The sequence below is a fragment of the Rana temporaria genome, chromosome 7, assembly GCF_905171775.1.
Source record: "Rana temporaria chromosome 7, aRanTem1.1, whole genome shotgun sequence".
In the NCBI taxonomy this organism is placed as follows: Eukaryota; Metazoa; Chordata; class Amphibia; order Anura; family Ranidae; genus Rana; species Rana temporaria.
In genome coordinates, this window is record NC_053495.1 from 143,440,019 (window position 1) to 143,584,197 (window position 144,179).

The 144,179-nt window shown below is 44.5% G+C and overlaps 1 protein-coding gene across 2 annotated transcripts; it reads right to left on the reverse strand.

The window, feature by feature from the left end:
• Window positions 1–4,453: 4,453 nt before the first annotated feature.
• Window positions 4,454–99,674, reverse strand: LRRC8D (leucine rich repeat containing 8 VRAC subunit D). Of its 2 annotated transcripts, XM_040360066.1 has the most exons (3): window positions 99,450–99,674; window positions 95,283–95,309; window positions 4,454–7,527 (listed from the first exon to the last, which is right to left on the reverse strand). In XM_040360066.1, exon 3 carries the CDS (start codon window positions 7,523–7,525, stop codon window positions 4,970–4,972), a length of 2,556 nt encoding a protein of 851 aa, XP_040216000.1. In that variant the 5' UTR covers window positions 7,526–7,527; window positions 95,283–95,309; window positions 99,450–99,674; the 3' UTR covers window positions 4,454–4,969. The 2 variants fall into 2 exon arrangements, with proteins under 2 accessions (XP_040216000.1, XP_040216001.1); XM_040360067.1 differs by lacking the exon at window positions 95,283–95,309.
• Window positions 99,675–144,179: the final 44,505 nt, after the last annotated feature.

Genomic DNA, 144,179 nt, shown 5'->3' on the forward strand with positions numbered 1-144,179 from the left:
TGCTCTCATCTGTGAAAAACACAGGGCGCCAGTGGTGGACCTGCCAATTCAGATGTTTAATATCAAATGCCAATCGAGCTCCATGGTGTTGAGCAGTGAGCACAGGGCCCACTAGAGGACATCTGGCCCTCAGACCACCCTCATGAAGTTTTTGATTGTTCGGTCAGAGACATTTACACCTGCTGGAAGTAATTTTGTAGGGCTCTGGCAGTGCTCTTCCTGTTCCTCCTTGCACAAAGGAGCAGATACCAGTCATGCTGATGGGTTACGGACCTTCTACGGCCCTGTCCTGCTCTCCTAGAGTAACTGCCAGTCTCCTGGAATCTACTCAATACTCTTTAGACTGTGCTGGGACCTTCTGGCAATGGCACTTATTGATGTGCCATCCTGGAGGAGATGGACTGCCTGTGCAACCTCTATAGGGTCAAGGTATCACCTCATGCTACCAGTGGTGACTCTGACCCTAGCCAAATGCAAAACTAGTGAAAAACAGTGTCATTGTCCTCCACCCGTAAAACCATTCCTGTCATTGTTGCCCATCTAGTGCACATGTTGTTAAAAGCAGCTGAAACTGATTAACAACGCCCTCTGCTACTTAACTGACCAGATCAATATCCCAGGAGTTTAATTTACTTGATGCTATACTCAAATCGCTATACTTTAATCGCATTACTCATTCCATTTCTTGTTTCTCTACATCCGTCATCTGCGTTAAAATTACAGTTTAAAAGGTTGGCCCACACAAACATGTATGGATTATATTTCTAAAGGAATAATGCATATTTATTATATTATGTAAAACAAAAATTATTTTTTTGACAAAGAAAATTCACATATTAGTACACTTTTATTGTTGTCTGGCAGTGTTATAGCTGCAAATCTTGATTTTCAGGTATGCTTTAGAGAATGAACTTTCTGTTTTTTAATACTAAGATGAAATGTTGCATCAAAAGGACCAAAGCAGCCATATTTTAAATCATCTCTGTAAGATGGTATATTGTTAAATTTAACAAATGTACTCTTTAGAGTTTTCATTTAGCCTTATGATAAGAAGTTGAAACGGGAGAAATTCATGAACTCTATATAGCGCTTAAACACCTACCTCAAATGAGCCTTAAAACCAAATAATAAATGTGGACACAATATAGTCTGCATTAGGCCCCTTTCACACTACTGCGACTTCAAAGGCGCACAATTTTGCCGCAATTTCAGGGAATGCCTGTGTAAGTGGCATCAAAATCGGACCAAAGTAGTGTAAGGACTACTTTGAAGTCGTACTGATATGAATGGTTGTCATTGGAAATCATGGCAAATGACTTGTCATGCTACTTTGCCATCACAAATCGTGGGACAAGTTGTATAAGTGTAAAAAGGGGCCTTAAAGGTGTATGTGCGTTTTGGGGGGGGGGGGTAGGGTTTGGTTTTGACCTCTTAAGGTGGTCCCCCAAACCATCGAGTATCTGGCTGTGTGTTTGTTTCCCTAAAAAATCAAAATAAAAAAAAAGAATAAACCACAACCACAGTAGAGTTTGGACAAGAGTTCATATCCACCTGAGCTAGCAAAGCTGACAGCCAATCATAGGCAGTGGAGGCATTCCCCACACTGCAACCGCACATATGCAAGGGGCTTGAATACGTGTGGCTGCGGGGTGGGGAATGCATCCACCGGCTATGATTGGCTGTCAACTTTGGCAGCTTCCTAGTGGGATAAAAAGTATGGACTCAATACTCTTGAAAAATGTTTAATTGTGAAAAAAAAAAAATTAATCACAGACATGCCACAAAACTATTGTATTTAACATTCCAACCTTCTGGCTTTAAGAAACACTTAAAAATATAATAATAAAAAAGAAAACTAGTCAATTGCAACTGTTTTTGCAGATCAAGCAGAGGAAAAAAAATATGGAATTACTCAATTCTGAGGAAAAAATTATGGGATCACCATGTACATTGCAGTTTTAAAACAAACATCTGCATCAGATCACTGAAAAATTATGTCATCATCACCAAACATCCTTTCAATTGATGGAATAAGAAAAGTGTCCAAAATCTCGAAATAAACTTGTGCATTTATCGAAGATTTAATGACTATCATCTCCCCCTTAACTTTACCTGACATGCAACTCCATGTCATCAATGATTATGGAAATTTGATGAATGTCTATTTTAGCAGCATGTCAAAATCCTACTTCAGGCAGTCATCTTCATAAATTTCATTGGAACGGCACAAAACGAAAGTTCCACCATTATCATCCTGCCCAATGCAGATTCGTGATTCATCACTGAATATCACTTTCATCCAGTCATCCACAGTCCATGGTTGCTTTTCTTTAGCCCACTGTAATCTTGTTTTTTTCTGTTTAGGTGTTAATGATGGTTTTCGTTTGGCTTTTCGGTATGTAAATCCCATTTCCTTTAGGCAATGTCTTGTCAGTTCAGTCACAGACATTGACTCCAGTTTCTGACCATTTGTTTTGTTGTGCATTTTCTGTTTACATGGCATATCGCTTTAAGTTTTCTATCTTGACACTTTAACCACTTAACGCCCGCCGCACGCCTATTTACGTCCACAGAATGGCACGTACAGGCAGATGGGCGTATATATACGTCCCCGCCTTCTAGCGGGTCGGGGGTCCGATCGGGACACCCTCCGCTGCATGTGGCGGGCGGATTCCCGCTGGGAGCGATCCTGGACGACGGCGCGGCTATTCGTTTATAGCCGCCCCGTCGCGATCGCTCCCCGAGGCTGAAGAACGGGGAGAGCCGTATGTAAACACGGCTTTCCCATGCTTCACTGTGGCGGCTGCATCGATCGAGTGATCCCTTTTATAGGGAGGGTCGATCGATGACATCAGTCCTACAGCCACACCCCCCTACAGTTGTAAACACACACTAGGTAAACCCTAACTCCTACAGCGCCCCCTGTGGTTAACTCCCAAACTGCAAGTGTCATTTTCACAATAAACAATGCAATTTAAATGCATTTTTTGCTGTGAAAATGACAATGGTCCCAAAAATGTGTCAAAATTGTCCGAAGTGTCCGCCATAATGTCGCAGTCACGAAAAAAAAAATCGCTGATCGCCGCCAATAGTAGTAAAAAAAAAATTATTAATAAAAATGCAAAAAAACTATCCCCTATTTTGTAAACGCTATAAATTTTGCGCAAACCAATCGATAAACACTTATTGCGATTTTTTTTACCAAAAATAGGTAGAAGAATACGTATCGGCCTAAACTGAGGAAATTTTTTTTTTTTTATATATGTTTTTGGGGGATATTTATTATAGCAAAAAGTAAAATATATTACATTTTTTTCAAAATTGTCGCTCTATTTTTGTTTATAGCGCAAAACATAAAAACCGCAGAGGTGATCAAATACCACCAAAAGAAAGCTCTATTTGTGGGGAAAAAAGGACGCCAATTTTGTTTGGGAGCCACGTCGAACGACCGCGCAATTGTCTGTTAAAGCGACGCAGTGCCGAATCGCAAAAACTGGCCTGGGTATTTAGCTGCCTAAAGGTCCGGGGCTTAAGTGGTTAATGTCTTTGAACAGTACGCTTCCCTTTAACAACCTTTCCATTTAAATTTGTACGAAAATCATTATTAACACCTAAACAGAAAAAAACAAGGTTACAGTGGGCTAAAGAAAAGCAATCATGGACTGTGGATGAAAGTGATATTCAGTCATGAATCACCAACCTGCATTGGCCAGGGTGATAATGCTAAAACTTTTGTTTCGTGCCGTTCCAATGAAATGTATGAAGACGGCTGCCTGAAGAAAACATTTAAAATTTCCACAATCATTGATGACATGGGGTTGCAGATCATTAAATCTTCAATAAATGCACAAGTTTATATTGAGTTTTAGACACTTTTCTTATTCCATCAATTGAAAGGATGTTTGGCGATGATGACATAATTTTCCAGGATGTAATCTGATGCAGATTTTTGTTTTAGAACTGCAAAGTACATTGTAATTCCATAATGTTTTCCTCAGAATTTAGTGATTCTATATTTTTTTCCTCTGCTTGATATGCAAAAACAGTTGCAATTGACTAGTTTTCTTCTTTTTATTATTATTATTATTTTTATTGAAGTGTTTCTTAAAGCCAGAAGGTTGGAATGTTAAATGAAAATAGTTTTGAGGCATGTCCGTCATTAGTTTTTTTTTCTACTCAAACAATTGAATGAACAGTGGTGATTTCATACTTTTTGCCAGGGGTTGTAGCATTCTTTACAGTCTATACCTTCCCACTGGACAATGAGGCCACCTACTGAATTTAATGTAACCAATAGGAAGGAGAGAAGGATGGGATTGGACGCCATATTCGGAGGACAAAACCCTCCAAGCCTCAAAGTTTTTTTTTTTTTTTTAACGTAATGGATGCGACACTAGTTTAACACTATTTTGTGCTTACTTCATCCACTAGTTAAGAATAAAAACACACAGAGTACCAAAATTTACTATGTAATTGATCTACAAACGTGAACAAAACAGATTATCTGTAAACATCCAGAGGAATTCCTTCAAATTACATAATAAAAAATAATTTCCATAAGATCTGCAAATGGTATAAACCTATTGAAATATGTAATTATACCTTCAATGATGAACAATAACTATTGGTAAATAGACAAACTGCCAAAATCATTTCTTGAGGGGGGCAATGTTGTTGGCCTACCAAGAAAAAAAAAATACCAGTCTCAGATTTTGAGAAGAAAATGTGGTCTGCTTGAATGCCTGTATTGACTCGCTGATCCTTTCTGTGGTTCTTGGTTCACCTTCTGTTCTCCTGTCCTTATGGTTCTGTGTAGACTTGTTTATACCTCTACTTCTTATGTGCTCATGTAATATGTACACTAAAGGTTTGTAATTTTTGGTTGTTGTAAAAAAAAAAAAAAATTATGGGAAAAAGAAGCCGTTTGCGCAAACCTCTGTTTAATATACCGCACACTAGCCAAAATGGTCTATATGCCATTGGCAAAAGGGCCATTTGTATCTTGGTTCAATGTCTCTTTTACCTCTGATGGTAAAGCATCAAACAGGTGGTCTTCAACCAACAGCCCACTTTTCTTCAGAAGGCGACACTGAATAATCTGAGTAGGTAAGCGATCTAAGCAATTCCCTTTTAGTTCTAGATGTGTAAGCTGTACTAGATGCCCTATTTTTTCCGGAACAGAAGCGATACAATTTTGACCCAAGCATAACGTTCTTAATTTGATGCATTTGAACAATGTGTTTGGCAAGATGTCCACTTTATTTCCTGTAAAGTACAAATGCTGAAGATTCTGGAGATTACTAATTTCAATAGGAACCATAGATAAAGAATTGTGGCTGACATCCAAGTGTCGAAGCTTCTGCAAGTTGAACAGGCCTACTGGAAGAGACTCTAGCTTGTTGTGTGGCAAATACAAAGATTCCAAGTTCTTTACTTGTGAAATAGACTGAGGAATGCTGACAATTTTATTGTGCCACAATTTCAAACAAGTTAGTCTTTTTAGGTGCTGAAAACTAATAACCTCTTCTATAGTACGAATGCTATTCTGTTTTAGATCCAGCTCTTGCAGGTTGGTCAGACTGAAAATAGCATGCGGAATTCTCTCTAATTCACAGTTTTGGAGTTCCAGCTCTGCTACATTCATCATCTTTTTAAGGCTGTTTAGCACAACAACCTTGGTGCCATCATTATGAATGATAAGCTTTGTTAGATGTGGTGCCACATCTGTGATATTAGTTGGTATTTTGGTCAAATTGCTCTTCACATAGAGAAGCTTTAGATGCCTTAACTCCCTTAATGAATCAAGTCCAATCATCTTGTTATTTTCAGAGTTTAAGTTACCTACTAAGTGTAGTTCTCGAAGATTTTTTAACAAGTAGACCCATGGAGGAATTTCAGCCACATCTGTAAATTTCACATGAAGGCACTTCAAGTTGTCTCGCAAAAAGCTAAATGCGGTTTGTTCAACCTTAGCTGGGCAGTGACAGAGATGAAGTTCTTGAAGAGCAGTCATTTGAGAAATTTTAGCAGGGATCTTAGCTTCTGGAATAAGCTCAAACCTAATAACTTCAAGATCTGTTAGCTCAAACACAGCATCTGGAATTCCAGACAGCATGAAAAGATACAACTCCTGCTTATCTTGGGCATTGCGAGATATGTGCTGCTTAAGCTTCTCAAAGGTCCACTCGTGATTTAAGCTAATCTGACGCAGTTTGTTTTCACTCACTTCCGACAAGAAAACTCCAAAGCGCTTGGAGTATAACTGATCATACTGGTCAACCATGTGTAAAAGAAATGCAAAATCATTTTTAACATCAGGAATGTCACTAAAGCTGCTTTCCTCTCTTACTTTCTCAAAGGAGTATTCTTTAAGAGGTCTCCTAAAGAGCCAGAACAAAGTATACAAACAAACAAGGCCATAGACACAAATAAGAGCAATATAGCTGATAAGAAGCTTCTTTAGCATGAATGCCATGTTATGTGTGCATTCAAACTCCTTGTATCCTGTAAGGTGCTCAACACTGGGTTTACAGACGTGTTTAAAACTTATTGCAGTTACAAATGTTAAGGTGTAACACAGTATAAAAATAAATTTCAGTGTCTTGACAACTGTTTGTACAGCATAGAGTTTGTAAATTAAATCACTGTCTTCAACATGGGTGCGAAATTTTCGGACCTTTTCAAAAAGGGCTTTAGCCTGTTCCCCGTCTTTTTTGTCCAAGATGGTAATCCCAGGAACCTCCACTACTGGTTTGTCAGCTGAAAACGTAAGTCCAGTTTTGCTGATCATTGGAGTGCTGGGGCTAGGACTTCCCTCTTCACTGCTATTTGAGAAGTGTTTACGAAGGGACTGAGCACCAGTAAGTCTATGCTTATTTTCTTCTGAATCCTCACATGCTGTCTCGGATAAAGCTTTTGTTGTCCATGGGGATTCAAAACATTTGCCCAGTATCGAGACAAAATGCTCAATTTTTGAACAGGTCTTTGGATATTTAAACCAGAAATTGCTACTGACCATTAGAATAATTGTATGTATAAGTGCAAGATAGGGAAAATACTTAGAGTACCATGGGAGAGCCACATGATAACACATTTGGTTGATGAATATATATTGTTGATAATCCAGATTTGTCTTTCTCCCTCCTGGATTTCTTGCTTCCTTGTTAACGCTCTCAACAGAAGACTGAGTTGGAGCAACCAAAGTATCGGTTTGTCTTGTCAAAGGTTCTTCTGACTCAACCTTAGGTAATGTACTTTCCCATTTTGTATCAGGTCCTGCTGTAGTTTCTTCAAACATAGGAGAAACTTGTATAGTTTTGCTAGTTTGAGAGGCTGAACAAACAGCTGAATCTAACTTTGGTAAGCAAACAACTTGATCTTTGGTTAGCTGCATGGTCCCTGCAAAGATTGCAACCATTAACATAACCACTGCCAAGTAGTCCATGAAAACATCCCACCATGGCTTTAAAATCCGATAGGTGGGCTGGATGTCATTAAGTGAGGCAACTTCTGAAAGGGTGAACATTCCTATAAAGAAAAAAAAAGAGAAAAAAACGTAATTAACAAATACAAGGGAAGTAATACAAGATATAATTATTCCACCCAATAGAAGAAGTGAATAAAACAGATTTGCTGCGCTATTTACATGCTACTTTGTTTTAAAAAAATCCAGTATGTGCTTCTGATTGAAGATGCTAAATATGAAAATGATTTCTATTAAAATAACAAACCTGTTATATTTACCTGCTCTGTGCGGTGGTTTTGCACAGGGCAGCCCAGATCCTCCTATTCTTGGGTCCCTGGCTGGAGCTCCTGGCCCCTCCCTCCTGTGGAGTGCCCCCACAGTAAGCAGCTTGCTGTGGGGCACCCGAGTCGAGTTTGATTGACAGCAGCCGGAGTCAATGGCGTAGCTGCTGTGTCTCAACCAATCAGGAGGGAGAGTTGCAGACGGCGAGGCACTTGTGGACACCGCTGGATAGAAAGGGGGGGGCTCAAGTAAGTATTAGGGGGCTCCTGCACACAGGTATTTTATCTTAATGAATAGAATGCATTAAGATGAAAAACCTTCTGCCTTTACAACCACTTTAACTCTGTGGTGATCATGGTCCAGCATTTTACGCAATTCATGGTCTGAATGCCATGCAGTTTCCTTTAAATGTTGTGTTTCATTTTGCGTATGGGTGCCACAAAAGTCAAGTTCTGTGGTTCATATTTCTCGATCAAAATGTCATCCTAGATCTTAGAGCGAACTCAAGTTTGTCATTTTTAAAGCACAGTAAAATATAAAAATAAACTTTAACCTGTACAGGCAGTACAACATCTTAAAGGAAACCAGCAGGCATGTAGAAAGATATTTATGCCCCCTCCTTCTAAAAAGGCTAGCTGCTTGGTTGTCTATAACAAATACAAAAGGATGCATAAAGTCACAACTTCCGCTCTGCATATCTGTTTCAGGTCATTCTGCCAAAAAAATACTGATGCAAAAAAGACACCATGGCCACTGTTTTGGAGAAAAAAAAAAATCAGAATTAGCAAGGTCAGCCTGCATAATCCTCCAAACTAATATTTCTTTAACAGTAGGTACCCAGTATGTTTGGAAATCTGTTTTATGGGACCTTGCAGCATTCTGGGGCTGTCTCTGCTTTGTTTTTCCTGATTTTTTTATGTCTGGTTGACTTTAAAAATAAGTTGTCACTTTGCCTGTTCGGGAAAACATGACAGCCCCTTCTGATAGCCCCTCATTGCTAGAGTGGGGCTTTTCGGTGTAGCAAAGTATTTGACTATGCTCAGGCCTGGGCATCTGATCAGCATGGGGAGGGAGCATGGATCACCAAGTGTAATTTCCTGGGGGAATAGCTACAATGAGGCATTGTTAACCTGCCCTGAATGGACAGGTGACTGTTTCTTTAATGCTGAGTTCCATTACAGAGCTAAATAACAACTTCGGCAAAATTCAATAAATATACTGTATACATTAGTAGTTTATTATTTACTGTGTGCGATATTGCCGCCCATGTCCACCTAATATTAAACCAGGGCTGTGGAGTCGGAGTCGGGGGAAATTTTGGGTACCTGGAGTCGGAGTCGGCAAACAATGCACCGACTCCGACTCCTACTAAATTTAGATTGGAATAAAAAAAAAAAAAGCAAGTTTAAATGTCCCAATTCACAAAAAGTTATATTTAATGACTTCTCTACTGTAAGAATAAAGACCAATGCATGCAGTGCCTCACGTAACCGCAAAAGGAACACGTTAAGTGACCGTGAAGAAGCATGCTTTTCATGTGCTTCACTATATGGCACGCAACGCACAATTAGGAGCTGCAATACTTATACTTTCCATAGTGTTGTGTCCTGCTTTTACAGGGAACGCAGCGTCCATGTGTAACCTAGCCTCTCACTGATAAGGGATTAAATAAATATGTTTTTTTGCAGGACTAGAGAGTGAGACACTTGTATAAGTGAAGGGAATGGAGGGCCAATAGTTCAAGACTGAAGCTGTAAACCATTGGAAAAACTGCTGTCATTTAGCTAAGGCTATAAAAACTTGTAAACTCCGATTGTTAGCTTAAACTTTAAACATGACTATGGGATTCTCCTAGGAAAATCATGTTTTAGAATAAATGCCCCTTCCTGGATCCTCCCACTGCCCTATGTTTTGTTTTTGTTCTAAAACAACCAAATAACGTGGTTTGTATTTTTGAACTGGTAAAGATCCTGTTCCTGATGTTTATGCCTGCTGCCACTTGATTGATTAAAGCGGGAGTTCACCCATAAAACAATTTTTCCCCTTAGATGGATGCTCGTTTTGTCTAGGGGAATCGGCTAGTTGTTTTAAAATATGAGCCGTACTTACCGTTTTCGAGATGCATCTTCTCCGTCGCTTCCGGGTATGGGTCTTCGGGAGCGGGCGTTCCTTCTTGATTGACAGTCTTCCGAGAGGCTTCCGACGGTCGCATCCATCGCGTCACTAGTAGCCGAAAGAAGCCGAACGTCGGTGCGGCTCTATACTGCGCCTGCGCACCGACGTTCGGCTTCTTTCGGAAAAATCGTGACGCGATGGATGCGACCGTCGGAAGCCTCTCGGAAGCGGCGGAGAAGATGCATCTCGTTAACGGTAAGTACAGCTCATATTTTAAAACAACTAGCCGATTCCCCTAGACAAAACGAGCATCCATCTAAGGGTAAAAAGTGTTATGTACGGGTGAACCCCCGCTTTAATAAAAAAAAAATAATAAAACTTTGTTTTCATTGTGTTTGTCTTTTGCTTAAACTGTGCAATACAGTAGACTGTTGGCTTCCCAGACAGTAGTCCTGTGGTAGGTTGCGTTTCTTTCCCTCAAGGACTGTATAAAATACATTTGCATATTAATACAGAGGAGTCGGAGTCGGAGTTACATAAAACTGAGGAGTCGGAGTCGGAACATTTATCTACCGACTCCACAGCCCTGTATTAAACCCGTGCACAGTTATTTTCTCTTGCTTTAGATTTGTGCACTTGGTCTTATAAGCCTTGCATTGTCCATGAAATAAACACAAATTCCTCTTTTTGGAAAAACATGTTAAAAACAAAAAAAATAATTGGTTTTGTTTTTTGCTGCATTTAGCCAATTGTTTTTAAAGTACAGTTTGCCAAACTTCAAGTGTAATGTATGTAATGAAGGAACACTAGGTGAAATACAACAGTGCAAATGTGAAATATGGCAAAGAGAAAGCATGTTCATTTTCCCAACTTTGTAAATGGGCTTCTAAATTGAAACATGGAGTTTAACATTGTATGCACTTTTCATAGCACAGTTGATCTGTATGTAAATGAGCTTCAGATGCAGGCAGCCTTTTATTTAGTTTAACTGTGATGTTCAGCAATTTTAAATTTTCATGCATAAAATGGTAATTGACCACTGCTTGAACAAAACAAAATGTGTAAGCGACAATAAAAGGCCCTCTGTTCTGAAATGTGGAATGATAGGTGTGGTCGTCAAAATGCAGATTGATTTATTTTTTCACAACATTTTTAAAAGAAAGCGAGGTCCGGGTGGCGGGGGCGGGAAACTGCATAGAAAGAGCAGGTGTGAACCTAAAACACAAGTTTTTTGTTTGTTTTGTAAATTACTTAATTTCCACACAGTTGAATTTGTTCGTCATCAATCTTTATACTGTGCCCACACTTTAAGCCTATCAACCTAACTGGGATTCTCAGTCCTCAAACCTTATACAAGAATCCATCAAGGTTTTGTTCAGACCACAAAAATTTCTTTAAGCTAGGTCAAAGTATCTTTATTTCAGATAATGTAACTTATAATGTGAACAGACTGAATAAAAGGTAGGAAATAAAGATAAACCAATATTGTTTACCCATGACGCCCTCACTGTCATACTGGAAGGGGCTTGTGAATAAGGCGATTCGGTTCTATAAAGCAATATACCTGAGCAGAGGGTGTCCAAAGACATTTGACGAAGTTTGGAAGATTTGGTTGGACAGCAATCTTTCTGTAGCCTAATGATTATATGATTGTATTAATAGGGAGGAGGTTGTCTGGGTGGTGATGGATATGGGTGTATATGTTGAATTGTATTCTAACTGTACTGTCTGCCCCATTATGTAAAGCGTTGTCCCACTTAACTCTCCCTTCTAGATTGTAAACTAATGAGCAGGGCCCTCTGATTCCTCCTGTATTGAATTGTATTGTAACTGTACTGTCTGCCCTCATGCTGTAAAGCACTGCGCAAACTCTTGGTGCTATATAAATCCTGAATAATAATATCGCTCTGTAATCCTTTACTAACTGGGATTATTTAGGGACTAACTGCTGCTAAAAAAACATGCATCTGGAAGATTGACTTGCAGAGAATGTTTGCTGAATGTCAGATTCACTGCTTTATAAATATGCACCAAAATACAGTACGTGGGCAGATGTGCCCACAGCCATATGGCCGCAGGAATGCAGATACCATCAGCTCATATGTGCTTTAGTATTGGGTATACTTTTAAGGGGGCTTGCATCAATTTATGTTAAAAACACAAATGCACAAGTGTTTAGGGGCTCTTGATATTTCAAATGTATGCATAGTCAATGTGCATATTAGAGATACACGATGACTCTTTCATTTCCATAAAACCCAAGAAAGAGATTGGTCAAGCATGTTTACATAAGCAGTATGACCCAACCAAACACGGAGAGGAGAAACATAACAGTTAACAGGTGGGCATGTTAAACTTTTCCCTCGCTTAGTCAGCAGCCAAAATTAATAGCGTAGGAATGTCTCAGACAGAGAAAGCCAACCCATATCATATTTATTGACTGCTGGTACAGCGAGGATGGATATGCCAAACGCAGATTCCTGGCTGGAACATATGAGAGCTGTTACACATTGTGACTTCCGTCCAGAGTAAATAACGAATTAAGAAATTTTTATTTTACACTACTAGCAAATATTTTTTTTTACCAAGTTAACAAAATATGTGATAGACAGATACTCACTAAAAGAATGATGTATTTTCAGAGAGTATTTATTTTGGCTACAATTGAAATGTTTAGCCCATAGTAACTTGGCGCTTGTTTATCCATATTTTTTATTTTATTAGCTATAGAGATGTATAGATTAGCAACTAGGGAGCTCTGTATTTCTCTAAAATCATCCATTTCCAGCGGGTCGGATCAGGGACTCAATTCTCAATTCTTAACGATTAATCGTGCAGCTCTACTCTAAAGCACATAGAACTTTACTTAATATTCTATGCCCACAAAACTATTATTCTAAAGTGGAAAATGCCAGGTGCTCCCACCTTGTCCTTTTGTGAGGGCCTGTTGAATGCTTTGGTTCCATCTACAGGGCCACCTACATTTCTTGGGGGTTGCGAGAAAAAAAAATTGATAACGTATGGAAGGCTTGGTTAGCTGCATCCTCCACCACGGGGTGAGGGTATAGGGTACACTTAGGACAAATACATTTTTGACACCGAACATCCTTGGGAAATTTATAATTGGAAGTCTTTAGGCAGAGTGATCAAATTTCAGGATGGTTGAACTTCTCTCTCCCCTTGTTGCAAGTGAAATTGTTTTAGACTGCTTACATTTATGATGTTTTAAACCACAAAATATTCGTAATCTCCATTTTCTTGACTTGCTTGGGTTATCTGACATACTGCGACATTGTGTATCCTGGCTATTATTGCTGCTCTTATTATCCCGTTATAGATGCCTGACAGGTTGTTGAGGTCAAGCTGGTGGTTGGGAGGAGGGGGAATAGAGTAATTGGGGTTTAGACTAGGTAGTTGGTCTTTGTTATTTAGTCAGGAAGTAATTTTGCTTTCTGTAACTGTTGTTTTGGCTCTAGGAGGCCTGTTATTGTGACATCAGTCCTGTGGTCATCGCTACCACGTTCTTGCACTTTATAAAATCTCAATAAAAAGAAAAAAAAAGGCTCAATTCACAAAGTTTAAAAAGGTGAGGTTCACATTTTCCAAAAAACAGCCTATGCACTCAAGGGGTCCGAAACAGTATTACAAAAAATGTGCAGCTTTGTAAAATGTTCATTAATTTTACTGTTATACCTGTAGACCATTTGGGCCCCCCAGAAAGCCTGGCCAAGATACCCCTAGTTAACAATCCCTATGCAAAGTGCTGGGAATGAGTGTGCAGCAGGTTTTCCGTCCTAGCAACAAGGCAGCATGTGGGGATTGCCAATTGAGTTTTTCGAGCCAGGCTTCCAGGGGAATCCCAGTGGCCCATAAGTATGACAGTAAAATTGATGAACATTTTATAAAGCTGCAGTTTTTTTTTAAATATCTACTGGGCCCCCTTAACTGCATAGGTTATTTTCTGGAAAGGGTAAACTAAACCTTACAGAGATAAACACCACAGGGTTATCGATATTTATTTTAGTCATGTGACTCCAATTTTCAAATCTCACAGACTATAACTAGAAAATCTGAGTGTGATAGCTTTCAGCAGTTCTCATAACTTCCCTCTAAGAAAGATCTATGCAGCGCAATATTTACATTGGGCCATGAAGTCAAGGCGAAATCAAGCCAATTATGGCTCCCCCAAATCAAATTCTAATTGCACCTTTCATCAACACTGCTGAGCATACTGGCTATCCAGGGGTCACAATTGACTATCTTCTACCTCAAGGCTGTATCAAAATCATACTGCTTTCAATTGAAGGCTACCATTCACATATACCCTTCCCTTTAGTTTTACCCCTGGATAGTCCAGTGTCCCCCCACAAGTTATAAATGTGTGCCCGAATTATACTAGGAAATGCCTTAACTTTTTTTCTACCAGGAAATATACGTGTATGGCCAGCTATGGGGCTGGAAAACACATACATTTTTGCGATAAGAAGGCGGGCTGACTGGAAAGAAAAAAAACTGACCAGATTCCCCCATTCACACATAAATTGGGGGAATCCTCCGCACTGTGTCATTGTATTCCGACACCAGGGCTCCTCCACCATCAGAATACGTGGATCAAAGCAACATTTCCTCCCCCAAAAAGAAAGCCTAAAAAAAGCCAAGGATCTCACACAAAGGATCTCAAAAGGAGGGTAGGAATATACATAAACAGTTAAACTATCAGCCAATCTATTGCCGTCTTACCTTAAAGGATGGGTAGGAGTCATGCCTATAACTCAGCAATACCATAAACCACAAATCAGGGCAAGGGAAGCAAGTATGGCCTGGGAGTGGGGGTAGGGAAGGAAAGGAAGGACTAGGAATATACCTGCATAACATTAGTATGTTAATACCTAAACAGAAGGCCATAAGATAGCTATACTATCTTATAATTATAATAAGGGCAAAAATAGAGCTAGTCAGCTAGTAAAAAGATAGGCGAAAAAAGAGACCAAAGGAAAATGATGAAATAAGAGGCAACTATCAATGCTAGTGTTGCCATTATCTTATGATTCAAGAAAGACCTGTAAGTTAAATTCTGTATTTAGACCGTGTGGGGCAAGTGTGCCCAGCTTAAAAATCCAAATTGTTTATTTTTTCAAGAGAATTGTATTAAAGTCGAGACGAGATAGTGGAGGTAAGACTATAGAAATGCTGGCTGTTAGCCTTTGTACTATCTGACTTTCTATTACTGTGACTTCAATTAAAGTGTTACTAAATCCAGGACACTGCATTGATTCACTATATCTGGTCCCCCAGAGTACATGGAAATGCAATTATTTTAGTCCATATTATCTGCTAAATACACTTTCTCATCAGCAGTTTTAGAGCTGCACGATTCTGGCAAAATAAGAATCAATTTTTTTTTTGCTTAGAATAAAGTTAACAAATCTCTCACGATTCTCGTGGCCTAACATTATACAAAAAAAATGGGCTAATTTTATGGTTTCAATTTTTATTACTTAAGCAACAAATGTCAGAATAAGGTTTAGTCTTTAAGTGGTTAAACTTCCCTCATTTACAGACCGAACTTCAATCCTTTGATCTAAAAAGACTTGGGCTCCTTTTACACGAGCTTGTCCGTGTACGGACCCTGCTTTGCTCAGCAGGGATTGGTCTGCTGATCCCCTCTGAGCAGGCGGATGACAGGTCCATCTCTGCTCAGTGAGATGAACCTGTCAAAGCCCCACTCTCCTCTTCATTTTCATCCAAACCTATCCGATCCAATTCTCCAGACAGATGGAAAATAGGGATAAGATTTGAACCTCTCAGGTTAATAAAAGAGTACAAAGGGGTTAGGGGTGTACCATCATCCTAGTATCGAAGATAAAGTTGACGGGTTCAGGGAATCCCCAGAAACCCTGAAAGCCAACAGACAATGAGTGGGCGGGGAGGACTATACCGGTACGGGGTAACGTGTTTATACTCAACCAGAGTGATACAAAAGAGTAATTTTTAAAAAGATTTATTCACAAAATATACATAAAAAAAGATATTTTAAAAAGGAACAGACAATACATTTAAAATACAGTACATATACAGAGATTAGGTCACCAGATGTGCAATCCCTTCAGAAATGAGGAGGGGGAAAATGAGGAGGGGGTACGGGTGGACCAGAAGCGCCATGAGATAAACAGTCTCGAGTCTCGACTAGTTTCGCGATTTATTAATCGATTCGTCAGGAGACGATCTACAGGATGGAGTACAGAGAAAAAAGCTCATTAACAAGAAACACATATAATTATAACTATGGCCAGTGGAGATTTGTCGGGTGGACCATCTCTGTAGGCCAAAACATAGTAAGCAAGGGGATTGAGGATTTCCATCCGTCTGGATTTCACAGACAGGATCTGATCAGATATCGGTGGATTTAACGGACATCCGCCGCTCCATAGAGGTAAATAGAGCGTCCGATTAGGTCCGCCTGAAAAACTGACAGGCGGATCTGATCAGAAAGCCTGTGTGAAAGGGGCCTAAGTTTTACAATGTTTCTCTTTATCTCCGTCTAAGCGATGTTGTCATAAACTTGGCAGACTGCCTGTTTTTTTTTTTTTTTCTACAGCTGTCAGCTGTGAGCAGAGAACTCTGCACTGAATCTGGAAAATGCTGTGTTAAGATCGCAAGGGGGGGTAGAATTGCGATCTGATTCTTTAATGATTAATCATGCAGTTCTAAGCAGTATAAAGAAGTCTTATGAGTTATGACTTTTATGAGTGTCTGGTTAAAGCTTGTAGGAGTTTTCATTATTCTCTGACTGTCCTATGAGGCTGCAGGACCCTCTGTCTGGACAGTGCTGATTGGCCCTGTGCTGCTCCCAATAAAAACAAAACAAAAAAAACCTCTCTTGCAATACACAACAAACAGAATGTGCAGAGTGCCTCCTAGGACTCTGTGCTATCAGCAGATGGATTGGGGACAGTGGAAGTAGGGGAGGATCAGAGATAGTAGGATCAAACATCCTTTTTTTTACAATGCGGATGATTAACCGTTCCACAGTGAGCATACTTTCCTGTATATACAGACTGATTTTACTGTTGTGGGTTTAGTAACACTTTAAATTTTACCTTACTGTATGTAATATGGAATATAAAGGCAACATAAAAATAAAATAAACCTATTTTAAACTGATAAACCTGGAAATTTTTTCATCATTTTACAATTGAATGTATGGTCTTCTCTAAAAGAACAAAAGGAAAATCTCCAAAGCTTTCTTAAAACAGCTCTCCGAAGGGGTTGGAAACAGGGTGAAAACGCTGATGCAAACAAGAGATAATCAGTAACCTGGCACGTCAGGTTATGTGCACTTGCTGTTCGTTCCTTTGTCAGCTGTGACATTACCTGCAATAAAATGTGTTCTCAGCTGAATGCTTGCCCCTTACTGTAGTTATTTTCTCCACTTATTCTTTTGAAACTGCCTGAAATAAGACATACACCATAACTAACCACAAAGAGGTCCATTTTGTTTAAAAGCTGCTGTAGTAGCACTTTTAATACTTTTTCGGCCGCTAGCAGGGTTAAAAGCGCCCGCTAGCGTCCGAAAAGCGCAGCAAATCCGACAGTAAAGCGCAGCTAAAAATAGCGGCATTTTACCGCCGACACTTGGGGGGGCTTGGTGTGAAAGGGCTCTAAATGATCATCTGCACTGTGAGTTACGAGTCTGTATTTCACATAATACTTGGCCTTTGAAACAAAATATTTCCAGTAGTAAAACGAATATGCTTAAAGCCGGCCATAGGATGGGGGAATATCTTCCGCTAAGCCATTGTGTTCTCCCAGCAGGAGATTTTTAATAGCAGAAACTGGTTGTGCGGATCATCCTTATGGATTATTTCTCTAAAGCCGGTGTCCTGTTGAGAAGTGCCCCCTATCGAGAAATGCCCGGGTGGAACCACGCATGCGCAGTATGGAGGCGCAGAACAGCTGAGTTTACGATCATGTAGGTGAGGGGCGGATATTTACTTGAAGGGGGCAGATTTATAAATGATGGGCAGTGATGGGGGCGGAATTTTTATCGATGGACAAACAAATCTGCAAAATAAATCTTTATCCGTTATTCTTTCTGGACGCTTGCAGTTTAGTCAATTGAAGGGAGGCTTTTTCTATATTACATAACGATTTCTCTTGCAGCTTTGTTTGGCCATCGATAAAAATTCCCCCCCCAGCACTGCCCATCATTTAAAAATCCGCCCTCTTCATGTAACTATCCGCCCCTCACATGAACGTGCCTCGGCAACGCGAGACAACAGCTCATCGTCAGCTCGGCTGCTCTGTGGCGCATGCGCAAATCCACCCGGGCACTATTGGATAGCTGGGCACTTGACGACAGAACTCAGGCCATACATGGATTGACCTTTTTGATCTATGTATGGGCAGGCTGATTGTACCCAAGTCGATTGACAGGCTGGTTGTACATCAGATTTTTCTGCATGCAATTACTGCCAGCGGGTGTAGCCGCTAGCACACAGCATTGTATTCTTCTGGTCAGGAAGGCACCCTGCAACCCCACCAGCAGAATACAACAGCGCTGTGGGTGGCATTCCTCTATCAACACTGACTATGTTGATGGGGGAATTGAGCGATTTTCTTTTCTTCCACCCATGGCGGAAGGAAAGAAAATCGATTCATCTATGGCTTGCCCAACAGTGAAATTTGCTTATTGGTATATGAAGGTATTTTTTCTTTCTGATAAGTGCAAAACATACCTTTTAATCCTGCCAAATCTAGCACGGTGATAACTTTCTGTTCACATTTCCTGGGTTAACTTATCAGTTCCCAGCATTATTTTAAGCCAGGACACCTATTCTCAGTGGTTCCCAGCCTAAGTTCTCCCAACAGGCCATCTTTTCAGAATTTCTCTTAGATAAAATAGATGTCCAAAATACCAAGCCATTGTCTCTGATTTAAAGCCCCTGTGCAAGATAAAGGAAAACCTGCAAACATGGCCTGTTGGGTGTACTTAAGGACTGAAGTTGAGAACCACTGAGGTATTCTGTAGTTCTTACCCGGGTTGATAACTCTACCCCTACAAAGAAACAAGTAGATAAGCAATCAATGTAACCCTTACACAGTCAATGTGCCACTGGCAGGATCACCAAGTGAAAATTCAAATAAAAAATAATATGGCCCCTTTCACACAGACGTCATCCATTCAGTCATGATTTTGCTAAGAAAAAAAGAATTCACTTTGCATCAGTTTTTTTATCCATTTAAATCCATTTTTCATCTGCTTCTATTTTTTAAATGGAAGAAAAATGCAGGGCTTGCTCCGTTTTAAAAAAAATTAGCCTCCGGATGAAAAACTGATGTAAAACAGATGTTTACATCAGTTTGCCCGTTTTTCATCCGTCAATACAAAAGGGGCCTGAGGACTTGTTCACATGTGTAGCGATTATTGTCGTCACTCTGAAAAGTGATCCGTGATAAATCACGAGTTCATTTGGCAGACGGCAAGCAGGCAATAGGTCGCCTCCACACCGACTGTTTTCCTGCTTTAGCCCTCAAAGTGCCACCCCACTGCATTGCACATAGTTGCAGGGCTGTTGTAGTGACTGAGGTAACTTGAGAAAGCGCATGCGCGCGAAACACTTTGTCATGGTGGCACTTTGAGACACTGGTGTGCGTTCCACCTCACAACCACCCACAGTGACCTTTCCAGCTCTGCCCCTCTTCCGGTGTGGCCCGATAATGTCATATACAGCTCAGGTGCTGCGTCCCCACTTGGGAAAATCAAGCATTTCCTTCTACAAGTCCCACAAGTCTGCAGCGGATATTCCAGCAGCCGAAGACTTTCAGCATACTTTCTCCATCAGTGTGCAAGCAGTGTTCACTTTACCATCTCTGACAAGGCTCGGGTCAACAACTGAGTATGTTACACGGTTGAGTACTACAGAACCACCCAGTCACATTATGTTCTTCAATATGACTTTTCCAACTAGAAGCCAATTGTGATTGAGGTTTATGTGACCTTTAAGCTCCAATAAATCATTTGTTACTACAATGGGACTGTTGTGAACTGATCTTTACCCCTACTGAGACATTGCATAATTTCAGAATTACATGTCATCACAGTGTAGGATACAATGAGAAGTCCCAAACGCTCTTACAGAGAATATCGCTGTTTTATTTAGAGCAGTTGTGGTGCAGCCCCATTAACTTGAATAGGGTGCAATGTGACATTTGCACCGCCCTGAGGGGATGCATTTAAGCTGCAAAATAGTACATTTTATTCTTGGGTTTAGATACACAGGAGCAATGAGGCAAGTAAAAGTAATAAAAAAAACGAAAAAAAATAAACTACTAAATGTTATATTTACGGATCTTCTCTAACAAACACATTATAGTTCCCCTAAGGCCTCGTACACACGATCGGTTAACCAGAGGACAACGGTCTGAAGGACCGTTTTCATTGGTCAAAACTGATCGTGTGTGGGCCCCATAGGTTATTTAACTACTTGCCGACCAGCCGCCGTCATTCTACGGCGGCAGGTCGGCTCTCCTGGGCGAGAGCACGTCATACTACGTCGACTCTTAGAGCGGCCACTAGGGGCGCGTGCGCGCCGCCCGCTCGCCCCCGACTCCCGTGCGTGTGCCCGGCGGGCGCGATCGCCGCCGGGCACCCGCGATTGCTCGTTACAGAGCGGGGACCGGGAGCTGTGTGTGTAAACACACAGCTCTCGGTCCTGTCAGCGGGGGAAATGCTGATCTTCTGTTCATACAATGTATGAACAGAGGATCAGTGTTTCCCCTAGTGAGGCCACCCCCCCCCCCCACAGTAAGAACACACCCAGGGAACATACTTAACCCCTTCCCCGCCACCTAGTGTTAACCCCTTCACTGCCAGTGGCATTTTTATAGTAATCCAATGCATTTTTATAGCACTGATCGCTATAAAAATGCCACTGGTCCCAAAAATGTGTCAAAAGTGTCCGAAGTGTCCGCCATAATGTCGCAGTACCGAAAAAAAATCGCTGATCGCCGCCATTACTAGTAAAAAAAATATATTAATAAAAATGACATAAAAATACCCCCTATTTTGTAAACGCTATAACTTTTGCGCAAACCAATCAATAAACGCTTATTGCGATTTTTTTTTACGAAAAATACGTAGAAGAATACGTATCGGCCTAAACTGAGGAAAAAAAATGTTTTTTTATATATTTTTGGGGGATATTTATTACAGCAAAAAGTAAAAAATATTCATTTTTTTCAAAATTGTCGCTCTATTTTTGTTTATAGCGCAAAAAATAAAAACCGCAGAGGTGATCAAATACCACCAAAAGAAAGCTCTATTTGTGGGAAAAAAAGGACGCCAATTTTGTTTGGGAGCCACGTCGCACGACCGCGCAATTGTCAGTTAAAGCGACGCAGTCCCGAATCGCAAAAAGTGCTCTGGTCTTTGACCGGCAATATGGTCCGGGGGGTAAGTGGTTAAACAGGTTAAAAAAAAGCCAACTTGCTTTAAAATGGTTAAAAATCCACGCATGCTCAGAATCAAGTCGACGCATGCTTGGAAGCATTGAACTTCGTTTTTTTCAGCACGTCGTGTTTTACCTCACCGCGTTCTGACACAATCGTTTTTTTAACCGATGGTGTGTAGGCACAACGGTCCATCAGTCAGCTTCATCGGTTAACCTATGACAACTGTCCTTCAGACCGTTCTCATTGGATGGACTGATCTTGTGTACGAGGTTTTAGACTATATGCACCAATTTTTTTACATTATTTTATAGATGAAGAAGGTTAACTGTACACATGTTTTTTTTTTTTTTTTTTATTCTTAAAAGCGCGAACGCAGTCCCCATGTACACATGTTCATTGTCAATAGAATTATGCAGCATCTGCAGAGCGCCAATGCCCCCAGTAATTCTAGCAAGATACAGGTTTTAAATGATATTCACATTGGAGAGTTTGCAGCTGACAACATATTGGCAAAGCAAATCTCATAACCAAATAACAGACAACTATCTCCTAAGTAGCCTTCGCTGCCAAGAGGAGAAAGAAAATGAAAACAGCTTTCAGCCTGATCCTACTAACAGCGACACGATTGCTTTACTCAATCCATCTGCTCTCACTGATTGGTTACAGCTTATTCTGATCTTTGCTCTGATGTGTGGTGTCCTCCTGAAACACTGACCTGACCTCATGGAAAGCAAATAACTATTCCAGATATACCCTTCCTCACACACCAAAATAATAATAAAAATTCCTCCCTGACCGATACCTTTATTCAGGGAAAACACAGCCGTACAAACAGATTATGCCATAAAGTTCTAGAGCACCAAATGCAAAACACCCGTCCAAATCTCAATGTATACGGTATGCTGGAAATGGCCTTGAGAAACCACATATATTTGTTCATACCAAGTAGGGTTGCCACCTCATCCCTTTAAACCCAAACACATATGAATTACACAGGTCCTGAGGGTAATTTAATGCAGATGAGGCACCAAGTGAGTTTAATTACCACCTTAATCAGCCACAGAACCTGTAAAATTAATATGTGCTCGGTTTTAAAGGGATGAGGTGGCAACCCCAATACCAGGACTAGTGTCACGAACAACTACAGACATTCCTAATGGCCTACACTAGGGTGACCAGACATCCCCGGTTTCCAGGGACAGTCCCCAGATTGAGGACACTGTCCCTGGACCAAGTCTGTCCCTGGATTGGATTTGAACTGGGCTGGGGCAATTTCAAAGACAATCAGTGCAGCATTAAAAACAAAATTCTGAATTGCCCCGTCCCTCCCCCCCCGCTCCTACTAGCTTAGGGGGTGTATTTTTTTCCATTATCTGTGCCCCTTTCTGATGATCATGTGCTGGTCGGAGCGGGGGAAATATTTCTTCAGTTTCCGGTGCATGCCCATTCAGCTCTGCTCGCACGTTCTTCTGCCTTGGCTTAAAGCGGAGTTCCACCCAAAAGTGGAACTTCCGCTTAATCCACTCCTCGCCCCCTTACATGCCACATTTGGCATGTCATTGTTTGGGGGGGGGGGGGGGAGTGGGGGCTTCAGGAGGAGTGGACTTCCTGTCCCACTTCCTCCTTCCGCCGAGGGGCTGCTAAGGCGAATAGTCAGATCGCCTTTTGGCAGCCCCTCCCTGTAAGCGATCACCTGGGACACATGACAGGTCCCAGGCGATCGCCTGTCCAAAAGTATGGCACAGCGCCACTCGCGCATGCGCAGTGGGTGCCTGGCCGTGAAGCCGAAAGCTGCGACGACCGGGTGCCCACACTTGGAATGAAGACGCTGCCGGAGAGGGGGGGGAGGAGCGGGTGAAGCAGGTGAGTGTATGTTTATTAAAAGCCAGCAGCTACACTTTTTGTAGCTGCTGACTTTTAATAAACATAAAAAATGACTGGAACACCCCTTTAAGTCCTGGCAAGCCGCCTGCTTGCTTATCTCCTTGCCTTCCCTGGTGTACGCAGAGAGTAATGCCGCGTACACACGACCGTTTTTCATGAAATGCCATTTTTTTAATTGGTCATTAAAAACGATCGTGTGTGAGCTCCAGACAATTTTCTCGACGTGAAAAATGGGCATTAAAAATTTAGAACATGCTCTATTTTTTCTCATCGCTTTTCGCGTCATCGTTTTTTTACGTCGTGAAAAACAGTCGTATGTAGGCTTTAACGACGGGGAAAATAATGCGCATGCTCAGAAGCAAGCTATAGGAATGGAAATCAAATGGAACTTCCTCTTTATAGTGCCGTCATATGTGTTGTACGTCACCGCGCTTTGCTCGAGCATTTTTTTTCACGATCGTGTGTATGCAAGGCAGGCTTGACAAAAAGTCGAGAAAAACTTAGTTTTTTTCCATGACATGAAAAATGGTCGTGTGTACGCGGTTTAAGACTTGACAGGCTGAGAGGAGGGCGGCGATGGGCAGAGAGTCGCTGATTGCCGCCATTACTAGTAAAATATCCATATATATCCTCGGATTTCACTTTAAAAATCTGGTCACCTTAGCCTACACACAAAAACATTTTCCTTGTTTACCCATGAGCAATCTAACCAATCTGAAAAGATCGCTGTACTGTCACAGAAAGCAGTTACCTTCAAAGCCTCTGAAAGAAATCTTCTATCCCCTAGCCCTGCTTGCATTGTCAATGTACATTGATGCCTATAAGGCCATCTCTTAGACCCCTTTCACACTGAGCCGCCCATAGTGTCGGCCGTAAAACTCTGATATTTTACCGCCGACGCTATGGACGGATTGGCGGCACATTTCGGCCGCTAGCAGCTGAGAAAGAGTTAAAACTGCCCGTAATGCGCGCTGTCCTATTGATTTTAATGGGCAGCAGTGGTATACAAATCGCTCCTTCACCGCTCCAGTGTGAAAGCCCTCTGGCTTTCACACTAAAGACAATGGAGCAGCTGTTTGAGGGCGGATCAGGGGCGGACTGACCATTCAGCACTCGGGCACTGCCCGAGGGCCCCATGCCACTAGGGGGCCCCATCAGGGTTGCCAGCCTCAGTAAAACAAGGGACAGTATGAAAAAATCTGTGTTTTTTTTTTTTAATTCCTAAGATTATAGCTGCCCTGTCTCTCCAGTACCTTTTCTGTGTGTATGTATACTGTGTGTGTATATACTGTGTATGCATACTGTATGTGTGTATACTGTGTGGCCCCATAATCTATTGCCTGGGGGCCCCATAATTTCCTATTGCCCAGGGGCCCCATGAGTTGTCAGTCTACCCCTGGGGCAGATTGCATGCGCTATTTTTAACGCTATCACGCTTCCAATACTCCCTCAGTGTGAAAAGGGGTCTTAAAGTAACAAAAACAAAACAATATATTTATTCTACAGAAATAATCAATTTATATCCACTGAAATGAATAAGTGATAGCGCTAATATTAACTAGTGCTGAGTGAATACAGTATAAATAGTGATAATATTAATCATACACAGTGAATGTTAAAAAACAGCAACACTTATGAAAAATACTATATCCAATAAGATGATGCAATGAGTTCCTTATGGGTTAAAAATGGATTGAACCCATATGCAGCCCTATGGTAATCAGCTGGCGTTTCCTCCTCAATGCTTCTCAATAGACAGACACCAACCTCTCCCAAAAGGATCCAAGCAGAAATACTCCAATATAAAGGAAGAAAAAGAAAAAAGAAAGAGGACAAGCCTCATAGTACAATACTGTATGGCAAAGGACAATGGACAAGAGACTACACCGACGGTGTATGAACTCACAAAACCGCCGATTGACACAGGCTCTGAGTTAGATTGCCGCTCAGTGTGATGGTCTCCTCACTAGGATCGTAGTCCCGTCACATAGGCTCCTCCCCCACGCGTTCCGTCACTAGGCACGTGACTTAGTCCACTACTTATATCCACTACTTAAAGGACTTCTCCTTTAAGCAGCTAAAGCCCATTTTCTGTTCACCTGAACTGGTGAACAGAAACGCACCAGACTCCAGACTGCAAACCGCAGCCGGACATTGGCCAATCAGATGCTTATCAACAGACCTTTTTTGGTCATGACCTAAATAACCGGCTTCTGTCGTACTGACTACCATACACACGCCTGACATTCGGCCCGTGTGTACTAGACTTTAGACAGTTGTGATTGAAACAGGTGTTTCATTGTTTTGATTCCATTAATTTGATTCCATTGATTTCCCCCAGCTTATTTCCCCTCCACACTTGTGCGACCTGAAAGTTGTGCGATTTTGCTGCGAATTGAAGCAATGCCTGTGTAATATTGAAGTCTATGGACCTAAAGTCACATCAAAGTCAGACCAAAGTAGTGCAGGGACTACTTTGAAGTCTCTACGACATGAAGTCCCACAGATATGAATGGTACTCACTGGAAATAACCCTAGTACGACTTGCAGTCCCAAGTCGCACAAGTGTGAAAGGGGCCTTATGCAACTGAGGAGTGATTAAGTGATTTCCCCAGTCACCTGTGTAGCGGGGTCATACTATCATGGACTATTTGATAGTTATGCATACCTGGATTCCCCAGGAATTCCAGTCACGTTGTACATATGTGTTTATTTTTTCCTAAAGCAATGCATTGTGGATTTTGAAGTATTAGGAGAGAAGGACTCCGTTGACATTAGTAGAAATAGACTACGGTACCCATAATGCATTGGCTTCCCAGAGAACATTGCACCCCCGCACAGCTTTATGGGGGAGGTTACTTAAAGGCGGGGAGGAGCTGAATTCGCTCTCTTGGGATCGGCATTCTTCCCTCTGCGGAACGAGGGAGAGCATTCCAACCAAGCAGCTAGGCCTGAAGCCTGAGCCGGGATCCACCGGAAGGCCAGCCATCCGGAGAGGGACAAGATCAAGTGCGTCCAGCTCGTGCTTCCAAGAGATACTCACCAGCTGACGATTGTAACAGTGGAGAGCGGGATACCGGAGACTGTGCGTTGCAGAGTGGCCACTGATCAGCATAAAACTTTCGTGAGGAGCTCAGGCGGACTAGGCCTGCTCGGGTGAGAGTTCACTTGCCCAAGTTTTTAATACTACCTCAGCCTTGTGACTCATAGTGTTCCACATATCGGAGCAGCGTACTCTCTACTGATTCACCCCAGAAACCTAACATCTGAAAGTCACGCTAGCCAAGTTGACCGATGCTAACTTTAGGATCGGTCCACAAGAACCTATACTTATCATACCCCTTTGACTGAACCTGAATACCCTTTGGATTACAAATAAGTTTACGTGCACCAACAAATTTACAAATAGACTTCACCACCGAGGAACATTCCAGAGTTATCCAAAAACCAGGCCTAGTCAAGATTACTAGCGGTTGCACTTAAAGGGATTGTCCACTAGGGGAAGCTTGCGAGCATAGACTATTTATAGCCACTTGCAGACTTCAGAACGTTAACATTTTTGTTTTGCTTTTATTGACTCTTGCAAAGGGCCCTTGCAGAGTCAGCTATGTATACATATGTATAGTTAATCTGTTGTTTGATCTTATCTTTCTTATTACATGCCAAGTAAAGTTACCCTTGGTTTACTATATTGATTGTGTGGGGTGTGTTTGCTCCTGAGGATTGCATTCAGAAGAAGGTAACAACACTATCACATGTCATTGTATATTTCACATGTTTTATTGGGGTCTTAGCCCAGCAGGGGACTCACAATACATTTGCATCTGTCTGGTGTGCCAAGGGAGGGTTCGAGCCTATTAGAGGGGTGGATAGGTAAGAGAGTAGACCCAAAACTAATCAGCAGCTCCTTCGGGGGTAGTGCTACACCAGCATAAAACAGACAGTGAACCTCCCCAGCAGGGACACCACAGCAATAAAAACCTGACAGGGGTTATGACCCCCCCCCCCCCCGCTAACTCAAAAACTAAAAAAAAAAAAGATTTAGCTATGCTCTAAGTTTTGCCATACAGTATATAATAATACCTTTTCACATAACTGCACAGTAGTCTAATTGTTAACATTTACCTAATGGAACATAATTCTCTTTTTCTAAAAGAAATAAATTAGAAGACAACCACAGGTCAAATATAAAATACCGGAGAGCTCTAAGAAAGGAGTACGAATTCTGTAATCTTCTTTCTCTAAGCTGTGATTAGTGTAATGCATTAAAACTCGAGAACAAAAAAAGAAACCGGTATTAGATTTGCACAACACCTCGCGACCAAGTAAAATTCAGATACCAGAACGGGTATCTCAAGAGGTCTTTTCAAGTTTCAACAATACAATCGTTTTCAGGACCGGGTGTCCAGCGCAGTTGTTTATGGCACGAGGCTTTCAGCGCTAATGACAGCCAAGCATCCACCCTTTCCCTAAAATAAAACCTACCGGTATCTTCATCTCATGTTCTCCCTTTTACCAACCAGTAACCTGCACCCCAACACTTAGGAGGTGCACCACACACCCACGGCATCGTTTAAATCGAATGCCTCGTACACACGACCAGTTTTCACGACGAGAAAACTGCCATTTTTTATATTGGTCATGAAAACCGGTCGTGTCTATGCTCCCTAGCAGTTTTCTCGACGAAAATACTGCCCGCAAAAAAAATCAAAACCAGCTCTCTTTTTTCTCGTCGTGTTTCCCGTCAGTTTTTTCTTGTCGCGAAAAACGGTTGTGTGTATGGTTTTCCGAGAGGAAAAAAAACGTGCATGCTCAGAATCAAGTATGAGACGGGAGCGCTCGTTCCAGTAAAACCAGCGTTCGTAATGGAGATAGCACATATGTCACGCTGTAACGGACTGAAAAGCATAAGGCTGAAAAGTGCGAATCGTCTCTCACCAAACTTTTACTAACACGAGGATCAGCAAAAGCAGCCTAAAGGGTGGCGCTATTTGAATGGAACGTCCCCTTTATAGTGGCGTCGTACGTGTTGGACGTTACCGCGCTTTGGTCGAGCGTTTTTTTTTGACTGAACGTGTGTATGCAAGGCAGGCTTGAGAGGAATCACGTCGGGAAAAAAACGCCAGGTTTTGGCATGTCAGGAAAACCGGTCGTGTGTACAGGGCATAAGGCTTTGCCAGTATAGGTTTTCTGAGATACTTCCATGAGGTTTCAAAGCTTAGCAGCTTAATGCATGTTCTTTTTGGCCACATGGTTGGACATCAAACTTTCCCTTGGATTTTTGTCCGGTCACACCCATAGTATACACACACTTGGACTTTTCTGCAAACATTTCTAAAACTTTCCCAACATCACATGATTTTTCTGCTCTTTACCGCCACCCTTTGGTTAACTTCTGCTATTGTTGGTTGATTTTGCCATTGGTTCTGAGCATGCGTATTTGCACTTTGTACAAAAGTCAGATGGCTTGCTGTACACACGGTCGGACTAGGCACCATCAGACTTTTGTTGACGTAAAGTTTTTCCGTTTGTAGACCGAACTTTTTGTCTGATGAAACCCGAAAAAGTTGTTTCAATGGAGCGTACACACGGTCGGACAAATTAGAAAACGTGCAGATTTTGAAGTTTGTTGGCAAAAAGTCCGACCGTGTGTACGGGCCTTAAGGCCTCGTACACACGACCGAACATGTCCGCTGAAACTGGTCCGTCGGACCAGTTTCAGCAGACATGTTCGGTCGTGTGTAGGGCCGACCGGACAATTTTCCAGCCGACCGGACAGGTTTCCAGCGGACAACTGTTTCTTAGCATGCTAAGAAACATGTCCGCTGGAAGCCTGTCCGCCAGACATGTCCGATGGTCAGTACGACTCATCGGACATGTCCGCTGGCCCGAGAACCCGCGCATCGCATCGAAGTGATTCCACGCATGCGTGGAAGCATTGAACTTCCGGGTTCGCGCACGTCGCTGCGTCATCATTGTCGTCGTCACTGCGTATTCTGTCCGCGCGGAATTTGGTCTGATGGTGTGTACAGCCATCAGACCAAATGATCCCAGCGGACCGTTTTCATCGGACATGTTGGGTCGTCTGTACGAGGCCTAAGACAATCAATCATAATGATGGACCAAAAGGGATGTGTTGCAGGCAGGAGAACGCTACTAGGAGCTGTCAAAGCTGTTTATCACAGCACGGTATCAAGTTTGTGGTGGGAATCTTAAGGCACCTGCATCTACTTGATACCACTTGATAAAAGGTGATCACTGGGACAGCAAGAGGTCCTAACCCCCGAAAAAGCTAAAAATTTAAACAAATTACCCATTAATGGTTAGGTATGTAGAGATCGAAGACACTTTTAGAAGCTAGCAAACAGTAGTTGCCAGTAATGAAGCAATCGACAGCAATCATTCACTGCACTGACTAACGTAATATGATTGGTTTGTGTGACTCGTTGCCCTTTGTATGGTTTCCTGAACAAGGTCTGTAAACACTGGTATATAGGTTGCCTGGAGCTGGAATCTGCACCATCCAATGTAGGGAATTCTGTATCTTAGCCAAGTCAGAAAATGACTTTGCAATTAGAGCTACAGCCAGAGATAACAATTAATATCTATTTCCACAGGGATCAAACAGAAGCTGTTCAGCATTATCAAAACACATGTACATTAAACTCAGAGCCTAATTACACAATGCATCAATAACTCCATTCTGAAATCCATTAGATTTTGTCTGGAAACCTTTGCAGTCATGCTATAGTAATTTTCCTCTCTATTATACCATCAGCACTGACCTGGAATCTGCTCCCAAGTCCCACTATAAGCTTCCCAAATACAATGTAAAAAGGTCATCCTTTTTATTACCCAATCTGACAAAAGTCATTTAATATAAAAACCCTTTGATTCTAGCGAAATTCAGAATACGCACATATATTACACAAATTCCCAGTACAGCGAAAAAGAAATGGGCACGATTTTACATGCGTTTGTTATGTTCTTGATGATTCCAAGTGTACGGAATTTCTTCTACATGTTTAGCCAACAATGGCTTCTTCAGGAAATATTTAAGTGCGAACAATATAAACAAATAGAAAAAACATATTTATTGAATAATACAATAATTTCCCCACTAATTCCACTATATGATACTTATTTTATTGCACCAGGGAAAGTAAGTGTGTCTGGGAGTTGGATTAAAAAAAAATCGACGTAAAACTAAGGGATATACTACAAGACGGTAAAATTTGTACTTATCAGGAACTTAGGGTAGATAAAGAAATATTTGAGTTGAATTGGTTGAGATATCTACAGCTGAAACATTTTGTGGACTCCCTCCCTCATCCGATCAGGCTAGAGGGAAATCTGCTCCCACTAGAGCGCATGTGCATTGCGCCGAACGGAAGAGGTGGGATTTCACAGATCTATAAAATACTGTTGGGATTAAAAAGTAAAGGGCCACCTCCGTATATTAAAAAATGGGATGAGGAGCTGGCAACTGGGGACACAGAGAAAGACTTTGGGAAAATATTGAAGATGGTGCATGTTACATCAACTAACTGTGGGTTGATAGAAATGAATTTTAAATGTCTATCACGATGGAATATCACCCCGGATATTGCACACCGATTCCAAGGGGAGACTTCCGGGTTCTGCTGGAGGGGTTGTATAGAACCATGTCACACCTTTGGTGGACGTGCCCCAAAATCAATATATATTGGCACAAAGTTGTATCAGTAATTAAGGAAATCACTGGAATTAAATAGCAGTTAACCCGTGGGTGTGCTTGTTCCACGGGACAAACATGACTAGTAAACAGTATATGAGAACTTTGCTCCCCCATATCTTGAATGCAGCGAAGAGCCTGATCCCCAAACAGTGGAAAGATCCAGAGAGCCCAACAATGAGGAATTGTCTAGGCAAAATAAATGACATCTATTATATTGAACAGCTCAGGTTTATGGGGGAGGAAGGTGAAGGGGGATTTAAACTGAAATGGCAGGATTGGGTCGATTATAAGTCATCACAGAGTTACCTAGTTAAGATGACATAGAGCAGGAAGCGCATTTTTAGTAAAAGTTGATAAATTAAGAGACTGAAGTTCGGAGAGAAGAGGGTGGGTTTGGGTAAGGGGGTGGGGGTGGGTTGGGCTCGGGTATGGGGGGGGGGGGGGGGGGTTGGGTTGGATGATTTGGGTAGGGGTACTTCTTTTTTTTTATCACGATGTATATTCTAGTATTTGTATTTTTTCTATTCTATGGCCTTATAGGCTCAGTATGTCTATACCTATATAGGGATATATCAAACAAAGCAAAAAAAAGTAACTTCCTACCATGATGTGAACCAGGATGGAGACAGCGTATGAACGCAAAATTGATTATGTCTCCGGTTTGTGTTCTCTGAGTGGAAAAAAAAAAAAAGAATAATACAATAATTTCCACGGTAGCCCTCCATTTTCAATTGGGTGCAACCATTGGAACCCATGCATAGAATACATTAAAGCGGGGGTTCACCCTATTAATAAAAAAAAAAAAAAAAAAATTTCCCTCTAGCATAAAATGAGGCATAGTAGCGCGAGCTACAGTATGCCTGTCTTTATTTTTTTATCCTCGTACTCACTGTGCACTCGTAGATACAAGATTACGACTCCCAGCGGGGAATGGGCGTTTCTATGGAGAGAGAAGGTGATTGACGGCCGGCTCTGGCACGTCACGCTTCTCCGGAAATAGCCGAAATAGGACTTGGTGCTTCACGGCGCCTGCGCATAGTCTGTGCGCATGCGCCGTATAGCGCCGTGAAGAGCCGAGACCTGTTCCGGCTGTCTTCGGGGAGCGTGACGTGCCAGAGCCGGCCGTCAATCACCTTCCCTCTCCATAGGAACGCCCATTCCCCGCGGGGAGTCGTAATCTTGTATCTACGAGTGCACAGTGAGTACAGGGATAAAAAAATAAAGACAGGCATACTGTAGCTCGCGCTATGTTATGGAGGGTGAACCACCGCTTTAAGGTGAAAAAACTGGGAGACTTTACAACCACTTTAACACCTTCACGCTGACCGTATGCAAGGGCTTGTACTGGGGTCATGCATGCAGCTGGACGCATTACCCCAGTACCATTTTTTTTTAGAGTGGCCGGTGGGCTTTCTTGGGATAACAACCGATGCAGCTAAAAGCCTCGCAGCTGCCCCCCCTCTCGCCCCGTGGCTCTCTCGTACCACCGGGAGGCCCGAGCGACCAGCCGCCACATTTGCCGGCTAGTCGGAGACCCGAATGAGTCTGGAATCAGCTTCAATCGGGTCTCGTATCTAGTAACCCGGAAGTAATGTCATGACATCACTTTCGGTTTACTGGAGCCTTAAAAGTTCCAAAATTTGTAAAAAATTACAGCATTGAAAAAAGCCAAACTTGGCTATTTGAATGCTTTAAAAAGGTGAAAAGGAGGGATTTGTTTTTTTTAGACCCCAGATCCCTCCATAAAGCATACCTGTCACTGCCTTTTACTGTCACAAGGATTTACATTCCTTGTTACAGCATTAAAAATGATCAGAAATATGTTTTTAAAGAGACAGTGTAAAAATAAATAAAATAAAGTGCCCCGTCCCTCCGTGCTCACTCGCTAAAAAGCGATGCATACGCTAGTCGCGCCCGCAAATGTAAACGATGTTCAAACCACACATGTGAGGTATCACCGCGATCATTAGAGCGAGAGCAATATTTGTGGCACAAGACCTCCTCTGATCTGAACTCTAGACTTGTAACCGGTAGATAATTTTAAAGTGTCGCCTATGGACATTTTTAAGTACCTTAGGTTTTCTCGCCATTCCACGAGTGGGTGCAATTTTAAAGCATGACGTGTTAGGTATCTATTTACACTGCATAACATCTTTCACATTATACAAAACGAGTGGGCTAACTTTAAGGTTTTGTTTATTTTTAATTCATGAAAGTGCCTTTTTTCCTCCCCAAAAAATTGCGGTTGAAAGACCGCTGTGCAAATACCGTGTGACATAAAATATTGCAATGATCAACCTTAAAGTGAGATTGTCGAGTCTCGTTTAAAAAAATAAAAAAAAATAACGAATATGTCATACTCGCCTCCTCTGTGCAGTTGGTTTTGCACAGAGCAGCCTGGATTCTCCTCTTCTCGAGACCCTCTTTGCTGCTCCTGGCCCTTCCCTCCTATTGAGTGCCCCCACAGTCAGCAGCTTCATATGGGGCCCCTGGAGCTGAGTCACAGCTCCATGTGTCCATTCAGACAAGGAGCCTGACCTGGCCCCACCCTGTCTGTTCCCTGATTGGCTAACTGGCTTTGATTGACAGCTGCGGGAGCCAATGGCGCTGCTGCTGTGTTTGAGCCAATCAGGAGGAGTGTCCAGGAGGACTCAAAGGATGACCTTATTCCTCTGCAGGTTGCAGTACAACCAAGATTAAACTGAATTACTAAGCAGGCAGATGGCTACCTGGAGTGAATCAATTGTATTTTATTTTGGGTCTACTCTGGCCCGTATCAGCCTGGTACCTATCTAATGGTTGTATTTTCAGCACATCATACAATGGGCACAGACCAATGATGCAGAAAGGATAAGTGAAGCAGCTTCTAATAATGTTAGTTCTATCTCTCCATAGTCGAAACTCGCAGGACAAATATAGAACAAATGTGTCTCTCAACCGATAATGCAGAATATATAGAAAACACATAAATCAACATGCTCAAAGTAATCATTATTCCTCGCAATAAAAACTAAAGTGCATTGGCCACCTATCCATTTTCCACACTTGCATGCCACCACTTTAAAAGTCAAAGTCAGTGTTTTCCCCGGATCAGGAGTCTCAATTCACTTATGGTTATGCTTTGTAAATTTTCCACTCTGCCAAAGAGATCCGTGCTCCTGGTTGATAAATAACACTTAAAGCTCTGCGTACCATGCCCACTGTCTCAATGATGTCACATCCCCTTGATATAGGATCTCATTAAAGTTCCTGTTCAAACACAAGAACAGGTCAAGAACACCGCTGCTCCTTACTAATGCTGTATTATCAAAGGAAAAGCTTTTAGTCCAATTCTCCTATCATCTAAAAGACTAGGAATAAAGTTTAAGACATTCAGAGATTAATCAAAAATAAAATTTAGACATAAAAGATCATTCTTTAGTGCACAAGTTTAATGCATTCTGAGTTAGAAGCAAATTAACTGTTTCAATGTCATGGAAATAGCCACATTTTGTTAATGTTCTAATAAGAGTCAATGGTCACAGACATATATAGGCATTAAAAGGGGTTGTAAAGCCTCATGTTTTTTCACCTTAATGCATCCTATGCATTAAGGTAAAAAAACACCTGGCAGTGACCACCCCTCCAGCCCCCTGTTTTACTTAACTGAGCCCTGTAATTTCCCACGGCAGAGACGTGCTGTCCCTCTGCCTGGGGTTCTCAGCTTTTGATTGGATAGATTCATTGGCTCCCGCTGCTGTCAATCAAATCCAAAGACGCGGGTTTCCGGGAGGCGGGGCCGAGTCCTACATTCGGCGTCTATAGACGCTAATTGATGGACTCGGGAGCGCGCCTGCAAGGTAACCTCCCGGGAGAGTGCTTCTCGATGCGGGGAGGAGCCGCGAGAGCCGCTAAGGAACCCCAGAAATTGAGGATCGTGGCCACTCACGAACTGCAGTGGAGGCAAGTATGACATGTTTATTAAAAAAAAAAAAAAATTGAGACTTTAAAATCACTTTAACCACTTCCCATCCCGGCTATTGTAGAACGACGGCCACAAGGTGGCTCTACAATGCCGGGAGGACGTCATATGACGGCCTCCTGGCCCGCCACGTCACTTAGATGGCTGGCGGCTGCGATGTCTTCCAGGTACCCACGATCAAAAACAAGTATATATACAAAAGCACATATGATCACCGCGCTGCTCAGCAGTGGGGTCAATGTTCAGTCCCAACTGAACATTGACCCCACTGCTGGACTTGTTTTAAGCGCTTGTTTTATTCTACTTAAATGTGAGTGTAAAACCTTTTTTATTAAATACTGTCAAGTATTGTTTACAGAATCACGCTATGTGCTCTTTTATTTTATTTTTTACACTCTGCACAATTTAAAACCTTTGGATGTATTAATATCACCATATGGGAGCATTTATTGATACCATTCAACTGGTCTCTGTGAACTTGCTACATATCAAGTATTATCCATAAGGAGGTTTTAGGAGGCCCATCGATTTTCCAACCTTGGAGTTGGTTTGGATCCCTGGTATTACCTAAGCTTTAATGACCTGATAGGTATACACTTATTCGGGTCTGATATTTCTGGTAAGCCTCATAATTATCAACAATTGGTGGCGGATCAATCACTGTGTATCACTAAAGTCACTATCATCTGCTGAATTGGAGTTTGTCATGGACTCAGATTTATACACTTTATTTTCCACGTGAACATTTTCTGGTGTTATTATACAACTATTTAAAGACTCAATCATAGGGTTTTTTCCCTTAGCGCTACACTTAATCTTTCAGGTACCCACGATCGGCATTTACAGAGCCAGGGACGTGGATCTCTGTGTAGACATAATATCATAATATCGCAGTCCTGACAAGACTCGCATTTAACCGCCATTACTAGTAAAAAAAAAAAAAAAATAATGTCATAATTGTATCCCCTATTTTGTAGGTGCTATGGGCCAGATTCACGTAGAATCGCGGCGGCGTAACTTATCCTAGATAAGTTACACCGCCGCAATTTTTCATCGCAAGTGCCTGATTCACCAAGCACTTGCGATGAAAACTACGCCCGCGGCCTCCGGCGCAAGGCGGGCCAATTCAAATGGGCGTTTGCCATTTAAATTAGGCGCACTCCCGCGCCGGACCTACTGCGCATGCTCTGTTTCCTAACTCCCGCCGTGCTTTGCGCGCCATGACGTCATTTTTTTGAACGGCGACACGCGTAGTGTACTTACGTATTCCTGGACGGCTTACGCAAACGACATTAATTTTTAAATTTCGACGCGGGAACGACGGCCATACTTTAGACAGCAATACACTTGCTGACTAAAGTTAAGGCACCAAAAAAAAAGTGTAATTTTGCGACGGGAAACTATACTAGCGGCGACGTAGCGAACGCGAAAAACCGTTGTGGATCCACCGTAACTCTTAATTTGCATACCCGACGCTGGTTTACGACGCAAACTCCCCCCAGCGGCGGCCGCGGTACTGCATCCTAAGATCCAACAGTGTAAAACAATTACACCTGTCGGATCTTAGGGATATCTATGCGTAACTGATTCTATGAATCAGTCGCATAGATAGAAACAGAGATACGACGGCGTATCAGGAGAAACGCCGTCGTATCTCATTTGTGAATCTGGCCCTATAACTTTTGCGCAAACCAATCACTATACGCTTAATGCGATTTTCTTTTTACCAAAAATATTTAGAAGAGTACATAAACGGCCTAAACTGAGAATAAATGTTTTTTTTTTTGTTTTTTTTTATTGGGATATTTATTACAGCAAAAATTAAAAAATATTGTGTTTTTTTGAAAATTGTCAGTCTTTTTTTGTTTATAGCGCAAAAAATAAAAACCGCAGAGGTGATCAAATACCACCAAAAGAAAGCTCTATTTGTGGGGAAAAATTACGTTAAATTTTGTTTGGGAGCCACGGCCGCGCAATTGTCATTCAAGGCGTGACAGTGCTATACAACTATAGTAAAAAAAATAAATAAAAAAAAACTCAGATTTTCTGTTGCTGGGGAGCCGCAGGTAGGGTGTACAACCTCTCACATAAATGGATGGCTGAATGCCCTTGTACTCATGTCGATCGTTTGATCAACTTCTGTAGAACGGACATGCTGGAAAATGTTTGTTGATCAGCAGCGAGTCTGCCTATCAAAATACAATGTCACGGGGGGGGGGGGGATTTCTCCATCAATCTGTTTGTGTGGATGGAGGAATCTTTTTGGCTGGTAATTGACGCAGTCCCACCTGAGATCTGCCACAGAAACTCCCAACATTCATATGCAAATATTACATTTCTTTAGCAACTATATAATTGTGATCAGGCACATTCTCTGCCCCCCCGTGACAATGTCTAAACATGTTTATATGAGGCACAGGTACTTGGCATTAGATTGTATGTAAATCATTAGTTTTATTTTCTTCAGTTGACACGCAAATTCTGAAAAACTGTTTGCCAAAGCATTTGATCTTACCATCAGCTCTGAGCGCTTCCAGGTTCTGTCAATCTCCAGGCAGTACGCTAATCAAGCATAGTCTTTGCTTAAAGGGACACTAAAGGTTTCCTTTTTTTTTTGTTTAAATAACAAACATGTCATACTTACCTCCACTGTGCAGCTCGTTTTGCACAGAGTGGCCCCTCTTCTGGGGTCCCTTGGTGGCTGTCTCGGCTCCTCCCCACATCAGCTAACCCCCTTCATGGGAAGCTCTCTCCCAAGGGGGTTAGCAGGCGGGCGCGCTCCCGTGATACAGCCGGCGGCTATAGCCATCGACTGTATCACTCGGCCCCGCCCCCCAGCATGCCGCGTCATTGATTTGATTGACAGCAGCAGGAGCCAATGGCTGCGCTGCTATCAATCGACCAATGAATGAGCCGAGAAGGCCACCCGAGAAGCCAGTGTGTTCACGGCCACTGGACTTTCGAGGGGTCATGTAAATAAACAGGGGGCTGGGAGGCCGCTAATCGTCGGATGTTTTTTCACCTCAATGCATAGAATGCATTAAAGCGGAGGTCCACCTAAACAAAAAATATTAAAAGCCAGCAGCTAAAAATACTGCAGCTACCTTAATAAATGGACACTTACCTGTCCAGAGCACCCGCGATGTCGGCAGCGGAAGACGAGCAATCGCTCCTCGCTCGGCTGCCCCTGCCACCATCCTCGGTGAGGGAATCAGGAAGTGAAGCGTTGCGGCTTCGCTACCCAGTTCCCTACTGCACATGCACGAGTCGTGCCACGCATTTTCACTGGTCCCTGCTGTGTTCAGGGAACTGTGTGTTTCCCAGAACACAGCAGGGGGGGGGTGTGTATTCTGCGGATCTCTCTCCCCGGACGTGGGTGCAAATACCCGTATTATACAGGTATCTGCACCCCCCTTCCCACTGGAAGGTGCCAATTGTGGCACCGGAGGGGGGGGGGGAATCCGAATGACGGAAGTTCCTTCCACTTTAGGGTGGAACTCTTACATAGTTACATAGTTAGTCAGGTTGAAAAAAGACACAAGTCCATCCAGTTCAACCTCAAAAAAATAAACAAACAAAATAAAAAATACAATACAATCCCATACACCCAACTCCATACCCACAGTTGATCCAGAGGAAGGCAAAAAAAACCCAGCAGAGCATGATCCAATTTGCTACAGCAGGGGAAAAAATTCCTTCCTGATCCCCCGAGAGGCAATCGGATTTACCCTGGATCAACTTTACCTACAAATCTTAGTACTCAGTTATTTTATGTACATTTAGGAAAGAATCCAGGCCTTTCTTAAAGCAATCTACTGAGCTGGCCAGAACCACCTCTGGAGGGAGTCTGTTCCACATTTTCACAGCTCTTACTGTGAAAAAACCTTTCCGTATTTGGAGGTGAAATCTCTTTTCCTCTAGACGTAAAGAGTGCCCCCTTGTCCTCAGTGTTGACCGTAAAGTGAATAACTCAACACCAAGTACACTGTATGGACCTCTTATATATTTGTACATGTTGATCATATCCCCCCTAATTCTCCTCTTCTCAAGAGTGAATAGATTTAGTTCTTCTAATCTTTCCTCATAGCTGAGCTCCTCCATGCCTCTTATCAGTTTGGTTGCTCTTCTCTGCACTTTCTCCAGTTCTCTGCTTTAAGGTGAAAAAACATGTACCTTTACAACCAATTTAATTACCTTCAACAGAGTACAAGGATGACATCAGGGGTCTATTATGTAATAAAATAGCACAAGTAATAGGTTTACCTTAAAGAAAACCTATCACCTATACTATGCAATTACATATGTCAAAATTAAACAAAGTTTTTTTTTTTTTTTTTTAAAGCCCCCCCTCTTCAGGTAGACATAACTATGAAAAAAGATTGTGCCACAAACATTATGCATCCCCACAGACACGACAAAGAGTGAGGACAAGAATTTATAGGGCCATCATTCACAGGTAACACTAAATTGAATTGTAAATGCTTTTAAAGCATCACCTATAGACAATTTTGAGTACCATTGTTTTATGCCGTTTCACATGCAGTTTTATGGCTTTACGTATTTGGAATCGATTCCTAACTTGTCATATTTTACCTAAATATTATATTGTGTGCACTTATTTCTATGTTTTTTTACAGAAAATTCAGATTTAATAAACCATGTAATTACTAGGGTTGTCCCGATACCGATACTAGTATCGGTATCGGGACCGATTCCGAGTATTTGCGGGAGTACTTGTACTCCCGCAAATGCCCCCGATGCCTGGCCGAATACTCCCCGAGCCCCTCCCCCACCCGGCCGCCGCCGACCCCCCCCCCCCGCATGGTTAATACGGGCGGGGAACATTACAGCTTTCATTTGAATAGCTGTAGTGTTTCCCGCCGCGCCGCGTATAGACACTCCCCCTTGCTCGGGTGAACTGTCCAATCCCGAGCAAGGGGGAGTGTCTATACGCAGCACGGCGCGAAACACTACAGCTATTCAAATGAAAGCTGTAATGTTCCCTGCCCGTATTAACCAAGCGGCGGCGCGGCAGCATGTAGGTAAGGGGGACATGGCTGCATATGGGGGGGACATGGCTGCATATATGGGGGGGGGACATGGCTGCATATATGGGGGGGGACATGGCTGCATATATGGGGGGGGACATGGCTGCATATATGGGGGGGATATGGCTGCATATATGGGGGGGACATGGCTGCATATATGGGGGGGACATGGCTGTATCTGTGGGGGGGGACATGGCTGCATCTGTGGGGGGGACATGGCTGCATCTGTGGGGGGACATGGCTGCATTTGGGGACACATTTAAAAAAAAGTATCGGTATTCGGTATCGGCGAGTACTTGAAAAAAAGTATCGGTACTTGTACTCAGTCCTAAAAAAAAGTGGTATCGGGACAACCCTAGTAATTACCATGTGACTCAAAACAAAAAAACTGCAATTGCCACCATAAGGAATATGTCTTCTAATTCTAAACACAGGTCACACTCAATACAAAATGCAACATAAGAAGACATTAAAAGGGCTTTATATTGACTGCTGTTCTCTTTTAAAAAGGAATAGCTAAGCCTTGTGAGAAATAACATGTCTCCTGCAGAGACAATATACTAAACAATTTCCCACTGGTATACTTAGGAACAAAATTTTCCAGCATTTTGGAATGTTTGAACTTATCATGGCTTTTTGTTCTTGGAGATAATCCAAACACTTTTGCAGATCTGTAACAAAGGATATATTAAGAGATATGATCATTTTCCCTTTCTATATGTAACAAGGTTTAGCACTTATTACCTGTGATTTATGAGGGGATGACCATACAATCAGAGATAATCTTTCCATAGATAGTGAGTATGCCACAGCAGAGCAGGAATTTCTGCTGACATTTCTCTACAACCACCTCACAGTGTAATCTCTTAAAGGAGTTGTAAGTAAAAAAAATATTTTTTGCTGAAATGACTGTTTACAGGGTATAGAGACATAATAGCAGGGCTGTGGAGTCGGAGTCGGGGGAAATTTTGGGTACCTGGAGTCGGAGTCGGAAAACAATGCACCGACTCCGACTCCTACTAAATTTAGTTTGGAATTTAAAAAAAAATAGCAAGTTTAAATGTCCCAATTCACAAAAAGTTATAATTAATGACTTCTCTACTGTAAGAATAAAGACCAATGCATGCAGTGCCTCACGTAACCGCAAAACGAACACGTTAAGTGACCGCGAAGAAGCATGCTTTTCATGTGCTTCACTATATGGCACGCAACGCACAATTAGGAGCTGCAATACTTATACTTTCCATAGTGTTGTGTTCTGCTTTTACAGGGAACGCATGTTAGAGAACCAGTAAGTGTCCAAATAAAAAAATTCCAACAGGAGTTTTATAAAGCACTAAAAGAAGTTGAAAAGTATGATCGCTCATCAAAACTTACTGTTGAAGAAGCCATCCTTGTTTATCCCGAGATCGTTAGTGATGTGGCCAGAATAGTTACTGCAATGCCACCCACCCAAGTCAGTGTCGAAAGATTATTTTCAGCCCTAAAAATAATAAAGTCTGACTTAAGAGCCTCTATGAAAGAGGATCTGGCAGAGGCATAATTCTTCCTTAGAACTCTACATTGAATTGATTTGCATTTGCTAAGCCTAGAACTACATTTCAAGATTAATATAAACCATTTCTAGGTTTTACAGATTTTGTTTTTGGTTCATTATAGATAAGCTTTGTTTTTGTTCTAAAACAACCAAATAATGTGGTTTGTATTTTTGAACTGGTAAAGATCCTGTTCCTGATGTTTATGCCTGCTGCTACTATCCAGCCACTTGATTGTTTTCATTGTGTTTGTCTTTTGCTTAAACTGTGCAATACAGTAGACTGTTGGCTTCCTAGCCAGTAGTCCTGTGGTAGGTTGCGTTTCTTTCCCTCAAGGAATGTATAAAATACATTCGCATATTAATACAGAGGAGTCGGAGTCGGGGAGTCGGAGTCGGAGTCGGAAGTACATAAAACTGAGGAGTCGGAGTCGGAACATTTATCTACCGACTCCACAGCCCTGCATAATAGTTAACTGATTCCTTTTAAAAACGATAAAAAAAAATAGATAACAATCAATCATATAATGTACCTGTAGTTTCTAGTTTCGTTTTTGCATGTTGTTTCCTGCCTCTGCTGTACAGAGCCAATACAGGGCAGTGATGGTTTGGAAAACGAAACTGATTGGTGCTGAGGGGTTTTAGACACACAGTAATCACACCTCCTTGATTAGTGACCACAGAGAGAAAGCTCCCAGTACTGTGGTTATCAGGAAACAGACAACCAGGAAGTGTGGAGATCAGAGAAGAATTACAGCAACTTGAGAGCAAAAATGAACAATGAGGACATGAAAACAGCTCTGCATTAAGGTAAAGGAAGCTATTAAGATAAAAAAAAAAATTTCCTTTACAAACCCTTTAAGCCTCGTACACACGACCGGTTTTCCTGCCAGGAAAACTGCCAAAACCGCAGTGTGTATGCTCCCTAGCAGTTTTCCCGTCAGGAAAATAGACGGGAAAATAGAGAACCTGCTCTCTATTTTCCCGGCGGCTTTTTTGCTGCCAGATTTACTAATACTCTATGGGAAACACTGCGAGGCAGTGGCCATGGAGCATACACACGGCTGGGATTCCCGAGCAAAGCTCCATGGCAGTTTTCCTGCCAAGTTCTCGGCTTTCCCCTCGGTTTTCATGGCAGACGTTTTACCGCTGTGAAAACCGAGCGTATGTACAGGGCTTAAGATGGGTCTCAACTCCCTCTACTGATACGCCGCGTAACTTCTAGGTTGCTCCAGGGTATCTTTGTTTTGTATTCACAAAACAAGATACGCCTGAAGCTGGGCTAGATCCGACTGACGTACGTCTTAGTACGCCGTCGGATCGAAGGTGCATATTTACGCTGGCCGCTAGGTGGCGCTTCCGTCGATTTCCGCGTCGAGTATGCAAATTAGCTAGATACACCAATCCACAAACGTCCGTCCGTCCGGCGCTTTTTTTTACATCATTTACGTAAGGCTTTTTTCGGCGTAACGTTACCCCTGCTCTATGAGGCGTACGCAGTGTTAAGTATGGACGTCGGGCCAGCGTAAAATTTTCCATTGTGTGGGCTTTGCGTAAATTACGTTCACGTCGTCTAGGCATTGAGCGGGCGTAATTTAATTCGAAAATCCGACGTGATACCGAGAATGCGCGCGCATGCGCTGTACAAAAAAAAACTCGCCATTTACGTGGGGTCAAGCTTGTTTTACATAAAACACGCCCCCCTGTTCATCATTTGAATTCCGCCGTAACTTTAGAGGCAAGTGCTTTGTGAATACAGCACTTGCCTCTCAAAGTAGCGGCGGCGTAACGCAACTACGATACGCTACGCCTGCCTAAAAATACGCCGCCCTACGTGGCCTGCCTAAAAATACGCCGCCCTACGTGGATCTGGCCCCAGGTGTTCTTTTATAGACAGGGATAGGGAACCTATTGGGGTTTGGTCTTTTTTTTGCCTTCTCTGGATCAACTGTGGGTATTGGATAGTGTATATGGGAGAATTTCTATTTAAGTGTGTTGGATTTTCTCTGTGGGATGAACTGGATGGATGAGAATTTTTGTCAACCAGATTAAAGGGGTTGTAAAGGTTCGTTTTTTATTTTCTAAATAGGTTCCTTTAAGCTAGTGCATTGTTGGTTCACTTACCTTTTCCTTCGATTTCCCTTCTAAATGTTTTTTTTTCTTTGTCTGAATTTCTCACTTCCCGTTTCTCCTCAGTAAGCTTGCCCCCATCATCCATGGGGGTTAGTCAGCCAGAACAGCTTACTGAGGACAGAAATTCAGACAAAGAAAAAAAAACATTTAGAAGGGAAATTGAAGGAAAAGGTAAGTGAACTAACAATGCACTAGCTTAAAGGAACCAATTTAGAAAATAAAAAACAAACCTTTACAACCCCTTTAACTGTAACCTCAACACTCCAGCTGTTATGAAACTACAAGACCCCTCATCCCTCTACTTCCTGGGAGTCAAGCTTGGGGCTATCAGTCTTGCAAAGCCTCATGGGATTTGTAATTTCAATATAGCTGGAGTGCCAAGGCTGCCTACCTGTGGTTCCTTCATTTAAATTTATCAGAAAATCATTTTCATTTAAGTTGGTTACTTTCGTTTTGGAGGAGCAACAACTCCAATCACAGAATGGGCAGGGCCGAAGAAGGAGATTACCATCTGATTAAAAAGCTGCTTACATTTAAAATACTGTGGGCCAAATCAAACCATACATTATCAATTCAGCCACCACTGAAATGGAGCCAATCGAATATAAAAACCTTGGGGCAGATCCACGTACATCGGCGCATATTTCCGCCGGGCATGGCGTATCTAAGATACACTACGCCACCGTAACTTACTTTTTTTTCGAATTCTCAAAGAATGCGTGCCGTAAGTTACGGCAGCGTAGTGTATCTTTGGCGGCATAAGGGCGCGCAATTGAAATCGATGTGATGGGGGCGTGTTTTATGTAAATACGTTGCGACCCGACATAAACAACGTTATTTTTCTTTAACTGCGCATGTGCCGTCCGTGGGGGTATCCCAGTGCGCATGCTCGAAATTAAACCGGAACAAGCCAATGCTTACGACGGTGACGTCATTCTATGCAAATCCCTATTCGCGAACGACTTGCGCAAATGACGTAAAGAATTCAAATTTCGACGCGGGAACGGCGGCCATACTTAACATTGAGTACGACACCATATAGCAGCTTTAACTATACGCCGGAAAAAGCCGAACGCAAACGACGTAAAAAAATGCGCCGCCCGGACGTACGTTCGTGGATCGCCATATCTAGCTAATTTGCATACTCGACGTGGAAATCGACGGAAACGCCACCTAGCGGCCAGCGTAAATATACACCTACGATCCGACGGCGTACTAAGACGTACGCCTGTCGGATCGATCCCTCATGCCGTCGTATCTTGTTTTGTGGATACAAAACAAAGATACGACGCGGGAACTTTGAAATTACGTGGCGTATCCATAGATACGCTGGCGTAATTTCTTTGTGGATCTGGTCCCTAGACTATAATGTAACAATATCTTAAGCTGCTTAAGATATTGTTACATTATAGTCTAGTCATACATGTCTATCGTGACATGTTTTGACATTTATGACCAATATTGGAGAGTTTTAGTCTTCACTGTAGTAATACTGCAGCTTTTTTTATGTTTTTCTTCCTTTTTAAAGAATTTACGTATTAATTGTTAATAAAAATGATTGTTTATTTTCTTGTAATTGGTGCCTAAAATAATTTTCACTTTCAACATTTGACGTCTAAATGGTAAGCTGCAATATTTTGGGTTTAGTTACAATTTATATGTTGGTGCTCATCACTTTCAGGCTGGGTTCACACTGCTGTGCAGAGCGCCTCACAACAGGGGTCCAGTACCTCCCTGTTCTCTGTTTCAGGGACGAAACAGGCCTGAATTTTGGGCTGTATTCGGACCTGAAATGGACCAGAAGACGCACAGGACTCTTCTGCAAACCACTCTGCAGCCATTAGATGGCGCTGCTCTCCTTCTGTCTTTGCCTACCACAGAGTTACTTCTAGCCTAGGGTTTGACAAATTTGCTTGGAATCTAGGAGCCAGCTAAAAAAGTTAGGAGCCAGAAAACGCGCCCCGTCCTGTCAAGCTTGCGCGCAGAAGCGAAAGCATACATGCGTAGCACCCGCATATGTAAACTGTATTCAAACCACACATGTGAGGTATCGCCACGATTGGTAGAGCGAGAGCAATAATTCTAGCCCTAGACCTCCTCTGTAACTCAAAACAGGCAAACTGTAGAATTTTTTAAATGTTGCCTATGGAGATTTTAAAGGGTAAAAGTTTGTCGCCATTCCACGAGCGGATGCAATTTTGAAGCGCGACATGTTGGGTATCAATTTACTCTGTGTAACATTATCTTTCACAATATAAAAAAAAAATTGGGCTAACTTTACTGTTGTCTTATTTTTTTATTAAAAAAAGTGTATTTTTCAACCAAAAAAGTGCGCTTGTAAGACCGCTGTGCAAATACGGTGTGACAGAAAGTAGCAACGACCGCCATTTTATTCTTTAGGGTGTTAGAATAAAAAATATATATAATGTTTGGGGGTTCTAATTAGAGCAGGGGTGTCAAACTGGCGGCCCTCCAGCTGTTCCAAAACTACAAGTCCCATCATGCCTCTGCCTGTGAGAGTCATGCTTGTAACTGTTAGCCTTGCAATGCCTCATGGGACTTGTAGTTTTGCAACATCTGGAGGGCCGCCAGTTTGACACCCCTGAATTAGAGGAAAGGAGATGGCAGTGAAAAACACATTAAAACTGCTGTTTTACTTGTATTGCCAACAGCCACCACAAGATGGCGCCAGATCACAGAAGGAAGCTTAGGCCTGCAGAAGGCCGCAAAGCCACGGCCTCAATTACCGGAGGGCGCGGCAGGGGAGGTGGGGGAGCACGGAGACACAAGATCCTGTGTCTCCGTGCGCCCCCACCTCCCCCGCCGCATGATCGTGGCGGGGGAGGTGGGGCAGCTTTGCGGCCTTCTGCAGGCATAAGCTTCCCCGGGTGCCAGGTCACAATTTGTTGTTGCAATTGCAACCGGATTTTGTCGAGGCCTGTTCTAGCCTGTCACAAACTGGCAGCCATCCACAGTTAGCTTATGTAAGAACACTTCAACTGTCCTTGTGCCACAAATGTACCCTTCCATATGAACTTGATGTGAAAGAGTTCTAATTACCCACTCTCTCTTTATTCACCTGATCAAGCCATTCAGCTCACAGAAGACGGTGCTGTTACAAGCAGTCCAGGTACAGCATATGTGCAAGAATGCGCTGGAGGCCACAAGATGGTGTACAACTGCTGCCATTAAGGTGCACCACTCAGTTGTTATAGCAACAAAAATGTGTAGAGACTGTACTTCTATCTAAAAATGTTTCTCACATTTCAGTTCTGTAATCTGACTTTGCAAAATGATTCAGCAATATAAAATAGATATTTCTGTACTTTGTTGCGGACTTCATTCTCTTGTAATAAATGTGACATTTTATGCACTGCAGTCACTAGGAAAGTGCAGTATATATATATATATATATATATATATATATATATATATATATATATATATATACACACACACACACACACACACACACATATACGGTATATTGACATATTTCTGAATAGTAAGAATCAGATAACCGCGTTCTTACCAGCGCCGCGTGCTCACAGGAAGCTCAGCAGGAAGTCAAAACAGTTGCTGTAGTAGGGAAGAGGGAATCCAGACGACAGACACAAGTCCTCATACTCTGGTGAAATATGTGACCCCTGCCACTGTAATACACAATGACATTTAATCCATATTCTAATAAGAAGCAGAAGGGGTCCATGGACACGTCACGGCTAAAGCAATTATGCTGCAGGGCAAATTATTTAATATTCTGAAAAAAGCGTTTTAAATCTTTACAAACAGAAATAATTCTTTCAATATTTAATTGCATTATAGTGTTTTCCGAATCTAAAAAATAGATTTTAGATGAGAGAAAAGCTTGTTTATTCACATTAAGAAAACAAACTTGCTTCCTCAGTAAACTGCGCAAGCAATCGCTATGGCATGCTCTAAATTAATATTAACCTCTTGACCACCGCCCCATGTCAAAAAGACGTCCTCTTTTTAAAGTTGAATATCTCGATAACGGCAGCAGCTGCTGCCACAACCGAGATATTCATCTTTTCAGGGGGCGGTGGTGTACACGATAACGGCGGTCTCCGAGGCGGATTCGCCGCGAGATCGCCGTTATCGGTGGCGGGAGAGGGCCCCCCCCCCCTCCCGCCGCTCTCCCGCGCCCTTCGCCGCTTACCGGAGCCGTCGGTAGCGGCGGAGGGGATCGGATGTGTCCGGCAGCTGAGCGGGGACGGGACTGAAGGAGAAATCTCCTTCACCCGTCCTCATAGCTCTGCTGGGCGGAAGTGACGTCAAAACGTCAGTCCCGCCCAGCCTCTTAAAGAAACATTTTTTTTTTTGTCATTTGAAAAAATGAAATTTTTTTTTTTTAATTTTTTTTTTTGCATTTAAGTCTAATTATGAGATCTGAGGTCTTTTTGACCCCAGATCTCATATTTAAGAGGACCTGTCATGCTTTTTTCTATTACAAGGGATGTTTACATCCCTTGTAATAGGAATAAAAGTGATCAATTTTTTTTTTTTTTTTTCAGTGTAAAAAATTATAAAACTAAATAAAAATAAATAAGAAAACCAAAAAAAAATTTTTTAAAGCGCCCCGTCCCGACGAGCTCGCGCGCAGAAGCAAACGCATACGCGAGTAACGCCCGCATATGAAAACGGTATTCAAACCACACAAGTGAGGTATCGCCGCGATCGTTAGAGTGAGAGCAATAATTCTAGCCCTAGACCTACTCTGCAACTCAAAAAATGCAACCTGTAGAATTTTTTAAACATCGCCAATCGAGATTTTTAAGGGTAAAAGTTTGACGCCATGCCACGAGCGGGCGCAATTTTTAAGCGTGACATGTTGGGTATCATTTTACTCGGCGTAACATTATCTTTCACAATATATAAAAAAATTGGGCAAAATGTATTGTTGTCTTATTTTTTAATTCAAAAAAGTGATTTTTATCCAAAAAAAGTGCGCTTGTAAGACCGCTGCGCAAATACGGTGTGACAAAAAGTATTGCAATGACTGCCATTTTATTCCCTAGGATGTCTGCTAAAAAAAAATATATAATGTTTGGGGGTTCTGATTAATTTTCTAGCAAAAAAATTGTGATTTTCACATGAAGGAGAGAAGTGCCAGAATTCACCTGGTGGGCAAGTGGTTAAAACATTTTTTTAGTGGGCCCCCCTCCCAATTCATGAAAAAAAAGCCTAAAAACAGAAAATTAAAGTTGTTGGCTAATTACAGCACACAATAGTAAATCATAGCTGTTAGAAATGTATCCTATTCATGACAGTTCAAAATGTTGCTGTTACAGTGATCATCACTGTAACAACAAAGTGTAAAAAATAAAAAATAAATCCGATTACTTTCCTCCTTCCCACAGGATGCACTCGGGGTGGGGGAATTACCCTAGCCGTGAGACCCGCTGATCATCACACTAAACAAACTACTGAGCACAGTGAACAGACAAAAAAAGAAAAATACCGTATATACCGGCGTATAAGACGACCCCCTAATTTTCCAGCTAAAAGGTTGGTTTTGGGATATACTCGCTGTATAAGATGACCCCCTTCCGACACACCTCACTGTGCTCATTGCCTACCTCACTGTGCCCATTGCCTACCTCACTGTGCCAAACTCCAGATCTTATCCCTGTATGCAGAGTCAGTCAGACTTCGGGCGTCCATTGTTCAAAAGCCGCACCGCCTCCTCGTCCTGTTCCGTAATAGGCGGAACACTCAGTTTCCCAGCAGAGCCTGTGTTCGGTGTTCCTCCTATCACAGAGGTCCTCTCGTTCGAGGCCGAGGATGAGAGGACCTCCATGATAGGCGGAAAACACTGAGTGTTCCGCCTATCATGGAACAGGACGAGGAGGCGGCGTGGCTTTTGAATAATGGAAGCCCACAGTCTGACTGACTCTGCATCCGGCGTATAAGACGACCCCTGACTTTTGGGCAATATTTTTAAGTACAAAAGGTCGTCTTATACGCCGGAAAATATGGAAAAAGAACTCGCCCTTTCCAGCCCCCAACAAATCCTTACTGGCAAAAAGTGAATATCTATCTGTAAAATCCTGTGAAATAAAGTAGTGTAAACAAATACTGTATTTATCGGCTTATAACACGCACTTTTCCCCCCTAAAAATAGGGGGGGAATCACGGGTGCGGACAGCGTACCTCGGAGGAGTAGGAGGGGCACGAGAGCCGCCAGAATCACTGAGCCGTCATGTCCTGTTTACTCGGCTCTGACATCACACGCGTCCCGCCTCCTCCACCGGCATTGGACCCGTGTTCTGTCAATCACAATAGCTGGTCCAATGGCGATGGCGGAGGCGGGACTGTGTATGTGACTGCTGACTGAGAGCCGAGTACTGTAAACAGAAGATGACAGCCCGCTAATTTCGGCGGCGCACGTCCCCCTCCTGATTTCCTGCACTGCATGAGAGATGGTAAGGCTGCAGATAGGCATCAGGCTGCATTGGAAGGGGGCAGATCAGGCTGCAGATGGGCACAGAGGCTGCATTGAAGCTGCAGATGGGCATCAGGCTGCATTGGATGGGCGCAGATCAGGCTGCAGATGGGCACAGAGGCTGCATTGAGGCTGCAGATGGGCATCAGGCTTCATTGGGTGGCCGCAGTTTAGCATCAGGCTGCATTGAAGCTGCAGATGGACACTAATCAGGCTGCATTGATTGGCACTGACTATTATTTTGCTTCAAAGTGGTGTATTTGAGAAAAAATGTTTTCCCTGAAACTTTCCTCTTAAATTGGGGTGCATGTTGTACGCCGGCGCGTATTATACGCCGATAAATACGGTATATAAAATTAATACTAGCCGCTATCACCAACAAGTGTTCTCACTTTACTTAAAAATGTGCAAATAATAAACAGTGCTGCTTTAAATCAAAAACAATTAAATGGTACCAATGTAACTAAAAAAAATGGTAATCAAACATATATTGCTGAAAGTTCATATATAAAATCTGTGACTGATTGAAGTGAATTCAAAAAATCAATATAACAACAGTGCAAAAATCCAAAGTGCTTGTTCTCTCCTCATGGCTCACAAGCTGCTCCCCTCTCATATCTGAGTCAAATCAGCAGTGTTCCCCCCTGGGGATAATAGAGAAGGCTGGCGTGGTGCTGGTAATCACTTTCCTCCTTCAAATCGCTTATTCCCATGGGGAAAAAAAAACACTGAGCATCTCAGCAGATATGATGGATATGCAAAAGGAGGAAGGCAGAATCTAGTGTTCTAGTGTTTAAAACCTATACACGTCCCATAGACGCGCATCGTCATAGCATTGACTACTGAAAAAGTCAAGGTTTTGACGATACGCGTCTAGATTGCATATTGACGATGCCATCTTGAGACCTATTGTCCAGCATAGCTTACAGTACCATCCTTGTGAGTTGTATACCATACCCCTTTTATATATATATAATCTCAGGGGTTGACAAATTTGCTTGGAATCTAGGAGCCAGCTAAAAAAGTTAGGAGCCAGAAAACGTGCCCCGTCCCGACGAGCTTGCGCACAGAAGCGAACTCATACGTGAGCAGCGACCGCATATGTAAACAGTGTTCAAACCACACATGTGAGATATCGCCGCGATTGGTAGAGCGAGAGCAATAATTCTAGCCCTAGACCTCCTCTGTAACTCAAAACATGCAACCTGTAGAGTTTTTTAAACGTCGCCTATGGAGATTTTAAAGGGTAAAAGTTTGACGCCATTCCACGAGCGTGTGCAATTTTGAAGCGTGACCTGTTGGGTATCAATTTACTCGGCGTAACATTATCTTTCATAATGTTAAAAAAAATGGGGATAATTTTACTGTTGTCTTATTTTTTAATTAAAAAAAGGGAAATTTTTTCCCCAAAAAAGTGCGCTTGCAAGACCGCTGCACAAATACGGCATGACAGAAAGTATTGCAACGATCACCATTTTATTCTCTAGGGTGTTAGGATAAAAAATATATATAATGTTTGGGGGTTCTAATTAGAGGGAAGGAGATGGCAGTGAAAAATTACATTAGAATTGCTGTTTAACTTGTAATGCTTAACTTGTAATACCAACGGCCACCACCAGATGGCGCCAGCTTACACATTTGGTGGTAATAACTTGTAATACCAACGGCTCACCACCAGATGGTGCCAGCTCACAAAAAAGCTTTTGCCAGCTCGGTAGCGGGGTGTGTGACCCCTTGGATGGGTTCACCACACACTGAATTTATAAAGACTGGCAGTCGAAGACGGTTGAAAACAAAGTTTTGGGTTTATTTTTCCATCTTGCTGGAAAACAATTGCAAGCATCCAAACAGCATAAACAAAATCAAACATAAAATAACTCCTAGCCACTTTGGGTGTCTACCTTCCACACAGGAACCTATCTATGAAGTCTAACACAGCCTACTGCTGGGTAGACAGTGCTGGTCATACAGCACAAAACAATAGTCTTGATTTTGTTTCACACAGAAAAAATCAATCCTCTCTTCACCTCCACAGAAGACCTTCTGGCACTGCTCTCCTACTCACACAGCCTTAGGAGTGATGCAGCCAATTAGTGGTAATCCTTTGGACTTCTTATAGAGGCCTTAATTGCCTCACTCTGAACAGCTGGAGTCTTCCAACGGCCCTTAGCCTTCCTGGCTACATTTTCCAGCCGACGCCTAAGAACGATTGGTGTATTGTCTAAACAAGGCAAAAAGGTATGTTCCGTCTGTGACAACACCCACAGATTTACCTGACTTCCTGTCACAATATATATATATATATATATATATATATATATATATATAAACAAACATTTTAAACAGAGAGCGCTAGATTTTTCCTTCCTTCTTTTGCATATCCATTATATCTGGTGGGATGATCTGGGATTTTATCCCATGGGAATAGGGATTTGGAGGAGGAAAGTGATTACCAGCACCATGCCAGCCTTCTCTCTCATCTCCAGAGGGGAACACTGCTGATTTGACTCAGATATAAAGCGAGACTGGTCGAGGAAAGCACAAGCACTCTGGATTTTTGCACGGTTGATATATTGATTTTTTGATTGATTACCATTATTTTGTTACACTTGTACCATAATTCATTGGTTTGATTTATAGGACAGCACTGTTTATTGGTTATTTGGCCAATAAGGCAGCCCACCATGGCAAGAGGATAAAAATAATTGTATATCAACATTGCTGATCTCTTGCAGATCCTTTAGGCCCCTTTCACACTGCCATGCTTCTTGGAGCGTCGGATGTCAGTGGTGACATGTCCGCTGACTTCCAAAACGATAAAAATTGGACGGATGGCGATACGTCGCCATCCGTCCATGGCGGATCGGATTGGGTGAGATCTGATGAAAACGGACACGCTGTCCATTTTTGTCTGATCTCTCCATAGGAGACAGCAGCGCTCGACAAGCCCCTCCTCGCTCAGTGAGCAGAGAGGGACTTGTCATCCACCGGCTCAGCGGAGATCAGCGGAGAGATTTCCCGCTGAGCTGCTGGACCACTGCAAGCGGATCAGCCCCATGTTGAAGGGGCCTTATAGCCACTTCCGTCTACTTGCATGTACTCCAGCGACTGCTGTACATAATTTCTTAAGGGGGGGGGGTTCACAATGGTAAATAGTGGACTATGCCTGCACAGGGTGTGTCACGACTAATAGTCCATAATGGACAGGATGACAATGCAGCAGGAGTACAACAGGGAGATAATGGCAAGAACATTGTGACCCTATATCAGGAAGTGCATGAACATGAGACATTAATGGCAGATCACCAGGTATAATTCTAGATTATATATAGATTTTAAAAATATATATAACAAAAAAAAAAAAAATGACTTCTGAAATTACATTACCATTAAAATTAGTGTAGCACCCCCTTACTTTCAGTATGGGCACTACGCTAAAGTTAGTGGGGAATGGGAGAGTTACCTTGCTCCCATTCACAATTTGTCTAAATTGGGACTTCTGTCATTTCAGAAATGTCCACTGGGTCAGCCTGTACTCCAGGGATGTGATACCATCCCTGGCCAGCAGTTGGCGCCAGAGGGGTTCTGGCAGAGCAAGTTCTCCCCAGCAGCCAATTAGAGGAGCTTTTCCCTCGCGGGGCATGCTGGGGAGGAGTATATATATCTGTGACAGTTATATATATAACTGTCACAGATAGTATATATATCATGTGTTCTAAAATCTTTGTGGAGTCCCGGTTCCAGGTTCGGCATCCACCTTCAGGGTGCGCACATCCATGGACCCTGCCAGCGTGGTCCACCTGGCCAAAATTGCAGGCTGCACAGAACCTCATCTGGAGGAAAAAGGGGACCCCAGTGACTTGCTGGGTTCCTGGTTCTATTTAGAGGATCCCAGGCTGGGTTCCGTTCGATTGGCGAGTCAGCTTGAGGAGAACCCGGAGGCAGGTTGTCCAACAAGGCTTGAACGAACCAATCTGGTGACCGGAACACTGACAGGTATGCTTGCTGTCATCCGGTGACCTATATAGAAATCTTCTGGGAGGATTCGCTCCATTTATCTAACTAGCTCACTTAATGTAATTGGCCTGTGGCAGAGGCCCTAGAGCCAGGTCTGTGAGAGAGGCCTGTTCTTCCCAGAAACCCAATGTGACACCTCGGCTGCCAGATTTGTGAGAGGGGTCTGTCCGGGGGCACTTCACCCACTCTTGTAGAGTGGCGACAAGTTAAAAGTTGGTACTACATAGAGCAGGACTGTTCCATTGATATTCAGGCCTGATACTGCAAGGTTTTCTCTCTCTCTCTTCATCAACCTTGTCCTTCCCCCTAGACAACGCCAAGGTAACTTAGCAAGACAATCCCAGCAACAAATCAGCGGCTCCTTCGGGGGTAGCGCTACATTAGATTTTAGTAACTGCGTACATATACTGTACTGTAAGCCAACTTCACGATTCCACCTACGTTTTCGACGACCATCCACAAACTATATACAGTATGTTTTATTGTCCATTAGTGCAATTCAAATACTAATTATAAATGCAATGTGATGTTCTGACATCCTGTCATAGGTTTTTAACTAATAAAATTATAAAAAAAATCCAGACAACTGATCTGTACCTAGAAAAGAATAGTTTCTTGGGTTGGATATACAATGGTCTCTTCCCAAGGGTAGCAGTTCAAATAAAAGAAGCAAGCTTGTGTTTTAATTAAAAATGCAACAATCAGCTTTGCACGAGCCAGGACTTCCTGCAGCACAGTTAAAAATAATGTAAAGGAAACCAAAACCACTTACAGCTTCTTAAAAGCAGTTTTGAGCTGCTCTATTCTCTACAGCTTTAGTCTATCTCAGCAAGAATGTATACACACACACACACACACACACACACACACACACACAAGTTACTGACATCCCAATGAAAAGCATGTTCACACAATTACAGAAGAGATCTGAGCGGGGGCCTTTTAAATTTGTGCTTCACTCATGCAGGGCAAAGCAAAAAGTCTCCCACCCAGTACCCATCTATGCCCCCATCCCCCAGCAGTACATACCTTTTTCTTTGTTCAGTTGTAGGGTGTTAAAAAATAACGGACATGTCCAGATATCGAAAAGCATTTGACACCCTCTGTGGGATAGTGCTGGGCCAATCACCGAGTACCAAAGCAGTAGGGTGACCACATTTCCAAACTACAATTCAGGGACACCCTCCCTTCCCAAAAATCAGCTTGTGGTGTAACGAATTACAGCACAGTGATTGGACACAAGAGGCAGGATTTATGATTTCTCCAATCACAAACAGGGGGCGGGATTGTGCTCCTCCAGGCACTCCCGGCCAGGCCAAGTACTCTCAGTGAGTAAAGCGGTGATGTGGTGGCCTTTTTTGGGGACATCAGATTGGCCCGGGGGGGGGGGGGTTGTGTCAGTTTCATTCCGGGACACTGTATTTGTCCTGGAATGAAGGTGCCCGGGACAGACCTGCAAAATGCAATCCGGTACACCCTACAAAGTGGTCACATACACTCACCGGCCACTTTAATTAGATACACCTGTTCAATTTCTTGGTAACACAAATTGCTAAGTAGCCAATCACAAGGAAGCAACTAAATGCATTTAGGCATCTAGACGTGGTGAAGATCCGAGCATCAGAATGGGGAAGAAAGGGGATTTAGGGGTCTGAAAAAGAGAAAATATCCATTGAGCGACAGTTGTGTGGACGGAAATGCCTTGTTGATGTCAGAGGAGAATGGGCAGACTGGTTCGAGATGATAGAAAGGCAACAGTAACTCAAAAAAACACTTGTTACAACCAAGGTATGCAGAATACCATCACACACTGAACACACAACACATCAAATCTTGATGCAGGTGGGCTACAGCAGCAGAAGACCACACTGGGTGCCATTCCTGTCGGCGAAGATCAGGAAACTGAGGCTGCAATTCGCACAGGCTCATCAGAATTGGACAAAAAAAAGATTGGAGAAACGTTGGTCTGATGAGTCTCGATTTCAGCTGCGACATTCAAATGGTAGGGTCGGTGAGAATTTGTGGCGTAAACAACATGAAAGCATGGATCCATCCTGCATTGGATCAGCGGTTCAGGGGCTGGTGGTGGTGTAATGGTGTGGGGGATATTTTCTTAGCACACTTTGGGCCCCTTAGTACCAATTAGGCATCGTTTAAACACCACGGCCTCCCTGAGTATTGTTGCTGACTATGTCTATCTCTTTAAGACTACAGTGTACTAATCTTCTGATGGCTCCTTCCAGCAGGATAATGCACCATGTCACAAAGCTCAAATCATCTCACCACTGCTTTCTTGAACGCGACAATGAGTTCACTGTACTTCTATAGCCTCCACAGTCACCAGATATCCCAAAGGCGCTCTATTGGATTGATGTGGTAGAACAGGAGTCAGGAGATTCACAACATGGATGTGACACTGACAAAATCGACAGCAACTGCGTGATGCCATCATGTCAATATGGACCAAAATCTTTGAGGAATATTTCCAACACCTTGTTGAATCTATGCCACGAAGAATTAAGGCAGTTCTGAAGCCAAAAGGGCGTCCAACCCGGTATTAGCAAGGTGTACCTAATAAAGTGGGCAGTGAGTGTATAGAAAGTCTATAGCCCTATGTAAGCCATGACTTGAGCAACTTCCTGGCAGCCGAGTAGCATGGCAGGGAAGAAAATGAGAAAATAGAACGTGCTTGAGGTGAAGGGAGGAAAGAAACACTTTTATGCCCTGCATGGACAAAGCATATGTTCACATTAAAGCTGAAGAAGTTTCGTTTGGGGGGGATACAGCACCAAAAACTTGTAAAACATAATGGTGTGTTTCGCATTACCTGCAGACAGCTGCTTCTTCTAAAAATCATCCCTTCAGTGTAACCTTCACAGTTGTTGGATATTATCCTAAGCGGCTGTGCACCGGCACTGTGAAACAGCAGCTGCTGCTACTGAGAAAAGTTGCACCACTCGCCCACTCCCTTCTTTCCTCACTGCCATTCACAGTACTCATACCATCAGGCCCGTCGGAACCCGACAGGCAAAGCAAGCATTTGCCTGGGGCCCCCGAGCTGGCCAGGGGCCCCAGCAGGGAGGGCCCTTGCAGCACCGCTGCGTCCTCCTGCAGTCCGGTCGGCCATGTACCATAACCGCGCGGTACAGGAGAATCAGGTTCCTGTTCCCGGCCGGACTGACAGGAAGTGCACACACTGAGTGTTCACTTCCTTTCAGTCCGGCCCCGGGAACAGCAAACTGAATCTCCTGTACCGCGCGGTTATGGTACACAGCCGACCGGACTGCAGGAGGCCCCTGTGCGGACACCAACATATGCCGGCGTGTGCGTGTGAGGCGGAGGATAGAGGTAAGACGCCAACCTGTAAGAGGGGGACAGGTGAGCGGCACAACTTCTCTCAGTAGCAGCCACTGCTGTTAAACTTTACAGCACTGGAAGGCAGATTTTCAGTACAGCATTTGGAGACACTGCAGGGAAGGTTTTTAGCGGAAGCAGCAGACTGCAGATAATGGGATACACATCATTACATATAACTAGGGTGTCTGGTGCTCTATTCAAAAAAACGTCTAATGCTAATGCAATGATACGGTTTATCTGCCCTCTTTTAGCACATGAAATACATTTAAAACGCCTTTCTGCAGACAAAGCGCGAACTGGAATGGAGTTTTATCCATCTGTCCCACTCAGCATTATCCCAGATAGGCTGCACATACAATTTCAGAGGTCCTGTATGAATGTAGTACTGCAAAGAAAAAAAGACGAGGAAGGGTTAAAGATAACATTCATTTATAACAAAATGAGAAATGTATTAGGAATCCTTACTTGTGTATATGCGCACAATGCAAACGCACACTACTAGTTGCTAAGACAATAAGTGGCTTGAGTTGCCTGCATCCTAGCATTGAAAGATGTATGTCCTTTCTGAATAAGTAATTAAATGGCTGGTCTTCAGTCATTTACAGTAAGGGGAAAAAAGTATTTGATCCCCTGCTGATTTTGTACATTTTCCCACCGACAAACAAATGATCAGTCTAAAATGTTAATGGAAGGTCATTTTACCAGTGATGAACAGAACAACAAAAATATCCAAAAAAACACATTTTAAAAAAGTTATAAGTTATAAATTGATTTGCATTTTAATGAGTGAAATAAGTATTTGACCCCTTCGCAAAACATGACTTAGTACTTGGTGGCAAAACCCTTGTTGGCAATCACAGAGGTCAGATGTTTTTTTGTAGTTGGCCACCAGGTTTGCACACATCTCAGGAGGGATTTTGTCCCACTGCTCTTTGCAGATCCTCTCCAAGTCATTAAAGGGGTTGTAAAGGTACAATTTTTTTTCCCTAAATAGCTTCCTTTACCTTAGTGCAGTCCTCCTTCACTTACCTCATCCTTAGATTTTGCTTTTAAATGTCCTTATTTCTTCTGAGAAATCCTCACTTCCTGTTCTTCTGTCTGTAACTACACACCGTAATGCAAGGCTTTCTCCTGTAGTCCAAGGGAGGGGGCGAGCACGACACTCCACACCAGGGAGAAAGCCTTGCATTACTGTGTGGAGTTACAGACAGAAGAACAGGAAGTGAGGATTTCTCAGAAGAAATAAGGACATTTAAAAGCAAAATCGAAGGATGAGGTAAGTGAAGGAGGACTGCACTAAGGTAAAGGAAGCTGTTTAGGAAAAAAAAAAAAAAAAAATTGTACCTTTACAACCCCTTTAAGGTTTTGAGGCTGATGTACGAAAACTCTAATTAAGCTCCTTCTACACATTTCCTTTGGGATTAAGGTCTGGAGACTGGCTACGCCACTCCTTTGTGATTCTTCTTGAGCCATTCCTTTGTTGCCTTGGCCGTGTGTTTTGGGTCATGGTCATGCTGGAATACCCATCCGTGACCCATTTTCAATGCCCTGGCGGAGGGATGGAGGTTCTCACCCAAGATTTGATGATACTACATCCCTATGATCGGTGAAGTTGTCCTGTCCACTTAGCAGTAAAGCACTCCTCCTCCAAACACGGCGAGTTGAGTTGATGCCAAAGAGCTTGATTTTGGTCTCATCTAACCACAACACTTTCACCCAGTTCTCCTCTGAATTATTCTGATGTTCATTAGCAAACTTCAGACGGGCCAATACATGTGCTTTCTTGAGCAGGGGGACCTTGTGGGGGCTGCAGGATTTCAGTCCTTCACGGCGTCGTGTGTTACCAATTGTTTTCTTGGCGACTATGGTCCCAGCTGCCTTGAGATCATTGACAAAATTCTCCCATGTAGTTCTGGGCAGATTCCTCACCGTTCTCATGATCATTGAAACTCTGCCAGGTGAGATCATGCATGGAGCTCCAGACCGAGGGAGATTGACAGTTATTTGGTGTTTTTTACATTTGCGAATAATCGCACCAACTGTTGTCGCCCTCTTACCAAGCTGCTTGGCAATGGTCTTGTAGCCCATTCCAGCCTTGTGTAGGTCTACAATCTTGTCCCCGACATCCTTGGACAGCTCTTTGGTCTTGGCCATGGTGGAGAGATTGGAATCTGATTGATTGTTTCTGTGGACAGGTGTCTTTTACTGTATATAGGTAACAAGCTAAGATTAGGAGCACTCTCTTAAAGCAAGCTTGTTACTTGTATAGAAGACACATGGGAGGCAGAAATCTTGCCGATTGATAGGGGATCAAATACTTATTTCACTCATTAACCAATTAAGGACCGCCTCCTGCACATATACGTCGGCAGAATGGCACGGCTGGGCACAAGCACGTACAGGCACGTCCTCTAAGCGCCCAGCCGTGGGTCGCAGGCGCGCGCCCGCGACCAGGTCCGAAGCTCCGTGACCGTGGGACCCGATCACCGCTGGAGTCCCGGGATCGGTCCCCGGAGATGAAGAATGGGGAGAGCCGTGTGTAAACACAGCTTCCCCGTTCTTCACTGTGGCGCCATCATTGATCGTGTGTTCCCTTTTATAGGGAAACACAATCAATGACGTCACACCTACAGCCACACCCCCCTACAGTTAGAAACACAAATGAGGTCACACTTAACCCCTTCAGCGCCCCCTTGTGGTTAACTTCCAAACTGCAATTGTCATTTTCACAGTAAACAATGCATTTTTAATGCATTTTTTGCTGTGAAAATGACAATGGTCCCAAAAACGTGTCAAAATTGTCCGATATGTCCGCCATAATGTCGCAGTCACGGAAAAAAAAAAAACGCTGATCGCCACCATTAGTAATAAAACATTTTTTTTTATAATAAAAATGCAATAAAACTATCCCCTATTTTGTAAACGCTATAAATTTTGCGCAAACCAATCGATAAACGCTTATTGTGATTTTTTTTACCAAAAATAGGTAGAAGAATACGTATCGGCCTAAACTGAGGAAATTTTTTTTTTTTATACATATATATTTTTGGGGAATATTTATTATAGCAAAAAGTAAAAAATATTGATTTTTTTTTTTCAAAATTGTCGCTCTATTTTTGTTTATAGCGCAAAAAATAAAAACCGCAGAGGTGATCAAATACCACCAAAAGAAAGCTCTATTTGTGGGGAAAAAAGGACGCCAATTTTGTTTGGGAGCCACGTAGCACGACCGCGGAAATTGTCAGTTAAAGCGACGCAGTGCCGAATCGCAAAAACTGGCCAGGTCCTTTAGCTGCCTAAAGGTCCGGGTCTTAAGTGGTTAAAATACAAATCAATTTATAACTTTTTGGAAATGCGTTATTCTGCATATTTTTGTTGTTTATCTATCTCTCACTGTAAAATAAACCTACCATTAAAATTCTAGACTGATCCTTTCTTTGTCAATCAATGGGCAAACGTACAAAATCAGCAGGGGAAAAAATATTTATTTCGCCCTCACTGTATAACTAAATTAAAGGTTGGTCATTCTGCACACGCATAGCCACCGCATGACTGATTCATTCATTAATTCAATGCTGACACGTAACCATTAATAGTGTAAAAAGCAGCAGCAAGGACCGCTGATTACACAATATTATTTACATGTCAGTCCTGAGCTGCAGCCATGGCCAACGTTGCTGCCTGCCTTCTAGCAACAAAAGAACGTTTGATGGCTCGAGCCTGCTTCCTAGCAGACAGCTATAATACTAATATACACTGTGTGAAATCATAATTTTTTTTGCATATTGTTCAACTCCAAGCTGTATAAACTTGAATGCTTATTGGATTTAAGCATATCAGGTGACGTGTATTTGTGTAATGATAGAAAGTGTGGCCTAAGGAGAGCAACACCCTATATCAAGGTGTGCATAATTATTAGGCAGCTTCTTTTCCTCAGGCAAAATGGGCCCAAAAAAAAAAAAGATATAACTGACCGTGAAAAGTCAAAAATTGTATAAAGTCTTTCAAAGGGATGCATAACTCTTCAAATTGCTAAGATATTGGGGCTTAATCGCTGAACCATCAAACGTTTTGTTGCAAAAGGTCAACAGGGTTGCAAGAAACGCATTAATAAAAAAAATAAGCAAATTAACTATCAAAGATTTGAGAAGAATCAAAAACGTGAAGCTACCAGGAACCCATTATCCTCCAGTGCTGTCATATTGCAGAACTAGGGGAAAAATAAAGCTGTGCCAAACAAATTATCAAATTGAAAACGTCTGCTGACAAAATGCGTATGGGAGGACGCGCAGTGACGTCACCGCGCTGATCTGAGGAGGAAGGGCTCCTTTTTGCCGGCCAGCATATTTTCTATACCAGATTTTAACGTGTACTGTTGCGAGTATAATTTACTTTTTAATAAGTGTTACCTGTTTTCGGAGTTACGCTATGGTCCTCCTCCAATCTACCTATATTTGATTTATGGAACGTATGAGCACGGAAGGAGCCTAGCACCTGAAACTTCAACCCTGTGTGAGTCCACGTCAGTGTCCCTGTTCCCCCAGAGATCAAAGGCCATGGCTGGGTTAATTCGGGCTTACCCTCTGGTAAGCAGTCTCTATACGCGGTGGTGGGCTTTTCACTTACCTGTGAAGTTTTTATTTGATTCACAGAGGTGTTGTTTCAACCAATGCTCATGGAACCATGCTATACATATAGACTGTTGTGAGTGTTAATTACCCAGAGTACACCTAATACAGATTAACCCTTTTGTCAGTGGAGGACCTTTGTGGACTTTCTTTTGTTTGGCGCAGCTTTATTTTTTCCCTATATGCGGTTTGTGTTTATCTCACTTAAGCTGCTGCCTTTTTAGTTAGTAATTTAACACAGCGCGGTCTTTTTTCCCATATATTCCAGAACTGCAACCTACCTGGAGTGCCCAGAAGTACAAGGTGTTCAGTGCTCAGAGAAATGGGCAGGGTAAAGAAGGCTGAAACCTGACCCACACTGAACAAGACACACAAGTTGAAATGTCAAGATTGGGCCAAGAAATATTTGAAGACAGATTTGTTTTTTTGGAATATGCCAGGTTTGTAAAATTGAATAAAATATATAAATGTTATCCCAAATTCAGAACACCGCTCCAGACCATATTTTGCCTCGCTGTTGCGCCACGGGTTCAGAGCGTGCTCTAGGTCCTGTTTTGTCTGTGTTGCACTGCGGGTTGTGGCTGTGTTGAACGGTGGGTTTTGCCTGTGTGTGAGGGTGGGTTGCAACACAGACAAAACCTGCTCGTTAACACAACCACAAAAAGCAAGGCTAAATCTAAAAATTACGGTGTCCCGCCACTCTTTGCGTAGCTTTCCATTGTGCCTGTAAAATGGTAATGCCCGTCAAAAAAAAGCCTAGTGACGTCGCTTTAGCTAATTGGGAAATCAGCTGGAGTCCCCTTCGGTACTACAATTGCCCGGGCACTTTTCGAAGGAGGGAACAAATCGATAGAACACCGGCTCCAAAAAGCCCATCTCCGCTCACCATAAAATAATACCAATGAAAAAAAAAGCTGCACTCCAATGTTTGCTCTTCCAGGCACTTTTTTCGGGTGGGAACGCTATGGATGCAGATGTACAGTTGAATAGAAATGCCTGGAAGAGCGGACATTGGAGTGCATCTTTTGTTCATCAACATTAACGATCAAATCCCAAATACATCATACATCGATCTGCTATACGTGCAAAAAGTTCCACAGATTAAACATTAAAACAGGATGTACAAGCAGTAGTCTGTGAGCATAAATACAGGAAACAGGATGCCAAGTTTGATTATGCTTCAAACCAGTTTGCAATCAAACAAACATGATTCCTTATATACAGGGCTTTTTTTCAGCAGGAACGCGGGGGAACGCAGTTACGGCACCTCCTGCACTGAATGTATGTAATGGTGCTCGAAGGTGGGTAAGGAGTGGAACCAGGGAATTGTGCTCAGCGGTGGGTAGGGGGTGAAACCAAGAGATAGTGCTCGGAGGTGGGTAGGGGTTGAAACCAAGGAATAGTGTTCGGAGGTAGGTAGGGGGAGGGAACCAAGGAATGGTGCTCAGAGATGGGTAGGGAATGGAACCAAGAAATGGTGCTCGAAGGTGGGTAGGGGGTGGAGAAAAGGAATGGTGCTCGGAGGTGGGGAGGGGGTGGAACCAAAGAATGGTGCCTCGGAGGTGGCACCAAGAAATGGTGCTCAGTGGTGGGTAGGGGGTGAAACTAATGAATGGTGCTTGGAGGTGGGCGGGGGGGACACAAGAGGTGACTCAGAAGGAGGGAGTTCCTGCACCTATTCTGTAAGCAAAAAAGCCCTGCTTATATACATTGTCTAGCCTGTATTGGCAATGCAGATACATGCTATGCAGACTAAGCATCTTGAAGAAGAACTTGGCTCTAAGATCATCTTAGGTCATTGCAGTGTTCTTACGGAGCCCTCCAGGTAGTAAGAGGATGTGTGTCTTGCAAATGTCAGACATATACAGAACTCCACTGGCAAGCTGGCATAGTGAAAAACCTGTGCGTCTGTAAAGGAACCACCCACACAGCAGATGGAGGAGCACGGGAATGAAATTAGCATGTGTCAGCACTTAAATGTGACTTCTTCTTTTCAATCCTTTTAGCATATTAAAGAGGGTTTCCACACTAACACTTTACTGACAAGGCTTATGTCCAGCATTTATTTTCTTCCTTTACCAGCACCCAGGTTCCTAGAGATCTTCTTACCAAATGCCATTCAACTAAAAGCCCTCTTTTCCTGCCAGGTTACATCACTGCATACAGAGAAAGCAAGCTGTATCATCATTGAGTGGAGGATGGGCAGTTCACTTGCTGCATTTTCTAATAAGCTGAAACACACTTTTACAACAAGGTGTGTTAGCACGCTGCAGTGCTGTTCATTTTGAATGGCACCACAAGGAACTATGGCAACACAGCTCCAAATTCACATGTGCAGCATCGAACCACAACGCACCGTCCATTGTTATACACGACTCAGAAACAAAATGCTCCATGTCCATTTTTGGTCCTTTCCTGTGCATTGACAGCCTGTTCAAATAAATGGGCTGTTTTAACCACTTCCCTACCCAGCTATTGTAATATGACTGCCGCAGGAACACTCTGTCCCTGTCAGAAACCATGAATCAGACATGAGACAGAAGTACAGTTAAAGTGGTAGTATGCTCTGTACTACCACTTTCACTTACAGGTAAGCCTATAATAAGGCTTACCTGTAAGTAAAAAGAATATCTCCTAAACCTGTACGGTTTAGGAGATATTCCCCTCGCAATGTGCCGCTGACTGCAGCGGCGCATGCGCAGTGGGGATCTTCGGCTAAAGGCTCGGCAGCCGCCGGACCGAAGTCTCCTGCGCGCATGCGCGGGAGTGACGTCATCACTGCTCCAGCCAATCACAGTGCTGGAGCGGCGATACCCGAAAGACACGCCAAGCAAAGATGACGACATCTCCCTCGGCGTGGACCAGGTAAGTTCCCCTAACCTAAGTAAGGTAAGTATTTTATAATAAGCTAGTATGCGGTGCATACTAGCTAATTATGGCTTTTGCTTTACAGGTATGAAAGAAAAAAAAAAAACCACCAGCGGCTTTACTACCGCTTTAAATCACACTTGGTTAATGATAAAAATAAAAAAGGTAAACAGCGTAAGCATAGTCAAAACATAGCCAGAGTTCAGAAATCGGATCGGGTAGTCGGCCAAGCCAATGTCCAAGAGCCAGCGATAAAGGTAGTAGTACAGCAAGCAGGATCTGTAGCCAGAGGGAATGTCAGTCAAGCAGGTCTTCAACAGGAACGCAGGAGAAGGTCTCTTGTGATGTTAACACAGGCGAAGGCAGAGAGCAAATGAACTGGAAGGCTTTAAGGGTCCTTTCACACGGAGCGGACCGTTTTTGTGTCCGCTCCGTGTGTCTGCCAAAGCTCAGCGGGGATCATCCGTCATCCCCGCTGAGCTGTCGGCGTATAGGGCGGTCCCCGCACACAGTGCAGAGACCGCCCTGTCTCTGCTCCGCTCTCCCCTATGGGGAATCGGATGCAGACAGACCGTCTGTCTGCCTGCATCCGATCCGTTCCGTTGGACGGAAGAAAAATAGGTTTTCTTCCGTTCGCAAAAGCGGATCCCGACGGACGCGGACGTTAGCGGATGCTCCATCCGCTAACGGACGCGATCCCATAGAGATGTATTACAAGTCCGTAAACAGACTTGTAATAAACAGACGAGCGGAGCGGACATGTGAAAGGGGCCTAAGTAGGCAGAGTTGACGAGCAGGATCATCAACAGGTGGATCACTGTGGAGAGATGGGAGCTGGCAATTAGCTGACAGCTGAGCTGCCAGCACAGAGAAGGAAGTCCCTCCAGCGGCCGTCATATGCCATCCTTAGCTCCCCAACCCTCTGGGGGGCGCGCACGCTGCATCACTCGGGAGCCGATGCATGTGCCCGGGGGCTGTGTGTGTCCGCCGGGCACCTGCGATTGCCTGATAACAGAGAAGGTGTAAACACACAGATCCACGTCCTGCATTGTTTATTGTGAAAATGACAGTTGCAGTTTGGGAGTTAACCACAGGGGGCGCTGAGGGAGTTTCGTTTCACTTAGTGTGTTTACAACTGTAGGGGGGTGTGGCTGTAGGTCTGACATCATCGATCGTGTCTCCCTATAAAAGGGATGACACGATCGATGCAGCCGCCACAGTGAAGAACGGGGAAGCCGTGTTTACACACAGCTCTCCCTGTTCTTCAGCTCCGGGGACCGATCGCCGCACTCCAGCGGCGATCGGGTCCGCGGGACCCGTGGTCCCGTTCACGGAGCTTATGACCGGGTCGCGGGCGCGCGCCCGCGACCCACGGCTGGGTACTAGTACAGGACATACCTGTACGTGCATGTGCCCAGCCGTGCCATTCTGCCGACATATATGTGCAGGAGGCGGTCCGGAAGTGGTTAAAATCGCTGCTCAAGAAAAAACTATAGTTTTTAAAACTTTTTTTTTCCATTGATACATGTTCTCTGGGGCAAGACCCGGGTTCTCAAAGACGTTTTCCATCAATAACTTGCATATTGGGCTTTAAAATGAGCACTTTTGAATTCGAACGTTCGAGTCCCATAGACTTCAATGGGGTTCTAAATGTTCGCGCGAACGGTCGGTCTGTTCGAACGTTCTGGTGCGAACCGAACCCGTGTATGTTCAGCTCATCCCTAGTGGTCATCAACCCTGTCCTCAGGGCTCACTAACAGGCCAGGTTTGCAAGATAACTGAAATACATCACAGGTAATATCATTTGCTGTTCAGTGATTGCAGTATTCTAGTCTGCATCTCCCCAAGGTAATACATAAAGCCTGGCCCGTTAGTGGGCTCTGAGGACAGGGTTGATGATCACTGACCTAACACATTCAACTGCCAGTCATATGTAGTTAAAATGCAAGTCACACACGCCTCGCGATAGAACAATATATATCTTATTTTTGTTAGTTTTTTTTTACAAATAAAATGTTGAGACATAAAATGTCTAAAAAAAAAAAAGGCCATCATTTAGTAAACTTACAGTTTAAAACTAGTATGGATTTAAAAATGAACTAGCGCACATACCTGAATTTTTCTTGCTATTAGTCCTAGTGCTGCTGTGCAGATGATTTACTGAGGCCAAGAGCGGGGCAGCCCTGGAAGCCAATTCAGCTCTGCTGCAGCGCACCGCGTTGTTCATTACACCACACCAAAATGCAGCGAAGCAGAGTTTCATAGAACGTTCCAGTGAGACACAGGTTTTAAGATTATCTAAAAGCCTTTTTACTCGGATGCATTTTTGCTGTGCTTGCACCCTGCAAGAAAAATGCTATAAGGGCCAGTTCACACCAGACGCAGTTCTGTTCTGTGCGCATTTTTTCTGCACTAAAAATGCATGCACAGTGTTTTCCATGTGTTTCAATGGCTCTAGTTCACACCATGCAGTCAGTTTCTGGTGCGGAAACTGACCGGAAACTGACTGCATGATGTGAACTAGAGCCATTGAAACACATGGAAAACACTGTGTATGCATTTTGTGCAGAAAAAAAGCGCACAGAACTGAACAGAACTGTGTCTGGTGTGAACTGGCTGTAAAAGTAAATCCTATGGAACTCTTCACACCAGCGTTCTGAAGGTGCGGTGCATTTTTAAGAGTTCTGCACGCTGAATCTTTGGTACCCTATTTAACCACTTGCTTACCGGGCACTTTCACCCCCTTCCTGCCCAGCCCAATTTTCAGCTTTCATTGCTGTTGCACTTTGAATGACAATTGCGCCATTACGCAACACTGTACATAAATTACATTTTTATCATTTTTTTTAAATAGATCTAACTTCCTTTCGTGGTATTTAATCATCACTGTTTTTTTTTTGCTAAACAAAAACAAACACTTTTTCTTGTTTTTTCTATAACATTTTGCAAATAAGTAATTTTTCTTCTTCACTGCTGTGAGGCGATGACGCTGCACGGATGGGCACTAATAGGTTGAACTGATGGGCACTGTTGAGGCTGCAGGGATGGGCACTAATAGGCAGAACTGATGGGCACTGTTGAGGCTGCACGGATGGGCACTGATTATCAGTGTAAATGTCCCCTTTTACAGGAAAGCCGTTTATCATCTTTCCTTTCCTCCGACAATGACAGCACGGAGGAAGGGAAATGCCAAAAACCATTGTTTACATGTGATGAACTGTGATTGGACACAGCTGATTGCATGGTGAAGGGCAGCTGTGATTGACCCTTTACCTCGATCTGTGATCAGCTGGGTCCGAAAGACAGCGATCACAGAATGCACCCAATGTCCTTCACCCGGGGGCACGCAGCGGGGCAAGGTTCTGGGAGGACGTCAATAGACTCCATCCTGGAAATGTGCGACCCCCGCTGTAGCCGTCATTCGACTATAGTGCGGTCGGCAAGAGGTTAAAGCGGATGTTCCGCCAAAAAAAAATATTAAAAGCCAGCAGCTACAAATACGGCAGCTGCTGACTTTTAATATTAGGACACTTACCTGTCCTGGAGTCCAGCGCCGTCCGAAGCAGATGGCGAGCGATCGCTCGTCACCCTGCTGCTCCCCCCTCCATCCACGCTGAGGGAACCAGGAAGTGAAGTGCTGCGGCTTCACTGCCCGGTTCCCTACGGCGCATGCGCGAGTCGCGCCGCTCCCACTGTGTGCTGGGAGCAGAGTGTTCCCAGCACACAACGGGACACAATGCCCGTCTTTTGCCCGTGAATGCCGGGCCGGAAGTGGGTGCAAATACCTGTCTTTAGACAGGTATCTGCACCCCCCTCCCCCCTGAAAGGTGTCAAATGTGACACCGGAGGGGGGGAGGGTTCCGATCAGCGGGACTCCACTTTAGGGCGGAGAACCGCTTTAAAAAGCGCACCAAAAAAACACATCCTTTAAAATTATTGGAAAATGCATCAAAAATGCATTGAGGTTGCATTTTGCGTCACATGTCCAGGTTTCGGCCGGTAGACTAGTGGTCAAGTCATAAAACAATATATATAAAAATAAGGTATTTGGCATAGATAGCATATACCTAAATCAATGCATAGCATGCAGTTACTGGTTATAGTTTTAACTGCAAAAAGGTGTATTTACTTGTCAAGATTTTGTCTGTACAAAACAAATACAAAAAAAACATTTAATATCAGCTAGCATAAAAACACACCATGTCTTGTATCACGTCACATGAAGACACCTGCATTACCAGCATTTGTGTTTGGATAAGAGTACAAGCAGGATCTGCAATGCAAACAATGAAACCTGTTTACAAAGAGCTTTGCTTCAGGTCTTTTGTGGAGAATAACAATGACAAATCATCCGCAGCTTCATAGCAATAGGCCAGACAATTAAAGTGGATCCAAGTCCACTTAAAAGAAAGGCGTCCTTCATCCCTGGTTACTAGCTAGGTAGAGCTCAGGCACTTTGGGGCATACAATGTAATTTGCACACACAGCTGCGGTTTAGAGCTGTCCATAGTAAAGGCCTCATGCACACTGGACGTTTTTATAGCAGCTGTTTTTGGCAGTAGACGTTTTTTTCCACAGTCAAACTCTCCATCATGTTATCCTATGTGTCTATGCACACATAGGCTGTTATCAGCAGTTTTGGGCAGTGGCGTTTTTGGCAGTAAAAAAAAATAACTAGCGCGGAGCGCTCCGGAGCCTCAGCCGTAGGAAAGTCCCCGGCTTCGGCCTAGCTCCGGCCATCTTGCTCCACTCCACCCCTCAACACAGACAAGCCCGCCCCTCACCGCTGTGGCGTACCTTCTCATATCCGCCACCCTCAACACAGACAATCCCGCCCCTCTCCGTTTCCTCCTGTGTACAGGCGGTGACGGCAGGTGTTCTCCCGCGCTATTCTCTCAGGCGGGTCGCTGTGGTGGACGGGTCGGTGTGTGAGTTCAGTGACTGTCTCCCTTCTAGCCGACTTTTATCCGCAGTAATCATTTTGCGGCGTGTTGTGAGTCGTATTACCGACTGTGTGTTAGATTAAGACTTGGAGGATATAGAGCGGTGTACCATGGAGAGCCCAGTCTTTACACCACAGAACCTTTCCCTGCCACCGGGGGAGGTGCACGGGGGATTACAGGTCGCAGCAGGCATAGAATGTTTAGGTGTTCTGCATTCATTCCAGCTAGAGCCCAGACTTGAATCCAACTTTTTTTCATAAATCATTTATTTTTATTTTTTTATTTTTTTTGCTGATCCGAAAATGATCCGATTCGTGACTCCTGATCCGAGGATTGATCCGATCCGTGAGTTTTTTGATCCGTTGCACCCCTAGTTCTGAGATACATTTTTCAGCTGTAAAAAGCTCTAACGCTGATAAACGCTCAAAAACGTCACTCACCAGTGTTTTTTTAACGTTTTTGATCCATTGAAAAAAAATGTTTTCTTCAACCAAAAAACGCTAACGCGGAAAAACGCTAAAAACGCTAATAAACGCAAAAAAACGCTATTGAAAAAAAGTTGAAAAACTCACTGCAAAGATACTGCCGTTTTTGCAACGTTATTTAAACGTCCAGTGTGCACGAGGCCTAATAGCTGTACACAGCTGCTGTGTATTCTGAGCAATACACTTTGTATACCCAGAAGTTCGTGGGCCGGATTCAGAAACAAGATACGACGGCGTATCTCCTGATATGCCGTCGTATCTCTGAGTCCGGCCGGTCGTATCTATGCGTCTGATTCAGAGAATCAGTTACGCATAGATATCCCTAAGATCCGACTGGTGTAAGTGTCTTACACCGTCGTATCTTAGGCTGCATATTCTCGCTGGCCGCTAGGTGGCGCTTCCGTATAGTTACGCGAGGAATATGCAAATTAGTATTTACGCCAATTCAGAAACGAACGACCGCCCGGCGCATTTTTTTTACGTCGTTTGCGTTAGGCTTTTTCCGGCGTAAAGTTACCCCTGCTATATGAGGTGTATGTGCGGCGTATGCTATGTTAAGTATGGCTGTCGTTCCCGCGTCGATTTTTGAAAATTTACGTCGTTTGCGCAAGTCGTTCACGAATAGGGCTGGACGTCATTTACGTTCACGTCGAATCCAATACGTCCTTGCGGCGTACTTTGGCTCAATGCACACTGGGATATTTTACGGACAGCGCATGCGCCGTTCAAAAAAAACTTCAAAAACGCGGGGTCAAGTAAAATTTAAATACAACACGCCCCCAACATCCCCATTTGAATTAGGCGGCCTTATGCCGCAACACATAGGTTACGCCGCCGTAACTAAGGGCGCAAGTTCTTTCTGAATACAGAACTTGCGCCCAAAGTTAGAGCGGCGTAACGTATCGGAGATACGTTACGCCGGAACAAAGATACGCTGAGGTATCTGAATCTAGCCCCCTGTGTGTAGGAGGCTGTATACCTGAAGTGTTGAAAAACAGATCTACAAACCAGAATTGGGTGTCTTTTCATAGGTTGCCAGCTTCTTTCTCATCACTAAAGCGGTTATGGTGGACCTCTACCTCAGACAGAGCCTGTCCTGAGTAACCATCACACAGATCTCACCATAAGGCCGGCCATACACAAAGCGAATACACGGAGCGAAAGAAATTTGCTTGTTTCCCCCCATCAACACACAGCGTGTTGATGCTGGAATCCCTCCTGCCAAGTTATTGTCTTCTCCCAGCAGAAGACAGCGATTATCGCTAGCGGCTATAGCAATATCCAGCAGGCTGGTTGTACCCAATTCGATTGATCAATCAGGGACCCCAGATGACATCAGGCGTACAGACAAAATGCACCAGGTGAACTCTACGTGACGTCACTTTCGCCACTGTGGAAGCCAGGTGGAGCGCAAACCGACTTTATCAAATTTTAAAGGCTGTATTTGATCTACAACACTGTAAGTGTAACTTTTAAGCTTGCGATTTTAATAAATTTGATATATTACGCTATGAGAGGCTTTCTTCTTTTACACCCCTGAGTGAGATTTTTCCTGGATTTATAAGAGTGCAAGAGCGCTGGTAGCCATTGGGATATCTTAAGCCGACCCCCATTTAAGCAGTACAACGGACCAGTGAGAGTGCAAAATCTTTACCCAATGCCGATTTTGACTACCTGTAATGGGAGTCAGTAATGTCTGGTGAGTGGGCTGTGTACATATATGTTGGGGATGAAGAGCACTGAATAATCACTGGGGATGTGGGATTTTTGTATGGCGATACTGGGCATACTTGGTTGGATACACCTTGTGATCGTTTGAAGACACTGCACTTATCTGACTTATTTTGTTATTTTTTTTGTAATATTTTTGTTTTTTCATCATTTAGTTTATTATATTATAGTTTTTATATTCTGTATTTATCGCGCTATAACACGCCCCGGCGCATAGCGCGCAACCCCCGAATTTGAAGAAAGATTCCTGCAAAAAAAATATTTACAGTTTGGATGCCCCTCGTCGGTGTCTTGCCCGTCGTCCATCGGCGGCCTCGTCCGGTCCGGCGTCCTTCTGCGGCCATCCCCGCGCTCTGTTCGAACTACTGCGCCGTCATTTACCGATCGGAGTACACTCGTGTATAGCTGGGCGGGCTCGGCTTCTCTCGCGTAAACGACGTACAGGACGCACACGACGTGACCGCGAGAGGAGCCGAGCCTGCCCGACTATACCAGAGTGTACTGCGCTTGGTATATGTCGGCGCAGTGGTTCGAACAAAGCGCAGGAAGCGGGTATCGGCGTATATCGCGCACCCACGATTTTGCCCTGTTTTTCAGGGGAAAAAAGTTAGCGGTATACGCCGATAAATACGTTATTTCTATAAGTGTATTGGAATACAAGTTTATCATTGGGAGCGCAGTTAACTACGGTAATATATGCTATACCATTCACAGGCTACATGTGATAAATCATTTCAGAACTTTTCCCACCTTTAAAATGTGACCTATAAACTGTACAAGTCATTTGAACAACAAACTAAAATCTTTTAAGTGAAGGAAAGTAAAAATAAAAAATGTAAATAATATGATTGCATACCCTTACACCAATACATTGTTGAAGCACCTTTAAATTGTATTACAGCACTCAGTGTTTTTGGGTATGAGTCCTTCAGCATGGCAGATCTTGACACTTCTTTGCAAAAACATTCCAAATCTGTCAGATTGTGAGGGCATCTCCTGTGCACATCCCTCTTCAGATCACCTCACAGATTTTCAATGGGATTCAGGTCTGGGCTCTGGCTGGGCCAATCCAAAACTTTGATCTTTTTCTGGTGAAGCCATTTCTTTGTCAATTTGGATGTATGCTGTGGGTCGTTGTCATGCTGAAAGATGAAGTTCCTCTTCATGTTCAGCTTTCTAGCAAAAGCCTGAAGGTTTTGTGCCAATATTGATTGATATTTGGAACTGTTTATAATTCTCTCTACCTTGACCTGTTCCAAACCAAACAGGTTGTCTTTATTTAAACGAACAGCAAAACATACCAGATCACAGCAACAGAAACAGGAGGATAACCGACGTTTCGCACTGACTTAGTGCTTATTCATGGCTCCATGCTTGCCTAGTGCACTGCCAGCACCCTTGGAATCCTACACCTGTGTATGACCCTATAGCAGACCCACCTTGAGCGGTGATTTTCCTTCTTCTATTGACCTGTTCCAGCTGAAGAAAAACAGCCCCAAAGCATGATGCTTCCACCACCATGCTTCACTGTGGGTATGATGTTCTTTTGGTGATGTGTGGTATTTTTGTGCCAAAATATATATTTTGGAATTATAGGCAAAAAGTTCAACCTTGGTTTCATCAGACCAGAACACATTCATACATGCTTTTGGGAGACTTCAGATGTGTTTTTGCAAAATTTTGCTGGGCTTGGATGTTTTTCTTCGTAAGAAAATGCTTTTGTCTTGCCACTCTACCCCATAGCCCAGACAAATGAAGAATACGGCAGATTGTTGTCACATGTACCACAAAAAATAAATAACAAACATGTTATACTTACCTCCACTGCACAGCTAGTTTTGCACACAGTGGCCCCAATCCTGGTCTTCTGGGGTCCCTCAGGGGCTGTCTCGGCTCCTCCCCGCAAGAACTAACCCCCTTCATGGGAGCTCTCCCCCATTGGGGGTTAGTTCTTGCGGGCACGCTCCTGTGATACAGCCGTAGCAGGTGAACGGGCTCAGATAAGTAAAACTGGGGGGCTGGGGGGGGCCGTCATTGCCAGGTTTCTTTTTCCCCTTTAATGTTGCTGTAGGCCTCTTGCCAGCCTCCCTGACCAGTTTTCTTTTCTTCTTTTCATCAATTTTGGAGGGACGTCAAGTTTTTGGTAATGTCACGGTTGTGCCATATTTTCTACACTTGATGATGACTGTCTTCACTGTGTTCCATTGTATATCTAATGCCTTGGAAATTCTTTTGTACCCTTCTCCTGATTGATACCTTTTAACAATGAGATCCCGCTATAGCTTTAGAAGCTCTCTGCAGAACATGGCTTTTGCTTTAGGATGCGACTAAGAAAATGTCAGGAAAGACCTACTGGAACAGCTGAACTTTATTTGGGGTTAATCAGAGGCGTTTTAATGATGGCAGGTGTGTACTGACTACCATTTAACATTTAAATGTGATTGCTTAATTCTGAACACAGCTACATCCCCAGTTATAAGAGGGTGTGCACCCTTATGCAGTCACATTCGTTTCAACTTCTTTTTTTACTCCCCCCCCCCCCCCCAAAAAAAAAGATTTCAGTTTGTTTTTCAATTGGGTTGCACAGTTTATAGGTCACATTAAAGCGGTGGTTCCCCTAAAAATAAACTTTTGACATTGCATTTGCTATAATAATTACAATTAGAATCGGCTGGTTTTATGTAAAAAAATACCTCCGTACGTAGCGTTTGGTATATTCGTTCCCACCGCCACTTCCGGGTACGATGCTGGCAGTGGGCGTTCCTAATTGATGGACAGGCATCCGACCGACGCATCCATCGCGTCACGAGATGCCGAAAGAAGCCGAACGTCGGTGCGCATGCGCCGTATAGAGCCGCACCGACGTTCGGCTTCTTTCGGCATCTCGTGACGCAATGGATGCGTCGGTCGGATGCCTGTCCATCAATAAGGAACGCCCACCGCCAGCATCGTACCCGGAAGTGGCGGTGGGAAGGAATATACCAAACGCTACGTACGGAGGTATTTTTTACATAAAACCAGCCGATTCTAATTGTAATTATTATAGCAAATGCAATGTCAAAAGTTTTATTTTTAGGGGAACCACCCCTTTAAAAAGGTGGAAAAAGTTATGAAATTATTTATCTTTGTCTCTTTTTTTTTACATCACAGAAAGTTGACTTTTTATATCCACTTCATATCTACTGTATGCGAACTGAACCTTCAGCTGAAGTGTATGCAAACACAAGCAATGAACATTTCTTTTTTGCTCCCTTTTGGATTATCAAATCTACCTTTGAAAGTGTATTGTTCCATGTGTTCGATGAGTGCAAAAAAAAAAAAAAAAAAAAAACTGATTATAACTGTGCAAATGAAAGATGAAAGCGGCGGCACTCCAAAGTGGAAAAAAAGACTTCTTTATTTAACAAATCTAGTTAAAATTAACAAAAAAACACACTGTTCCAGGGCAGCCAGTAAACACATTTCATCACACGTCGGTGCTTATTCACTGACCTGTGAAAACACATTCACTGGTTGCCCTGTTATTTTTGTCATTTTTTCAGGATCCGTAAAATAAAGAAGTCTCTTTTTTCCCCTCACTTTGTAGTGCCGCCACTTTCATCTTTCATGTACATTGGTTGTGGCTGCAGACCAGGCTGGCACCCAGGTGGTTTCAACATATGTGGACCCTATTGCAGGTTGCTTGGATCGGTGTGTTAACAATGGTGTATCCTGGCCTAGGTCAACAAGGCCCAGGCCTGGGGCAGCACTTTGCAGGGGGGGCAGCACAGAAAGAGTCTTCGCCGACTTGCGCTACACTTTTAGTTTAGCGTCAGTCTTATGGGGCAGACTGGGCTGAAAGGAAAATTAGTCTAGCGTCCCCATAAAGCGGCTGCACTGCTTCCTGTATGCGGGCGGACGGCATTCCGCAACTGTGGGGAGGGGGGCGCTGCTTCTAATTTTGACTGTCCTATCATCCTGGACCACAAACCTTCCTCACTGTGCTATATGTTTTCTGCTGCACCATTGGCATGGTTATATCTTCTTAGTCCTCACCATAAAATTATCAGAACTTTGGGCCAGATTCACAAAAGGGATACGACGGCGTATCTCCCGATACGCCGTCGTATCCCTGTTTCTATCTATGCGACTGATTCATAGAATCAGTTACGCATAGATATCCCTAAGATCCGACAGGTGTAATAGTTTTACACTGTCGGATCTTAGGATGCAGTACCGCGGCCGCCGCTGGGGGGAGTTTGCATCATAAACCAGCGTCGGGTATGCAAATTAGGAGTTACGGCGGATCCCCAATGGATTTTCGCGTTCGCTACGTAGCCGCTAGTCTAGTTTCCCATCGCAAAGGTAGTCGTCGTTTTAGGTGCCCTAACTTTAGTCAGCAAACGTATTGCTGTCTAAAGTATGGCCGTCGTTCCCGCGTCGAAATTGAAAATTTAACGTTGTTTGCGTAACACGTCCGGGAATACGGGAGTACGCTACGCGCGTCGCCGTTCGAAAAAAATGACGTCACGGCGGGAGTTAGGAAACGGAGCATGCGCAGTAGGTCCGGCGCGGGAGCGCGCCTAATTTAAATGGCACACGCCCATTTCAATTGGCCCGCCTTGGGCCGGAGGCCGCGGGCATAGTTTTCATCGCAAGTGCTTTGTGAATCAGGCACTTGCGATGAAAACTTGCAGCGGTGTTACGTATCTACGATACGTTGCGCCGCCGCGATTCTACGTGAATCTGGCCCTTTGTGCTTAAAAGTAGAACTATAGGCAATACTTTTTTTTTGTACCATACCTGTCCCATTGCAGAGATTTCCCTTCACTTCCTGCCCCATAGCCAATCAGGAAGTGAGAGGAAATTATGCAAATTAAGGGAAATCATTGTCCCCCCCTCTCAGAACTAGTGTCCCCACTCGAAAACTTTAGGGCCGGTCTTAAACAAGGGGTGTGGTCTCGGCATGAAGGGGTGGGTCATATTTAAATTAGGGGGTGCACGAGTTTAGTCAGGCCTAGGGCAGCACAAAACCTAAATACACCACTGGGTGTGTACACTATGTGCCATATTATTACCATGCTTTGGTTCTCTCTCTAAATGAGAAAACATCTCCTCTATTTTATGGAAATAAGGAGGGCAAAGTACTCCTAACCCTCTCTATTTGAATAAAGGAAGTGTTTTTGGCTCCAAGAATGAAAATGTAATATAAAATAATGTAATATATTACAATTTCCCACTCCTTTTGTTATGGTGGCTGCTTTCATTTTATTTCAAACTTGCCAGCAACATACTTCTTGTTCTTGGATGACCATGCATTCTCACCCTACTGTATCGAAGGAGGAACACAGACAACGCACAGGAACAGACATGTAGCATTTTTTCCAATGCAGCACGCTGCAACCAATGGTAGTGCAATACTGTGCACCTGTCAGGAGATCTCAAAACTGCATCCTTTGATAAATTAACTAAAGCTAATTAAAAAATGTCATGAACCTGCAGAACTATAATAATTTAAAGCAGAGTTTCGGGCATTTTCTTATTTTGCAAGCTAAAATTAAATCTAAAACATATTAATAGCGCCCCAATCGTTCCAGAAATCATTGCAAACACTTGCCTTATATCCTCCTGCTCATGTTGTGGCCTTATCCATCATATGTGTGGGCATGTGAAGCCCAGTTCCTTTTTCTTCCTGGTTTTCAGAGAGAGGTGCATGCTGGGCGATTTTTAGGCACAGTAATGCCCAGAGACCATGGCCGCTCGCTGTATCAAGGGAGCGCGCCCACAAGGATTACACACACAATGCGAGCTCTCTTGCAATTAATGTGTGTAGTACTTGTGGGGAGGACCAGAGACAGCCGCAGAGGGACCCCAGAAGACGTGGATTGGGGCCACTCTGTGCAAAACCAGCTGCACAGTGGAGGTAAATATAACATGTTTGTTATTAAAAAAAAAAAAAAAAAAAAAAAATGGTTTACAACCCCATTAAAGGCAAGCTGTTAATAGAAAGTTCATTTTTAGGGTGGAACTCCGCTTTAAGTTGCTCCAGGGAATATCCGATTGCCTCTTGGGAGGGGATGAGGAAGAGTTTTTTTTCCCCTGTTGGAGCAAATTTGTATCATGCTTTATTGTTTTTTTGCCCTTCTCTGGATCAACTGTGGGTATAGGATTGTATATACAGTGGAACCTCGGACTGCGAGCAATACGGTTAATGAGCTTTTCGCAATACGAGCAATTATTAATTTTTAGTCCTGACTCGGTTTGCGAGTGTTGTCTCGCAAAACAAGCAGGATTCAAGCCTCTGCGGTGCGCAGTGCCGCATTTGGCCAGAGGTGCGGGGGCGCCGGAGCCGATCGGAGCCATTCGGAAATACTCTGTTCCATAGTGTTTTCGAGGGTTTCCGAATGCAGCTGAACGGTTTCCGAGTATTTCTGAGTCTCTCCAGCGCCCCCACCTCTGGCCACATGCGGTATTGCATGCCATAGAAGTCAATAACAAATCATTATCGTTTCCATTGACTTTTATGGGGAAACTCGCTTTGATATGCGAGTGCTTTGGATTACAAACATTCTCCTGGAACGGATCATGCTTGTAATCCAAGGTTCCACTGTATAGGATTGTATAATTTTTTATTTTCCCTGCTATAAGTTGAACCAGATAGACTTGTGTCTTTTTTCAACCAGACTAAGGGCCAGATTCACATCCGAGATACGACGGCGTATCTCCTGATACGCCGTCGTATCTCTGAGATACGCTTGTAGTATCTATGCGGCTGATTCATAGAATTGACTTACACCGTCGGATCTTAGGATGCAATTCTAGGCCGGCCGTTAGGTGGCGTTTCCATAGCGGTCGACGTGGAATATGCAAATCACTAGTTACGGCGATTCACGAACGTCCGCGTTACCCGTCGCTCTAACTTTACGTTGTTTCCGTCGAGATGCGCGCGTAAAACTAAGGCTGCCCTCTAGGTGGACTAGCCAATGTTAAGTATAGCCGTCGTTCCCGCGTCGAAATTTGAAAAATCACGTAGTTTGCGTAAGTCGTCCGTGAATGGCGCTGGACGCCATTTACGTTAACGTCTAAGCAAATGACGTCCGTGCGACGTCATTTAGCGCAATAATTTTCCCGACGGAGCATGCGCAGTACGTTCGGCGCGGGAACACGCCTAATTTAAATGGTGCCCGCCCCATTTGAATTAGGCGGGCTTGCGCCGAGCGAATTTACGTTACACCGCCGCAAGTTTACAGGTAAGAGCTTTGTGAATCAGGCACTTACGCTGTAAACTTGCGGCGGTGTAACGTAAATGGAATACGTTACGCCGCCGCTGCGTAACGGAAATGTCTGTGAATCTGGCCCTATGTAACTATGTATTAAAGTGTTACTAAACCCACAGCAGTAAAATCAGTCTGTATATGCAGTAAAGAATGCTTGTTATGCTTTTTTATCCTGTCTTTTCTGATACTCCCCTTCTTCCACTGTCCCCAAACCATCTCCAATCCAGAGCATTGGAGGGCACTCTGCACATGCTCAGTTTGGTATGTATTGCCAAAGAGTTGTTTTCTTCTTGGGAGGGTGCATGTGATCAGCACAGGGCCAATCAGCACTGTGCAAACAGAGGGTCAGGGGTCCTGCAGCCTCATAGGACAATCAGGAGAGAATGAAAAATCCTCCTACAAGCTTTAACCAGACACTGATAGACATCACAAGACTGCTATATACTGCTGATGAGAAAAGGTATTTAGCAGTCTGTATTTACTAAAACTATTGCATTTTGATGTTCTGTGTACTATGGGAGACCAGATATATTAAATGTAGGCTCCTGGGTGTAGTAACACTTTAAGTTGACCTCACACTGATAGAAATTCAGCTTCTCCTGCAGGGCCTCCCTTCGTTCAACAGAAGTCAATTATTTAAAAGTGCATCTATGGTCAAAATGTAAAATATAATATTACATGTTCACATTGCATTTCAATTATTTTTAGCCCACTTCTAATAATCTGAACAATCTCAAAGTCTCATTTACTTCCCTGAATTCTGTGACACATATTCACTATGCCCTGTAAATAGACACTGCTGTGTCACCCATTTCACAGAGCCTGCCTTCTGAAATACAGAACTGCTGAGAGGAGGAGTTTCAGGAAGTGGAGTCCATACAGGAATAACTGCTAGCAGGCAGCAAGGTACCATGGGATATGTAGTCCTTAGAAACGGAAATCCAGGAAGTTGTGGAACAAGATGGCCAGGAGAGAGGCAGAACTCACAACATGAAAGATTTTTTTAAATTGGCTTATTTTTGATTGTCAACTAGATTATTTTTATTGTTATTACAATGCTGATGTTGTAAAATGAAAGTGCGTACTATGAGCATAGACCTTCTGTAATTGTGTTCAACTTTCCAAATACAATGTACAGTACTGTGGGGGGGGGGGGGGGGGTTCCTCCATTAACCTAATTTGTGCGGATGGAGGAATCTGTCAGTTTTTTCAGCTGCCAGATCGAGAAAAAAAAAAACACACACACACACACACACACACACACACAATCCAGTACAAAACGTTTTCATCATTATTGCAAAGGGAAAACATGCCCTTCAATTAATCTGCACAGAGATTATTCATCATGTATTCGTAATTGGAAGTTTTATTCGATTATTGCTCTTAGTTAATTATTTGAAACACAAGATAATGTAATTCAATCAATACCACATATAAGGCTAGTGGGAAAAGACATTACCAAGTCATTATGCTGCCAAAATATTTAGTGGTCACGGTCAAAGTACCAATCACAAAGAAATAAAATGACTCCTATTTGCAAGCAGACTTGCATAGCAGGCGTGGCAGCCTTAGTAATTGGTCTGTTCTTATGAAACTGCACAAATCGCCGATTATCTTTACTTGGGGGGTACGAAGTCTTTACAAAGTTAACAAAAACAAGGCACAGCCACAAGCTACATTTTCCAAGCAAAAAAACAATATTTATAATATATAATTTTAATAAGAATAAATATTTGGGTTGAACCGTACACAATGGTCTACAAATGATTATGCTAACCTAAGCTAACCTGTACTTTGCCCATATACCTACCTCTCCTTCACTCCCACCCCACGCTGCTCTAGACAGTGCCGGGAAAATAAAGCTGGGAGTTACCTGGTACTTCTGGGTATGAAGGCTAGGGTGGTCCCGATGCCACTTTTTTAAGACCGCGTACATGTACCGATACTTTTTTTTCTAATACTCGCCGATACCGATTAACGATACTTTTATTTAATCTCATGTGACAGTGGCACATATTTCAGTAGCTTTTTTTACAATTAGTTTTTTTATTTTTTACAATTTATTTTTTATTTTATTTTTTACAATGCTTTATTTTTTTTAAGGGGGTGGACAGTGTCAGTGTGTTTTCTTTATTATTTTTTTTTATTATTATTAATTGCAATTATTATTATTATTATTATTTTGTTATCAGCCCTGTTGGGGGGCTATGGTGAGATATCAGGGGTCTTAACAGACCTCTGACATCTCCCCTTTGAGACAGGGAAAGGGACTAGGGACACATATTCCCCAGTCCCTTTCTCAGCAGCCTAGAGAGAAGACAGCGGCTTCTCTCCATTCATTAACTGAGACATCTTAATCACAGGAGGTTACGATGTTTCAGTTATGTGAATAGACAGAGTCAGTAATCACTGACTCTGTCCATTCAGAAAATGAAGGAGCCGGATTTACCAGCTCCTACCTTCGCTCTCCATCCTGACAGATCGAGGGGGGCAGCAGCACGGAGGGGGAGAAGAGAGGGGGACAGATGGAGAGGGGCAATCTCCTACTTGAAAATACAAACCACAATAAAACTTATCATCGGGGGTTCTAACCCCTCCACATTCTATTGAAAAAAATTGGGCTTTACATGCACTTAAAAAAAGAAATCATTTAAAAAATGGAATGCGGCAGCAGCAAAAGTGCGCTTTAATGCCCCGCTGAAATACATAGGTGTCCTTGGCAGCCTGAGGATCCGTGCCGAGAGTGCACACTGACCAGGCTGTCTTCTATAGCTCTTGGTTACAGCTTTAGGCCATGATCCAGCAGAACAGGCTCCTGATCATGTGATCTCCAAGAGTGACACAATCACAGTGGTCACGTGATGGAAAACCAGCCAACTCCCTGCATTAAGTGTCACTTAAAGGGCCACCGGGAGGCAGCATCAAAGGGTTATTGTGCTGTGCATGTATGGACAGCATACCTGCCCATTATGGCAGACCTACCTTTTTCAGAAACCCCAGCATTACTCTAAACCGGCGTCTCATTGCCGTCTGCAGGCAAACAGGGTTCCAGCTCAAAGAAGCTCAAGAATCCGGATGAATGAGAGACACACACCTAACAATGCTCTTCCAAGTGCTTTATTCAACTATCAATAGGAGCTGGTGGTCCCTGGGCTAGATCATCACATGGAAGAGCATCATAAGGTGTGCGTCCCTCATTCATCCAGATTTGCCCATTTGTTTGCTCTCCTCCAGAGTGCTGGGTGTTCAGAGCGGTCTTTCACAGCTCCATCTATTGCTGCCCTCTTTTGCTCCACTCCGCTCCTTTTTGGCCACCGGGCAGCCTCTTGTGATGTAGTGCACTGGTCATCAACCCTGTCCTCAGGGCCCACTAATTTGCTGCTCAGTTATTGCAGTATTCTGGTCTGCATCTCCCCCTTTCACACGGGCAAACCGTTCAGGTCCGTCTGTCAGTTTTTTTCGCCGGACCTGAACGGGTGCTCCAGGCAAGTCTATGGAGTGACATTTGATCCGGTCCGATCCGCTAAAATCAGACATATAACAATACGTTCGACATCCATCCTGGTGGATCAGATCGGGTGAGATCTGATGAAAACAGACATGCTGCCCGTTTTCGTCCGATCTCTCCATAGGAATCAGCGGTGCTCGACAGGCCCCTCCCCGCTCAGTGGGCAGAGAGGAACCTGTCATCCGCCGGCTCAGCGGAGATCAACGGAGAGATCTCCCGCTGAGCTGGCGGATTCCGCTGCAATGAATCCGCCCCGTGTGGAAGGGGCCTAAGGGCCCTTTCACACGGGCGGATCAGTAATGATCCGCTCCGTATGTCGGCAAAATCTCAGCGGGGATCCTCCGTAAAATCCCCGCTGAGCTGGCAGCTGACAGGGCTGTCCCCGCACACTTACGACAGGGACCGCCCTGTCTTTCCTCCGCTCTCCCCTATGGGGACCGTGTTCATCCGATCCGCTCAGCAGACGGAAGAAAAAATAGGATTTTCTTCCGTCCGCAAATGCGGATCTTTGCGGAGGCGGACAATTACGGATGGATGAAAATGCAAACATACGGTCCGTACGTGTGAAAGGCCCCTAAGTGGGCCCTGAGGACTGGGTTAATGACCACTGATGTAGCGCACAGGAGGTGTGTCATCCCAACACCCGGCTGCATTGTCTGCATTTATTGCCTCATGCACACTGGAGCGTTAAAAATACTGCTTTTAAGAGCATCTGACTTTTATTTTCTGCCTCTAAACGTCCCTTCATGCACACACAGGGCCAGATCCACAAAGAAGTTACGTTGGCGTATCTATTGATACGCCGCGTAACTTCTAGGATGCGCCGGCGTATCTTTGTTTGCATCCCCAAAACAAGATACGCCTGAATGTGGTCTAGATCCGACTGACGTACGTCTTAGTACGCCGACGGATCTTAGGTGCATATTTAGGCTGGCCGCTAGGTGGCGCTTCTGTTGATTTCAGCATAGAGTATGCAAATTAGCTAGATACGCAGATTCTCAGAACGTACGTCCGCCCGGTGCATTTTTTTACGTCGTTTACGTAAGGCTTTTTTCAACGTAACGTTACCCCTGCTCTATGAGGCGTACGCAATGTTAAGAATGGACGTCGGGCCAGCGTCCAATTTTTTACGTTTTACGTCGTTTGCGTAAAACGTTCGTGAATAGGGCTTTGCGTAAATTACGCTCACGTCGTCTAGGCATTGAGCGGGCGTAATTTAATTTGAAAATTCGATGTGATACTGAGCATGCGCCATTTGAAAAATACGTCATTTACGTGGGGTCATGCTTAATTTACATAAAACACGCCGCCCTGTTCCTCATTTGATTTAGGCGCGCTTACGCCGGCACATTTACGCTACTCCGCCGTAACTTTAGACGCAAGTGCTTTGTGAATACAGCACTTGCCTCTCAAAGTTGCGGCGGCGTAGCGTAACTACGATACGCTACGCCCACTTAAATTACGTGGATCTGGCCCATAGGCTTTAAGTGGCAGAATAAAAAAAAAAACACGGCCAGATGTCCAGGAGCAGCAGGGTTTTGCAAACACATCTAAAAATGCACATTAATGCTAGACGTGCCAAGCGATTGAGAGTTGCTTCATTTTAATGGGCAATATTCTGGTCAATGAAATGAATTAACGCCCAAGCGAGTAGCGACTGATGTGCCTAGACACGTTTTTACTGGTCACGTGTTTTTTCTGCAAAAAGGTGCTGACATGAGGGAAAGAGTTTAGGAGAGCTGGGCAAATGCCCTGTATGCATGGGGCCTATGAGTGTTTAGAATGGGCTTGGAGTGAACATCTCACTGTGCGTGCGTCACAGGCATTATATATTGTACAAAATAAATAGCTGGGGCGCTACATGCAGAGCCTCTTTGACCATGAAAATGTCTCCTAGCCATTTAATTGTAAAAGTTCTACTATAATAAATACTTCATAGCACTGTATAAAAGGCTGTCCTTCTCTCCACGGTGTCCCGCTCTTTATTTGGATAGATTAATAGCAGCACAGCCATTGGCTCCCACTGCTGTCAATCAAATCTAATGACATGGTCGCCGGGGGCGGGGAAAAAGGAGCTGCCCAGTGGAGGTATATGTTTGTAAAGGATCGTTTTTTTTTTTTTTTATTGGGACTGCGACATTATAGCGGACACTTTTGACACATTTTTGGGACCATTCACATTTATACAGTGAACAGTGCTATAAACATGCGCTGATAACTGTATAAATGTGACTGGCAGGGAAGGGGTTAACACTAGGGGGCGAGGAAGTGAGTGATTCTAACTTTAGGGGGAGGGGACTGACTGGGGGAGGTGACCAATCTGTGTCCCTATGTACAAGGGACACAGCATCGGTCTCCTCTCCCTGACAGGACGTGGATCTCTGTGTTTACACACAGAGATCCACGGTCCTGCTCAGTTACTTGGCATTGGCAGGTGCCCAGCGGCCATCGTGGCCACCGGGCACGCGCATCGTGTTCCCAGTAACGCGACGGGTGCGCGCGCCCCCTAGCGGCTTTAAAAGACGAGGACGTCCTATGACGTCCTGTCAGAATAACTGAGCTACCTTGCCGCCGTCAAATGACGGCGGCTGGTAGTATAGTGGTTAAAGACAAAGTGATTGTAAAGGATCGTTTTGTTTTGTTTTTTTTAAATAACAATCACTTTGTCTTTAACCACTATACTACCAGCCGCCGTCAATTGACGGCGGCAAGGTAGCTCAGTTATTCTGACAGGACTTCATAGGACGTCCTCGTCTTTTAAAGCCGCTAGGGGGCGCGCGCACCCGTCGCGTTACTGGGAACACGATGCGCGTGCCCGGCGGCCACGATGGCCGCTGGGCACCTGCCAATGCCAAGTAACTGAGCAGGACCGTGGATCTCTGTGTGTAAACACAGAGATCCACGTCCTGTCAGGGAGAGGAGACCGATGCTGTGTCCCTCGTACATAGGGACACAGATTGGTCACCTCCCCCAGTCAGTCCCCTCCCCCTAAAGTTAGAATCACTCACTTCCTCGCCCCCTAGTGTTAACCCCTTCCCTGCCAGTCACATTTATACAGTTATCAGCGCATGTTTATAGCACTGTTCACTGTATAAATGTGAATGGTCCCAAAAATGTGTCAAAAGTGTCCGCTATAATGTCGCAGTCCCAATAAAAAAAATAAAAATAAAAATAATCGCAGATCGCCGCCATTCCTAGTAAAAAAAAAAATTTTTTTTTTAAAAAAATCATAATTATGTCCCCTATTTTGTATAACTTTTGAGCAAACCAGTCACTATACGGTTATTGCGATTTTTTTTTTTTTACCAAAAATATGTAGAAGAATACGTATCAGCCTAAACTGAGAACATTTTTTTTATTTTATTTTTTTTTAAATGGGATTCTTATTATAGCAAAAAGTAAAAAAGTGTGTTTTTTTCAAAATTGACGCTCTTTTTTTGTTTATAGCTCAAAAAATAAAACCGCACAGGCGATCAAATACCACCAAAAGAAAGCTCTATTTGTGGGGGGGGGGGGGGGGAAGGACGCCAATTTTGTTTGGGAGCCACGTCGCACGACCGCGCAATTGTCAGTTAAAGCAACGCAGTGCCGAATCGCAAAAACCGTCTGGGTCCTTTAGCTGCCTAAAGGTCCGGGTCTTAAAGCAGGGGTTCACCCAAAAAAAATTTTTTTAATTTTACACACATTAGATCCAGTATAGTAAGGGCATTTAAATTCTGCATATTTTTTATTTTTATTGCTCTGTACATACCTTTATAATCTGTTTTTCTCCAGGGCTTCAGGGTTCCGATGACTGCAGGACTGGGCGTTCCTATCCTTTCGTTGGATGATTGACGGCTTGTGAAACAGGTGACCTGTTGCACAACACGCGTCACCAGATGTCGGGAAATAGCCGAGCTGCAAGTCGGGACTATACGGCGCCTGCGCAGTCAGCTCTACACGGCGGGCGCAGGCGCCGTATAGTGCCGACTCTTAGCTCGGGTATTTCCGGAAATCTGGTGACGCGCGTTGTGCGACAGGTCACCTGTTTCACAAGCCGTCAATCATCCAACTAAAGGATAGGAACGCCCAGTCCCGCAAGCATCGGAAGCCTAAGGCAGGGATAGGAATGCCCAGTCCCGGAGTCATCAGAACGCAGAAGCCCCGGACCAAATCAGAATATAAAGGGAAGTACGAAGAAAAAAAAAAAAAAGTATATGCCCTTACTATGCTGCCTCAAGTGTTAAAAAATAGTTTTTAGGGTGAACCTCCACTTTAAGTGGTTAAACCTCCTCAGTACAAGTTCCCTTTAAACAACACATAGCAAATGTGACACATTTATGTAAAAAGGATTTTTAAAACATTAACTTTCACACAAAAGGATTTCATTTTAAGGAATGCAAAATACAGTCAAGCACCTAATCATTAACACCAAACAAAAACTCACACTAAACCGGTTAAAACCCAACAAGCCTGAGCACTGCTTATGCAATGAGACAGCATGTGAAGGGAAGACAGAGAATAAAACATTGCACTTTATAACTGAGAAAGGCCACATCTCCGATAAGAACATAAAATCAAGGCTGTGTCCCTGAATCTTCACATAGCTGGCTGGACAGATCAGCTCAATAAGACACAATAAAACACTCCGACAAGCTGTAGTTATGGATTACTGACCACTTTAATGGTTACTGCTGTCCAACAAGTGTAGATAAAAGTTACTGTGCATGCATTTCTTACTCTATGAGGCCTTTTACACTAGCGACTGAGGAGGGGCGGTAAAAACCCACACAAGCCCAACCACAAGTCTACAATGACAAACTCTATACCAGCGTTTCTGAACCTTTGTTCAGTCAAGGCAACGGTGGTGGCTGACTTTTTTTTTTTTTTTTTTTGAGGGGGCGGCAACCAGTCAGTCGGTGGCGGCAACCCCCCTTGGGAGGACATCCAGGACATCGAAGCCCCTTGCTTACCCCATCTAGGAAGCGGGCTTTAGCGTGTCCGGCAGCTTTCTTCCTCCTCCTGTGGTGTGGATCCCGATGCCTTCCGCCATGAATCCCCCTCCTCCTCATAGGATCACCTGACCTTTCAGCCAATCAGGAAACGGGTATCAGACCCGCACTTCCTGATTGGTGGAGAAGGCGATTCAGTGTTAGAAAAGCCAATATTAATTTTCTTTTCTAACACACCTAGGTGGGCCCGGAGCGCAATGCTCTGCGCTCTGAGTCCACCCTATTTTGAAGTCTATTAGAACATATGGCTCTAATCAGGTGCTTAAAAAAAAAAAACACCCCCACCGTTGTAATTTTAGGCACCCGGCATCCTGAAAGGGGCCAGACGCATTAATAGGGGGTGACTGCGGCAGCCGTGGATAGATTCATGCTATGCATAAATCTATCCATTAACCATATAGGGGCGCCGCCTGAGGGGCCCTTAATGCCTATGCAAGGCACCCTTTAAAATGACGCATAATCTCAAGGCACCTCATTCTAAAGTTTAAAAACAAAAACAAAACTATAGGCGCAGAAGTCCTCCATGGCTACCAAAATTCAGGAGACCTGCTATAAAATCTTGACTCGATGGTATAGGGTGCCTGCCACCCTGCACCGTTTTCTCCCGCAGGTCCCGAGCGTGTGTTGGCGTTGTGGTGCCGCGGAGGGGACGATGCTGCACATATTTTGGGCCTGTCCCAAACTCTTATCTTTCTGGCGCGAGGTGACTCGCACGATCAAGCACCTGACTGATGTCTCATTGGAAGACAACCCCGCAGCATGTCTGCTCCATCTCTCCGAGCGCCCCATTCGGAAATATAAGGCCTACCTTACTATACAGTAGCTGAATGCTGCCAAGGCATGCGTCCCCTCTCTGTTGGAGATCGGAGAACCCACCGGCAAAATCCTTATGGTTCTCTAAAGTGAACGAACTGAGAGACATGGAAGATCTCACGGCCACCTTGCACAACAGGGAGGAGACCTTTCGGGAGACCTGGAGACCCTGGAAAAATTTCATCTACACAGACGAGTATCTTCGTGAAGTGGCTAGGTCTGGTTGACCCACAGGGCTTGCCTTGCCTCCTGGTCGGGGGATACTCTCAGGCCCCATACACACGACCGAGTTTCTCGGCAGAATTCAGCCAGAAACTCGGTCCGAGCCGTATTCTGCCAAGAAACTCGGTCGTGTGTACACTTTTCAGCGAGGAAGCCGACGAGGAACTCGTCGGGCCAAATAGAGAACATGTTCTCTATTTTCTCATTAGTCAATGGGAAAAGTCGGCCCGCCGAGATCCTCGGCGGCTTTAACACTGAACTCGACGAGGAACTCGATGTGTTTGGCACGTCGAGTTCCTCGGTCGTGTGTACGGGGCCTCACACTTCTTTCTGTTATTCTGTTCTCTCCCCCCTCTTTCTCCGGCACCTCCCCCCTTCTTTTAAGGGTCGGTTCTCGGCCTTCTCCTCTTTCTCTCCCCCCTCCTCTTTTTGCTGATGTCCTTTCCTCCTCGCTAGCAATCCAATAATGGACCTTTTCACCTTGAACCTGCACTATCCTGTGAATGCCTGATAGCTATGTGGGCCTTTATCTGGGCCCGTCTGGTTGTTGGCTTCCTCTGCCCCCCCTTCTGCATTTCTAGAGGTTATTGGTCATATAATCATCTGATTGGTTGCCTCTAAGGCCTCATACTCGACTCCGGTATCTTTGACCTACCATTTATGCCTTGTCAACAGTACTCTACTGAAGTATTTCTGTCAATTTAGTTTGGTGACCCCTTCTTGTTTTTTTTTTGTTATCTCTTTGTGTGACCTATACTAGATCCTAACGCTGTATGTATTTTGTACCGGTCGACAGCCGTACTGTCTTTTCTACTTGAAAATAAAGGAATTAAAAAAAAAAAAACTATAGTACATAACGCAGCAACAACCACACACGTAGGTATGGTTGCCACCTCATCATCGGTTGAGTAAGGAGGATTTTGGGCACTTGCACAGAATTTTTGTTTGCCCCCCTCCGTCGGCTCTAGGGTCCCATAAGCTGAATAAAGTGGAACATTGGAATGATAATCTGTACCGATGTGCAAAGGTGTGTTTGCTTTGGAAGAATAATCTCCTCTAACGTTGGGTGTCCTACGTTGGACAGCCAACATTAAGAGGAGATTTTTCTTCCAAAGCGAACACACCTTTGCACATTGGTACCAATTAGTATTACAATGTTCATCTTCTCCCTCAGTTTCTCTCCGTCATTCAGCTAATGTGACCCCAGAGCTGACGGAGAGGGGCAGGGTAGGGGAAAACACAAATGCTGTGCAAGTGCCCAACACCTTCCTTATCAACTGATGAGGTCATTGGATGTTAGGACAGCGGTGGCTGGAAGGTTGTAATGGTGCACATTGAAAACATGTGGCTTTATCACAGGCACCACTTACCAATGACTTCATCCAGACTGAATGTAAGGTGCAAAGAAAGAAATAGATGGATGTGTCTGTGATGGGTGGTTAGGAAGTAGTTGGGAAAAATGTTAGCTAATGCAGTTGAAACACAATGCAATAACCGCTGATGGGGAAAAAAAAGAAATCAAAGTAAAGACAAGAGCACAGAAAGCCTGGTACAATGCAAAACACGCTCTCTGTACCGGATCTGCAAACATTCATTCAAACGACTTTGGCATTAGCGAGCATTTCATAATTGCAATCATTTACCGGTGAAAGCATAGTGTAATGCTGCGTACACACGATCGGACATTCTGACATCAAAACTGTGTTGCTCGCTCAAACTTGTCTTGCAACGTCAAGAACGCGGTCACATACAATACTACGACGAGCCGGAAAAAATGAAGTTCAAAGATTCCGAGCATGCATCGAGCATTGTCATCCAATGGAGCATACACACGGTCGGATTTTCAAACAACAAGCTCACATCGAACATTTGTTGTCGGAAATTCCGACCGTGTGTATGCGGCATTAGACTGGTAAATATGAAATATTCTGTATAAATATTGTATACTCTTCTATCTTTAGGCTCATTTATTATGACTGATTCTGTCCCCTTCCAACCAACTGTAAAACGCCTGGTTACAGAGAATAGTTTAGGCCGAGTTTACACCTATGCAAATTGGATTTCACTGCATCCAACTTGCATGACAGGAGATTGTGACTGGCTCTCTATGGAGCCGGTTTACATATCTCCGTTGCGGCTGTGGAGCGGCTTGCACAGGAACGTTGTGCGTCTTTAGCTCCACTTCAAGGCCGAATTCAGGCAAAAAATTCGGCCCCAATTCGTTCCTGAAACAGAGAACAAGGAACGCACCGGACCCCGGCTGCGAGCCGCATCTGTCGGAAGTGTGAACCCACTTCTGACAGATGCGGCTCGCAGCAGGGGGTCTGGTGCATTCCCGGTTCTCCGGTTCAGGGACGAATTGGTCAGCCGGAACCAAAATTTCCAGTGACTTGCTCCAACCGAGGTGTTAATCAGACAGGGGTTTTTTTTTATGGAAGGCTACATCTGCTGTGGGCTCTCTAGATATCCCAGTGTTCTGCAAATCCTTTTCCATCAACTATAACATATCATTTTTTTTAATATTATTTATTAGGGATGCATTGAAATAGCTGCCTAAAATAGGGTTATCTGCGTTTTGCTGATAGAAAAAAAAAAGTGCAGATAACAGCATGCTGTGTCCCATAGACTTCACTAATCAGCACTGCAGCCATTTGCTGCAGTGCTGATCAAAGGAAATTTTTCCAACAAGCTGGTTCAAGAGAAGTCGATTATTAGACTGACTTCTCTGGAATGGGAACAGCCAAAGATAGATTGAAGTTCACCCAGGGACAAATTTTGATCCATCTATTCCCAGCTTTGGGACCTATGCTAGGCTTTTATTTCTGTCTGTTAGCCTGTTGTTATAGAGAGAAGTCAGAACTTTATCCATTACAACTTGATAAAAAAATAATGTTATTTAGCAAGGCTTGACAAATTTCCTTTGAATCTAGGAGCCAGCTAAAAAAAGTTAGGAGACTTTTTTTATTTTTTACTTACAGGGCTTTATTTTCAAACGACGGAGGTGGTAGATCTTGAATTTGCACATGGAGGGGACCGGAGTCGGGCATGCTGCTGGGTGGGGTGGCTCTCTCATTGGGTGGTTTCAGGGGATGTGTGTCCCTTTGGGGCTCTGAGTGTGGGGATTTGACACTTGAGGTTGTTGGTGCTGAGGTTTTTTGATGTGCCTGTTGTGTCTGCTCGCCTCCCTTCTACCCTCGAGGACTGGTGGGGATAAAAAGGGGTGGGCCACGGTGCACATGGACTGGCTGGTGCCAACGGGAGTGTGGGGAAGCCTTTGTAAATGGTGGCGGCAGGTCTGCTGAGGGAGGGGGTGGAGGGTGAACAGGGGTGACCGCGTGTGGAGAGGAAGAGAGAAACATTGGCTCTGCTGCAGAGCTGGAGTTCCCCCCCCCCCCTATTTACTAGCCGATTGTAGTGGAATCAAATATGGCCCCATTGTGTGGCGCTTCTGCATGGTAACTTGTGAGAGGTAAGCATAGAGGCTATATTTATGGCCCTGGAGTTGAAGGGTCAATGAGAGCCTGGCTGCTTGTAGAAAGAGTTCTTTAGAGCAATAGAAATGCATTTTTACCTCAATGTCAAGAGGACCATAGTTCCGCATTCGGCCCAGGGCTCTATGAACCCTGTCCATCTCCAGGCATTCGAGGGGAAGATCAGGTGCTAATTCTTGGAACAGGGCCTGTACAGTACCCTGCAGATCAACTACTTTCTTTGGGAGGCCCTTGATGCACAAGTTGCTTCTCCTGGCCCTATTTTCCATGTCCTCTAGCTGGTCTTTGAGGACTTCTAATTCACGCAGAGCCTTCTCCAGGTCTTGTTCCTGTCCCTCTAGGAGTGTGGTAGCGGCATCCATGCGGACCTCCAGTGAGGTAGTGTGGTGTCCAAACTCTCAGAGTTCCCTCCGAAACTCAGCAAAAATTGTGGCCGATACCTTGGCCAGCACCTGTTGCACCACTGGGAAATGAGAGATGCATCTGGGGAGAGGCCAGCAGATTGTTGGGGGAAGAGGTTTTGGCTGTCTTCAGAGTCAGCGGGTTAACTTAGGGGAGCTGCTGTCCCTTGCGGAGCTCACTGAGCCCGGCGCTATTTTGGAAGGAGCGGGGCAGCCGCGCATGCAGAGTATGCAAAAAAGCGCTGCCTTTATGGTTCCTGGACTGGCGACTCATCCCAGGCTGGGAGGCAAAGGATGAGGACTTCTTCGGTGCTCATCTGAGAGTGGGCGGCCAGCTGAAGCGCTGATCACAGCTTGGTTTGAAGCCTGTGACAAGTGGAGCAACTTCTATAAGCATATATCTTAAGTTGGTGCAGGCACGGTGCATGTCCGTCAGGCAATGGGAGTTGCTCACGCCTGGTGCTGGCGGTGAGTGGGCTGGCAGAAGCCCAGGCGTCAGGACGCGGTTTCTGGTTGCCATGGTGACCTGGCATCTGTAATTTGTCAAGCCCTGTTCTTTAGCAAGGAACATTCATTCCCCATTAATAATTGTCCTTGTTTGTTCATGTTGGAGATAAACTGAATAAGCTCACGAGCAAACCAAACTAATGATTCAGAACCTTCTTAGTTGATACAGCTGCTGGCACTGATCACAATCTTATAAATATATAAAAACATAAAATGCTACACTATATTAAGGATTACCAATGTGATATGACACATAAAATACATGAATATCTTAGTGCAAACCGTGCACGATTTTAAAACATAATATATAAAATGTCCATTGTGCTGGAAAATTAAAACAATAACAGATGAAGTGTGCCACACTACATTGAAGTAACCAATGTGATATGACACATATAAAGTGCATGAATGACTGCAAAATGTGTGTAATATCAAACATATTTAACCACTTCCGTACCGTAGGACGTCATATGACGTCCTGGACTTCAGTGGGGGATATCTGAATGATGCCCTCAGCTACAGGCATCATTCAGATATCCTTTTTTACAGGCGGCGATTTTGCGCACCATAAGAACGATCATAGCAGCGGTTCCGCCGCTTGATCATTCTTACAGGCGGCGGGAGGGGACATACCCCCCTTCCGCCGCCATCCGGTGCTTCTCGGAGGTCTCCCGTGCCATCGGAGGCCTGAAGAACGAATCGGCCACCGCCGAATGAAGAGCAAAGAGATTTCGTCGGAGGCCCAGGTGTGACGTTATGACGTCACGCCCGGGTACCCGGAAGTAAACAAAGCAATTGCGGCCGAAAGCATGAGATCTGGGGAAAAAATTCACCAATCTCATGCTTTCCAGCCTGGAGGAGAGATGTGGGGTCTTATTGACCCCGCATATCTCAATACAGAGGACCTGTCACACACTATTCCTATTACAAGGGATGTTGGCATGCGGGCCAGTCACAGAGCCAGAGTTCGCGGCCCCCGGAAGAAGAGGGCTGAAGATGGACGCTCGCTGCCATGGAGGAAGACGGCAACATCGCGGGCTTCTACTGCAGGTAAGTGTCACATAATGGGCTACTATGCGATGCATAGTAACCCATTATGCTTTACCTTTGCAGGGAGACATAGAGGAAGTAAACCTCATCATGGTTTACTTCCTCTTTAAGGTTGTCAGCAGATCGGCCTTTACAAACTTGGCAGTGCCTAAAAATGGAGAGCAACTGAGCATGTGCAGAGCAGGGTAAGACTGTGTATTGCTGGATTTTAAACCGTGTAGATACTTATTTTTAATGTTTTACAAAGCTATACCTGCAAAAGGGGCCTACATTCCAATACAAACAATGTCATACAATTCATATTAAAAAAGTAGATGTAGCTTGAGTAAAAAAAAAAAAAAAAAAAAAAAAAAAAAAAAAAAAAAAACTGTCCTCTGCCAGCAGCTACAGAGTGGGGTCTTTGTTCTCTGTGCGGAAGCAGGGGTCTCTCTGCAGAAGTCTGAAATGCTTTTACTGCACCAGAACGGTCTGCAAAGCAATCCTAACTAATCAGGGGGGTGTTGGACTTCTGTGTAGCGCCTGCTGCTTCTTTACAGGTAGCAAGGGCCCCACTCTACAGCTGCTGGCAGGGGACAGACTTTCCTACTCAGACTGGATGTTTTGAAATGAACATGAATTGTAAAATATTAAACAGCTTTTGCTTTGAAGCTTGAATTAAAGTGAGAATTTAATTAGGCTTTAAATGTATTCATTAGTAACAATGAATACATTTAAAGCCTAACACATTATTAAAAAAGGTAGATAAACATGCAGCAACTGAAGCCCTAAATGCATTCATTGTTACTAACGTACAACACATAATATTAAGAAAGGTTGCGCAAGATGCAGTGACAACATCTTAAAGTGCATTTCCACTTTTGCAGCCGAATAGGGATAACACCTACTTTATATTTATTTGTAACATGTTCCAATTGACAAAGCATAGATTCAAGGTGAAATAAAAATTGCTGCTTACCTCCGAACTTGTGTAAAACCTTTGCGCCTAAGGGTAAAACAAATGTTAATGCCTAAGCACAATTTTGCAACTTTGACATGTTAGTAAACCATACATATCATCACTACTACTTTGTGCATCCAAGTGGATTATACCTTGTTTTTTTTTTTTTAGGACAAGTTGGTGATAAATAGCTTTTTTTTTTATTATTATTATTAAAAGAAAAACTGGTGTAAAACAGTAAAAAAAAAAAAAAAAATACCACCAAAGAACAACCCAAAATAACCGGAAATTCTGGGTCCCGATCGTTAGTACGGGATCCAGGGCTCCCACTGAGACCCGGGTCTCTGTGCTGGGAGTGCACTGTGTGGCACCCTCCCAGCACAAAGACAGATATGTAGATATGCGGCCCCGGGGGAAAAAAGCCCAGTCCAGTGAGACCGCATATCTGCCTACTGTCAACTTTCTCCTTTAACCACTTCCCGACGGCCGTACGACTATATACGGCCGCAGGGTGGTTCTACTTCTCTGGGGCGCCGTCAATTGACGTCCGCCCCTTTGCTCGCAGCGGGGAACTGCTGTGCTGGATGTGTCCCTTGGACACAGCCAATCACAGATCGCTGTGAACGGCCAATCAGAGTGGCCGTTTGCTAGGCGATCTGTGCGGCCAATGAGAGATGATCTCATATGTTTACATATGAGATCATCTCTCATTGCCGGCTCTCACAGACAGCAGTGCTGTCAGGGGAGAGAGGAGACGGATCTGTGTCTCTTGTACATAGGGACACAGATCGGTCACCTCCCCCAGTCACCCCCCTTCCCCCACAGTTAGAACACTAATTAGGGTACACATTTAACCCCTTCCTCACCCCCTAGTGTTAACCCCTTCCCTGCCAGTCACATTTATACAGTAATTAGTGCAGATTTATAGCACTGATTGCAGTATAAATGTGAATGGTGCCAAAAATGTGTCAAAAGTGTCCGATGTGTCCGCCATTATGTCGCAGTCGCAATAAAAATCGCAGATCGCCGCCATTACTAGTAAAAAAATAATTCTGTCACTTATTTTGTAGGCGCTATAACTTTTGCGCAAACCAGTCGCTTATTTTTTTTTTTTACTAAAAATATGTAGAATACGTATCGGCCTAGATAGAGGATAAAAAATGTTTTTTAAAAAAAAAAATTGAGCTATTTATTACAGCAACAAGTAAATTTTTTTTATTTTTTTTTCAAAATTGTCGCTCTATTTTTGTTTATAGCGCAAAAAATAAAAACCGCAGAGGTGATCAAATACCACCAAAAGAAAGCTCTATTTGTGGGGGGAAAAAAGAACGTCAATTTTGATTGGGTACAACGTTGCACGATTAAAGTGACGCAGTGCCGTATCGCAAAAAAAATAGCCTGGACATTGAGCAGCCAAATCTTCCGGGGCTGAAGTGGTTAAAGTCTAATATATATATTATATATATATACACACACACACACACACTTTATTATTATTATATTAATAAATTCTTTATAATATATATATATATATATATATATATATATATATATATATATATACATACATACATATACATATATATACACACATACACATACATACACATACACATACACACACACACACACACACACATGTTATTATTAATATATTATATAGACACACACACAATTTTTTTATTATTATTATATATATTATTATTATTTATATTATATATTTTTTTTATTATTTTCAGGTATGCTGTGTGAATCGCAACACATAATAAACATATAGTTGAGGGTTCTCAATTAAGATGGCAAAAGTGGAAATACACCTTAAGAGCAGAAATCTGTCCGATTTGAGTGTACTATTATCATTTAAGTAAGTGACACGTTCTTATTGGTTGCCAGAGGTTCTTTTATAAAAACTGCATTTCAAATATTCTGACAAATAGAACCCAACTGTTAAATCTGGTATAGGGCGCACAATGATTCGTAATGAGATCCCCGTGTCTGGCTGCGTCGTGTCTGGCTGCGCCGTGTTTGGTACATATCCACACATGGAGAAGATTTCATCCTTTTCCAGCTGGATTGGCCAAGATCAGCACAGTGTGTGGCCCCGTCAGCCCTTTCCCACCCAACATTCCCCTGTAAGGATCCGGGCAGAAGACTGTCACACCAGCAGCACCGATATCCAATCAGATGCAGCCACTGTTTGGGGATTGTGACAGCTGGTGGGGCCGGATGTGAAAATACAATAGCTGCAGCAAGACATTCATCCATCTGTAGAGTGTGGATGATAAATCTGAATAAAAGAAATCTATATATGTATGACCAGCTTTACTTTTACTCAGGCAGCAGCCCCTCCCCCGTTAGCACTGAACGTCGTCCAGCGCTGAGACTTGTAGTTCTGGCTATAGTACAGATATCACAGACACCTCCTCCATTTAGAAAAGGCCTTGTATTCTTTTCAGGTGCAAGGTGCTCTGTGATTGGAGGAGGTGTAGATGAGCATCGTGATTCCCCCCCCCCCCCAACCCCAATGCACCTTGCAAGAATGCAAGGATTTTTCTGAATGGAGGAGGTGCCAAGTGAGCAAATCACAGTGATCACTATACTAGAGCTGGAACTAAAAGTCAGCGCTGGACAGAGATGGGGCACACGTCATTAGCGATTATTTTTACTGTGCAAATGACCAAAAATCATTTTTGCATATACTTTAGATTTAACCTGCAGTAGTAATACAAAGAAGGCCATGGCACATCTATGGTGCAGCTATGGCGGGTCCATGGCACAGCTATAACAGATCCCTGGCGCATTTATGGCAAGTCCATGGTGCATCTAAAGCAGAGCTACTGCAGATCCCTGCCAGATATATGGTGGATCTATGGCACAGCTACTCTAGATCCCTGGCACATCTATGGCAGATCCATGGTGCATCTATGGCACACTTACAGCAGATCCCTGCCAGATATATGTTGGGTCAATGGCACAGTATTGCCAAATCTCTGCCAGATATATATGGGGCTATGGCAGATCCATGGAGCATCTATGGCAGAGCTACAGAAGATTCCTGCTGGATATATGGTGGATCTATGGCACATCTACTGCAGATGCCTGGTGCATCTATGGCAAATCCATGGAGCAGCTACAGGAAATCCTTGCCAGATATATGGCAGAACCATGGCAAAGCTACAGCAGATCCCTGCCACATCTATGGCAGATCCATGGCACCGCTACGGCAGATCCCTGCCAGATATATGCTGGATCTATGGCACAGCTATGGCAGATCCCTGCCACATCTATGGCAGATCCATGGCACAGCTACAGCAGATCCCTGCCAGATATATGCTGGATCTATGGCACAGCTATGGCAGATTCATGGCACAGCTACGGCAGATCCCTGCCAGATATATGCTGGATCTATGGCACAGCTATGGCAGATTCATGGCACAGCTACTGCAGATCCCTGGTGCATTTACGGCAGATCCATGGGGCATCTAAGGCAGAGCTATGGCAGATCCATGGCACAGCTACAACATCCCTGTCAGATGTAAGTTGAATCTTTGACACAGCTATGGCTCTGCCAGACATATGGCGGATCCATGGCGCATCTAGGGCAGATCCATGGCACATCTAGGGCGGATCCATGGCGCATCTAGGGCAGATCCATGGCACATCTAGGGCAGATCTCTGGCGCATCTAGGGCAGATCCACGGCGCATCTACGGCAGATCCACGGCGCATCTACGGCAGATCCACGGCGCATCTATGGCAGATCCATGGAACTTCTACGGCAGTACCATGACACATCTATGGCAGAGCTACAGCAGGTCCCTGCCAGATATATAGTGGCCCTATGGCACAGCTATGGCAGAGTTGGAGCAGATATAAGGTGGCTCTATAGCACAGCTATGGCAGATCTTTAGTACAGCTATGGTAGATCCCTGGCAGAGCAATGACAGATACATGGCAGATCCCTGGCACTTCTATAACGGATCTATGGCACAGCTACTGCAGATTGTCACCCTATGGCACACCTACAGGAGATCTATGGCAGCTCCCTGGCATATGTGTGCCTGGATCAGGTGTTGGTATGACACACAGAAGCCATTGAGTCCTATACATGGACTGATCGGTACCCCCCAGGAGAGGGGTGTCGGGCAGTGCTGGCACATAGGGTGTAGGGGAAAGGTGGTCTCACCTGAGCTGAGCCTGGTCCGGCTCTTCCCTCCTCTTCCTCCTCCTCCTTAGTAGGCAGGTGCCGGTCAGGGGTTGGCAGTGCGGGCACAGGGCGGCATGGGGCGCTCGCTGTGTGTAGAAGGGACAGGACACACGGACAGACATAGACTCGGCCGGCTCGGTGCTCCTTCCTGGAGATGGAGCGATGAGATGAGAGCCGAGCGATATATAACAAGCCGCATCCCCGGACACTCTACAGACGTGACAGTACCGCCTATGGCGTCTAGGTGGCGCTGTGCTTGTGTGCCCAGGCTGAGCTTCTCCATGGCTCTTCTATTCCACCTAGTTGTATGAAGAGGAAAGTAGTCCTAATGCAAACAAAAAACAGCTATGACCAAACAATACAAGTGTCTAAAACAAGCAGAGCTTAGGGAAAGAAAATCAGGCAAAGCTTAGCACTTGAGACAGTGGCGGCTGGTGCTCAAGATTTTTGGGGGGCAAACAAACTGAAACATTTACCTGTTAGTAATGCAGGACTGTATATAGTCATTTATCAGGTGATTATGTATCATTATAAGTGTTGCCAACTGTCAGTATTTTTACTGTCAGCCAGTAAAAACCGGGCACTTTTCTCCTGTCAGTAAGGCTACTTTCACACTGGGGGCATTAGCGTTAAAGCGGCATTACCTTTAGCGGCGCTTTACCATTGTAATAGCGTCACTTTTCGGCGAATAAAATAATCAAAGCGCCGCTGCTGAAGCGCATTGCAGGCACATCGGCAGCGCTGCCCTTTGATTTCAATGGCAGGCATGGTGTAGGAGCGGTGTACAGCGCTCCCGCACCGCACCAAAGACGCTGTTTCCCGGCCTTTTTTTCCTGTCCTGCAAGCGCACCACCGCAGTGTGAGAGCACTCAGGCTTTCACACTGGGGAGGCTTGAGAGGCGCTATACAGGCACTATTTTTAACACAAAAATGCCTGAAAAGCACCCCAGTGCAAAAGGTAAGGATAAGCTCCGGCGTGTTCGCAAACTCCACATGCAGAGCCCGCCAGGAAGTCGACAATATGGCTGTGGCGCTCGGCTCGGAACTGTGCATGCACCCTGCCTAGGATCGGCCCTGCTTAAGACACACCCTACAATATGCCCTACACTGCGATTACTTCAAAGATCTGTCGTGATCCTAAATTCTCATCGAGACAATCACCTTTGTTTCCCATCCTAGGAAACCCTAGTTTCATACCAGGTATGGAGGCAGGATCATTTAACAATCTTATCCACTTCCATACCAGGCACTTAAGCACCTTCCTGCCCAAGCCAATTTTCAGCTTTCAGCACTGTCGCAATTTGAATGACATTTGCGCAGTCATGCTACACTGTACCCAAATTAAATTTTTATCATTTTGTTCGCACAAATAGAGCTTTATTTTGGGAGTATTTGATTGCGCAACAACTAAAAAAAGACAGACATTTTTGAAAAAAATTATGTTTTTATTTTTTTCTGTTAATTTTTTTTGTAAATAAGTACATTTTCTTCTTCAATTATGGGCACTGATATGGCGGCACTGATGGGCACCGATGAGGTGGCACTGATGGGCACTCCGGGGGGCACTCCCTGGTGGTCCAGTGTTGGCACCCGAGGGGGGGCTGCGCTGATAAAAAATCAGCTCGAACCCCCCTGTCAGGAGAGCCGCCGATCGGCTCTCCTCTACTCGCGTCTGTCAGACGCGAGTAAGGAAGAGCCGATCAACGGCTCTTCCTGTTTACATTGTGATCAGCCGTGGTTGGACACGGCTGATCACCTGGTAAAGAGCCTCCGCCGGAGGCTCTTTACCGAGATCGGAGATGCAGGGTGTCAGACTGACACCCGCATCACCGATCGCCGCGCTCCGCGCAACCCACGGGCGCGCGCTGGCATGTAATCCTGCAGGACGTCAATAGATGTCCAGTCAGGATTTCACAACCACTTCCCGGACGTCAATTGACTATTGACCGGGCGGGAAGTGGTTAAAGAGAAAGGCTGCTTTCAGGTATCAAATTTTTGGCAGTCAGAGACATGGCCCACAATTACCGTATTTATCGGGGTTTTGCGCACTCCGGCCTATAGCGGGCACCCCTAAAGTGGACCCGCATTCCTGTAAAAAAAGATTTTTGTACTTACAGTTTTGGTGTCTTGCGCGGCGTCCATCGGCGGCCTCGTCGGGTCCGGCGTCCGTCTGCGGCTTCGGGTGTCCTCTTCGTCGGGTCCGGCGTCCTTCTGCGGCGTCCTCCCCGCTCGATCCCCGCGCCAAATTTGAATACTGCGCCATATACCGAGCGCAGTACACTCGCGTATAGTCGGCAATGCTTGACTACTCTTGCGTTCACGTCCTGTACGTCCAGGACGTGAGCGCGAGAGGAGCCGAGCCTGCCCGACTATACACGAGTGTACTGCACTCGGTATATGCCGGCGTAGTATTCAAACTTCGCACGGGAAAGCGGGTATCGGCGTATATCGCGCACCCACGATTTTGCCCTGATTTTCAGGGCAAAAAGGTGCGCGGTATACGCCGATAAATACGGTAACTCTATGATACAACCAGGGGGGCTCTTGGAAATAAATCTCTGGCAGGCACTGCAACTAAGCCACTTTCTAAGATCCCTGGGACCACCAACAAACTTCCAACGTCAACTAACTGCATTTGAATCATATCATGAAAATAAGGAACCACTCTCTCGGGTGGTTTCAAAGATGTATGCGCTACTAAAGACTCCTCCGGAGGACTTTGTGATGCCAAGCATTAGCAAATGGGAAGGGGACCTTAGCAGGACTTTTTCTCCAACCCAACGTAAGAATATCATTTATTTATCATTGAACTCCTCGATCTGTACACGGATCCAGGAGTCTAACTATAAACTTCTGACGCAATGGTATTAAACGCCAGCAAGGCTCCATAAATTTTCTATGGAAACTTCGGATCGTTGCTGGCGTTGTGGGGTAGAACCAGGGACTTTGTTGCATATATTTTGGTCCTGCTCCAAGATCAGACAATATTGGTTAGAGATTCAAAAGATTTCCCAAAAATGTACAGAATTTTCAGAGCTGGAGTGGGAATGAAGTTCCACTTTAACCACTAGAGGGCCGCGCTATAGACAAAAGACGTCCACTGGACGTTCCTGGACGTCCTGTTGTTTACATTCCCCGCGCGCGCCGCTGTTCCCGGCGCATCGCTGAGATGGCGTTGCGCGTGCCTGGCGGCCGTGATGTCCGCCAGGTATCCTCGATCGGCGGTGACAGCAGGGATGTGGAGCTCTGTGTGTAAACACAGAGCTCCACGTCCTGTCAGGGAGAGAGGAGACCGTGTCCCTTGTACATAGGGACACAGCATCGATCACCTCCCCCAGTCAGTCCCCCTCCACACACACTTAGAACACACCCAGGGAATACATTTAACCCCTTCCTCACCCCCTAGTGTTAACCCCTTCCCTGCCAGTCACATTTATACAGTAATTAGTGCATTTTTATAGCACTGATCGCTGTATAAATGTGAATGGTCCCAAAATTGTGTCAAAAGTGTCCGATATGTCCGCCGCAATATCGCAGGCCTGACAAAAAAAATCGCAGATCGGCGCCATTACTAGTAAAAAATAAAAAATAAATCATAAATCTATCCCCTATTTTGTAGGCGCTATAACTTTTGCGCAAACCAATCAATATACGCATATTGCGATTTTTTTTTTTAACAAAAATATGTAGAATAATACGTATCGGCCTAAACCGAGGAAAAAAATATAAAAAAAAAAAAAAAATTGGGATAGTATTATAACAAAAAGTAAAAAATATTGGGCCAGATTCTCAGAAGAGTTACGACAGTGTATCTCAGGAAACACCGTCGTATCTCTGTTTTTTGACCCGGGTATCTATGCGAGTGATTCCTAGAATCATTTTCGCATAGATACGGCCAAGATCCGACAGGTGTAAGTGACTTACACTGTCGGATCTTAAATGTAATTAGCCGCTGGCCGCTAGGTGGCGTTTACGTTCAGGTCTCATTTGACTATGCAAATGAGCCTGATACGCCGATTCCCGAACGAATTTGCGCCGCGTCGCCGCTTACGTCGTTTCCGTAGGCGTAAGGTTACCCCTGCTATATGAGGCATAACCTTAAGCCAGTCCGCCGTATGCCATGTTAAGTATGGCGTCGGGTCCGCGTCGTCTTTTCCCGTCGGGTACGTCGTTTTCCTAAGTCGTTCTTGAATGCGACTTTACGTCAATGACGCACACGTCGGTGTCATTGACGTTTTCCGCCGTGAACTGGAGCATGCGCACTGGGCTATTTTTCAGCCTGGCGCATGCGCAGTTCAATCGACGCGGGGGCGCGCTTAATTTAAATACAAGCCGCCCCCTTTGAATTACGCGGGGATACGCCGGGCCATTTACACTACACCTCCGCGAATTACGAAGCAAGTGCTTGAGGAATACGGCACTTGCTCCAGTAAGTTGCGGTGGCGTAGTGTAAATAGCTTACGCTACGCCAACGCAGAAACTACCAGAATCTGGCCCATTGTGTTTTTTCAAAAAAACTTGTTTATAGCACAAAAAATAAACATTGCAGAGATGATCAAATACCACCAAAAGAAAGCTCTATTTGTGGGAAAAAAATACAAAAAATATAATTTGGGTACAGTGTTGTATGACCGTGCAATTGTCATTCAAAATGCGTCAGCGCTGAAAGCTGAAAATTGTTCTGGGCACGAAGGGGGTTTAAGTGCCCAGTAATGAAGTGGTTAAACATGCCACTGATGTTTACCAACATCCTTCAGTTTCTGAATGAACATGGAAGTACTTCCATGTTCATTCATGCTGAAGGAAGTCCATAAGCACACAGTAATTGCATGTTTCCTATCTCCTTCAGTTTTGTAAATGAATAAAGAGCTCAGTATTAAGCTTAGGGCAGAAAAGGAGAAGGAGATTGCAGACTCTGTATCCTCAACCTCTTTCTCCACCACCCAAGGGGAAACATTAGAAATCTGTTTAGAATCCTAATAATTCCCCAAAGAGCATCTGTCAAAAATGGTGTATATACTGTTACCAATAGGCTTCTCGTCCTCTGGTGACAGTGATTAAAATGGTTCTTACCTTAAGGCCTCATGCAGACTGGACGTTTTTGGACGTTTTTACAGCAGCTGTTTTTGGCAGTAGACGTTTTTTTCTACAGTCAACAAACTCTCCATCATGTTATCCTATGTGTCTATGCACACATAGGCTGTTATCAGCAGTTTTTGGGCAGTGGCGCTTTTGAGCAGTAAAAAAAAAACCAAAACTAGTGGGTTCTGCGAGATGTTTTTCAGCTGTAAAAACGCTCTAACGCTGATAAACACTGATAAACGCCAATAAACGCTCAAAAACGTCACTCACCAGCGTTTAACGTTTTTGATCCATTGAAAAAAAAGTTTTTTCTTCAACAAAAATACGGGGAAAAAAAACGCTTTTGAAAAAGCATTGAAAAAAGTTGAAAAACTCACTGCAAAGCTACTGGCGTTTTTATAACGTTATTTTAACGTCCAGTGTGCATGAGGCCTTAAAGGGGAGGTTCACCCTAAAAACCACTTTCTCTAATTACACTGGCCCCCCACATTACAATACGATTATGCCTGTTATGTTTTTTTTGATGCTGTTCATACCTTCGTACAGCTAATTCACCCGTGGCTTCGGGGTTGCGAGTCCCGCGGGAGTGGGCGTTCCTCACATGCTGGTGATTGACGTTTTGACAAAAAACCAGCTCCCCCCCGTCGCGTAAGCTGCGTCACGACTGGCGAAAGGAGCCGAACGGCGAGTCTGCGCTATACTGCGCCTGCGCATCGCCGTTAGGCTCCTTTCGCCAATCATGACGCGGCTTACGCGACGGGGGGAGCTGTTTTTTTGTCAAAACGTCAATCACCAGCATGTGAGGAACGCCCACTCCCGCGGGACTCGCAACCCCGAAGCTACGGGTGAATTAGCTGTACGAAGGTATGTACAGCATCAAAAAAAACATAACAGGCATAATCGTTTTGTAATGTGGGGGGCCAGTGTAATTAGAGAAAGTGTTTTTTAGGGTGAACCTCCCCTTTAAGGTGTTGTAAACCCTATTTCCCTCTTTTTTTTTTTTTAAAATAACAAACATATCATACTGAGTGGTCCCGATCATCGTCTTCTGGGGTCCCCAAACGGCGCTCGCTCCTCCCCGCAGGAGAAGTGCAGGCCTGCTCCTGAGTCCAGCATTTACGTCCATAGACACAGAATGCCGTGGGCCGCTGGTGGCCCGCAAAGGGCCGCATGTCACGTCTCCCCCCAGTGTAACATGCAGGGGGTCCGGAGCTGTTAGGGGGGTGTCTGTGTAACAAACTGTGGGGGGCTGTGTAATGTAAAGGGGTCCAGGGGTGCGGTGCTATGTAATGTAAAGGGGTCCAGAGGTGCAGGGTGCTGTGTAATGTAAAAGGGTCCAGAGGTTCGGTGCTATGTAATGTAAAGGGGTCCAGGGTGCTGTGTAATGTAAAGGGGTCCAGAGGTGCAGGGTGCTGTGTAATGTAAAGGGGTCCAGGGTGCTGTGTAATGTAAAGGGGTTCAGAGATGCAAGGTGCTGTGTAATGTAAAGGGGTCCAGAGGTGCAGGGTGCTGTGTAATGTAAAGGGGTCCAGAGGTAAAAGGTGCTGGAACCCCACATCCCATCATTGCGCCGCCGCCTTGCCCTCCCCCCGGGCTGCTCAGTCTAAAATGCCCGGGCCTATTTTTTGTCCCAGTCCGGGCCTGATATGAGGTCAAATTTAAACACTTTTAATTTGTGTGCAATCAGGCAGGCCCTTCTACTACACAATTGAAGGTAAATCTAAAGGAAATTGAATAAGAAAATTGTATGGTGTATGGCCAGTTTAAGTGAAAAATTATTAAAAAAATTGAAACATTTAAAAAATTATCTGGCCACCTGAAGTGAAGAATGGAAAGCAGGGTCTGGCGGCAAAAGGGTTATAAACTTGTCACAGATGTATTTGGGATGGGTCGCTACTTGAATGACAATGCAGACACATATAGGGGCGGAGCTAATTACCCCATACAACCTAACACGGCGCAGTCCCTTGCACTTGAATGGGTCGTGTTTGGTGCTGGTGCTGCACTAATTTTTTCCAATGGCAACACAGAAAGCTTTAAAAAAACATTGTTTTGACTGTGAAAGGGTAAGTTGTTTAAGACAGAACCAGCTTGTCAGACAGTAGCTGTGGGTAGTTGTCATCTCCAGCTTAGGCATTGTCCTGCAGTGGTGCACATATGCAATCATTCCTACAACTCCCCATCCCCCATGATGCTTTATGAATACAGTGTAGCGCCCCCTCATGCGATCTCATCCCTGGGCGACAGTTGGCGCTAGAGGGGTTCTGGCAGACCCACTTTTCCCCAGCAGCCAATTAGAGGAGTTTTCCCTCGCAGAGCATGCTGGGGGAGAGTATATCTGTGGCGGATGCCATTTTTGTTGGTTCTTCACGGGTTCCTGCTTCCAGGTGCGGCACCCACCTTCAGGGTGTGCGCACATCGCAGGCCCCACCACTATGGCCAACCTGGCCTGGGGTCACACGCTACACGGAGTTCCAGACTATGGGCCCTCTTGGCCCGGAGTGACGAATGCTACTAAGGGGCCCCAGTGGCTTACTGGGTCCCCCGTTTACTGAGGAGATCCCAGGCTGTATGCCGCTCGGTGGGGGATCGACTTGAGGAGAACCCGGAGGCAGGTTCTCCAAGAGGGTTTGAACGAACCATCGGGGATCTGGTGACCGGGACATTGACAATCTACTGGGAGGATTCGCTCGATCCATTCAGCTCATCCAAGTACTAGGCCTGTAGCAGAGGTCCCTAGAGCCAGGTCTGTGGCAGCGGCCTGTTCCTCCCAGGAACCTAAAGTGACACTTTGGCTGCCAGACTCGTGGCAGGAGTTTGTCCGGGGGCACTTCACCCACTCTGGCTGGAGTGGCGACGAACTGTATCTACTACTACTGAGAGCAGGATTGCTCTTTTCCATATCCAGGCCTGATACTGCAAAGTTCTCTTGCTTCATCAACCTTTTCTCCCTACCTCATGTTGATGTTGGTCATGTTGGGCCGAAAATAAAGCATTCAGAAAACCTTTATTTGATGACTGGACGTTCGCTTACTAATCTACTCATCAACTTTACCCCTACACAACGGTAAGAGGTAACTTAATACGCCGATCCCAAAACAACCAGCGGCTCCTACGGGTGTAGCGCTACAACAGTTTTATTTTTCAGTTGTTGTACAGCCATTGTTATTTGTCTTTGTATGGCTTTGCCAACGCTCTATAAAAAATTGTCATCTTGGATCCCATTATGGTAACAATTTTTGGGTCCCCAGATTAAAAAGTTTAGGAACCCCTGGTCTAAAGTGAACCTGTGCTTTGCCAATGCAGGCTTACATGAACTAATACATACCGTTGCAAACCCAAAAATAAGAAAATCATAAAGTAGTAGCTTACTCTCTTTGCCTTCCAGCACTGTCATTATTTTCAGTTTTTTTTTTTCTTTTTTTGCTCTGTTCTAACTTGTGCGCCTGCCAATTCTTTAAAGTGACTGTCATGAGTAATGATTGAAAATAAATGGCTCCCTGTATGGAAAACATAGAACGTCAACCTCTCCCGCTACCCGTGCCAACAATCTCTGTAGTCACCTCTGGTGAAGTATCACACATTTCCAGCAGTGATGGATGCTTGGTCGATTTGCTGTGTTCAGTGGTTTGTGTCATTGAGAAAAGACATGCACCAGTGTCTATGGGGCAGGTGCATAAAAGCAGAAAAGGCCAGAGAGGATGGGGAAGGATTGCACTGCACATGGAGTATAGAGTTTTTTTCACCTAGCAATGCACCTGTCACATACCTGATGGTGGTGAGCCCGAATTGCAGAGGAAGCCCTCCCTTACGGCTCCCACTCTCGGCCCCTGGTAATGTAACAGAAGGCACAGGAGAAGGAGTGGCACGGGTGCCTGGCAGGATCAATAGAGGAAGTGATGGATCAGGTGCCTGGAGACTTCCTCGCAGGAACTGGGATGCAGGAACTGGAGTAGCTGACTGGCTAGCAGACAATATCAGGAACAGTTCAGCTGACTTGATCAGGAATAACTCAGCAGACAGGAACAGCCAGGGATCAGGAATTATGGGGCCCCTTACACAGCTTCAGGCATTGGGCCCCCTGGAGCAGAGAACCGGGGGGGGGGAGGTGCTGCCGCCTGAAATTGAGAAGCGCGGGGGGTGGGCCTGCTGCGACGAATTGAGTAGCGGGGGGGCCCTTTACAAAAATAAAAAATATATATAAAAAATATATATTTATTATTTTAAAAAGGGGGGTTGCCATCTGGGGCCCTGGGGACCTCTGGGCCCTTTAATAATTTTTTTATGAAAAGAAATGACAAAAAAGGGGGGTTGCCATCCGGGACCTCTGGGCCCTTTAATAAAAAAAATATATAATAAAAAATAAACATTTATAAAAAATAAAATTTGTTTTTATATATATATATATAAAATAAAATAAAAAATATATAAAAAAATATTTTTTTTATAAAAAAATATGAAAAAATGGGGGTTGTCATCCAGACAAAAAAAATAAAAAATAAAAAAAATTGGCCCTTTAATAAAAAATAAAATAAAAATATATTTAAAAAAATATTTTTTTTTAATGAAAAATGAATAGAAAAAAGGGGGGTTGCCATCGGGGCCCCTGGGGACCTCCGGGCCCCTTACAGGTGTACTGCCTGTACCCCCCTGATGGCGGCCCCGGGAACAGTTCAGCAGACTGGATCAGGAATATCTCAGCAGACAGGAACAGATTAGCAGACTGGATCAGTTCAGCAGACTGGATCAGTTCAGCAGACTGGATCAGTTCAGCAGACTGGATCAGTTCAGCAGACTGGATCAGGATAATCTCAGCAGACAAGAACAGCTCAGCAGACTGGATCAGCTTGGCAGGCTGGATCGGAACCAAGAACAGATAGAACCAACACAGGGATAGTCAGACAGGCCGGGTCGGTTATCAGGCTGGCAGCAGAGGCACAGAGGTGCAGGCAAAAGAGTAGTCACAAACAGGCCGAGATCAGGGGCGGGCAGATAACTGGGTGGTCACAGGCAAGCTGGGTCTTTAACAGGTACCAATCTCAGAACGGGTTTAAAGCCCACAACGCTGTAAAGCAGACAGCAGGGACTGTATGTGACAGGCAAGCTCAAATAGCCTGCCTGGCACCGACAGAGGTGCGCGCGCGTGGTTGCACCCGCGATCTGAGGCGCCGTTTGCTGGCAGGATCTTCATGACAGCACCTATCAAGAACTAGTAGGTTAAATAAATGTTTTTTTTAGGAATTGCCGCCATGCTAGCTGTATATACCATCCTTTTTCTCTCACTGCTCCAAGTGGCCTCCAGGAGAAGAGGAAGAAAGCCTTGTTTAGACTAGAGCAGGGGTGGGAAATTCATTTTCCCAAGGGACCACATGAGAAATTGAGACTTTTGTGACGGGCCAAGCAAAAGTTATGTACATAGTAAATCCTTCTCATTATCTAGCAACCTAGATGGTGCTACAGTTGTAATTTCAGTAAGGTGTTCATAGATGAAAATTGCCAATTTTCAGCTTTTGCCACATGTAGGTAATGTCTCACTCCATTACGCCAGGTGCCAGGTGGTTTTACTCCTTGATGAAGGACTCTCTGATACCTTTCCAAGGGTTAAAGTGGTTGTAAACCTCAGACATGACATATGAACAAAGCATATCCCTCTATAGCAGTGATGGCGAACCTTGGCACCCCAGATGTTTTGGAACTACATTTCCCATGATGCTTATGCACTTTGCAATGTAGGTGAGCATCATGGCAAATGTAGTTCCAAAACATCTGGGGTGCCAAGGTTGGCCATCACTGGTCTATAGTGTGTACTTTCTCAATTAAAAGCACTGTCATTTCTGGCTGCTGCTTTGTTTCTCAGCTATGAGCATTATTAACTTCTGTCAAATTTTCTTGACACCAAGAGAAAAATGTTGACAGGGAGGGACCTCCAGCTGATTGACAGCCTCAGCTCTGTTCCTGTGAGCTGTGTGGAGGGGGGTATGTCCCTTCCCTCCAATCAGCTCTCAGAGCTCTCCTCACTGACCTCTGCAGAGTGTAATTTCAGCTCTCCACCCCCTTTTTTTTTCTGAACTCTCACACAAGCTTATAAATTCAACACTTTGAATGGCTGTAGAGAAGAGAAGAGTGCAGATAGACAGGTACGAGTTATGTAGGGAGATTTGTTTCATCTCTGTGTATATCACCTGAGGCCAGTCACTTCACTGGGTATATGTAAGGGTTTACAACCACTTTATAATATACCTCTTAAAACAAATCTGAGTCTGATGGTGACAAGTTGTTTAGGAGAGAGATCGTTCAGTAAATTGGCACTGATAAAGAATTATCTGAAAACCACCATGAAAGACGGGTACTTACTGGATGTAGAGAGCTGTGTCTAGAGACGATTTGGCTTGAGGCATTTACTAAAGATTTCTAAGATGTCAAGTGTAGATAGAAAGACTTTTTGTAGATTTTGTAGTGTGATGTATAACCCTGTAAATTGGTAAAACATCTATAATTTGCTTAGATAAACCTATACATTATACATTAACAGGTTCAGAGTTAAATTAGTCAGCCATTGTGGCCATTGCCATCTATGGAAACGATAGAATACATACCAGTATACAGTAGCTATGTTTTTATGATTTGTCTTATTAAAAAATAACTTTTGCTGACTTGTATGTCCATGTACTGTATATACTGTAACGTATTTACCCTATTTGTCAGTGCCAATGACATGCAATAAACAGGCTGATGTGTATACATTTGTCGATTTGCCAGTTATTTTAAGGGCTTGCTCATACCCCCTTGGTAAAATGCAGCGTCTTGCTGTGTGGAATATTATCTATGTGAGGTCCAGCAGCCGCGGTGAAATGCAGTTCCCCATTGTTAACCACTTCCAAACTTATACGCCCTCCCGCCCAGACCAATTTTCAGCTTTCAGCGCTGTTGCACTTTGAATGACATGATACACTGTACCCAAACAACAATTTTATCATTTTGTTCCCACAAATAGAGCTTTCTTTTGATGGTATTTGATCACCCCTGGGATTTTTATTTTCTGCTATATTTTTTTTAAAAAATACAGAAAATTTAGAGAAAAAAAAAGTTTTTTTTGTTTCAGTTACAAAACATTGTAAATAAGTATGTTTTCTCCTTCACTAATGGGCACTGCACTGAAGGGCACTGATAAGGTAGCACCGATGAGGTGCCACCAATGAGGTGGCACTGATGGGCACTGATGATGGGCACTAATATGCGGCACTGATGGACACTGATAGGTGGCATGGATGGGCACTGATAGGCGGCATTGATGGGCAAAGATAGGCGGCAGGGATGGGCACTGATAGGCGGCATGGATGGGCACTGAAAGGTGGCACGGATGGGCATAGATGGGCACTGATAGGTGGCACGGATGGGCATGGATGGGCACTGATAGGTGGCACGGATGAGCATGGATGGGCACTGATAGGTGGCACTGATGTACTAATGGATGCCAATCAGTGCCAAACAATAATGCCTGCCAATCAGTGATGCCCATTGTGGGCACTGATTGGCATCCATTGTGGGCACTGATTGGCATCCATTAGGCATCCATTATTTATTTCTGATTGCATTCCCTGGTGGTCTAGGGTGGCATACTTGTGGTGGGCATCCCTAGTGGTCTGGTGGCATCCCTGGTGGTCCAGTGTGGGCATTCACGGGGGGGGCTGCACTGATAATCGATCAGCACAAACCCCCCCTGTTAGAGGAGAACCCGATCGGCTCTCCTCTACTCGCGTCTGACGATTACCGACTTTTCCTGTTTACATTGTGATCAGCCGTGATTGGACATGGCTGATCACGTGGTAAAGAGTCTCCGTCAGAGACTCTTTACCTAGATCGGTGTTGCGGGGTGTCAGACTGACACCCCGCAACAACGATCGCCGCGATGCGCGCCCCCGGGGGCGCGCAGCAGCTCAATATCCTGAAGACGTCATATGACGTCCAGTCAGGATATTGAAACCACTTTGCCGCCGTCATTTTGCTATATGGCGGGCGGCAAGTGGTTAAAGGGGGCTTCCAGATTCCGATAAGCCCCCTGCCCACAGACCCTCACAACCACTGGGCAAGGGTTGTGGGGATGAGGCCCTTGTCCCCATCAACATGGAGACATCCTCCCCATGTTGAGGTCATGTGGCCTGGTACGGTTCAGGGGGAGTGCTCTCTCGTCCCCCCCCTTTTTTTCTGCGGCCTGCCAGGTTGCGTGCCCGGATAAGTGTCTGGTATGGATTTTTGGGGGGAACCCCACGCCATTTTTTTTTCAATACATTTTTATCTTTATTGCCGGGACCCGACAATTCATTATAGCCGCGAGTAGTTTAAAATTACTTTTTTTCCTTTAGAAATGCCATTTTGTGCAGGGACTTTTCTACGCACGGGAAACATGCGCAACTTTATAGGCATACTATAGACACCCCCCAGATCCGAAATTTAAAGGAATATTTAACTTTTATTGTTTCACTTTAAGCATTATTGAAAAAATCACTGCTCCCGAAAAAAAACTGCCTTTTTTAAAACTTTTTTTTTGCATTGATACATGTACCCTGGGGCAGGACCCAGGTCCCCAAACACTTTTTATGACAATAACCTGCATATCAACCTTTTAAAATGAACACGTTTGATTTCTCCCTTAGACTTTAAAAGGGTGTTCCGCAGCTTTTCGAATTTGCAGCGAACACCCCAAATTGTTCGCTGTTTGGCGAACGGGCAAACGGCTAATGTTCGAATCGAACTCATGTTGGACTTGAACATAAAGCTTATCCCTAGTCAGGATTCAGTGACTCTGGGCAGGGTAATTCATCCTGACAGTTCCTCTGGTGCCTCCCCTTGGTTTAGAAGGTTTTAGAAACTTCTAGAGCTAGTTGGTGGAGGTTAGAAAGGGCTGTTTGGAATATTTATGAGGGCCCCAGCCAATTTCAAGTCTGGCAGGGAGAAAGGTTCACCTCATAAATAGGCATGAGCAATACCAGCAGGGCAGTCGGGTGGAAGATAGAGATGTAGTGCTGTAAAGACTGTTGGTGGCCCTCTGGGGTACCCCTTAGTCTGTCGGAGGGTGACCTTAGGCCGGGGCTTGGGTGCTGGAAGGATCCTGCCACAACACATGGAGGAAGCCCTTCCTGGAAGCACAGGAGCAAGTGGAGGACAGTGTGAGTAGAGCAGCACTACTGGGGACTTACAAGGGGGGAGACTGCCATACGTAGCCAGTGCTCCCTGAATACAGCGTTGTGCCAATTCTTCATCCTTTCCCTGGGAGATCTCGTGCAGAGTCAGCCGGGTGGGCTGGTGTGAGTCAGTCTGGAGGACTGTGGAGGAAGTTAACCTGAAGCAGCTGCAGCCCGGTGGGTTGGCAGTGCCTGAAGAGGTGGTGCTGGGACCAGTAGCCACAGGAGAAAGAGAGTGCAAGCTGATTACTGTGTTCTGCTGCACAATAAGGGACTTTGAGTTCCTGCCTGCAAAAGGCCATTGCTAAATCTGACTGTGCCTGTCAGATCATTACAGTGATCCAGCTGAAGTTGGCAAGCAAGTAAAGTGCAAGAGAAGTGTCAAGGAGGCGGTATATAGACTGGGTATAGGAAGATGTCCCTAAAAATGTTGCTAAAGTGTTGTTGCTGAAGTTAAGTGGGCATCCCATAATTTCCCATTCCCATCCAGGTTATTAACCCTCAATAAACCACAAAAACAGTCATTGTTCTCTGTCTCTATTTCCTGTGAAAATTTGGTGTGCCTGGCTGTGAGGGGCGGGGGATCCCAGTTAATCCGTGGCACCCTAGTGGGTGCGCTACAAACAAAAAAAAATTCATATTTTTTAGTGATGACCAAAATTTCAGCCGACCAAAATTATCAGACGAAAGTTGGGTTTTTAGCGTTGCGCCACAAATGGTTGACGAAAACGCCAAGGATTTTGATGCAATTTTACCTTGCTTATGGTGTTTTTTCCATGCATCAATGCATTTTGGAGCCCGGGTTCACACTGATGTGATGCAGGAAATGCACAAGATTTGCTGAGTTTCCCTGCTTTGCATCGCACTGCTTGACAATCACACAACATCCATGCGATCGGGTATCAATGTTAGATTAACGACACCCCTAAACAGATTGCAAAACACAGTGAGATTGCCAGAATCGCATTGCATGGGTGTGAACACCCATGTGATGTGATTCAGGTACGGGGAAAAAAGGGCCCTGCACTATTTTGGTGTGGATGCGATTTGAGCCATACAAAATGTATGGCTTAAATCAAACCGCACAGACATTTAGCTAGATTCATAGAGATGGCCGCAACTTTAAGGCGGCGTAGCTTATGGCATTTAAGCTACGCCGCCGTAAGTTAGCGAGGCAAGTACATGATTCACAATGTACTTGCCTGCTAAGTTACGGCGGCGTAGCCTAAAGCGGGAGGGCGTAAGGGCGCCTAATTCAAATTTGTCTCAGGGGGCGTGTTTTATTATAATGAGGCTTGACCCGACGTGATTGACGTTTTTTTTAAACTGCGCATGCGCCGTGCGCCTACATTTCCCAGTGTGCATTGCGGCTCAGTCCGCCGCACGGGCCTATTGATTTTGACGTGGACGTAAATGACGTAAATCCCTATTCATGGACGACTTACGCAAACGACGTAAAATTTTCAAATTTCGAAGCGGGAACGGCGGCCATACTTTAACATTACTATTCCAACTATTTGTTGGAATAACTTTAGGCCTGATAAAGCGTTACGTAAACGGCGTAAATGTACTGCGTCGACCGGGCGTACGTTCGTGAATCGGCGTATCTAGTGATTTACATATTCTACGCCGACCGCAATGGAAGCGCCACCTAGCGGCCAGCCAAAATATTGCACCCTAAGATAGGATGGCGCAAGCCGTCGTATATTAGATAGGTTTAAGTGTATCTCTGTTTGAGAATACACTTAAACCTAGGTCGGCGCAGATTCAGAGTTAGGTCGGCGTATCTACTGACTAACTCTACCTGAATCTAGCTAATTGCATGTAATGTTCAAAGGAATGTGGTGTGCGATTCCTGTTCGAATCACATGCAGTGTTTTCCACGCACAAGTGTGAACATAGGCTGATGCATTCTTGCTACGTTTTCAATTAATTTCAATAGGGAGGTGCTTTTTTGGTGCTGTTTGCCAAATATGCACCAAAAATGCAACAAGCAGGACATTGCTTCAAAAAGGTGCCAATAATGGCTGAGAATAAATGAATATTTATTTAAATTCATGATATTAATATTAAGTCAAATATAATATCCCCTTCACGCCTAAAATATGCAAATTTGCGTTCAGGCTTGAAGGGGTTAAACTGGGGTCATGTGTAACTTTTTTATTAGCGGGCTGTTGGCTCTTTAGTGATAACAACCGAATGGCTAAAAGCCTCTCGGCTGTTATCCTAAAGGAGCAGGAAGGGACACCCCCCCTCCTGCTGCCTTCCGCCGCTCTTCCTGGGCCTCCCGTCCCACCGCGAGACCCGAGCCACCAGCCGGCGTGAAGAAAATTTTGGGAGAAAATGGACAACCGCACTCCAGATAAACTTCGGAAAGTTGTCTTTATTCGGTAAAAGTGAGCATACACAGCAAGACACAGCCACAGAAAGGGACAGCCGACATGTTTCGCACTACGTTAGTGCTTAATCATGGCCCACCAGCTGGCGTGTCTGCTGCTTAGGTTGAGACCCGTTCGCAGCCGGATTCGGCTCTGATCGGGTCTCCAATGTAAAATCCCGAAAGCAACATCACTTCTGGCTTACTCGGCTGCCAATACTTTTAAGTGCAAAGGAGGGATTTGGGGTCTTTCACTGCCTATTACTGTCACATGATGTTTACGTTCCTTGTGACAGCAATAAAAGTGATCACATTTTTTTTTTTTTTGACAATTAAAAAAAAATAAGAAAAAAATATTTTTTAACCACAAGAATTGGCTGCTCAATGACCAGAGCATTTTTTGCGATTCAGCACTGTGTCACTTTAACTGATAATTGCACAGTCGTGCGATGTTGTACCTAAAGAAAAAAAAAATTTTGCGCTATAAACAAAAAAGTGCGACAATTTTGAAAAAAAACACAATATTTTTTACTTTTGCTGTAATAAATAGCCCCAATTAAAAAAAATAAAATAAAAGCAATTTTTTTCCTCAGTTTAGGCCGATATGTATTCTACATATTTTTGGTAATAAAAATCTCAAAAGGCGTATATTGATTGGTTTGCGCAAAAGTTATAGCATCTACAAAACAGGGAATAGACACTTTTGACACATTTATGGGATTATTGCCATTTATACAGTGAGTGCTGTAAAAATGCACTGATTACTGTGTAAATGTCACTAACAGGGAAGGGGTTAACACTAGGGGGCGATCAAGGGGTTAACTGTGTTCCCTAATGTGTGTTCTAACTGAAGGGGGAAGGGACTCACTATAGGAGATGACAGATCGTGGTTCCCAGCTTGTAGGAACTCACAATCTGCATCTTCTCTTCTCTCAGAAAGGGGATGTATGAGTTTTCACACACACATCCCTGTTCTTCCTCTTGTGCCCGCGATCACTCTTCCCAGGCGGTCATCGCGACCACTGATCACGAGCATGGGCACCACTGCTGTTTAGCGGGTGCACGCACACCCGCTATCCCGCTTAAAGGGACTGACTTACAGCTACGATGGTCCACGGGAACAAGCCAACCTGCCACAGTATAATGACGGCGGCAGGTCGGCAAGTGGTTAAAGCACCCCAGTCCCCGCGAACATTCGCAGCAAAAAATAAAAAATACGCAAGTCGCACCCACAAATGTAAACAGTGTTCAAATCACACATGTGAGGTTTTTCCACGATGGTCAGAGTAAGAGCAAAAATTCTGGCACCAGAACTCCTCTGTAACTCTAACCTGGTAACTGTTAAATTATTTTAAAGCGTCCCCTATAAAGAGTATGTCGCCATTCCACAAGTGTGCGTCATTTCAAAGCATGACATGTTATGTATCTATTTACTCGGCGTTATATCAGCTTTCACATTATACAAAAAAATTGGGCTAACTTTACTGTTTAGTATTTTTTTAAATGCTTGAAAGTGTCTTTTTTTTCCAACAAAGTGTGTTTGAAAGACTGCTGCGCAAATACCGTGTGACATAAAATATTGCAACAATCACCATTTTATTTTCTAGGGTCTGTGCGAAAAAAACACATATATATATATATATATATATATATATATATATTTATATAATGTTTGGGGGTTCTAAGTAATTTTCCAGAAAAAAATATGGATTTTAAATTGTAAGCAACACATGTCAGAAATAGGCGTGAAAGGCATAATATAATTATTTGTATATATATATATATATATATATATATATATATATATATATATATATATATATATATATATATATATTGTGAGGGGTTAGCTCGGTAGCGGGGTGTGTGACCCCTTGGATGGGTTCACCACACACTGAATTTATACAGACTGGCAGTCAAAGACGGTTGAAAACAAAGTTTCTGGTTTATTTTTCCATCTTGCTGGAAAATAAGTGCAAGCATCCAAACAGCATAAACAAAATCAAACATAAAATAAATCCTAGCCACTCTGGGCGTCTACCTTCCACACAGGAACCTATCTAAGGAGTCTGGCTCAGCCTAGCGCTGGGCAGACAATGCTAGTCATACAGCACAAACAGTAGTCTTTTGACATTTATAACACAGGAAAAAGTCAATGGTCTCCTCGCCTCATCAGGAGACTTTCTGGCACTGCTCTCCTACTCACACAGCCTTAGGAGTGATGCAGCCAATTAGTGGTTATCCTCTGGGCTACTTTATAGAGGCCTTTAATTGCCTCACTCTGAACAGCTGGAGTCTTCCAACGGCCCTTAGCCTTCCTGGCTATTTCTGGCAGCCGACGCCTAATAATGATTGGTGTATTGTCTAACAAGGCAGAAATGTATGTCTTGACTGTGACAACACCCACAGATTTACCTGACTTCCTGTCACAATATATATACAGTATATATATATATATTAATTAGGGCTGTTACTGATTACAATTTTCGTGTTCGAATAATCGTTTTCGTTTTTTAATCGACTAATTTCGATAAATAAACGCACATACAGATCCAACTACTTTTAGCTGATCTCCTTGCAGGCTGATTCCCAGTGCAGCTACCAACCACTGGAAAAATGGATAGCAGGATACAACAAACACACAAAGGCAGCGTTCGATGGGAATAGCATTAAAACTTTTATAGTCTTCAAGTAGGTAAAAAAATAAATATTGCACTGGAGATAAAATCAATGTAGCTACATTAAACTGTAAAAATAGTGTGAGTAATACAAAACGGTAGCAAAAGCAGTCATAAAAACCATGTAGCTAAGTATTATACTGGTATAAAAATGTGTACAACGATACCACTGCTGAATCCAGATGAGGAGGGGTTAACATCAGTCCGTTGGCATGTAGATGTCCCTTGAAGGGAACTATCACAACTCCCAGTGGATGGTTGTAGAACCCTAGAGGGAAGTGTAACAGCCCTTGCTTGTGGCAGATAGATAGTAAGGTCTCGCCGGCGTGCAGATATGAAGGCACAGCAAAGGAGCCCTTCAGATGGACACGGCAAGCCCCGCCGGTGTCCGTGACATCACCGAATCTCCGACGGAACTCCCTGAAGACCTGGAAGCCGGCGGAGAGGTGAGTACTGATCAAAAGAATTTTGATCGATCAAAAAATGTTACGATTAATCAAGGAATTAATAGTTAATTTCCACAGCCCTTATATATATATCTTTTTAAAAACTTAAATTTTGGTTTCGGTCAAGTGCATCCTGAAGTTTCGGCACCAAAATTTTCATTCCGGTGTGCCACTAGTGTTTTATTGTGTTTGTGTGCAATAAAATGGTGTATTTTTATCCCTAAAAAATTGCATTTGTGAAACAGCTGCATAAATAATATGTAGCATAAAAAATTGCAACAGCCACCATTTTATTCTCCAGCACCTTTGCTTTTAGGAAATATATAGGGCCAGATTCACAAAAAAGATACGACGGCGTATCTCCTGATACGCCGTCGTATCTCTGAGATACGATTGTCGTATCTATGCGGCTGATTAATAGAATCAGTTACGCATAGATAGCCCTAAGATCCGACAGGTGTAACTGTGTTACACCGTCGGATCTTAGGCTGCAATTCCAGGCCGGCCGCTAGGTGGCGCTTCCATTGCGGTCGGCGTAGAATATGCAAATGACTAGTTACGCCGATTCACGAATGTCCGCTTTGCCCGTCGATTTCCGTAGAAATGCGTTTTGTTAAACTAAGGGTGCCCTCTAGGTGGTGTAACCCATGTTAAGTATGGCCGTCGTTCCCGCGTCGAAATTTAAAATTTCACGTTGTTTGCGTAAGTCGTCCGTGAATGGCGCTGGACGCCATTTACGTTAACGTCGAAACCAATGACGTCCTTGCGACGTCATTTAGCGCAATGCACGTCGGGTAATTTTACAGACGGAGCATGCGCAGTACGTTCGGCGCGGGAACGCGCCTAATTTTAATGGTGCCCGCCATTTGAATTAGGCGGGCTTGCGCCGAGCAGATTTACGCTACGCCGCCGCAAGTTTACAGGTAAGTGCTTTGTGAATCAGGCACTTACGCTGTAAACTTGCGGCGGTGTAGCGTAAATGGGATACGTTACACCGCCGCAGCGTAACGTAGTTCTATGTGAATCTGGCCCATAATGTTTTGGTTCGGTAGGCAAGCAGTTAAAGACCCATATTGCCTGCCTTTTGTAGTGAATATACTACCAAGTTGAAAACAAATTAAGGATTAACTATTCGCCTAAAGAATTTACAAAAGACAGTGATACTATGTAGGAAAATAAATTGAAAAAAGGTTTGCAGGGATGCTGGGGGTGCCAGATTTTAGAGAGCAGCGGCCAGGCTGCACACACAGATCAGTAGAAGGCGGAGGGAGATTGCATAACGCACTCCTTGTCATTTGTCATCTGCATCTCATGGGCCTTCCTCTCTGTAGCCCTCCGACCCTGTCAGGTGTGTGGCAGCAGCCAGACTAACTGTCCTCTTTTCATACCGACCTGCCAAAGGCCTGCATTGTTAGCTGTATGACATGTGCAGCTCTGATGACAGCAATTTCTTCATAGAATGTCCAGTTTTTCTTTCTAATATACAGTAGCTTGCAATATAGTATTATGTACAATGTGTGGTTAATGATTACCGACCTTACATAAGTACTGAAACTCCCTGGGACATTTTAAAGCCTCAGGACATATTGTAATGCCGATTCCATATTCTGCAGGTGCTAAATGTCAGGACAACAGCATTGTAACTGACGTGTGAAGATTCAGAATTCCCTCTTAGGTAAAGCACAAATATATTAGTGTCATTCTATAGTCAGAGAATAAAAGAAAGGGAACAAAGATGCTACTATGGCAAGAAAGAACATCAGTGCAAAAACGAGATATTAGAAAAGTTACTTAACCACTTAAGCCCCGGACCAATATGCTGCCTAAAGACCCAAGGGGTTTTTACAGTTCGGGACTGCGTCGCTTTAACAGACAATTGCGCGGTCGTGCGACGTGGCTCCCAAACAAAATTGGCGTCCTTTTTTCCCCACCAATAGAGCTGTCTTTTGGTGGTATTTGATCACCTCTGCAGTTTTTATTTTTTGCGCTATAAACAAAAATAGAGCGACAATTTTGAAAAAAAATTCAATATTTTTTACTTTTTGCTGTAATAAATATCCCCAAAAACATATATAAAATATTTTTTTTCCTCAGTTTAGGCCGATACGTATTCTTCTACCTATTTTTGGTAAAAAAAATCGCAATAAGCGTTTATCGATTGGTTTGCGCAAAATTTATAGCGTTTACAAAATAGGGGATAGTTTTATTGCATTTTTTATTTTATTTTTTACTACTAATGGCGGCGATCAGCGATTTTTTTTCGTGACTGCGACATTATGGCGGACACTTCGGACAATTTTGACACATTTTTGGGACCATTGTCATTTTCACAGCAAAAAATGCATTTAAATTACATTGTTTATTGTGAAAATGACAGTTGCAGTTTGGGAGTTAACCACAGGGGGCGCTGTAGGAGTTAGGGTTCACCTAGTGTGTGTTTACAACTGTAGGGGGGTGTGGCTGTAGGTCTGATGTCATCGATCGAGTCTCCCTATAAAAAGGATCACTCGATCGATGCAGCCGCCACAGTGAAGCATGGGGAAGCCGTGTTTACATACGGCTCTCCCCGTTCATCAGCTCCGGGGAGCGACCGTGAGGGGGCGGCTAGTAACGAATAGCCGCGCCCTCGATCGCTCCCCGCGGGTTACCGACCGCGGCATGTACCGGGGGGGTCCCGATCGGAACCCCGACCCGCGGAAAGGCGGGGACGTACATGTACGCCCATATGCCTGTACGTGCCATTCTGTTGACGTATATGTACATGCGGCGGGCGTTAACGGTTAACCGACAATTGCGCAGTCATGCGACGCTGTACCCAAACAAAATTTCCCCATAAGCAGAGCTTTTGATGACCTCTGACGTTTTAATTTTTTGTGCTATAAACAAAAAAAGAGCGACAATTTTGAAGAAAAAAAATATATTTTTTACTTTCTGCTATAACACATTCCCCCCCCCCCCCCCCCCAAAAGTGAAAAAAAAAATCCCAATAATTGTTTATATTGATTAGATTGCCCAAAAGTTATCACGTGTACAAAATAGGGGATAGATTTATGCAATATTTATTATTTTTTTTTTTTACTAGTAATGGCGGTGATCAGTGATTTTTCTTAGCAGGCCTGCGACATTGCGGTGGACAGATTGGACACCTAACTGACATTTTTGACACAATGACATTATTACAGTAATCAGTACTAAAAACATGCACTGTTATTGTACTAATGACTTTGGCAGGGAAGGGGTTAACATCAGGGGCGATCAAGGGGTTAAATGTGTTCCCTGCAGATGTTTTCTAACTGTATGGGGGACTGTGTGACTGGGAAAACGCACAGATCCATCTTCCTGCTTAGAAGAAAGACAGGATCTGTGTGATCCCCCCTGTCAGAACGAAGATCTGCCTTGTTTACACAGGCAGATCCTTGTCCTTTTCATTAAGGAGAATGATCGCGAGTGGCCTGCGGACATCGAGCCTGCCAGGCCCACTGATTGGCTCCCCCGCTGGCCAATGGGAGATGCACGTGTGCCCACAAAAGCGAGTTCCCGAGCCGACGTACACCTACGTGATTTGCAGGATCGAGCCACCTTGCCGCAGTATAATGACGGTATCTGGTTGGCAAGCGGTTAATAAAGTGCACTCATCAGAAAAAAAACTATGTACCAAAAAATAAAGAAAAAAATCTCAAAAGTTTGAAATTTGAATCAGAGACTATTTAATAAGAACCAGTGCTAATGGAGAGGTTGAATCTATAAACAAATTCAGTAGGAGACATCTGCCCTAATTGTAAAGCAGATACCCCACACGTTCTCTGACTTGTTTACCAGTTAGGATTCCCCAACGTCTGTACCTCAATGAGAATACTAATAAAGTACACAGGCGCTACACAAGTAAACACTTAGAGCCCATTCACACCTAGGCGTTTTGTCGCCTGTAGTGTGACGCCCACTGCCGCCCCGACACGCCAGAGGGATGATGTAACATTGCCCTCTATGAAGATGGTTCACATCTCCACGCCTGCCGCCTGTCGCCTGAAAAAAAGTCCCGGACCTTTTTTTCAGGCGTCTTTCGGCGTTCGGCATAGGAGATGGGAACCATCTCCATAGAGGGGGTGAAGGCTGCATTCACAATCGCGGCGTTTTGTCGCCGCGAATCGCGGTACAAAACGCCACTATTTGTCGCCGCAATTCGCGGGACAAAATGCCGCGATTTAGTACGCCGAGGTGTGAATGCAGCCTTAGGGCCAGATCCTCAAAAGGGATATGCCGGCGTATCTACTGATACGCCGTCGTATCCCTGTTTCTATCTATGGAACTGATCCACAGAATCAGTTTCCAAAAGTTAGGGAGAAGATCCGACATCTGTAAGGGACTTACACTGTCGGATCTTAGGATGCAGTACCGCATCCGCCGCTGGGGGCATTTCTCGTCGAAATGCCGCTTCGGGTATGCAAATTAGCACTTACGGAGATCCACAAAGCTTTTAAGCTTCGTTTTTTCTCCGTAAGTATTAGTTTGCCGTCGCAATATTAGGGCTGCTTTTATAAGGCCTAAACTGTTTAGGCCTTGTAAAAGTAGACCCTTCTATCCCGCGTCGCCGTCTTTTTTTTAAAAAAAAAAAATTTTCCGCCGCAACTCGTATTTTTTTTTTTACGCCCGTCGCGATTCTCAAAACCCGGCGCAACGTAAAACCGCGCAAAGCACGTCGGGAAAATGACGTCGTGAGCATGCGCAGTACGGCCGGCGCGGGAGCGCGCCTAATTTAAATGGGACTCGCCCCATTAAATTAGGAACGCCTTGCGCCGGCCAGATTTAAGTTACACAGCCGAAAATTTCCAGGGAAGTGCTTTGTGGATTGGGCACTTAGGTAGAGATTTTCCGGCAGTGTAACTTAAATCCGAATATTTAAGTTACGGCGGCTGGCTGTGGATCTGGCCCTTAATTACTTGCTATTGATTAGTTATTAAGTATGCGTTAGTTTAATAAGCATTACATTATTTTTACAATCTCAATGAACTTTGTAGGAGGTATAGTTTAATAGTTTTATATTTTTACAGATATATCAATTCCATGCACACTTATTTATATATAACCTTGTAAAGGCTCTGCTTTCCAATCATAACTTTATATAGTTGGATAACAGGGGGATATCTTGAAGCATCAGCTGGGGGTTCACTATAAAGGAGCACAGGTGAACCACTAATATATAATAAATTCATCTTTCCTAATCACTTTTATTGGAACAATGTACTGTACTTTCAAAATGTTATTTAGCTGAAATTGTCTGAAGACCTCCAACAATATGTGGACTGACCTCAATTGCCTTACGCATTCAAGGGGAATTCTGATTTCTAATGCGACCTGACATGAATATTCCATCCTTGCAGAGCTGTGCTGATATGCATAATGTGTAGGAATTACTATTTTCTGCTTCGAGAGAATAATTTTTTCTGGCTTTTTTTTTTTTACATTTTCGAATCCATACTAGACCCAAGAGCCTGTTTTTTTTTTTTTTTCCCCAATTTTTTTTTAGCCGCCAATTTTTTTTTATATTCAGCTGTCAGCAGGGAAGCCCGCTCACAGCTAAAGGCTCATCGGTTGTTAAAGCGGGAGTTCACCCATTTATTTTGTTTTTGACCTTTTCCCCTTAGATTCCTGCTCGTTTTGTCTAGGGGAATCGGCTAGTTGTTTTAAAATATGAGCTGTACTTACCCGTTTTCGAGATGCATCTTCTCCGCCGCTTCCGGGTATGGGTCTTCGGGACGTTCCTTCTTGATTGACAGTCTTCCGAGAGGCTTCCGACGGTCGCATCCATCGCGTCACTAGTAGCCGAAAGAAGCCGAACGTCGGTGCGGCTCTATACTGCGCCTGCGCACCGACGTTCGGCTTCTTTCGGAAAATCGTGACGCGATGGATGCGACCGTCGGAAGCCTCTCGGAAGACTGTCAATCAAGAAGGAACGCCCAGTCCCGCAGCCCATACCCGGAAGCGGCGGAGAAGATGCATCTCGTAAACGGTAAGTACTGCTCATATTTAAAACAACTAGCCGATTCCCCTAGACAAAACGAGCATCCATCTAAGGGGAAAATGTGTTCTCTATGGGTGAACCTCCGCTTTAAGGACGTGGCAGACGGCTTCCCGGCCCCCTCCTTAGCAACCAGCTATATACAGTGTAAAACTAAAAAATAATGCAAATCGAAGCAAAAACACTGTGAAAATGCGGTTAAAAAAAACACGGAAAGCACAGCAAAAATCACTGCAGAAACGCTCAAAGGCAATGCGAATCGAGCCTTAGATGGTCCCTGACCCTTAAAAGAAATGCAGAGGCACAAAAATGCATTTATGTGAATGTGTTCCTTAGGAACCCATGTTAAAAAAAAATCTCCTGCATTTCTGCAAAGAGCATGAAAAGGTATTGGTGTGAAAAGAGGTGCTACTGGGTGGTGGGTAGGAGGTGTAACCAAGGAATGGTGCTCAGAGGTGGGCAGGGGTGGAGACAAGGGGTGAATCAGAATGGGGGATTTCCTACATGTATTCTCTGATTTAACCAGTTGGTAACCGCCCTATAGCCAAAATACGGCTACAGAGCGGTTACTGTACTCTAGGAGGGCGTCAATGTACGTCCTCCCAGAGACTGCGTTGTGCGCGCCCGAGCGGGCGCGCACACGCGATCGCCGGTGCTCGCCGGGTCTACGGGACCCGCAGCAACAGCACTCGCGGTAAGGAGCCAATGGAAGCGGCTCCTTACCACGTGATCGCGCCGTCCAATGACGGCGCGATCACTTGTAAACAAACCGGCGTCATGTAATGACGCCGGTTCCTCCCTCTCCTCTCTGTACCGTTCGGTACAGTGTGAGAGGAGAGGGAGGGGGGGGGGGGATCGGGCGGCAGCAGCAGCCGCCGCACTGTGGGCTGGATCTGTGACAATTGCAGTCACAGATCCAGCCATCCCTGCGCAATACTCTGCAAAATAAAAAAAAAAGATGAGTGCAATACTCTGCAATACCCCACCCCATACTCTGCAATACCCACCCTGGGGGGGTGGGTATTGCAGAGTATGGGGTGGGGTATTGCAGAGTATGGGGTGGGGTATTGCAGAGTATGGGGTGGGGTATTGCAGAGTATTGCACTCATCATTTTTTTTATTTTACTCTGCAATACCCACCCCCCCATACTCTGCAATACCCACCCACCCATACTCTGCAATACCCACCCACCCATACTCTGCAATACCCACCCCCATACTCTGCAATACCCCCCCCCATACTCTGCAATACCCCCCCCCATACCCTGCAATCCCCCCCCCCCATACTCTGCAATACCCCCCCCCATACTCTGCAATACCCCCCCCCCATACTCTGCAATACCCCCCCCATACTCTGCAATACCCCCCCATACTCTGCAATACCCCCCCCATACTCTGCAATACCCCCCCCCATACTCTGCAATACCCCCCCATACTCTGCAATACCCCCCCAATACTCCGCAATACCCTCAATACTCCAATACCTTGCAATACGTCGCCTATGGGGATTTTTAAGTAGCAACGTTTGGCGCAATTTCACGAGCGTGTGCAATTTTGAAGGGTGACATGTTGGGTATCTATTTACTCGGCGTAACTTCATCTTTCATATTATGCAAAAACATTGGGCTAACTTTACTGTTTTTTTTTTTTTTTAAGCACAAAACTGTTTTTTTTTTAAAAACACGCGTTCAAAAAATTGCTGCGAAAATACCGTGCAAGATAAAAAGTTGCAACAACCGCCATTGTATTCTCTAGGGTCTTTGAAAAAAAAGCATATATAATGTTTTGGGTTTCTATGTAATTTTTTTAGCAAATAAATGATGATTTTTACATGTAGGAGAGAAATGTCAGAATTGGCCTGGGTGCTCCAGAACGCCTGATGGTGCTCCCTGCATGTTGGGCCTCTCTATGTGGCCACGCTGTGTAAAAGTCGCACACATGTGGTATCGCTATACTCGGGAGGAATAGCAGAATGTGTTTTGGGGTGTAATTTGTAGTATGCATATGCTGTGTGTGAGAAATAACCTGCTAATATGACAGAAACTAGATTTTTTTTTTTTTTTTTACAGAATTTTCAGTCTTTTTTCTTTTATAGTGCAAAAAATAAAAACCGCAGAGGTGATCAAATACCACCAAAAGAAAGCTCTATTTGTGGGAAAAAAAGGACAAAAATTTCAGATGGGTACAATGTTGTATGACTGAGTAATTGTCATTCAAATTGTGAGAGCACCGAAAGCTGAAAATTGGTCTGGTGATTAAGGGGGTTTTCGTGCCCAGTGGTCAAGTGGTTAAAAAAGCCAGTACGGTACAGTACAGTACAATTAATTCCAGGTGTTTCAAAAGTCAGACTTACAAGTTTACAATCAGCAAAGCTCATGCTTCTTCCTGATTGGAGAGATTAGCTCTGACTCATCAAAGGGAGAGTCAGACCTTTGCAGAGAGAATATTTCTACTATGCAAAGAGCAAGCCTCCTTTTCTTCAGCATACTGGCAGGGGACAGGCTTTTCTGCTCAGGATTCAGATTCAGGATGTGGCTACTAGAGTCAACGGATAGGGAGGGGAAACTCCCTCCCATATATTGGATAGGATTTTTAAGCATAAGGGGTTGTCACTGAGTTGAGCATCAAAACACAAATTATGTAAAACATATATATTTTATTGTACAAACATTATTATAAACATCAAAACATGTTGCTGTGTGAGTAACACATAGAACATGGCCAATACAGGTGATACTCGAAAAATTTGAATATCGTGCAAAAGTTCATTTATTTCACTAATGCAACTTAAAAGGTGAAACTAATAGATGAAATTACATGCAAAGCAAGATAAAGTGGGGATCGAAAGTTTGGGCACCCCAGGTAAAAAATTGTATTAATGTGCATAACAAAGCCAAGGAAAGATGGAAAAATCTCCAAAAGGCATCAAATTACAGATTAGACATTCTTATATGTCAACAAAAAGTTAGATTTTATTTCCATCATTTAAACTTTCAAAATTACAGAAAACAAAAAAATGGTGTCTGCAAAAGTTTGGGCACCCTGCAGAATTTATAGCATGCACTGCCCCTTTTGCAAAGCTGAGACCTGCCAGTGTCATGGATTGTTTTTAATTATCGTCTGGGAAGACCAGGTGATGCCAATCTCAAAGGTTTTAAATGCCCAGACTCATCTGACCTTGCCCCATCAATCAGCACCATGGGTTCTTCTAAGCAGTTGTCTAGAAAACTGAAAATAGTTGACGCTCACAAAGCTGGAGAAGGCTATAAGAAGATAGCAAAGCGTTTTCAGATGTCAATATCCTCTGTTCGGAATGTAATAAAGAAATGGCAGTCTTCAGGAACAATGGAAGTTAAAGAAAGATCTGAAAGACCAAGAAAAATATCAGACAGAACAGCTTGCAGGATTGTGAGAAAAGCAATTCAAAACCCATGTTTGACTGCACGATCCCTCCAGAAAGATCTGGCAGACACTGGAGTTGTGGTACACTATTCCACAATAAAGAGATACTTGTACAAATATGGTCTTCATGGAAGAGTCATCAGAAGAAAACCTCTTCTAAGTCCTCACCACAAAAATCAGCATTTAAACTTTGCAAATGAACATATAGACAAGCCTGATGCATTTTGGAAACAAGTTCTGTGGACCAATGAGGTTAAAATAGAACTTTTTGGCCGGAATGAGCAAAGGTACATTTGGAGAAGAAAGGGAAGAGAATTTAATGAAAAGAACCTCTGTCCAACTGTTAAGCATGGGGGTGGATCAATCATGCTTTGGGGTTGTATTGCAGCCAGTGGCACAGGGAACATTTCACGAGTAGAAGGAAAATGGATTCAATAAAATTTCAGCAAATTTTGGATGGTAACTTGATGCCAACTGTGAATAAGCTGAAGTTAAAAAGAGGATGGCTTCAACAAATGAATAATGATCCTAAACACACCTTAAAATCCACTGCATCCACTGCATACTAGCTCATTACTAGCTCATTATGCCTTTGTCTTGCAGTTTTTTTTTGTTTGTTTTTTCTTTCCTTCTAAACAATGAGAGGCGGCATTCGAGTTTCTGATCATGTGACCATTATGTTCGGCTGTCACAATGATCACATGAACCGGTGCCCCTCCCATGGCTCCTGATCGTGAACATTGAACGGGAGCTGTCAGTGACAGCTTGGTCAGTGTGTTGGGAGTACGCAGTGAGTGAGGGTTCTCTAAGTACTGAAGAGATGTGTATCATGGACACATAGGTGTAGCACAAAGGCTTTAAGGCCCAAATGCCTCTATCACACATATGAGTTAGATGGTTGGCAAGAGGCTTATGCAAATGACACGGATGATGTTTTTTTCTATAAAGGTTAGCTTTGAAAGCTGTAGAAGCATCCTTACACAGATGAAGCACCAAGGAGTGCAGTTTTCTTTTGCACAACAGCTAATTCATTTTCTACAACTAGTATTTTTAGGTTTGTTTGATATTTACTTGACGCTCTAATTTATAAATAAGTAAATAAAATGTATATAGTAGAATTTGGTATTCTAGCTTAGATATTTGAACCCTTGCTTGCAATATCAACGTTTTCCCCAAAATGTTTTATTACATGGCCTATTGTATCCAAAACCCAACACCTTTTAATAAGCCATAATCCCAGTGCAGCAATCCAAGTAATGGTATAGGGCAGTGGTCTCCAAACTGCGGCCCTTGGGCCGGATGTGGCCCTTTGCTTGCCTCTATCTGGCCCTTGGGGCACTATTGCATCCACAACTGACACCAAGGATGGGGCACTATTCCTCCCTCTGACACCAAGGATGGGGTTCTATTCCTTCCACTGGAACTAATATGGCACTATTCCTTCCACGAAAACCAATGATGAGGCATTGTTTACTCCCACTAGCCACAGTCCGGCCCACATGAAGTCAGAACGACAGTAAACTGGCCCTTTGTTTAGATAGTTTGGAGACCCCTGGTATAGGGCTACATTTACACCGATGATTAGGGCCGGTGTATATAGGAGTGGCAGCAATCAGAGATTCCTGATGCGGCTCTCAGCAGCTATGTGCGGCCTCTTGGCTCATTCACTAGAATGACAGGTCGCGAACCGCCGCGGATCTCTGCACAGTCAGCGATTGATTACCTGTGGTGATCACTGCTTCACACAGCCACCGCAGGTAATTGCTGGCTGTGCAAGGAGCCATGAATAGGCGCTGATGCTACTATTTGCACAGGCCCTAATCACCAGTGTGAATGTAACCTAACAATCATGAAACTCTCAATCACTCCCTGATTCAGGGTATACCAGGCATTGCAAAAATTGTTTTCATTGCAGTAAAGTATTCCATCCCCACTCTGCCCTTTGCATCTGCCGTTAGCCATTTTGGAAGTCATCTGTGCCACTGATCATCTCCCAACGGTTAGGGCTCTTTCACATGGTCGGACCGTTTTTTTAGGCGGACCTGAACGGGCGCTCCATGCTCCTCTATGGAGCCACAGATGTCAGCGGTGACATGCCGACTCACATCCGACCAGCACCGATCCGCCAAAGTGTGATGGAGAAAAACCCTATTTTCCTATTTTACTCTACGGTCCGTCGTCATCCGATCCCCCATAGGGGAGAGCTGTGCTCTGACAGGTCGGTCCCTGCACAGTGTGCAGAGACAGACCTGTCATCTGCCGGCTCAGCGGGGATCGACGGACCGCGTGAAAGAGCCCTTAAAGAGAAAATTTAGGCGAATTAAAAGCAGGATGTTGCTTTTAAAATGCTAGATGTTTTTCTTCGAACAAAGACATCATCTAACAACCTATTTGGTCAACATAATAGTTGTTCCACAGCAGCCTTTGTTCCATCACCCAGCTATAAATTACCAGCTGATTTTCCTGGACTCTATGAAAGACATGGCATGCTGTACTGTACTGCAAACAAGTACATGCTGCTCTTAGATTACCCACAGCTATTAATGATGTAAGTGCTTCGTTCTCGGCCTATTTTTTTATTGGTGTACTCTTACATAAGCCTTGTTTCTGTTCTTTCGTGACATTTATCTTTTGTATGTTACTTTTAGGGCTGGAAGTTATATCTTGAAACAGAAATGAAAGCTTACATAAACTCTGAATCTATTTTCCATTACGTTCGGTATCACATCTTACTGTATACGGTTTTCTTAAAGTGGTATTAAACTCAAAAATAAAATTATATTACATTGCAGCTCACTAATTCTTAGATGTGATGGCCACAGTAGTTTTCTTTTTTTACGTTTTTTTTTTTTTTCTTTAATCTCACCAGATAATCCAGCCGGTAAGTCTGTTTTTCAACTGATTTTAACAGACCAAGACACAAGACAAAGTAGCAGTTTAGAGCACTGGTTTTTAACCTTTTTGGGTCACTGACCAATCTAAAGAAATATATGGGCCCAGTCCCCAGAAATATTCACATAAACACAGCTTTGCATACAATGAATATACTGGCCCAGATTCTCGTAGAATCGCGCAAAACTGTGCGGGCGTAACGTATCTCATTTACGTTACGCCGCCGCAAGTTTTACAGGCAAGTGCTTTATTCACAAAGCACTTGCATGTAAAGTTGCGGCGGCGTAGCGTAAATCACCCGGCGCAAGCCCGCCTAATTCGCAAGGACGTCATTGGTTTCGACGTGAACGTAAATGGCGTCCAGCCCCATTCACGGACGACTTACACAAACAACGTAAATTTTTTAATTTCGATGCGGGAACGACGGCCATACTTAACATTGATTGCGCCTCATATACCTACAAGCCTAACGTAAACATCGTAACTTTACTGCGTCGGCCGCGCGTACGTTCGGGAATTCGCCTATCTAGCTAATTTGCATACTCAACGGGGAAAACGACAGAGGCGACACCTAGCGGACAAAAAAAAAATTGCATTTAAGATCCGACGGCGTAAGAGCCTTACGCCTGTCGGATCTAAAGGATATCTATGCGTAACTGATTCTAAGAATCAGTCGCATAGATACGACGGCCCAGATTAGGACTTACGACGGCGTAAATGGCGTTGCGCCGTCGTAAGCCCTTTGAGAATCTGGGCCACAGTATGTAATTTATTTCATTAAGTTGCCTCATGCGTATGTGACATACACAAAGATTGAATAAAGTAAACAATCTTAACAAAAGACTTTTCAAGCAAAAAATAATTTCCACTCATTACAAAAATGAAATGCAATCATCTTGTGCAAATGAAACAAAACAATTATAATTCTGCTCAAATCTACTACCACGACTACTACTAGAAAAAGAGAATTAGTATTTGCTAATATGGAGTGGCACAAGATGGCAGTTGTGCAGAGAATGACGTTACTGCAACCACGGGTTGCAGGAAAGAAAATCGCTTGATTTCCTACATCAACACAGTCAGTGTTGATGGGGAAATTCCTTCCGCCGAGCCATTGTGTTCTGTTGGCGGGGGGCAGGCGTGGTGAGCCGTCACCGCCGGGAGAACAAGTTTTAAGGAACCTCTGCACCACCAAATTCAGCACATGCGCCAGGCAAGGGATGTGTGTCAAACTGGCTAGGCCCAGAGCTGCTACGAGATTTCGCCCATTATCGCACACCACCAGGCCTGGCTTGAGGCTCACTGCCGCCAACCACTCATCGGTCTGTTGTTCCATGTCCCTCCCCAACTCCTGCGCGGTGTGGTGTTTTTCCCCCAAACAGGAAAGTTTTAAAACTGCCTGCTGTCGTTTACCCATGGCTGTGCTGAAGTTGGTGGTGAAAGTGTTACGCTGACTGGATGAGGAGGCGGTAAAGGAAGCAGAGTAGGAGGAGTTAGCAACAGGAGGCAAACTGAAGCGCCCTGCAATCCTCGGTGGTGGAAGGACATGCGCCAAACTGCTATACGCCTCAGGCCCAGCCGCAACTGCATTTACCCAGTGTGCTGTTAGGGGGATATAATGTCCCTGACCGTGCTTACTGGTCCACGTATCTGTATTTAGTTGGACCTTGGCACAGATGGCGTTGCGCAGTGCACACCTGATTTTGTCCCCCACTTGGTTGTGCAAGGAAGGGATGGCTCGCCTGGAAAAGTAGTGGCGGCTGGGCACGACGTACTGTGGGACAGCCAATGCCATCAGGCTTTTAAAACTCTGCGTCTCCACCAGACGGAATGACAGCATTTCAAAGGCCAGGAATTTTGAAATGCTGGCATTCAGGGCCAGGGATCGCAGGGTGGGTAGGGGGGTACTTCCTCTTCAGCTCCAGTGTTTGGGAGATAGAGAGCTGAACGCTCCCATGGGACATTGTGGAGATGTTTGGTGACCCAGGTGGTAGTGTTGCTTGCCGGTCCTCTGATTGCGGGGTGGCAGGTGGTGGCACTGTCACTACAGAGGTGGATGAAGAGGCAGAGACTGAAGCAGAAGAGGAAGCAGGAGGAGCCAGAGATCTTTCTTGGTTTTTGCGGTGTCTACTCCACTGCAGCTCGTGCTTTGCACTTAGATGCCTGGTCATGCAGGTTGTGCTCAGGTTGAGAACGTTTATGCCTTGCTTCAGGCTCTGATTGCACAGCGTGCAAACCACTCGTGTCTTGTCATCAGCACATTGTGTGAAGAACTGCCACACTAGGGAACCCCTTGGACCTGGCTTTGGTGTGCTCGGTCCCTTGCTGCGTTGGGCAGTAGCAGGCGTACTGTCTAGGGGACGGACGCTCCGCTTTTGCACTCTGCTCCCTCTTCTGCTGTGCTGGTGGCTCTGTGCGACCACCGCCTCTTCCTCCGAACTACACGGGTCACCTGCATGAGGTTGATTCCATGTGGGGTCGACGACCTCATCGTCCTCCACATCATCTTCCACCCAGTCTTCACCACTGCCCTCCTTGTCGGTCTGCACAATTGCGAAAGCAGCAGCAGTTGGCAACTGTGTCTCTTCATCATCCGAGACGTGCTGTGATGGTCCCCCCATGTACTCATCTTGAAACATAAGTGGTTGGGCATCGGTGCACTCAATCTCTTCCACTTCTGGGGCAGGGCTAGGTGGATGGCCCTGGGAACACATGCTAACAGAGTCATCAAAAAGCAGAAGATACTGCTGAATGATTTGGGGCTCAGACTGCTTGGCTGATTTGCAAGGGGGCGAGGTGAAAGACTGATGGACATCGGCTGCAGGTGCCAACTCTGATCTTTCAGCACAAGACTGGTTGGGAGACAATGTGAAGGAACTGGAGGCACTGTCAGCAACCCAATCTACTATCGCCTGTTCTGCTCCTGGCCTCAACATTCGTAGAGCTGGATTAGGCCCGACCAAATACCGCTGCAGGCTCTGTCGGCTACTCGCACCTGAGAAAGGTGTTTCACTTGTGCGTGTAGCTGACACAGATCGACCACGTCCTCTCCCTGCAACAGGAGCTCTACCAGCAGCACCACGACCGCGGCCACGTCCCTTATTTGACGTTCTCCTCATATTTCTCAAATGTAGGATCTTGCCCTAAATGGGTGTTTTTTGAATAGCACAATAGAAGAACAGTATCTAAAGGGTGTATCTCACACATACAGATATGCAGGAAACGCACCAAAAAAAAAAATTATTTGCCCTAAATATTTTTTTTTTGAATAGCACAATAGAAAAACAGTATCTAAAGTGTGTATCTCACACGTACAGATATGGAGGAAAAACTTCAAACACTGGGGGAAACACTGCAAAATATATTTTTTTGCCCTAAATGGGTGTTTGTTGAATAGAACAATAGCTAAATTCTGTATCTCACACGTACAGATATGGAGGAAAAACTGCAAACACTGGAGGAAATACTGCAAATTTTAATTTTTTTGCCCTAAATGGGTGTTTTTTGAATAGAACAATAAATAGAACACTAGCTAAAGTGTGTATCTCACATGTACAGATATGGAGGAAAAACTGCAAACACTGGTGGAAACACTGCAAAATATATTTTTTTGCCCTAAATGGTTGTTTGTTGAATAGAACAATAGAAGAACAATAGCTAAAGTGTTTATCTCACACGTACAGATATGGAGGAAAAACGGCCCAAAAAATTATTTTTTGCCCTAAATGGATGTTTTTTGAATAGCACAATAGAAGAAAAGTATCTAAAGGGTGTATCTCACAGGAACATATGCAGCGCTGGTGTAATTTGATTTCTGAAGCAGGACAGTCTGACTCCTATATATTTCTCTCCCTACAAGCAGCAGCAGCCTTTCCCTACCCTAACTAAAGCAGAGTGACGTGCTGTGCTATGTGCCTCTAGCTTATATAGAGGCCGGGTCACATTCTGGGTCACATGCTGCACTGGCCAATCACAGCCATTAGTAGGCATGGCTGTGATGGCTTCTAGGTCACACAATTAAAACAAATGGTGATTGGCTGCCCTGCAGCGCGCCATTACATTGCGGAACACCGAACCCGAACTTACAGCAAATTGTTCGGGTTCGGGTACCAAAAACCCCAAAGTCTGGTACGATCCCGAACTTTACAGTTCGAGTTCGCTCAACCCTAGTTTCTATCTTTGACTGAGTCTGATAATGTTGCAGGTCCTTTTGCCTTATTATTTCTTCCTATATTCTAAGAGCAAAAAAGATGTCTGCGGCATTCCTGCAGAATCCAGGACAAGATGGTGGGTCTTGACACCCTGTACTCACAGGAAGTACCTAGCACAAAGCTCCCAAATCTCCCAGATTTCGAGGGACTGTCCCTGATTTGGAGAAATGTCCCTCTGTCCCTTTTTCCCCCTCATTTGTTCCTCATTTTGGTCTGATCCATATAGTTGTATATAAAATGCATTTTTTAGCTTTCAAAAGGTGTTTCCCAGCGCTAAACTTTTTATCCAAATTCTAAATTGCTGCAATTGTAAATTTTAAAAGCCAATATAAAGAAATAGTAGTAGTAAAATAAAGCCCTTGTGGATTTAATTAAACTTTTTTTGTTAATTCTACTTTAAGGGGGTGTGGCAAAGAGCATGTCCTATGCCTGCATACATTTGTTGGTAGGTGTCCCTCATTCCCATCTCAAAATGTTGGGAGGTATGCTAGCATCATTCAAGGAGAATGAAGCTGGATGGTGGATCGGGTGAGTCTGAGGGTGAGTATGGCAGCTTTTGGAAATTGACCAATCCTGATGTACTGGCGGCTGGCGGCTTATCTCATTTCTTGGGGCCAGAAAATGCCAGGACAGTACAAATACCCCCAAATGACCTATTTTTGGAAAGGAGACAGTCCAAGATATTTACAGTAGTAAGAGACATGGTGAGTTTTTTTTACTATTTTTTTTTTTTACATACTGTCACCTGTGCAGTACAGCATCATATGACTGGTATGGTGGTGATCAGGGACACTGACTGGTGACAGTACGTAAAAACAAGAGTAAGGAAACCGGTCATGAATGGAATTCATAGCGATAACATGATACCTCAGCTCCTCACAGTGGTAGAGCACTGAGCGAAGTGACCACCAGACACAACAGTTATAGGATCGTGCTTCTGCTCGCCCCAGGGGGCTACTGTGCATGTGCTGGGTAAGGCAACAGTACGTTTCAGCCGTGTCATCAGTGAATGTATTCCTTGTTCCAGCACTACAACCAGTCCCTCACAGCGGGTTCTGCAAGCTGTGGCTGGAGCGGAGAGGCAGTAATGTTAAAGAGTCTTTCTGTCACTATCTATCTCTTCATCTCTCCCCTACAAATAACAAGCATTTAAAGCGGTGGTTCACCCTAATAAAACATTTTTTTTTATAGCATTAAATTAGGCATAGTAGCGCGAGCTACAGTATGCCTGTATTGATTTTTTTAGCCCCGTACTCACTGTGCAATCCTATATAGAAGATTCCGACTCCCCGCGGGGAATGGGCGTTCCTATCAAGAGGGAGGATGATTGACGGCCGGCTATGGCACGTCACGCTTCTCCGCAAATAGCCGAAATAGGACTTGGCGCTTCACGGCGCTTGCGCATAGTCTGTGCGCAGGCGCCGTATAGCGCCGTGAAGAGCCGAGACCTGTTCCGGCTGTCTTCGGGGAGCGTGACGTGCCATAGCCGGCCGTCAATCATCCTCCCTCTTGATAGGAACGCCCATTCCCCGCGGGGAGTCGGAATCTTCTATATAGGATTGCACAGTGAGTACCGGGCTAAAAAAATCAATACAGGCATACTGTAGCTCGCGCTACTATGCCTAATTTAATGCTAAAATGTTGTTACTGTGGGTGAACCACCGCTTTAAGTCTTACAGTGCATGGAGCCCCATTATAAGAGTGGATTTTTTCAATCCTGTAGTTGGGCTTTAACCTTAAAGCAGGCATGTGCAAAGTCCGGCCTGCGTTCCAGTTTAATATGCCCCCCCCCCCTGGTGATTTGGATATATATATCTTTTGTGGTCCCCAGGGCCACAAAAGATATATTTAATGGATTTATCAGCGCTGCCTCGGAGGGGGCGGGACGAGCGCCGTCAGAGTACATACAGGAGAATCTCCTGTTTACTCAGTGGCCTCTGTAATAGGATGTCCTATTTCCTGGGCTGCCATTGGATGACTGCTCTTTCTATGTTAGGAGGCGGGACTTTGTATTAAAGAGGTGGCCGAGGAATCTGTTGGCGCTTGTCCCGCCCCCTTCTCTGTCCCCTCGGAGGCTGCAGATGGGCATCGATAAGACTGCACGGATGGCAATGGTATGGCTGCATTCATGCAAAGGTAAGGCTGAATTCATGGCAATGGTAGAGCTGCATTGATTGTGTAGCGCTACCCCCGAAGGAGCCGCTGATTTGTTGTTGGGATCGGCATATTAAGTTACCTTGGTGTTGTCTAGGGGTGCAGTTGTAGAATCAAGGCAGTGAGCGAATGTCCAGTGAATAAAGGTTTTTTACAATGCTTTATTTCCAGGCCAACACGGCCAACATCAACATCGATTAGGAAAAGAAAGGTTGATGAAGAGAAAGGGAGAACCTTGCGGTATCAGGCCTGGATATGAACACAGCAGTCCTGCTCTCAATAGTATCAGATTGCGATTCGTCGCCACTCTAGTAGGAGTGGGTGAAGTGCCCCCGGACAGACCCCTCTCACAAGCTTGGCAGCCGAGGTGTCACCTTGGATTTCTGGGAGGAACAGGCCTCTCACACAGACCTGGCTCTAGGGCCTCTGCCCCAGGACAATTACTTTAAGAGAGCTAAATGGTCGAATCCTCCCAGTAGATTTCTGCATAGGTCACCGGATGACAGCAAAGCGTACCTGTCAGAATTCCGGTCACCAGATCCCCGATTGGTTCGTTCAAGCCCTGTTGGACAACCTGCCTCCGGGTTCTCCTCAAGCCGACCCCCCAATCGAATGGCACCCAGCCCGGGATCCTCTCAATAGAACCGGGAAGCCAGTAAGTCACTGGGGTCCCCTTTTACCTCCGGATGAGGTTCTGTGCAGCCTGCAATTTTGGCCAGATGGGCCGCGCCGACGGGGTCCATGGATGCGCGCACCCTGAAGGTGAATGAAATAGTAGAACTGCACTGATTGCAATGATAAGGCTGCATTCATGGCAATGGTGAAGCTGCAGTTGGGCACTGATAAGGCTGCATTGATGGGCACTGACCCTTATTTTGCTTTACAGTTCTTTATTTAAAGTAAAAAAAATCCCCAAACTTCCCTCTTAAAGTGAAGGTGTGTGTTATACTCCTGTGTGTATTATACGCCGATAAATACGGTATATCCAAATAACACTCCGAAGCTCATCCTTAGTCCTGAGAGGCGCTCAGGGATTTGTTGGGGGCCACAAAAGATACATATATCCAAATAACACGCCCAAGCTCATCTTTCCACCACACACAGCCACAAAGACAAGATAATTCTTGTTGGGCCGTGTATTAGTGCTTGGATGAACACGCTTAGACCAAATTTCAATGGTTCAAAGAATGTCAGGAAAATGGTCGACTCTCACGCATGTTCACTTCATCAAATCTGGCCCTCTTTGGAAAAAGTGTGTACACCCCGGCCTTAAAGTGAATCTGAAGACAGACTATCAACACCAAGTATTTACAAATTCTCAACAAGCAGTATACAGTGTGTGCTTTAAAACAAGCCATCACTCACCTCCTTAGTTTAGGGTTGCCACCTTTTCTTCAAGTCAAACCCGAACACTTTAGGGGGACACGGCAATTTTTTTTTTTTATAGTATAAACCATACATATATTTTGCTATTAAATAACATTTCTAATCATATGAAGTTAATAACAAGAGTCCCCCTTTACATCAGAGTCCACAGAGTTCCCCCTTTACATCTGAACTTGCAGAGTTTCCTTTCACTATAAGGCCCGGTACACATGAGCAAACATGTACGATGAAAGCGGTCCATCGGACCGTTTTCACCGTACATGCCTGCCAGAGGGCTTCTGTACGATGGTTGTACTAACCATCGTACAGAAGTCCGCGCGTAAACACTACGCGGGGCGTGTCCGCGTCGTCGCAGCGGCGATGACGCGGCGACGTGGGCGGGCCTGCCATTTAAAGGCTTCCACGCATGCGTCGAAGTCATTCGACGCATGCGAGGGACGGCGGGCGCTCGGACATGTACGGTAGGTCTGTACTGACGACCGTACATGTCCGAGCGGGCAGGATTCCAGCGGACGGTTTTAAAACACGTCCAGGAATATTTGTCTGCTGGGAAAAGGCCCGGCGGGCAAATGTTTGCTGGAATTCGGCCCGCTCGCGCCTACACACGACCGAACATGTATGCTGAAACTGGCCCGCGGACCAGTTTCAGCATACATGTTTGGTCGTGTGTACGGGGCCTAAGGGGGTACTCTGCAGACTCTGATGTATGGGAGAACTCTGGCACCTCTAACATAAGGGATGCTCTGGGAACCCTGAATTAAGGAGCAACACTGAGAACTCTGATGTATGGAGAAGACTCTGATGTAAGGGGAAATGTGGCCTCTGGTGTAAAGAGTAACTCTGATGTAAGGGATGCTCTGAGAACCCTGTTTTGCCTTGGTGTACTTACTCAGAGGCAGGAGAGAGAAGGGGGAGACTTCAGTCACAGACAGGGATGGATGGTAACCTCACTCACCCCTTGGCAATCAGCACCTCTCATCCAGATGTATCTGAGGCTGCCAGACTTTAAATCTCCGGCCCCAACTTACTTTCCTTTTCTGAGGCACCGTGCCAGGGATTGGAGTGTGGGCAGACACAGAGGGGTAGGGGGTTTGGGGGGGGGGGGTGTTAGTGCTGGCTTTGGGCAGTGAGATAAAGAGTGTAAGTGACACTCTCAGCTAAGACAACTAAGTGCAGCCGGAAATCTGCTGGGAAGCCATAGTCCAGTCTAAATAATGTGTCCGGGTTTCAGGCAGTCTAAAACCCGGAAGCCTGATTCCAAACCGGAACTGACCGGGTGAATCCTGGACAGGTGGCAACCCTACCTTAGTTGCAAATCACCATGGAGCAATTAATTCTCAAAGTTTAGAGGAAAAGAACTATTGTTGGTTCTGGTTGATTCCTCAGCAGTTTGATCTCGCTGCTCGTCCTGCTTCCCCCTCCCAGCAATAAACTGTCAGTCTTCCAGCCTTCTGTTGTAAACACAGGCCATGGGTTCAGGGTCGTCTTAACAGCATCATGGGCCCCTGGGCAAAGTAATGCTCTGGGGCCCCTACAATGGAGACAGTGCAGGTAAACCGTGGGAAAGATATCCCCCCAGCACTCTGACCCCTCTACACTCTAGATATTCCCCCCCATTACTGTAACCATATACCATAAGACACCCCTTGTATTGGGACCCCATTACATCCCTGAAACCCCCTACACTGTGGCCTCTTTCGATCCCTTCCTTCGAGTCCCGAGCATTCAAGCTGCATGGGGTGGGGTCAGAGCATCCCTGGCGTTCCGGCCCTGCCCCTCCCTGTTGGCTGTGAAATAATAGGTATCATTTTGTACAGCACGGCGCACCGCTGCCAGACTGCCTCCCCTGTGTAGCCATCACTCTCAGTGCCATCATGGGGCCCCCAATTTCGGGACAGCTTGGACACAAGGACCAGCTGCTTTGGGCAAAGTGCAGGGGCCCCCCATGCAGCTGGGGGCCCCTGGGCAGTGCCCAGGTGTGCCCTCTCATTAAGACAGCCCTGCATGGGTCTTCAAACTACGGCCCTCCAGTTGTTCAGGAATTACAATTCCCATCATGCCTAGTCATGTCTGTGAATGTCAGAGTTTTACAATGCCTCATGGGATGTGTAGTTCTGCAACAGCTGGAGGGCCGTAGTTTGAGGGTCCCTGCACTAGGCGATGGACTCTGGGCCAGATTCTGGTAGATCCTGCGGCGGCGGCGCGTAAGCTATTTACACTACGCCACCCCAACTTACAGGAGCAAGTGCTGTATTCCCCAAACACTTGCTCCGTAATTTGCGGCGGCGTAGTGTAATTGGCCCGGCGTATCCCCGCGTAATTCCAAGGGGGCGGCTTGTATTTAAATTAAGCGCGCCCCCGTGCCGATCGAACTGCGCATGCGCCGGGCTTAAAATAGCCCAGTGCGCATGCTCCAGTTCTCGACGGAAAACATCAATGACGCCGACGTGTGCGTCATTGACGTAAAGTCGTATTCAAGAACAACTTAGGAAAACGACATACCCGACGGGAAAAGACGACGCGGACCCGACGCCATACTTAACATGGCATACGGCGGACTGGCGTAAGGTTACCCCTCATATAGCAGGGGTAACCTTACGCTTTCGCAAACGACGTAAGCGACGGCTACGCGACGCGAATTCGTTCGGGAATCGGCGTATCAGGTTAATTTGCATAAACAAATGAGACCTGAACGTAAACGCCACCTAGCGGTCGGCGTTGTATTGCATTTAGGATCCGACGGTGTAAGTGATTTACACCATTCGGATCCGAGCCTAAATCCGTTGTATCTTGTTTTGTGAATACAAAACAATGATACGCCGGCGGGAAATTCGAATTACGCCGGTGTATCAGTAGATACACCGGCGTAACTCTTCTGAGAATCTGGCCCTCTCTCTCCTCCACCATGTGACAATGTGCCTTTGTGGTCAATCACCAGCTTTGTCATATGGGAGAAAGGGAAGTGAGTCATATGCTCCTCGTGTCCAGGAGTACCAAGTACTTTTTTCTTTGCCTGTGATGTCTAAACGAATTGGCAGAGAAGCAAAGGGATAGTGTTTGCAGTTAGGGAGGTGGAGGGAAGCACTTATGTGAAACAGTTGCATTTCCCTGCATAGGCAAAGCACAGGATAGTGTAATGTGAAAATGTATCTTAGTTATATAATTCCTGATTAGGAGCAGAAGAGCAATCCTCGCATATGACGCTGCCTTAGCAACCTCAGTTCTAGGCTCCTAGAATACTCCTAATCATAGGCGTGCGCACAGGGTGTGCCAGGTGTGCCCAGGCACAGCCTAATTACCCTGTGCAGCACAGATTCCCCCTATTGCCTAGGTTCCCCCCTCCTTCCCCTTGCAGCGCTGCCGGGTTCCCTACTCTCCTTTCCCTCTGGCTGTTGCTGCAGGGATGTTTTAGGATGAGTGGGGGAAGGGGCCGGTAAATATGTAACTTACCACCCCCTTCCCTTTCATTGTGAGTGATCGGTAGTGTGTGTTTGAGCTTTGGGGTGCACAGAGGCGTTGCTAGGGGGGTGCGGGGGGTGCGGTCCGCACCGGGTGACACCCACTAGAGTGGTGACACCATCCCGTTTTTTTTTTTTAGCTGACATGCCCAGCATGCCCTGTGCAATCCCAGCCTGCCCTGTACCACCCCAGCCTGCTCTGTGCCACCCCAGCCTGCCCTATACCACCCCAGCCTGCCCTGTACCCCCCCAAACAGCCCTGTACCACCCCAGCCTGCCCTGTACCACCCCAGCCTGCCCTGTACCACCCCAAACTTTCCCATGCCACCCCAACTTGTCCTGTGCCCTATGCCACCATAACTTGCCCTATACCACCCCAACCTGCCCAATGCCACCCTAACTTGCCCTGTACCACCCCAACCTTTCCCATGCCATCCCAACTTCCCCTATGCCACCCTAACTTGCACTATACCACCCCAACCTGCCCTGTACCACCCTAACTTGCCCTATACCACTCCAACCTGCCCTATGCAACCCTAACTTGCCCTATACCACCCCAAACTACCCTATATCACCCCAACATGCCCTATACCACCTTAACCTGTCCTATACCACCCCACTACACCAACCTGCCACTATACCACTCTATACTACCCTAACCTGCCACTATACTGCCCTATACTATCATTTACAGTGGCTGGTTTCGGGTGCGCCCCGTGCCCGTGCACTGCCTGCTTGGTGCTGGGCAGCCTAGACAGAGGGGGGGGTGACACCATGTTTTACTGCACCGGGTGAGACCAACCCTAGTGACGCCACTGGGGGTGCACACCCTAATGCAATAGGCTGCGCACACCTATGCTCCTAATCCTCTCAAAAGTTTTAACATCTTTAGAGGCAAGAGGTGGAAAATGTGTTGAAATAGAGAATTTGACCTTTGTATCAATATTTTTGAGCTCAGGACTTTGTTTAAAGCAGTTCAAGGCTTAATCGTGTTCGTAGCCAATCCTCAGTATGTCTGGTGTGCAAAAGACAACAAGATAACATGTAACAGATAGTAAGCACAAGGTCTCAGCTGTTGTTTCACAAAATAACTTTTATAGGAATTGAGCAACTTTCCGGTCTTGTTAGTAGAGTACATGCTGGGGTCTGTTATGAAAATCACATTTTTGTGGTTCCCAGTTAGGTTTTATCTGGCCAAGAGAAGTTTTCAGTATGAAACCACTTTCTATTCAGTTTGTTTTTCAGTATACTGTATGAGATCACTCTCCCAGAAGTCACTTGTGTTTTTGAAATTAAAAAAGTAATGGTTCATATTTTTTGCAGCTCACCTATCTTTACTAATTGCTAATGTAGCACTACCCCCGGAGGAGCTGCTGGTTTGTTTTGGGTTGCACATTTACCTCATGGCTCTTCCGAATTCCTAGG

What these genes read in the sequence shown, in the direction of transcription:
- LRRC8D (XM_040360067.1), bottom strand. Translation starts at nt 7,525, where the DNA reads ATGTTCACCCTTTCAGAAGTTGCCTCACTTAATGACATCCAGCCCACC.